The sequence below is a fragment of the Maylandia zebra genome, linkage group LG20 (genome assembly GCF_041146795.1).
Source record: "Maylandia zebra isolate NMK-2024a linkage group LG20, Mzebra_GT3a, whole genome shotgun sequence".
Lineage (NCBI taxonomy): Eukaryota > Metazoa > Chordata > Actinopteri > Cichliformes > Cichlidae > Maylandia > Maylandia zebra.
In genome coordinates, this window is record NC_135186.1 from 20,410,246 (window position 1) to 20,537,858 (window position 127,613).

Genomic DNA, 127,613 nt, shown 5'->3' on the forward strand with positions numbered 1-127,613 from the left:
GCCAAATAACATTTTTAAGTTATCTAAGTGACTTATATATGTTTAACCTGAGTAGCAAAAGACGGCGGTGGGTTTGAAAACGATTTGCCGGGAGTCCGGTGTTCTCAGCGGCTCTAGTGACCTAGCCCCCGGCTCGCTAACGAGCTAGTGGGTAACAGACGTCTCCGAAAACGTCGGAGCGCTTTTGAAAATATGTGGTGTCTTGATAAACTGAGCAGATATTTGAGGTTTACACAGCTACATTCTCGCCTGAAAATGTTAAACGTTTATTTTGTGACCCAGAAAGAATAATAAGAGTAATATTAAAACTAACTAGCTGCCACCATTGTTGGAAACTGAGCTGGGCTGCGCTATAAATTCTGGGACACAGCTTCTTCTTCTTCTTTGGGGTTTAACGGCAGCTGGCATCCTTGTACATGCAGTGCTGCCATCTTCTGTTTCAGTCCCTTATTACACTCTTAAATCCTACTACCTGCATCTTTTGGGATCTTACAAAGCTTCAAACGACGCGTCGACTATTAAATCAGTCGTCGACGATTTTGATAGTCGAGGTAATCGTGACCAGTCGACTAATCGTGGCAGCCCTAATGCACATGCGCATGTCAACCAGACCTCCAGCACACCTTAGCCCCTACGGGGTGTTGTATGGACGTCCTGCCAGAATGAGGGCAGAACCCCCACAATGGACAGGCATGTCCACCCAATGGCGTAACAGTGAAAGCAGCCCTGCCCAGACCAGAAGAAGGACCTCTACACCTGTTTAAACCAGGCGACTGGGTTCTGGTGAAGGACTTCAGGCTGAAACACTGGAAGGCGAGGTGCGTCCCTGCTGATACTGCTGGGAGCAGCCCTCTGGTGGATGAATGTGGTAGATCCCAAGCTGCCCACAACACCAGACAACAACGGGCCCAACTCCACACTCACCACACTCACTCCTTTGGAGCCCAGTGGTTGGACAGCAATTCCCAGAGTGGGTTGCTCCTCCACACAAGTGCAGCCGTATTTCTCACTGACCAGAGCTCAGGTGAGACAAGACGCAGCCACAGGAAAGGTAAACCCATTGATTCTAACAATCAAAACTGCAACACAAGTTCGTTTCACGACAGATTGCCAGAACAACGATCGAACCTACTTCATCCTGGGCATGCATTTATTACTTCTAGGTTGGACTACTGTTATTGGTATTATCTGGGTGCCTTGAAAAACTCCCTAAAATGCCTTCAGGTGATCCACAATGTTGCAGCAACAGTACTGATGAAACCTTTGTGTCAGAGCAGTTAGTGTAAATAGATCTTATTGGACATTATTTATCAAGTTCAGATCAGAAAGTTTAATAGGAAAGAATATTTTTTAGGCCTGTATAAAATAAACAGAGCTGTATTTTCCTGCTCTAATCCTTCATGTGTTGGCCTTTATGTCCAGAACACATAAAAATGATGCTTTACATTCATCTGGAGAGACTATAAGCCTTTTTGATTTAGGATGTGGCTAATCTTCTGCAGGGCTCCAACAGCTCCCACAGATGGTATTACTTTATCCTCAACCCAAGAGGATGGAAGGATGTTAGATGTCAGTGTATTAGAGGATGTTATTCTGTTATTTTCAATTACTTAACATAACATAAAATCTTTTGTAAATGTTGATTTTCAGTTTCTGGTGAGAAATCATCTCTTTGTGTTGCCACTGGTAAAGATAATCTCATGAATAGAAATAGCTGTGGCCTTTCTTAATTTTCCTCATGGCATATTATCATGTCAAGGTTTAGCTGTATCACTTTGACACATTCGATCTAACCTGGGAAATTCTGGAAAGAAACTGCATTTTCTCTCCAGTGCTGAGGAGCTCTCCAGTATCAAACACAAAATTATCACTGCAGCATCACCACAAACCTCATACAACGTACAGCTCTGGGGTACGTATGAAGTGTTGGGATACTCACAAAAATCATCTTTGTATTACATGTTAATTGTTAATTTTTTAAAAAGTAATGGATTATATTGTACAATTTTTTTACCTTACTTTTTCAATAACGTGGCACATGCATCGTCACATATTTTCTGTTTTTTTCCTTTCAGCTGCTTCCTTTAGAGATTGTCAATTCAACCTAGTTTTATACTAACAGCCAGCCAAACAACATGGCAAAAATGCTGTTTTATTTGGAGCTATGTGAATAAAATTGAATTGACTTGGCTTGAATTGAATTTAAAGTGGTCATAATCGTGTGGAAGGAATCATCCAAGGACCTCCTCAATCCCACTGACATGAGACTTTGCCTCCTCCTGTGTCTTATGTTTTACGGAGTCGTGGCTCTGCGAGGACATCCTGGACAGCGCGCTCAAGCTGGAGGGCTTTCATCTGCTGCGCGCGGACCGGCAGGCCTCTCTCTCTGGTAAGACCAAAGGTGGAGGTGTCTGCTTCTACATTAATAGTGGCTGGTGCACAGATGTGACAGTGATTGCTCAGCACTGCTCTTCCTCTCTGGAATACCTTTTTATTCACTGCAAACCGTTTTATTCTCCGCGGGAGTTTGCTTCATTCATCCTGGCTGCTGTTTACATCCCGCCAGATGCGGATGCGCAGGCAGCTCAGTGCGCACTCGCGGAGCAGATACTCCACATGGAGCGGACATTCCCGGACTCTCTCATCATTGCTCTTGGGGACTTTAACAAAGCCAATCTGAGCCATGAGCTTCCCAAATACAAGCAGTATATTAAATGCCCGACCAGAGAGGAGAGGACATTAGACCACTGTTACAGCACGATCAGCGGGGCCTATCGTGCGGTGCCCCGCGCTTCACTCGGACTTTCTGACCACGTCATGATCCACCTAATCCCCGCGTACAGACAGAGGCTGAAGCTCTCCAAACCTGTCGTGAGGACCAAAAAACTGTGGAGCAACGAGGCTGTGGAGGAGCTTCGCACGTGTTTGGAGTTTACAGACTGGGACACAATGAAGGCTGCTTCTAACAGCTTGGACGAGTTTACGGACACTGTCACCTCCTATATCCACTTCTGTGAGGACAGCATTGTGCCATCACGCACCAGGGTGAGTTATAACAATGACAAACGCTGGTTTACTCCTAAACTCAAAAAGCTGTGGCTGGAAAAGAGAAAGGCGTTCAGAAGCGGAGACAGGGACTGCTACAGAGAGGCCAAGTACAGGTTTACTAAAGAAGTGGACGTTGCTAAACATCAGCACTCTGAGAAGATGCAGCAGCAGATCTCAGAGAATGACTCGGGCTCTGTGTGGAAAGGTTTTAGGAATATCACCAACTACAAGCCTAAAACCCCCCACTCCACTGATGACTTGCTCTTGGCCAACACCCTCAACGACTTCTACTGCCGTTTTGACGAGCCATCAGGCAGCCTTCACACCTCCAACGGCCCCAACAATAGAGACACTTTGGACACTCATTCCCCCACCTCTCCCCCCTCCATAGAGCCATCACCACCTTCAAACACTTCACCTACAACACCCCCCTCCTCACCCCACACAAAAGAGGATTTCACACCACCTCCTCCCACCACAACTCTTCATATTCATGAAGCAGGTGTGAGGAAGCAGTTTAAGAGTCTGAATGCTCGGAAAGCTCCCGGCCCAGACGGTGTGTCTCCTGCCACCCTCAGACACTGTGCAAACGAGCTGGCCCCAGTGTTTTCTGGCATTTTCAACTCCTCACTGCAGGCATATCATGTGCCTGCCTGCTTCAAGTCTTCTACCATAATCCCTGTCCCCAAGAAACCTAGGATCACTGGACTAAATGACTACAGACCCGTGGCTCTGACATCTGTGGTCATGACCCTCACGGCCCCCCTCCTGGACCCCCTGCATTTTGCATACAGAGCCAACAGGTCTGTAGATGACGCCATCAACATGGCCCTACACTTCATCCCGCAGCATCTGGACTCCCCAGGAACCTACGCCAGGATCCTGTTTGTGGACTTCAGCTCTGCCTTCAATACCATCCTTCCAGACCATCTCCGAGGCAAGCTTTCCCAGATGAATGTGCCTGATCCCATCTTCCGGTGGATCACTGACTTCCTGACGGACAGGAAACAGCATGTGAGGCTGGGAAAGAATGTCTCGGACTCTCGGACCATCAGCACCGGCTCCCCTCAGGGCTGTGTTCTTTCTCCTCTGCTCTTCTCCCTGTATACCAACTGCTGCACCTCCACCCACCAGTCTGTCAAGCTAATCAAGTTTGCAGATGACACCACCGTTATTGGACTCATCTCAGACGGGGATGAGTCTGCCTACAGGAGGGAGGTTGAACGTCTGGTGTCCTGGTGCAGCCACAACAACCTGGTGCTGAACGCCCAGAAGACAGTGGAGATTATTGTGGACTTCAGGAAGCACACAGCCCCACTCCCCCCCATCATCCTGACTGACACCCCCATCACCTCTGTGGACTCATGCCGCTTCCTGGGTACCACCATCACCCAGGACCTGAAGTGGGAGCCCACCATCACCTCCGTCATTAAGAAAGCCCAGCAGAGGATGTACTTCCTGAGGCAGCTGAAGAAATTCAACCTGCCAACACGGACGATGATGCAGTTCTACACTGCAATCATCGAGTCCATCCTCACCTCCTCCATCACCGTGTGGTACGCTGGAGCCACTATCAGGGACAAACAGAGACTGCAGCGTGTTGTGTGCTCTGCTGAGAAGGTGATTGGCTGCAGACTCCCATCTCTGCAGGACCTGTACACCTCCAGGACACTGGGGCGTGCAGCTCGGATCTCAGCTGGCCCTTCTCACCCTGGACACAGTCTGTTTGACCTGCTCCCCTCAGGCAGGAGAACCTCTCGCCATAAGAACAGTTTCTTCCCCTCTGCTGTTGGACATATGAACAATAATCGTATGACTGTTCCCACCACTAACACATGACCCTACGCTGTGTTCACTGCATCATTCCATGTTTGGCACTGATCACCACCTGCACTCATGTATATATCTATCTACTTAGCACTTTTAATTCTTATTATTATTTTTATTTATTTATTTATTTTTCATGTCTATTTAAGCGTAATTTATGACAGTATGTTTGCACTGAAGCACCGCAGCAATTTCCTAATGTTGTAAACCTGCTCAACATTTGGCAATAAAACCCTTTCTGATTCTGATTCTGATTCTGATGTCCTCTGTAAATGAATCAGAGTCTGGGGACGAGGGGAACGACTCTCCCATCACTAGGAGCGAGGTCACTGAGGCAGTTAAATAACTTCTTGGTGCCCAGGGCACTGGGGTAGATGAAGTTCACCCTGTGTTCCTAAAGGCTCTGGATGTTGTAGGGCTCTCCTGGTTAATATATTGCTACAATATTGTCTGGAGATCTTGGTGGTGCCTCTGGACTGGGAGACTGGGATTGTGGTCTCCATCTTTAAGAAGGGGGACCAAAGGGTGTGCCCCAACTACAGGGGGATCACACTCCTCAGCCTCCTTGGGAAGGTCTATGCCAGGCAGTGTTGGGAAGGTTACTTTTAAAATGTATTCCATTACAGAATACAGAATACATGCCCCAAAATGTATTCTGTAACGTATTCCGTTACGTTACTCAATGACAGTAACGTATTCTGAATACTTTGGATTACTTAATATATTATCATGCTTTTTACAACAATGTGAATGTACTATTGCTGTGATTTATTACTATTACTGAAGGTCCGCGACTCCGAACTGTAGTAAAGGGACCTCTGACTAATACGGCGGGGTCCCTGTCGGCTTGTAGCCGAAAAATAGCTTTACTTTGTTGTGTGGGTCAACTTTTCTTGCGAGAGACAGAGAGAGGCATTGAAAGACTGCTCCAACGGAACTTATTGTTTTCGGAGGAAAACACGAACACGGTGTACAGTCGAGTCTTAATAGCTTACTTACAACTGGGCTCGTCAGGCTCTCTTCTTGGCTGAAGTGGTTATTATTATATTTACATGCTTCCAGCTCCCGTTTTTCCTCGATGACAACTCGTACCTTATTCCATTCCCCTTTTTCTCCCTCCTCGCGCTCACAGACCCATAACGTGTATGGCAGTCCATTCTCCCTGCAACACAGACTACACTGCCCATGATGCTACATTCTTTAGAGCTATGCTTGTAGCATTCTGCCTGTTAGCTTAGCACAACAACAACGAAAAGGCGCTCTCTCACCCAGGAAGCACACAGTCGCAGAGAGAGAGAGAGAGAGCGTCGCCCTGTAACCATGGCAACCGTAACGCTGCCGCCTGGAACAACAGACCGTAGCTGTCAAACAAAACCCAAACAGTCCTGACCTGCGACAAAATGAAACAGGAAAGTACCGCAGTGTAATCCATTTATTTCAACAAAGTAACTGTATTCTAAATACCACCTTTTTAAACGGTAACTGTAACGGAATACAGTTACTCATATTTTGTATTTTAAATACGTAACGGCGGTACATGTATTCCGTTACTCCCCAACACTGATGCCAGGGTACTGGAGAGGAGAGTTAGTCCATTAATTGAACCTTGGACACAGGAGGAGCTCTTTTCACCACTTTTCATCCTGGTTGCAGGGTTTGAGGGTACATGGGAGTTTGCCCCTACATGTGTTTTGTGGACTTGGAGAAGACAACCATGTTCCCCTGAAAATCCTGTGGGTGCTTTGGGAGTATGGGCTGTCTATTGCTAAGATCTATTCAATCCCTGTATAACCATTGCAGGAGGTCTGCACTGCAATAAGCTGGACTCATTCCCAGTGTGTGTTGGACTCTGCCAGGGCTGCCCTTTGTGTTCATAGTTTGTATGGATAAAATTCCTGTGTGTAGCCAGGTGTTTTTTGGTGGCCGCAGAATCTCATCTCTGCTTTTTGCAGATGTTGTGGTTCTGCTGGGTTCATTAGGTGGTGGCCATCAGTCTGCGCTTTTCACAGCCAAGTGTGAAGCAACAGAAATAAGAATTAACACCTCAAGTATGAGGCCATGGTCCTCAGCCATAAAAAGGTGGAGTGCCCACTCTAGATCAGGGACGACATGCTCAAGCGGAAAGTAGCCTGTTGAAGTTGCTCGGGAAACTCACAAGGATGCCTCCTGGGTGAGGTGTTTTGGGCATATCCAACTGGGAGGAGGCCCCCGGGACAGACCAAGAGAGGGATTACTCTTGGCTGACCAGCTGCAGGAGGTGGCTGGAAAGAGGGATGACTGGGCATCCTTATTTAGGCTGCTACCCCCTCAAATAAGCAGAAGACGATGGATGGATGGATGGATGGATGGATGGATGGATGGATGGATGGATGGATGGATGGAAGGTATAAAAATGGTTATAATTTTTAAACAGTAATAGAGTACTTTTGTTAAGTCTCTTGAATTAAAGTTGAAAAATGTGACTTCAAATTTGCTGTGGTGGCGTACAGAAGCAAAGTTCCAAAAAGCTATGGATCTAACTTTAACTACATGACCTGATTTCAGTACTTGCTTCAGTTATAATTAATAAAACTCTAAAACTCCATCTGTTCATCTTGCCCTGGATTAATCCCTCTTTCTATGCAGACGTCTTTGCAAACCCAGAGACCCAAAATGTGACAGCACATGCGTTTCTGTCCACGGAGTGTCTGCAATACCATACCGTTTGCCTGGAAATATAATTGACTGTGCTATCCTGTTTCTCATTCATTCTCATTCACCAACTTGTAAATAAACTTTCTCTCCATTTATGTCAGAATAGACCTGCTGACACCAGCCACTGTTCTGACCCCATCTCCCCATTGAAAGAACAGGTTGAAAAGCACGAGTCAGTGCTTAGTGGCCTTGCCACAAATCAGTACGTTCTCCTTCCAAAGGTAAGAGGCTCAGCAGAATGCTTCAACTTTGTTTTGGACAATCTCAGCCGCTCCCCACAACGTTGCATGCAGCTTTCTGTTTGCTCCATCTGCTTTGCCTTCTCCTTCACCTCAATTTTCTTCAATGCAGCATCCTAAGTAACTTTACACATACAGTGTGTATGTGGAGGAAAAAGATCTCTATTGGGGTGATAGTGCACTATAAGGTCATTAAGTTCCCCCATGTGTCATTTCAGCAGGTCAGTTTGACTTAAGTTTGTTTGAGATTTTGTTAATTGTTATCTTGAGTTTATTGAGTTGACCTCTTTTATTGGTTTGCCTGTTTAAGTTTTTTGGCTTTGTTAAATATCTTCTCATATTTTGGGGTCAATTAAACCCCTTTTTTAAACACCTGTGTCCTTTATGCCTTACTGCTTGGTCCCTGACAGTCTGGTTAACAAACTGATAAAAAACAAAACATGCTTCAGATGAGTCAGTATCTAATCTGTTATGTCTAGTCAAGTGGTCAGGTTTCAAATTAACTGTGGCTATTTACTGTTAAATAAGTTGTTCAGTAACTATGTAGCTGCTGAGGCTAACTGGACGGAGAAGTACTGCAAAGTCAGCAGAATGCCAGGAGTTAAAAGTACTACAACAGTGTGTGCACCTCCCGAATGATTGTAGCTCTAAACAACTGCATAGACAGTTTATGCCAGTGGTTTTTCAATCATATCTATGTAATAGATTCCAGTTTGATCATGTAAATGGAGAGTCCTCTTCACACACTGAGGTTAATTATGGATTTCCACAGGGTGCTAGGAATGATTTGTTTACAATATACATGCAGAGCATACGTTTTCACTGCTATGCAGATGACACACAATTTATTGACCCATTCAGCCAGATAACATACACCAAATATTGAAATTGCAGGAATGATTTAGGATATAAAGATCTGGATGGACTCTAATTTTCTGTTTTAGTTTTACTTGCTTTGCAGGTAAAACTGACGTTATTGTACTCAGCTCTAATAATCTTAGAAATAAGGTGTAACTAGATGCTTACTGTGGATGACATGCAGCAGCATCAGTACTGACAGGGACTACAAAGAGAGAGCAGATTTCTCCCTTATTGGCTTCACTTCATTGGCTCCCTGTTAGATCCTGAACCAAATTTAAAATCCATCTCATCACATACAAGGTTTTGAATAATCAGACCCCATCTTATCTTAATTATGTTTGTAATTTCTCTTGGTCTGTGTGATGGTAAGCTCCACACCTCACCACCAGTTAATTCATTTTAGTTTACTTTGCAGTCACTACTTTAAATATATTCTACTTATTGTTCAATATCGTTTCTTTATTACATTTATTTTTCCATCACACCTTCCAATATTTGTATGGTGTGCACACATATTAACACTGCAAGTTCTGTTTTATGTTGTATTAATACATCTTTGTTTGAGTTTCCTGGGGTTTGGCTTCTCCTTCCTGTCTGGCAAAGGCTGGGAGAGCTGAAGTACCACCGACTAATTGGATGAAACCACATGCTTTATTGCTTTGGGGGTGTTTCAAGTTGTTTAATTGTTTTGTATTAGTTGGTTATGTGGCAGCCATTTTGTTTCCCCCATGTGTGTCATTTGGTTTAGCTAAGCCGGTATTTAATAACCAAACAACCTTTTTGATTGCCTTTAATGTCTTGCTTTGGTTGTTTGTTGTTGTTTTGCAACTTAGAATTGGTTCTTAATTTTGAACAAATTAAATTGAATAGCCACAGTTTTTTTTTTTTTTTTTTTTTTACAATTTTCAGCTTTACTTGCTATTTGCTTGCCAAATCAAGGCACAAGAACATCATGTATAATTTAAAATTAGACCTCTGCCTTATGGTTTATGTCTCTGCATTTCTTAGTTGCTGTCTCCACTGTGCCAAGTTCACGTCTCTGTGTCATACTTCCTATTTTACTTTGAAGGTCCGTGTCTTATATGAATGTGTCCTGCTTTGCTTCCTTGTCTCGTCAGTCCTGATTTCTCCCAGCTGTGCCCTCCTGTGTCTCATTCCCCTCGTTACTTCCCAGTGTATTTAAACCCTGTGTTTCTCTGAGTCAGTGTTGCGTCGTCCCTCATGCCGTGTGGATCTCCCTGTGAGTTTAGTGTGTTATTCCCCAGTTTAATTTAATTTCCTTTGTATGCTCGTTTTTCTGCGGCCAGCAAATAAAGCTGTGGTTTTGAGTTCGTCCCTCGAGTCTGTGAGTCCTGCATTTTGAGTCCTCATCTCCTGCCTGCCACACAGCGTTTCATGACAGTACAACGCAACCAGACATGGACTCAGCAGGCTCCTCCCGGGAAAGCTATTTGGCCCGCATCTTCAGCCTGTGGAAGCGCGTTTCCCACGCCTCGGACACTAAAACAATGTCACTGGGATAAATGCCATCGAGGCAATTCTCAAGGGGAATCCCCATCTTCGCGAGCTCAGGATTTTCGGGCCTACTTTCCAATCTGCATAAAGCCAAGGAGGCAGTACGAGCTCGCGAGCTCGCCATGCCGCAGCAACAGTCGCTAATGGAGCTCGTCATACCGCAACAGCGACCGCCACAATCGGAAAACATTTCCACGCCGCTGCCACAGAACTTGTTTCGAAGGAAGGAAGGTTCAGGGCTTAAGCAATCAGCGTCATGGGCTCATCCGGTTAGAATAAGAATAAGCAGCCATCTAATTCAGAATTATTCACAGGGTTCTCCTTTTATTCTCAACTCAAATCAATAAGGCAAAGAAGGAAGGAAAGAAAGACACATGGACTGCTCTCTCTCAGCTGCCGCCCCATGTGGGAGTGAAGAAAGAGTGAGGGGTAGGTGAGTGCAGTCCTTATATAACGAGTGACAGGTGAGTGCAATTAAGGCCAAGCACCACACCCAATCAAAGGTGAGGAAAAGAAACAAGGTGCATCTGGTGAAGTGAATGTGCTAGAAGGTGAGCCTTTACAACAGCTGCCCCCATATTTCTACTGAGAAATATGTTCAAAGGATTAAAGATGCTCCTTTTCACAAAGCGGGGGCAGAGGAATTAGACATGCTACAGGTCTACTATAGGTTCAGGGGGTCGACCTAGAGATCGACAATGCAGGCTAGACAGTTCAGGGGGCCGACCATGTAACCAGCGGTGACGGCAAAGCAGGTCCAAATGCCAACCGCGTGGGATGCAGCGGCAGGCCCAGACCTGCAGACCGTTGGGCAGTTTTGCAGGTGCTGGGGGCAATGTACGGGGCTTGGCTGAGGCAGGACCAGGTGATGCAGGAGCAGGCAGCGCCCTGACCACTGGCGGAATGGCAGCCACAGGTGGTGGAACTGGTGATAGTGGCACTGCCGGTGACGACATAGGTACTGCTGATGGTAGAGTATGAGGTGGCTGAATGAATTCAGAGCCATCAGCGGACACAAGGATGTGCTGGAGCGGTTCTCCTGAACCTGAACTGGAAGATGTGAACAAACATTGGGCATGCGTGGAACTGCTCTGGGGTTGGAAGTCTGTGATTGGACCTTGGAGTGTCCATCCTAAGCGGGTTTTGACTGCTGCAGGAGATCCAAATGGTCCATGTCTAACTGGTGCAATAGGCGTAATAAGGTGGGTATGATCAGAGCCTATGAGCAGTAGTGGAGCTGCTTTGTTAATAAAGGTTAATGGGATACCTTGAAGGTGCTTGTATCTCCGTTGAAGAGAGGATACGGGGTAGGTGTGGTCTGAAAGTGCTAAGTGACTTGTAGTGAAGGCATTGTTAATTGTGTAAGTTTTCTCTGGGTGTGCGATGGGTGAGATTTTGAAACTTACAGAAGAACCTTTAATAGTTTCAACTTCTTGATGGACAGTTCTGAGTGATAATTTTTCTGCTTTCCCAGTGAGGTTGAGATGCTGTGCAGCTGATGTTAGAAGAATGGTACACCGGGAGCCATCGTCAAGTACTGCATATGTTTCAAGGGTTCTTTTGCCGTTTCGCAGGAGCACTTTCACAACCTTTAAAAGGACACTAGGACAATCACTAGGTCTATCAAAGTACAGTGTCCTCACTACAGGATTAGTTTCAGTTTTAGATCTCTTATTTACATCACATAGGATCTGTAGATGTAGTCCCATACAGGTGGCACATGCTTTCCTCAGGTCACACTTTGCAGCCTGATGAGTCCTAGCACAACGCCAACACCATTTGTTTCTCCTTATCCAGTTTATTTTCTCATCCTTTGTCTTGTTAATGAACTCAGGGCACTTGCTAATGTGGTGTTCAGGTGAGCGGCAATATGCACATGTTGCCTTAGTTATGATCGGTTGTGCTGCCTGTACAGGATCATCAGATGTATTTGCTTCATGTAATATTGTTGTAAGTGGAGAGGTGTACTTACGGGCAGGTCGTGGCTGGTTAAAGGATGAAACAGGACTGTCCTCTCTTGGTTGACACTTGCATTCCATTTGCAACCAGGATGAGAACAAAGGTAAGTCATACATCATATCTCCTTGTTCCCTGTAAATGTGCCGTTTGAAGCGACTGGAATGCTCTGGGGGCAACTTTTCAAGTAGGCGATCGACATGGGAGCCACAATTTAGTTCTGTCCATCCTTGATCACCCATAGTGCTAAGCAAACCAACTAAAGCTTGCACACGAAGAGCAAAGTTATCCAGAGTCCGACCATCACCTGCTCTGATAGGAGGAAGCTCCAGTATATTCCGTAGCTCTTTCAATGCTAGCTGTCTTGGTTGCCCATAACGCTCATCAAGAGCTTTGATGGCTTGAGTGTATGGGTCAGGAGCGTAGGAAAAGGCAAGAGCTAATCGTTTAGCTTGGTCTACTTTAAGGTGATCAAGAAGGACATGATATTTGAAATGCTCCGTCTCATGAGGGTCAAGCAGGTTAGTAAGGGCCATTTGTAACAGCCTATACTGGATTTCATCTTCTCTGGTAAGGTCTGGGAAAGAAGGACCCTCAAGTTTATACACATGTGTTCTAGTGCTAACAGGGTGACTAGAACTAGCAGTAATGGGTACTGAAGGGTTTTGTGCATGCAAACCATCAGATGTAGCTGGTTGCTGCTTTACAGGAGGGTGCTGCCTTGGTTCTGGAATGCAAACAAGAGGTTGAGCGGGGTCTTCATCTAGAGGAACAGCAGGTTGAACACATGAAAGCTGGTGGGGACCTTGCAGTGGCGTGGCCAGGAAATTAAAAGGAGTCTCGTCTGGTGTAGGAAAAACTGGTCTAGGCAAACCACTTGAAGGAACAGCAGCATCTAATATTGTTGAATTAGGGAAAGGAGGGCTAGCAGCCAGAACTGCACCAGAGTGACGGCTAACCTGGGGGGGCTGAGAGGGTGATTGACATGTTGCTGGATCAATCACTGGGAACTGCTCATGTTGCTGATGTGTTTGGGGAATGGCTTGTAAACCGCAAACAGAGGATTTGCTTTCATCAGAGACAGTGTGAATTGAAGATCTGGGGGAACTGCGAGAATGGGGAGGAGATAACTGAATCATGAGTTGCCTAATCTCCCTCATTGTCATCAGGATTTCCCTCATCACCCCATCTTGATTGGTGGGTAAAGGAGCAGGGGATGTCTCTGGTTGTCTTTCTGACTCTCCGACAGGATCCTGCAGCCCATGTGTGTCTGTGTCACTATGTTGGCATTCTGTTTGGCTCTCTGTCTCACATGTAGCTCTTCTAGCTCCAGGATACTGAACGTCATACTGCTGCAGGTAGGCAGGAGGTTGACTATCACGACTGGATCTTCTCAAACCTTCAGTCAATGGCTGCTTTGAATCCATGACGCTAATACCACTCCGCCTCGGAGGACCATGTTTCGAAGGAAGGAAGGTTCAGGGCTTAAGCAATCAGCGTCATGCGCTCATCCGGTTAGAATAAGAATAAGCAGCCATCTAATTCAGAATTATTCACAGGGTTCTCCTTTTATTCTCAACTCAAATCAATAAGGCAAAGAAGGAAGGAAAGAAAGACACATGGACTGCTCTCTCTCAGCTGCCGCCCCATGTGGGAGTGAAGAAAGAGTGAGGGGTAGGTGAGTGCAGTCCTTATATAACGAGTGACAGGTGAGTGCAATTAAGGCCAAGCACCACACCCAATCAAAGGTGAGGAAAAGAAACAAGGTGCATCTGGTGAAGTGAATGTGCTAGAAGGTGAGCCTTTACAACAGAACTCCTCTCCATCCACCCTCCGCTCTGACTGTCACTCACCCGCTGCTTTTCTCGCAGCAATGTGGTTGGAGGATGAGGAGCCGGCCGTGACCTCTCCGTCTTTGCCAGTTTCCTCCATCCCCGCACCTCCGGCTTCCCGAAGAAAACGGCATTCACGCCACCGACACCCACAGCCGGACCCCGAGACTTCTGAGGTACCAGCTGTGGTGAGTGGAAGGGACAATCAAGATTTTCCTGACTTTGGGACTGTTTATTCTGGGGCTGTGTTTGCTCACTCTGCCCAGCCAGAAGCTCACTTGGCTGCCCAGCCAGAAGCTCACTTGGCTGCGTCTCCTGTGTCCCCGCTAGCACAGTCATCAACTCCACTCTCACCACCACCGTTACTACAGACATCAGTTCAGTCCCCTGTGCCAGTGCAGACGCTCTCAGTTCAGTCTCCCGTGCAGTCATCTACTTCACCACCATCAGTAGCTCAGCTCCCCGTGTCTCCAGTGTTTGAGTTTCTTGTTTTCTGTCACTCTGTATTGTGCATTATGTTCTCATGGTTGGTCTTTTGTTACTCCCTCGAGTCTAGTTTCTTGTGTTCAAAGCTTAGTATTTCCCTCTGTGTATTTTGGTTCTTAGATCTCTGCCTTATGGTTTATGTCTCTGCATTTCTTAGTTGCTGTCTCCACTGTGCCAAGTTCACGTCTGTGTCATACTTTCTCTTTTACTTTGAAGGTTCGTGTCTTATGTGAATGTGTCCTGCTTTGCTTCCTTGTCTCGTCAGTCCTGATTTCTCCCAGCTGTGCCCTCCTGTGTCTCATTCCCCTCGTTACTTCCCAGTGTATTTAAACCCTGTGTTTCTCTGAGTCAGTGTTGTGTCGTCCCTCACGCCGTGTGGATCTCCCTGTGAGTTTAGTGTTATTCCCAGTTTAATTTAATTTCCTTTGCATGCTCGTTTTTCTGTGGCCAGCAAATAAAGCTGTGGTTTTGAGTTCGTCCCTCGAGTCTGTGAGTCCTGCGTTTTGAGTCCTCATCTCCTGCCTGCCACACAGCGTTTAATGACAAACCGTGATCGCCTTTCCACAGAGTACTCACTCAAGGTCAGAAAGTCTGGTTGTCTACCTAAAATACTCAGCTCCACACAGAATCTAAAAAAAAAAGTCTCCTCGTTTCATCAGCCCTTTTGAAATCTTGTCTGCTGATTATCCCCTAAACCTTCTGGGTTACAGGACAGAAAAGGCTTTGCACCACATTCCTAGTATATGCTAATGAGTGTCTCATTTCACAGGCGAGGGCATCTTTACTAATTAACTGATGCAAATGTTCTGTCCTCGTCAGTGATTGAGGGTAATGGGCGACTGAGTCACTGTGCCTGTTGTGAGCATTGGCACAGTCTCATCAGCTGGCCTGGTCTGCAGGGGTGAAGGACATTTAAAAGGTCTGATAAGAGGAGACCATCACAACAAAGGCAGAGGACTGCAGATCACAGGACAAAGGGGAACACTCAACGCAGCTCAACTGTAATCTTGACTGAGAGCACATGAAACCAGTAATTAAGACTGCTGTGCATTCACTGGTATTATTAAGGTGGCTAAATATAATTACGATTGGTGAGATGGTGTGGACAGAGGAATATGATATGAAATGAGTTGCAGTGTAAACATGGAAGCAGAGAACGATTACCAACTAGCTGCACAAACAGATATTGTAACTTTTCTGTTAAAAAAAATAAATGAACGTTTCTGGTACTTTTATGCCACCTTTCTACTCCAATTGTGCACTCACAGTTTTCTATTGCAAGTGCTTTGAGTAGACAAGAAAAATGGAGTAGTGGTAATTTTACACTTTGATTGCAGCACTTTCATTAACACGCATTCATTGATATACTTGGTGCAACTGAAGGTTGTGCCTAAACATGAGGACTGGAGGAGTCAGGGCTTGAGCCACTGCCCATATTCCTGACAGATAACCCACTCTACTACCTGAGCCACAGACACGTGGAGCTGATTGAGGCAAATAGGTTTGGAGATTTAAGCTCCGTGCTGATGGCCCTTCTCCACCAGTTCATCAACAACTCTATGTTGGTAACCAGGCCTCATGTTTCATGCTTTCTATCCCAAGTGCATTACTTACCTTGTTGTCTTGTGCTCTAGTTTCTTCCGGAAACTCCACGGCTCAGAACTACTCCTCTCTTGGATTCTGGCTTCCTTACCTGCTCTCTGGAAATCTTTCCATACCTCACCTGCCTGCCCTCCTGTAATCTCACAATCTCAGAACAAACAGAACTCACATCAGCCAGTTCACATCGTCAAACTCACCCGGACCTACACCACCTCTCCCTCAACCCTTCTGTCACTCGTCCTGCAAAGTAAGCTGGGAAAAACTATTATCCTCCCCTTTTCTGGAGCTCACTGCTGGTTGCATTCTAATTCCATTCTCCTCTCTCCTCGGTATGTACCCGTCACGCCCTAGTTGCCTTCCCGGTCTTGTTTCTGTTTTGCCACAGCCACGCTACCACGGCACGTTCACCAAGCCACTGTATATTTTGTCACTGCCAAGCGTTAGTTCTGAAATTAAACATTGTTAAATCGTTCCTCCCATCTCTGCTCTGGGTGCACTTCAGTTACCGGCCTCCGGCCTTTTAACAGATATTGCTGTTGTTCTTATTGCACAAATAGACAAGTGTGCAAAGGTAGAATGCATACTGCATCAAGGACAGAAATAACAGCCTTATAATGCTAACACAACTCTCTCCCCTCTTTGCAAGCATCTCTGCAGACTTCATGCTAACAAAAAGCTAGCCAAGTAGTATAGCAAACTACTTTCTTAGGTGAGTTATTATCTGAACATGCGCAACACAATATGATTGTGTTGAGAATATGGCGTCTGGAGTAAGCACAGATCTCAAAGGTGTTCTTTGGACTCTGTATCCTTGTCCAGTGTGTTATGACATTAGTGATATGCCCAAAGTTAAAATCTGCTTCTGATGCTTTTGTGCCAATGGGAACTACTCTACAAAAACAAAGTAAGAAGAGGTGAGCGGGAAGTTCTGTCCTGAGGCAGCTAAAGAGAAGTGTGAAATGACCGGACCCACACAGCGTACAATTAGCATGGTGTAAGCTTTATTTTTGGCCACAAGCACTCTTATTGAGTTCGACACTGTCTCTCTGCTCTGTCTGTGGCTTCCTCCGGGGCTACATCTGGCCGAACCTACTCACCTTTCCCCTCCCCCGCGAGCATGAGAGGAAATCAGCCACAACCATCTTTGTCCCTGGCCTACAGACCACCTTGAACTTAAAGAGCTGTTGGCATCCTTCATGCGGTGGAACCACTGCAGCGGGGCGTGGTCTGAGCAGAGCGTGAATGAGCACCCTAGGAGGTAATAGCACAGCCAATCAACTGCCCGCTGGATCACCAGAAACTCCTTTTCTATGGTGCTGTATAACAGGTGTGAATAACAGTGGCTCTCCACAGAGAGCCTCTTTGACCCACACAAATGCTGCCTGGCACTGCCCTGTCCACTAGACCAGATCTGGGGCACCGTTACAGGTGAGATCAATCAATCGACTGGTCAGGTTGACGAATTTTGGCACGAACTGGCGGTAGAACCCTGCCAGCCCCATAAGCCGTCTCACCTCCCTTTTGGTCTTGGGTTCGTAGGCAGGATGTGATTGTTGCTGTTTTCTCCACCTGTGGGTGCACCTGCCCACCCCCCAAGTGGTACCCCAAATACTGTACCTCCCTCCGACCAACTGCAAATGCCCATGGTCTGCGTGCAGCCCGTGTCCACCAAAGCCTGGCGTACACCCCCCTTGACACCTTACCAGAATGCGGTACATCCTTCCTGGGCTGAGGGGAGGGTGAAACACCTTGCACACTCAGAAATTAAAGTACAGAAATGTACCTATAGGGGTACAATGGCTTGTCACTGGGGTGGTACCCTCTAAGGTACCGTTCTGTACCCTAAACTGTGGGTACTGATTTGTACCCTTGTAATTTGTACCTTTTACATGTCAAACCTGTACTTTAAAGGGCAAAGTTGTACCCTTAGTATAAAGTACAAAAAAGAACCCTTAAAAGGAGTACAAAAATGTCTTTCTAAAGGTTCAGTATCTACACACAGATTTCCTATATTTTTCCTCTCAGGATTTGAAAAATTGAAGATACAAAGTCAAAAATACTTGTCACATTTATTACCTTCTTAAATACATTGCTTAACTGTTACATACAAACTGTTATCAACAGAGTATGTGTCATAAGCTGCAACATCAATTTCCTGTCCAGGTTTTAGCAACGTCCATTCACTATCAACTCTAACACTGTATGAATGAAAATGGTTGTCATATAACAGAGGAATGAGAATTTTTCCACAAAAGACCCACATTGTGTCAATATTAAATATGTACTTAATTTGCCAGAACAGAGGAATCTTCTCTGAATGCAGTACATCAATGACAAACACATCTCTTACACAGTATTTGACACTGTTCACAATTACTTCTGACACACGCTGGAAAGCTTTCTTAGCACTATCAACTTCAGAAAAGCCACAATAGACTGTCAGTGCTTGTTGCAGTTCCAGTGGTAATGACAAAAATGGTGTAGTCACACTTTTTCCAAAAACATTTTCAAATTCACCAAGTAAACTTTTGTTAGAAAACTCCCAGCACTGTCTGAACTGATGTCTGTTGCTCAAAGTTGTAGCAATGTTCATAAAATTTCTACAATTGCGGGACAACGTTTTGAAATACTGGTGCTTACTTTCAAATCTCATACACCATAACAAACGTAGAGGGCCGAACATTTCAATCAGTCTTGCATAGTGGATTAAATAATGACACTTTGGTGTAATTACATCCCCAAATACACTTTTCAGTTTTGTGAGAAACTCATGGACAAGCAACTTCAACAATAAAATATTCTCTTTTCGCACTTTTTTAGCCATTACAATCTCTGTTATTTCACGACATAGAAGAAAAACATGCCAATATTTACAATTAGGTGGCACACGGTCTGCCATCAGAAATGGCAGCAATCTGAACAGGCACCACTTTTGAGATGCTGATCCAACAATACCAACACTCTGAAGTCTCTCTGATAACTGTACTGGTTTGTTTGTTTTGTCATTCTGACCGATGGGCATTTTTTGCAATTCTTCATTGATCTCTCTAATTGTAATATGCTTCTCAGTGTGGGCTTTACAAATCACTAGTTTCATAACTAGAGGAACTACACCTTCCAGCAGATCATGCATTACATCAGGTGGTAAAGCTTGCGTAACACTGAAATAACTCAGTCTGTCAAAAGGACATGAACTATTTACACCATATATTGTTTTATCATCCGGAAATTCTTGGATTCGTGCAAGATGATACTGGTGAACCTCTGATGTTCTTAAAACAAAGCTTTCTTCCTCAAAGGATTGTTTCATATCTTCATAAGAAGCCATGCAATACCGACAAATTCTACCAGTGTTAAATGACATAGAAAAACCACCAATCATGTGAGCTGATAAATTATCACAAGATAAAGTTGCAAGAGCAGCATGAATAGTGTGTTCAGTTTTATCAATGGTAAAAGTAAAGCCATCAGTGGAAAGTTTTTCCAAATCATCAAGCAAAGGTTTAAGGATAACATGCCAACCACACCGCTTAACGAAAGAATAGCGTACCAATAACGCTAGATGAATGTGCCTCTGCTGAGAAGTGTACCTTTTGTCCAAATTGCCTACAGTGTAATAAAATGCACTAAGTTTGTGTTTGGATCGTTTAGATCCTAGAGGATTAAGTACTTCAAATTCATCCTCATAAAAATGGAGTCGCAGTGCATTTGAAGAATTGATGATGTCTGAAGATTTCTCCATCAGAGTAATCTGTTAGAAATTCATCAGTTTCCGAATTGCCACTTGAAAAAATGTGATCTTGTATGTCTTCATGAGAAAGATAATTTTTTAGCACCTTATCAACAGGCACATATGAATACGAGCCAACTGTATGACCCACAGAGTCTCTTAATTTGCAATGAACAGGCTCTGTCATGTTGAGCTTTGATTTGCAATGTTCTTTGACCAAATAAGGAGATCGAATAGCTGTTGAAGCCTTCTCAAAAAATTCATTTGAATGCAGGACATTTTTAAGCTCTGGACACAAAGACACATCAAGACCCATTTTCTCTAAATGATATGCTATAAAAGCATCGTAGTTCTCCTTGAAAAAACACATCAGAAAATTTACATCTTCCACAATTTCTTCCTGAACAGAGACTGGTAAAGAATTTTTCTCTCTGCACTTAAGAATGAACTTGAAAAGATTGTCTCTGAAATTTATCAAAAATTCATCCCAGGATGGAGGGGTTTCAATATTTTCAGTCATGTCATTTGCAAATTCATTTGGGTGTGGACTGACTACCTCCTGCTCATTTTCATCTAAGTCTTTATGGGGACACAACACCTGTTCTCTGTGTTTCCTATACACATGTCGTCTGAAAGATTCATATTTTTTGAAGGAAGAACAGCAGTCACTGAGTCCACAGGTTATATCAAAATTGGCATCATGGGAATGAATAAGTCCTATGTGCTGAATAAGCTTTGTCAAACTAAAGGTTCTTCTGCCACATTTGGAGCACTGATATGGCTGAGGCATGGTGGTCAATACAGAAGATTTATTTGTCTGGTGACTGTGATTGGCAGAGGCCGGTCCTCACCCTCATCTATTTTCACAATGTACTTTTGGAGAAAAATCAGGGTGTTCTTCAGATGTTTTGGGTAAGCAAGGTTGAAGACAAAATACAAGCAGAAAGAAGAGATGATTCCTTCAAAAATACACGAGCTTCTGCACACTTCACTGCCATCCAACTTCACAATGTTTGGAGCGCTTCTGGAGAACACTGGTTTCCAGTCTTCATGAAGTAGCTGCACAGTTGGATAGGGGGTTTTCGGATGAACCTTTGAAGTCAAAAGAGAAGGTAGAGGAAAGCAATATCTTAGTCTCTTAACAAAAGATACATTTGTTTTCCTTTTATATAGACTAAATATTTTAATACACACACCTCTCCAAGTATGACAAAGAGATCCAGTTTCTCCTTGAAGACGTATGGCAGGAATAAAAGTGCAGCCCTTGTGTCAAGATCTGCCAAAAAAAACCAAAAACAACACAAGATCACCCATGCATTTTATCTGGCATTTCCAGTTACCTATAAAAATTATATAAAATGGAAGCCTTGAAAGCAAATACCTGGTAGGTCATCAGTGAGAGCCTCCTCTCTTGCATCAAGGTAGAGCTGGTAGAGTGGGGTTTTCCCTCGTGTAAGGTCAATCACCTTTGCTGCAACACATGAGAGCCCTTCACGAAATCGCTGGCTTACATTACCCGTTGTTGGTTGGATCCACCCGAGTTCGTTGCACAGCTACAAGTAAAAAATTAATTTTCAGTACAAAATAACAGTGTATGAAAATGAAATAATCTAAAGTTGATATTAATTATGTATGGTGCTGCATAATTATTTTTTTTATAGAATTTAACAACAATACTGTAAGAAGTTACATGAACATACAAAAAAAGGAAAGAGGGACAGATGAAGAAAGCAAGGTCAAGGGCAAATAAAATTTACTACTATAAACATGTTAAATGTGACAGCTATTTCCAAGTTCAGTTCAGCTTTCTGACTTACACCAGTAGGCATCCCTAAGAAGGGGTACTTCTTCAACACATCCTCCACAGGCATACCATCTGCAATTTCTTTTTGCCGCCAAGCAAACGTTTGCTGCATACGGTTATGAACCACCATGGTATCTGGTTGCATCTTCTGATATTGGCACTGTAAGACCTTTAAGTGGGCGTCTATGGATAATAAATCCTCTCCTTGGACGCATGGTCCCTTGAAAGAAAGCAAGAGTGAGAAGAGAAAGTCAAAACAGATTAGAAACCCAACATAAGACTAAATATACAATTAGAGCTGACACGATCTGTGCATCACAAAGAACTCGTATCGTTTAAAGTTAACCGATACCATGAACCAATATTTAAAATATGGAAACTCTGAAATAATTTCACATAAAATCTTAATTGTTAACTTGAAATTTTAGTTTTGGAGTCATATTTAAAATGGGTTTTTTTAAAAATTTTTTTTTTTTTTTTTATCTAGTTCACCCTCTTTTAGCGCCTTCTAATTAATAATATTTTGTGAGGTAGAAGTATTAGCAATGGTACTTTGTATTAGCAAGTGCTCTAATCCAAGTATTGGTATAGTTTTGGTTTGAAAAAAGGGGTACAGTTGCATCCCTAACCCTTAGTTTTAGATGTAATAACAGAGGCAAGAACATTTTATAGCTCAAGATGTCCCTCACACCAACCTGACAAACATTTCTCTGACTTGTTCGTTGACATTTATTAGGCTGCCCTCTCCTCGTAGAACCAAACTTCTCCTTACACCGCCTCACTGTCGACTAGTGGTGCTCGCTCTGATTTGAATTTACGTCTCAAAGACATATGCCATGTGTGCTTGTTGAACAGAAACATAAATTACTGTAAAAACAATCTACACAAAATACACCCAACAAAGAATCAGTAAACATACTTCATACAAACCTACTGAGAGGCTACAGATTGTCTTACTAACAAAACAAGATTGAAAAAAGCTTCACTTTTACTTTGTAATCTTGAAGGAACCTTATGCAAATTTTAAATTTAACTTACATAACCATTTCCCTCACGATCCTTGAGGAAAGGATACTTCATTACCAGCGTCTTCACAGCTTGCACATATTCAGAATTTGTGGGATACCTGTAATATCAGAAGAAACATAAGTGTTAGAGCAACTGCTGACAAACAAACTTTATCAAGTGTCAGTTATTGTTTCTTAGTAATGTAGCGTTTATTTTCAATATGACAGATTCAGCTTTTTCTAAAGCAACAAGCTAACATTACCCTGATTAACTTACATAGTATACTGTGCCACAGCTTCATATAGAACTCTGATTATTGTGTGTCTGTCCCTTGGATTTTTATGGCACGGTTCTTTGTTGTCCAGTTTTAGTTGCAGATTTTTGGGAAATCTTGGAATTTCAAAAGAGGCTGGCAGTCTCAAAGTATTTTCATTGCTGTGAAAACAGTTAAATGTTTGTTTTTATTGCATGAATTGAAGTATAAAACACTACAGTAACAATACATATGGTAGAAAAAATGATCATATTAACTAAATCCTAAAAGTGCATAATGGCCAACATGTATGCTTCAGACATACTAACTTCATTATAAATAAGAAAATACCTTATTGAAGTTGACGAAGTAGATGGTTGCCAGTCTTCTGGAGAGACAGTCTGTAGAGTCAGCGTCACTGGAGATTCCTTCATCCTTGACACAAATTGGTTGAATTTAACCTGCTTTTTGAAGGATCCTTGGAAAAGGTATGCAACCATAGTCTCAGTAAGACCGCAGTCAACTGTGTCACCATCAACCTCATTGTCTGCAAGATAAATGGTAGTACAAACTCTAAATTCCATGTAAGAATATTTATCACCACATTTTTACATGGGTAAAAACCGTATATCACACACATTAAAACCTTTTGTACAACTTCTTTCAGTTCAAAGAAATATTCATTAAAAAAAATCAGTAAATTAAATAAAATAAACCAAATTTTTAGAGTGAATCCTCTTGATATGCAAAGTTTTCATTTTTAAATTTAGATGTTTGTTTGCGACTACTGGACACAGGAGAGCAGAGTCTGAGCATGCTTTTGTGCCCTTTCAAGTTTGGAAGAAAAAAAAAAGACTAGAATGCTGTAATTTGTTAATATTCACTACTAAGGTGACTCCTTTCTCCAGATTTCCGACAGTTTCTGCCGTCTGTTCTTTCAGACCGATTACTTATAGCGATAACACCCGCAGGACCGTATTACAAGCTCAGATTACATGCTGAAAAAGTTCCCACATTGCTGAAAACGGGACTATCAAACCCCAGCTGCGACACCCTTGTTATATTTTAAACAAGTGCGGCGTCAAGATATTTCCTTTAAACGCCGCCCATGTGTGTTGATGGCCTTGGAGTGGATGTAAAAACGTGATTTTATTAAACCATTAATACACTAACGGTAAACTGCATTCAGCTACCAGGGAATCAAATTTCGCGCCGTTCCGCTGCGCAGGGGTTACCGAACCCATAGACTGTGGCCGAACCACATATAAGTTCAAACTTATACAAATACTATGTGTACACATTTTTCAGAACTGTGACCTCAACTTTACACATGAAACGTTTGTAAAAACGTTTGTAAAGAGACATAATTTGAGCTAAGAGAGTGCCGAAACTAGTTAAATTGCTAATATACGTTAAGCTAGGCTAAACCAATAATTAGTAATTACGCTACATTATTCTTTAAATAAAACTTACCTCTGAAACGCTGAGCTTCAGCTTCGGTGACATCTAAGCCCCACTCTTGTATTTTTGTTAAGAGTTCCTCGGTTGAAAGTGAACAGAGAACACCAGGACTTGCAAGTTCGTAATCCATCTCCGTCCGTTGATAAAACAAAATGGCACCTGCTGCATTTAAAGAAAGTTCTAGAATCCACCAGCTATTCGTTGAGTTTCTTCTTCTACTTTTTGTTTGATGTTGTGAGGATGGGCTCAACTCGCACTCCGAGGGTGCTTTTTTGCAATTCATCCAAATACTTATACTTAAAAAAAAACAAAAAAAACGCTCTCTTAAAAAAATGTTTAAATGCATTTTTACTTTTTTTTCTTCCAAATAAATTCATTGTTCTTAAAGCAGCTTAAAAATAAGGGGGGTTCAGGGAATACAAAAACAACAACAGCAATGAAAATAATAAAAAATAAAATAAAAACACTAAAATATATGCTTAAATCAATACAGTTGCAAATAAATTACTGTCAAAAAGAATTTAAAAAAAAACCTCTAATCAAAAAGAGCTTAATCAACCTGTACTTTATCTTTTGAAAGAATGGGTACAAATAAGTACTTTTCACAATTAAGGAACATGTATGTACCTTTCAGACGCTAAAAAAGGTACAGATAGTTCCCCCGAGGTCCAATATTTGTCCTTAGACTGTATTAATGTCATTTTTGTACCTTGGGGCACAGTAATGTACTCCTTCCGTACCCCTATTTCTGACTGTGTGCCCACCTCCATCAGCGGACACTCCCGCCTCAGTTGTCCTGGTCATCTGCACTTCCAGCACTCCTGTGACTGTGCCGCTCCCAATGGCTCGGGGTGTAGTGCCAGGCGCTTCCAGGGTCTGGAAGGGAGAGAGACAAACTGGTTAGTTGCACTCTCCGTCTGCGTCTGATTGACCGGGGCTGGGCCAGGGGGCTTCCTCTGAGGGTCCAGGCTGCAGCCACCTTGCAGCTTCCGCACCCAGGAGAATGGCTGTTCCTCTCCGGACATCCGACACCACCGATGGTCTTCCATGGAAAGCCCTAGACGATGGAGCACAACACGGCAGATGTCATCAAACTCCCTTCAGGATGCCGGCGGCAGACTCAGGGCTGTCATCTGGGCCTCCCCCCGACAGCAGCCGCGGCAGCCATTCCACCGCCGGCCAGCAACACGCCTCCAGTGTGGCATGGAACGTCTCCAAAAAGACCGCATGGTCAGTGGCGTTGTTTTTGTTTTTTTTAAATTGTCTTGTTGACTTGTAGTAATGTCTTGATGCCTTTTGTTTTAATAAAAGGTTATTGAAAAATCTAAAATCTCTCTGTCCCTTGGCCTCTCTCTCTTTTTCTGTCAGTATTTAGTCAGTCAGGACTTTGTTTACTTTTTGTCTGACAAATAACAAAACCTCTATTAACACACTCACAAATAAGCGCACAGCTTTCTCCATGCCCTTTATTACAATTTATATATATTTATATATATATGCTGAAATGCAGTTTGTCTGGCCACCTTAAAGTGTGTTCAGTTTCTGTTCAAACACCTATAAAACTGTCATCAAATACAATTTTTCTAAACCATCTTGTAAGTTGACCAAAACCTCCAGAACTTTAAACAATGAAACATATCATAAGAATAGTCAACAGGGTCATACTTACTCCTTCAATAGTGTGTTGACAGACGGCCCCTTCTGATGTAGCCACAAGAATGTGATGTGTGTAGTTGGTGAGTTGCACTTTCAGAAATGTACAGAACAGTTTGCATATAAAGAAAACAATAACAATCCCAAAACGCGATTCCCACAGCCATGTAGACCAAATCAACAGGTGCCAGTAACTAATAATAATAAAGTTTATGTTGACAGTCTCCACAGCCTCTGGGTATGAGCAGCTCTTTATCCGCTTCAACTTTCTGGGAGTTGTTGAGGATGTTACAAGTAATTTCAAATCATTAACACTGTAAGAATTGTGTTTGGTATGAAAGACTGGTGAAAATTTCTTTTATCTTTAGTGCTTTGAGATGTTTGTGTTCAAACATTGCTGCAAATTTCAGTGTCTGAAAAAATGGTTTGAACATGAGTTGGCCAACCATAGTTCAAAAACTTTGTCTTGAGAAGTATTCAAAATATGAAGATACAATTTCACTGCACTTATTATATATGTTTAACATTTGGACCATAAAACCTTTATGCAAACCGATTAAGCAGAAAATGCTCTAAAGTGATGAGAGGTAGAATGATCCGCTCAGTCATGAAGCTCTGAGTGGAAAAAAGCTGTTAGTACTTTTATTTCTGTATGCTGGTGTAAATACTGTTCAATCAAAAAATCAATTTGGTTTCAGTGCTCAGTTTGTTTTTTCCACCACATGTTCTGTCACCCAGGTTTATTGGACCTTTTAAGATCACCGATCCACTTACCTGCTCCATGAATATTCATCTCATCTTTCACGTTTCTCTTCCAGCCCTCACAGTTGGCCTGTTGCATGTGCTCCTTAATCCTACAGGGAGTGCAGAATTATTAGGCAAGTTGTATTTTTGAGGAATAATTTTATTATTGAACAACAACCATGTTCTCAATGAACCCAAAAAACTCATTAATATCAAAGCTGAATGTTTTTGGAAGTAGTTTTTAGTTTGTTTTTAGTTTTAGCTATTTTAGGGGGATATCTGTGTGTGCAGGTGACTATTACTGTGCATAATTATTAGGCAACTTAAAAAACAAATCTATACCCATTTCAATTATTTATTTTTACCAGTGAAACCAATATAACATCTCCACATTCACAAATATACATTTCTGACATTCAAAAACAAAACAAAAACAAATCAGCGACCAATATAGCCACCTTTCTTTGCAAGGACACTCAAAAGCCTGCCATCCATGGATTCTGTCAGTGTTTTGATCTGTTCACCATCAACATTGCGTGCAGCAGCAACCACAGCCTCCCAGACACTGTTCAGAGAGGTGTACTGTTTTCCCTCCTTGTAAATCTCACATTTGATGATGGACCACAGGTTCTCAATGGGGTTCAGATCAGGTGAACAAGGTGGCCATGTCATTAGTTTTTCTTCTTTTATACCCTTTCTTGCCAGCCACGCTGTGGAGTACTTGGACGCGTGTGATGGAGCATTGTCCTACATGAAAATCATGTTTTTCTTAAAGGATGCAGACTTCTTCCTGTACCACTGCTTGAAGAAGGTGTCTTCCAGAAACTGGCAGTAGGACTGGGAGTTGAGCTTGACTCCATCCTCAACCCGAAAAGGCCCCACATCTTTGATGATACCAGCCCAAACCAGTACTCCACCTCCACCTTGCTGGCGTCTGAGTCGGACTGGAGCTCTCTGCCCTTTACCAATCCAGCCACGGGCCCATCCATCTGGCCCATCAAGACTCACTCTCATTTCATCAGTCCATAAAACCTTAGAAAAACCAGTCTTGAGATATTTCTTGGCCCAGTCTTGATGTTTCAGCTTGTGTGTCTTGTTCAGTGGTGGTCGTCTTTCAGCCTTTCTTACCTTGGCCATGTCTCTGAGTATTGCACACCTTGTGCTTTTGGGCACTCCAGTGATGTTGCAGCTCTGAAATATGGCCAAACTGGTGGCAAGTGGCATCTTGGCAGCTGCACGCTTGACTTTTCTCAGTTCATGGGCAGTTATTTTGCACCTTGGTTTTTCCACACGCTTCTTGCGACCCTGTTGACTATTTTGAATGAAACGCTTGATTGTTCGATGATCACGCTTCAGAAGCTTTGCAGTTTTGAGACTGCTGCATCCCTCTGCAAGATATCTCACTATTTTTGACTTTTCTGAGCCTGTCAAGTCCTTCTTTTGACCCATTTTGCCAAAGGAAAGGACGTTGCCTAATAATTATGCACACCTGATATAGGGTGTTGATGTCATTAGACCACACCCCTTCTCATTACAGAGATGCACATCACCTAATATGCTTAATTGGTAGTAGGCTTTCGAGCCTATACAGCTTGGAGTAAGACAGCATGCATGAAGAGGATGATGTGGACAAAATACTCATTTGCCTAATAATTCTGCACTCCCTGTATTTGAGCTTAGACATGACAGTTTCTCCATCACATGAAACATTTAGGTCGCATTACTGAACACCTAAGTACTCTACTACATTTGAACAGGGGGTGGTTGTTCAACCTGCTTTATATCAATTTGTAGAGCAGACGTTTTCATTTCACAACCTATAGCTTTGGTGTGGATGATTTATGTCTGACATATCTGCTGTTTACCAAGTCAGACCCACGTCAGTACAGCCTCCTCCTGTGAGACTGAAATACTGAGATTCAGTCATTTTTTCAGAATTCACATTTCTATCCTAATAACAGGTTTTTGTCTAATTAAAGTCAGAATTCAACTGAAAGCTAAAAACCACATAAGTATAAAGTAGTATTCCTGATAGTGTAAACACTTTCAGAGACTATTCTAAGCCAGTACTCCTCAACCTTCCACTACAAGTTATGAGATTTATTAAAATCCAAAGCACTAATATAATTACATTTTTGAAGGTACCACTAATGCTTGACAGCAGCTACTTAAGCAATTACTTTTTGATTGAAAATTTTCTTTAGTTTGTTCTGTATGTTCAAACAATAAAATAAAATAAAAAATCTTCTTAAGTACAAAATAAGCAGTTGGTGATAAAGGATTTGAAAATGTCCCAAGTATCAAAAAGATCCCTGTTTGAAATAAAGATTTATAAGTTTTCAAGGTGCCATGAATTTAACTCCATCCATTTGCTTCTGCTTATCCTTTTCCAAGGTCGCTGGAGCCTATCCCAGCTGTCATAGGGCGAAAGGCGGGGTACAACCTGGACAGGTCGCCAGTCTGTCGCAGGGCTAACACATAGGGACAGACAACCATTCGCACTCACATTCATTCGCACCTAGTGACAATTTCAATTATCCAATTAACCTATCCCCACAAGCTGCATGTCTTTGGACGGTGGGAGGAAGCCGGAGTGCCCGGAGAGAACCCACGCAAACACGGGGAGAACATGCAAACTCCACACAGAAAGACCCCGGCCTGATGTTGGAATTGAACTCAGGACCTTCTTGCTGTGTGGCAACAGTGCTAACTACCGTGCCACCTGAATTTAACTCATTTAACTAAAAAAGCTAAAACCATCTAAATATTGGGAGGTCTGTTGACTGCCAAAACCCGGAGTTCCTGAAGTCTGCTCTTTAGGCTGACTTCAAAAACAAATTAGTCCTCAGTCTGATGAAAACATTTATTACTCTGCAAGCAACAACTAGCAGGTATCTGTCTGCACTGTGATGGCTAGTCTTAGCTCATAACTTCACCCTCATAATTAAATAGGATTGTTTTTCTAGAGAAGCTGGCATGGCAGTGGACAAATCCTAAATGTCAAAGTGGAAATTAAGTTTAAACAGGCTTTTATTGCAGACTAACAAAAATCTGCTTCCTTGGTCAGCACTAGACTAAGGCTATTCCTGATTTAGCTAAGCTTGTTTCCTGAAGGAAGATTAGAGCTAGTCTAGGCATAAATTAAAGTTTAAATGAAACCTCCCAGCAGGCGGGTTTAACTTCAGATTAATGTTGTTTGCTGAAGAAGACACATGAATCACTTAGAGCACAGGTGTCAAACTCCAGGCCTCGAGGGCCAGTGTCCTGCAGGTTTTAGATGTGTCCTTGATCCAACACAGCTGATTTAAATGTCTGCCTAAGTGCTTTCATGCACACTCCAATAAAGGCATCTCTGTCCTCCTCAGGAATACTGTCATGCAAACTGGAGCAGCGTTATTTAGTGTTGGTTCTGCCAACACTTCAGATTAGCATCACTTGGTTGACTAAATTTAAATTAAAGATATTGAGAGTTAACATGTCACACAGAAGCTCACACTCAAGCCTTTTAATTCAGCTGTATGTTTTTAATGAATACATTATAAATCGATCCATTTGCTTATCCTTTCCCAAGGTCGCTGGAGCCTATCCCAGCTGTCATATGGCAAGAGGCAGGGTACACCCTGGACAGGTCACCAGTCTGTTGCAGGGCTAACACACAGACACAAACAACCATTCGCACCTATGGGCAATTTGGATGAATCAATCCCTACAAACTGCATGTCTTTGGACGGTGGGAGGAAGCCCGAGTACCTGGAGGGAACCCACGCAAACATAGGGAGAACATGCAAACTCCACACAGAAAGACCCCGGCCTGATGGTGGAATTGAACTCAGGACCTTCTTGCTGTGCGGCAACAGTGCTAACCACCGTGCCACCGTGCTGCCCTACATTGCAGATCTGTATTTCTGAGTTGATTCAGATCTTTTTACTTAGAGAGGGTCCCACATGACTGCATTACTGGAGATTAAACAGAATATAAATTGTTTAAAGTGAGCAGTGAGCAGAAAGATATATAAAGATATAGAAATTGAAATCGATACCCAGCCCCAGGACTTGTCGAAAAAAGTGCTTGTACCATACTTTATACAGTTAAGTTACAGCAGGATACAAATAATATCAGGCTGATCCTGCCACAATTTGTTCCCTGGTTCAAACCACGGACAAACATTATCCCACAGCTGTTTATGTTTTTAAACCTATTTTGCACAGAGAGGCATTTTTTGAAAAATGTATTGATAGCAATGTTGAATATTATTACACAGGAAAAAAAACTCCATGTTAAATAATTACACCTTGACGCCTCTGCCTTTCTAAATGGAGGGACAGTAACTGCCTTTGTGTATGTAAGCTTGTAAAACCTGCAGATAGTCAGATTAACAGTATTTTGTCTCTATCTGCCATTCTGCAATTCATCTCATGTAAACAATAAGGTGGCGCACAGCGTGACGTGAAAAAAGGCGCATACCTTTGACGTTGCATGATGAACTCTGTATTCCTTGTTCACACATAAACGCAAAAGGAGTTTTAAAAAAATCTCTGTTTTCGGTGATTCAAAAACGCAGTTTCCGTGTGGACGAAACAGCTGCGTTTTCAAAAATATCCGTGTGGGTGTGGACGTAGCGTAAAAGAGTCAGTAGTTTATTTTATTACTACCTGCAATTTGCAGATTATTTGTATTTGCTTAATTGTTTACTAAATGTTTGAGGTATGACATAAACCGCAATGGAGCAAAATATGGGTGTGTGTGGTTGGAGGATGTGTCTGTGCGCGCGGGGGGGCGCAACATTTTTCTTGTAAAACAAAGGGGGGCGCAGCAAAAAAGTTTGGGAACCACTGGTCTAAGGTATAGTGCAAAATGTATTGGTCCCAACACAGAAGTCTGTTCAACATGTGATCAGATATGATTGAACCACTGCAGCTCTAAATGTCTTTAAGATAATACGGTGGTCAGTGGTATAAAATGCTGCTCTGACGTCTAGAAGGACAAGCATTAGTCACTAATGCTGTTTAGTAGTACAGCCATACTGGTTATTAACAGGGCAACACATTTAATTTGACCAATGACCATTTGTATAAAGGCAAGGCAAAAATATTTTATGTCTGTTTTTCATTTAGTCATGACAGTAAAATCAGTAGTGTCAGACTGAGGAAAGATGCATGGACACAGGCTGTTGTGATAGAAGAAAAGATTGCACTTTAAGCCTAATTTTTACTACCTCCGGCTTAGATAGCAGCAGAATAAAATGGTCTAGTGAAGTGATGTATCTAACAGCAGTCTGAGGGCTTGTGTCTGTCAGCGTAAATGGAAATGCTCAGTGAGCTGAAACCAGCATCTGTCATGACGACAGTAAATCAACTGATCTGCAGTGTCTGCCTTTTACTCCATGCTTGTTTTTGAGTTGTTCACGTGTGTAGAATGAACCTAGCACTTAAACCTGACATCATGCAAGTGTGTAACAGGCACTCTGGTCCACTGTGTGAATGTCACAGTTTGACTCTATTTGAAGCTTGAAATGTGCACGCGTGCTCAAATCGCAGTAAGCTGCAGTACCAGCAGAGGGTGATATTTTATTTCAAACCAACATGAAACGAGTGATGGGAAAACATTTAAAGGGACGATACAAACACATGTAGATGTATATACACATCAGTCACCTAACTTAATGTTTCTGGCATAGAAGGCCTGTTATTACAATCATTATTGAATTTTCTTATTAATTCTATTGGTTAAACTTACAGATGATTTTATGATCAGTTTGTAAGCAGTTAAGGATAGAATAGAATAGGATAGAATAGAATAGAATAGAATAGCCCTTTATTGTCATTGTACATGTACAACGAAAGTATGGGTGCTCCACGCCAACTGTGCAGGAGAAAAGAAATGTATATATATATATATATATATATATATATATATATATATATATATATATATATATATATATATATATGTACACAAAAATAAGACATCCCAGATCTGAATGAATGAAATATTCTTATTAAGTACTTTAAATACTTTGTTTCAAATCACACAAAAATTATCAATGGAAATCAATTGAAGGTCTGGATTTGGAGTCACACCCAAACTCAAAGTGGAAAAACACACTACAGGCTAATCTAGCTTTGATGTAATGTCCTTAAAACACATCAAAATAAGGCTCAGTAGTGTGTGTGGCCTCCACGTGCCTGTATGACCTCCCTACAACACCTGGGCATGCTCCTGATGAGGTGGCGGATGGTCTCCTGACAGATCTCCTCCCAGACCTGGACTAAAGCATCTGCCAACTCCTGGACAGTCTGTGGTGCAACATGGCGGATGGAGCGAGACATGATGTCCCAGATGTGCTCACTTGGATTCAGGTCTGGACGGGCGGGCCAGTCCATAGCATCGTGTTGCAGGAACTGCTGACACACTCCAGCCACATGAGGTCTAGCATTGTCTTGCATTAGGAGGAACACAGGGCCAACCGCACCAGGATATGGTCTCACAAGGGGTCTGAGGATCTCATCTCGGTACCTAATGGCAGTCAGGCTACCTCTGGCGAGCACATGGAAGGCTGTGCTGCCCCCCAAAGAAATGCCACCCCACACCATTACTGACCCACTGCCAAACTGGTCATGCTGGATGATGCTGCAGGCAGCAGAACGTTCTCCACGGCGTCTCCAGACTCTGTCACATGCACATGTGCTCAGTGTGAATATGCTTTCATCTGTGAAGAGCACAGGGCACCAGTGGCCAAGTTGCCAATCTTGGTGTTCTCTGGCAAATGCCAGCACACTCTCCTCTGAGGAGCAGTAGAAGGCCAGCAGCAACTTCTGGTCCAGTTTATTTTTCCTCAGGACAGGGAGGAAGTGCGGCTGCTGCTGGGTCTTCTTTATCTGAGCGATGTTGTTGTGGGTCCAGGTGAGAACAGCAGAGATGTGAGTGCCCAGAAACCTGAAGGTGGAGACAGATTCCACCCATTTTCCATTTATATTCAGAGGAGAATGGACCTGTCTGTGCCTCCTGAAGTCCATTATGAGATCTTCTGTTTTAAGAACATTCAGCTTCAGGAGTGGCCTCAAACTGAGCAAAGAAGTTGTTGAGCTCCTCTGCGAGTTTGAGGCTGCTGTTGGAGGGCTACTTTAGTTAGTTAGTGAGAGTCTGGATAACTCTCCACATCTGGCAGGGGTTGTTGTCAGTGAGGAAGCCCTCTATCTGCCTCCTGTAGGCCTCCTTGGCCTGTTCGATGCCCCTCCGCAGGTTGGCTCTGGCAGTGCTATACAGGGAACTGCCTCTCAGCCTGAAGGCTGATTTATGAGTTCTGATCAGAGCCTGTACTTCACTTGTCATCCAAGGTTTTCGGTTAGGAAAAACCTAGATGGTTTTTGTCACTGTCACATTTTCTTAAAACACTTTATGAAGAAAAGGACAGACTGAGTGAACCAATCAGATCAAAACAGTCCTGTAGTAGAAGAGCATTTGCTCTTCTACTACAGGACTACTATTTATCTGGCCATGTTTTAATGACCCAGATGCTTGGAGGGTCTACTGATAGTTAATAGCATGATGAACTATCAGCAGATCCCTCCGAGTGCTTTGAGGGGTCTGCTGCATTGAAATCATTATAAATTATGATTCTGTGTTTAGCATCTACAACAATTTTAATACCATTTTTCTCACTCAGAATTGTGGATAATGCTGGGTGGAGACTCGTACTATCTTATCTTTCACATTCTTGCACTCACACACACACACACACACACACACACACACACACACACACACACACACACACACACACACACACACACACACACACACACACACACATCTGCCATTTCTCAAATTGCATTTCTCATTCAACACATTAATTAGATTTATACTTTGATTATATTTTGATTAGAGATGATTTACCTCTAGCAAAAGCACATATAGATGACATCTGTTTTAGCACGCTGTATCATTTCTAACATATAAATAAATGAACTGATTCTTATAAAGCACTTGTCTACTCTCTCAGGGCTCTCAAAGCACTTTGTAACACATGCATCATTCACTCAGGGATATTTGGCCTGCAGACTGGAGCAGATGATTCGTCTCGATGACCTGACCTGAAAGTTTCTATAAACATTTTCTCATGATTATTTCATGTTGGCTTAAAATAAAAATATCTCCCTCTGCTTGTACTGTAAATCCTTGTTAAAAACATACCTGGCAACACAATGGACAATGCCAAACAACAATGCCTTGTGTAACTGGGGCAACTCAGGGTTGAGTATCTTGCCCAAAGACACTTTAAGATGCAGACTGGAGGGACTAATCCAACAACCTTCAGAAAGGTGCACAGCCTGTCATGGCTGGCAGGTACACAGACGTACCTAATTAATTCAATTCAATTCAATTTTATTTATATAGCGCCAAATCACAACATAAGTCGCCTCAAGGCGCTTCATAGATACAGAGAAAAACCCAACAATCATATGACCCCCTATGAGCAAGCACTTTGGCAACAGTGGGAAGGAAAAACTCCCTTTTAACAGGAAGAAACCTCCGGCAGAACCAGGCTCAGGGAGGGGCGGCCATCTGCTGCGACCGGTTGGGGTGAGAGAAGGAAGACAGGATAAAAGACATGCTGTGGAAGAGAGACAGAGGTTAATAACAGATATGATTCAATGCAGAGAGGTCTGTTAATACATAGTGAGTGAGAAAGGTGACTGGAAAGGAAAAACTCAATGCATCATGGGAATCCCCCGGCAGCCTATGTCTATTGCAGCATAACTAAGGGAGGATTCAGGGTCACCTGGTCCAGCCCTAACTATATGCTTTAGCAAAAAGGAAAGTTTGAAGCCTAATCTTGAAAGTAGAGATAGTGTCTGTCTCCTGAATCCAAACTGGAAGCTGGTTCCACAGAAGAGGGGCCTGAAAACTGAAGGCTCTGCCTCCCATTCTACTTTTAAATACTCTAGGAACAACAAGTAGGCCTGCAGAGCGAGAGCGAAGTGCTCTAATAGGGTGATATGGTGTCCACAATTTCTCTGATCATTAATGGGAGCACTGCTGTTAATGGGTGAGGCTAGTAACTGTGCTTAAGGCTACTCAGTGAGTGTATAAGCTCAGCTTCAGGACGTAGGCAAATAGAACTAGGCATGCCCCTCTGACATCGGCGTAATTAAGTCCCTAGCAAGTGATATTTAAAGAGTGACTCTTTAAATGGAGAGACGGTCGAGACTTCTCGTACTGGGGTTACTGGGAATTTAACAAGAGCCAGAGAAATTTAAAAAATAAATAAACAATTTTTTTTAGGTGAATTCTTTGAAATAAATAAATACAAAAATCTAAAAATGTAAAACATACATCTCATTGGTTGATTTGGTGTGAAAATTCTGCCTACATGACAAACGGTGTGGGAAAGAATAGGAAGCATAATAATAATAATACGTTTACTTATACTACTACTACTACTACTACTACTACTACTACTACTACTACTACTACTACTACTAATAATAATAATAATAATAATAGAGAATTCAGCTGACAGCAACATATAGTGAGATGTATTGCTTTGCAACCAATTACATTTTTTATTTGTTTTTGTTATCACTAGATTGATAATTTCCTGCTTCATCTCTTGTCCTTTTTACAAAAATGTTGCATTTTCCTTTTTATGTTTATCTAGTTTTTTTTTTAAACTTTTGCACGATCTCATATTATTTGATAAATTGAGTTGCTTCGGGGATGTAACTGACTTTAAAAATCAAATAAACCAAAAACAAAAAAATAAAAACATTTGTTATGTGTTAGGTAAGTGAATGGATGGATGAGCTGACTGAGCCATGAACAGCACTGCTATTTTGAAGCATGGAAGGCTGATAGTCATGTATGTATGTAATTAGAAATGACCATATGCATACAACGTTTTTTTTTGTTTTTTGTTTTTGTTTTTTGTGGTTCCTGATTTCGTCAGGAATATTTAAAAATAATGCATCATTTTAAAATAAAAAAAAAAAGAAAAAAAAAGAAAAATACTGCTACTAAAATAAAATAGTGAGAAACAGCGAGATTAAGTCCGTCCAATCGGCTTCTTCTAGATCCAGAATTAAATTAAGCACTATAAGAAAAAATATACCAGTTTATACGTTTTTAACCAGCATGCTACACAAGCCTTTCAATATTTATTATTTATTTCTAGAATTTAAGGCAGACTACCCAAGAGGCGCTGTTAATCTCTGTCCACGCTGACAGGAAGCTCTCTGGCTGTGGCAGATAAGAAGTACACGCACGTGTTTTTATGACTTCACGAGTTTTGGTAAGAGATAGCTATTTTTAGACAGAATACGTTGTGAAATCTGCTCTCACTCACGCCTGCATTTTACTCACTAGAAAACGTCTCCACTTAAACTATTATTCTGAAAAGCGGAAGTTGTTTTTGTTGTTTGATACACAACGCTAATGATTCGTCTCCCTCGTTCACGGTAACTAAAGATGGAGTCGCCAGAAAACCTGCATGGTCCAGCAGTCGGTGTCGCGCAGGATGCTACACCAACCACCGTGGACGTGGACACCGCAGTGTTTCTGCTGGGAGCGGGTGTAACAACCCTCACACACCCGCTGCTGTACGTCAAGCTGCTAATACAGGTAGCCGATGTAGCTAGCTAACAGTCATCATAGAGGCTGAATATGAATATACAGCTTCCGTGCTGTTTTTGGAAATATGTCAACTCATGCTTCTATTTACTCATTTAGCTTAGCAGTGAAATGTAATCGCTTGCTGTGGGTTACATTTATAACCGCTATGGGCAGAAGAGTCTATAGTGTTGTCTTGTTTTCCTCATCGATACGAAATTGCGTTTGACTTTTAAATCCGAGCCTCACCTCAAAAATACTGTAAATCTAAGCAGTTATTTCTGCTCCGTCGAACCATTTACAAATGTACTGTTTATACAGGTGGAAAGCTGCAGTCAGCTGAGACTGAAGATGCCACTAATGTTTCTCCCACTAAAACGTCCAGATGAACAGAATAAACTTTTTAGGATTTCCTTACCTGGATGATGCATCAAGACATTCTGTTGTGCTCATTCTGTAAAACCCTCCAAACTTAGAATGAACATCCAGCATTGTTTTAAACACTGAAAATGTATTGCAAAAGCTGGATGACAGGAAAAACTATAAGCCCCGAGTCTTGTAGTCAAAGACTCTGATGGCTCTACTGTGAGGTCCGTTTTCCATTTTCTCCAAATTTTAAACACACTTGACTTGGAACAAGCTACATCTTTATTTTGGGGCCATGCTTTTGTTTACTTAGCCAGATGTTACAACTTGTTAAGGTCTGCAAGCACCCTCTTTTCACTATTTTGAATAATTAGGTACATATATATATATATATATATATATATATATATATATATATACACATGTGTGTATGTGTGTGTATATGTATATAGATAGATGTGTATAACTCCCTGCTCCCCCCTGCGGGTGGTCTATCCTTCAAGCTCGGATCCTCTACCAGAGGCCACTTCCTTTATCTGTTGGTGGTACATACCGTGCTGGGGCCTGTCCTTCCATGATTTTATGAGAGAGATAATCTCTGAATAATACTTAAATCTATTAGCCAGAACTAACCAACCAAGTCGGTGATGCCATGTGGCACAAGATGGCGCTAAACGTGTTCTGCTTTTGAAAGCAGGTCTCCTAAATGAACCTTTACTCTTGTAGTGTTTCATGTTCACTTTAATTAAAGCAATGTGATTTGTTTGGGGCCTCTTTAATGAAGCCAGTTCTTAAACATAAAATAGCTTCGATCCACTGCAGATGCTTGTGATGGACGACCTGTCCAACGTGCACTTTGGGTGTCACTCTGTGACAGCTGGGTTGAACTGCGTGGACTGATAGTTTTGTGTCACATCTGTAGTTTGAGGATGTGCTTTCAGAGTTTTTACTGTGTTTTACTTTATTCAAATCAAGGTTGGTGATTCCATAACTTTTGATAGGACTGTAGACTGTACACCTCACAGTCATTAGATTTCAGCGATCGCCTGTGAAATATTTTTGAACTCATGTGCCCAACAGCTCTCTTCACCATCTGTATTTAAGATTTATTTAAGTTTTTTTCAGTGCAGACTTTAATGTGAACATGCTGTTCTGGCACACTGATGTCCAAAAATGTGGAAATTTTACACTGATTTTTCTTCTAGCTTGTCATCTGTAAACCACATCACTTAACATGATTGGTCCTTTATTGTGATTTTTGCCTCTAAATAACAGCAAAACAAATTTAGTTGTTCTACACTTTATCTAGTTATTGGTGATTCTGCTTTAATCGTCTTTCAGGCGTCAGAGCAGATGACATTGAAGGAGACATGAATCTGCTGGTTCAGGATAAATATAGATTCAGTAAAATCATAATTCATGTTGGCAGTAATGACACTGATCACATCAATTGGAGGTCACTACAATGAATATTGAATTGGTGTGTAACTTTGCAAAGCAGTGTCAAACAGTTTTTTTTTCTGATTAAATCCCTTGAATTAGATTATCTAATGAACCCACTCTGAGCTAATGCTGAGTTTTCAGATCTTGTGAGGAAGAAGGTTGGAGAGACAGTGAGCACAACTGGATCTGAAGATGTACTCATCCTTTTGTTCCGTGTTGATTGGAAATCCAGATCCTAACCCAAACCCGGATTCTTTCATCTAACACCGGAAAAATAAGCAAAAGGGTAAAAAACAAAAACAAGCCAGTGTGCAGGTTCACAGTGTGGACAGCATCCCAACATCCCTTTAGTGTCTTTGCTGGAATTTTCAACTGTGAACTGTTCCAGTCAGCTTAACTGCTTATCTTGCAGAAGACAAAGGGATAAACCCTGAATCTCTTCTTCACCTAATTTTTATACCTCTGTTACAGAATGGCACAGCTTCTCAGGTGACATCTGGCCTCACCCATTGTGACATCCAGTCATGTGGTTGACAACTGATCAGCCACCCTTATCATTCTCTCTCTATCTGTTTGACTTTTCCACATAGCTGATATAAACCAAAGTTTAAACCTCCATCCACCCATTTCCTTCTGCTGATCGAGGCAGCAGCCTAAGCAGAGAAGATCGCACACAAACATTTGTACAGAATACACAGCACACTTACACACTGTATTTAAGAAGTCAGACGTCCTTTTAGATTAGTGCCTCGTTGGTGTCACTCACTCCCACACACGTCACATCTTTTCCACACACACATGAACACTTACTTTCCAAGGTTGTTTCTACACAGCTTCTCAGTAAGAGGACTGTGATTGGAATCATTGTTATAGATTATATTTTCTTATTCATGATATTGGTCAAAGCTACACCTGATTAGACTCTGATTAGCTTTAAGCTATAATTAACTATCAGCAAAAACACATGTGTTATGGTTCAACACCTGATTCAGAGTCACACTGCTGCAGTCGTATGCAGACGCTAATCTGCACGGGCCAAATCTGGATCATGTCTGCAAAAATCCAGCCATGAGAATAATTTTCATACTCAACCCATTTCTCATTTGACATATTAGTCAGACGTGTACTTTGTTTTATGTCTTGATTAAGAATAAAGCTGATTTACTATTAGCAAAAGCACATCCAGATAAACTGGTTTTTATTGAGGGCGGCGTTTTTATTCCAAAAGGCAAATTGATGACACGTTGCTGAGATGGTCATCTTTCTTTAATTTCATCTCATTCAGTGTTTACATTTTTTACTCTTTCATTTTGGCTCATTATGTCTGTTTTTCAAAACCTGAATTGTTCTGTCTGTCACTGATTTAAAATAATGATTTAAATGTATTTTGGTCAGTTGTTTAAGTCGTCCAGTCTGTTCTTGGAAAGCAAACACCCGAAGCTGTAGTTGAATAAAAGAAAATGGTCATGTAGAGAATCTGTTTAATTGAAACTGCTGTTGTCTCCAGGTGGGACATGAGCCTCTTCCCCCGACTGTGGGAACAACTATGTTTGGAAGGAGAGTTTTATACCTGCCCGGCTTTCTCTCTTATGGTGAGTGAAGTGGGATTAATGGATGACTTATCGTCTAACTGGACAAAGCATGAACATTTTACAGGACATGAATTTGTTTTCAGCGCAGCATATTGTGAAGGTGGATGGAAAGAGAGGACTTCTTCGTGGCCTCTCACCACGTATTGTATCCAGTGCCATCTCTACTGTGGTGAGGAGCAAAGTTAAACAGGTAAGCAGGAAATGAGATTAAGATGGTACAAAGGGTACAACCCTTCTTGCTAAGATGAATAAGCAGATGTTTCTCTATAGCTGGATCCATCAGAGGTGCCTGTATAAGTCATTTGAATTAGCAGTTCTGACAGTGTGACCTCCATCAAGAATCTCTGTGATTCAACTTGAACTTAACATTAAACTGTTAAAACTGTTAAAAATTCCCTTTGTTATCTTTAGATTTCAACCTGGACAAGCTGGAGTATTGTATTGATTGTAACTCTTTAAAATCTGAAAGATAAAGAACAAAAACGGAGCTGCATATGTTCTATATGTTCTATTGCAAAGGCTTATACAGAAGCACAATGATGATAGCCAATGATGAGGGCACGCTCTGTACTTTACACAGAGTGTGGGAACCAAACTGTTAAACAGCTGATATTAGACTTTCCTTACCTGCCTTCGTATTAAAAACGAATACGTATAAACACTACACTCTGACTTTTCCCATACTGCAGTGTTACTGAATTATTACTTTAACATGCTGCTGAATGTTTCACGTCACAGTGTTTCAGATACAGCACAGGGTCACTGTGCTTATATTTATGTGGCCCCAGCAGGGCCATGCTGCAAATAAGATTTTCCCCTGTGTATTTAAATGCCTCTAAAACAAGAGGCATTTGCCAAGTGTGTGAAGATTACAGGCACTCGTCTGACACTATACTGCACTAACACAAGTACAGTTTTATGAAATGAAATCAAATTGTCATTGTTTTCCAAAAACCTGTGGATGGAATTTAAGATGATTAAAACTCGAGACATGCCTGTGGTCTCAATGATCTGTAATTGGCTGAAACAGCTCGAACAGGAAGTGATTTATTTACTGCCACCTTATTATTAAAGCTAAATTAATAATATTCAGTGTTGAATAGAAACCTTGGGTTTTTATCGTTCTCCTGTATGAATCACTAACAGCAAGCTCTCCCAGCTTTGCAGGCTGCTTTTGTCTGGAGGAAAGTCTCCTGAATCAGTGGGATGCCATTTCCAGTGTTTGTGTTCCCTTTTTGTTGTGATGTCCTGACAGAGGACAAGTTATTTCAGGTTTCATGCCAATGTTGTGCTAATGTTTTGGTTTTTTTTTTTCTTTAAATAATATTTTTAATTAGGTTTTTATTGCTGCTCAGTGTTGTTGTCATTACTGGTTCAGTTTTTGACAAAAGCACATTCAAAGCTTTTTCCCATTCAGTGAATTTTCATAATGATAATAATCCTCTGCTGTCACATTGCTGTAACACATGGATTTTCAGCCAGGGCACAGTTTGATAGCAGAAGTGTTACAATAGGAATCAATTTCAATTCCTTTTTATTATCAATTAATTCATTTTTGCCTTTCATGTAAACATGGTCTGTAATTTTCTGTAATCTTGCTGCAGTTTGTAGTCAAAATATTAGTGAAGTTCAAAGGACTTACATGTTGTTTATTTGTTACCAGTTACAAATAAGAACAGCTGATGTGCTTGAATAGGCCTTTGAGAGATGACAGGCAGTAAAGTGTAATCACTGTGCTCACGCATATGATTTTATTTAAAACATGCATAAGAATTTGGTTCTGCAAAAATAAACTTGGGTTTTTAAGTGATTGTGCAGGTGGAGCTGTAGATGATTGATGTTGTCGATGAATGTTATGTTCTTTAAATATCTGATTACACAATAGTGTGTTTTGAAGGGTAATCGGAGTTCTTTGTTCAGCAGATAGACGTCCTGTTTAAGAACGGCGACCAGCAGAATTCACTCAGGAAAGTGGTCAAAGAGGTGAGACAACTCTGTGAGGGCTGTTCTTCACTTCTTTCATTTTGAGTGTAGCTGAACTGATGTACAAATGTTTCCTTATTCATAAGTTGTGAAAAAGACAGAATACGATGATTTGAAAATCATTTAAGCCCTAAATTTAAAGGGTAAATGGTTCAATGATGATCAGTATCAAATGCTGTAACTGATAGATTTGGTTTTATTTGAAAACAATATTGGATCCTTTTTGATTAATCAATGCATTTCCAGAAAATTGTGAGGGCACAGCGTAAAACCTGAAATGTGGTATCATGCCACAAAATAAAAACCTTGCAAAACATCTTAGAACTAGTTACTACAAGTTTTCCACTACTTCCTACTGGACCTGGTTTTTAAGGTTTCCCATTGGTTTCCTAATTTGCAAATTAATGATCAAGAAAAATGACCTCAACGCCCACTGTCCGTCAGTAGTGCTAATTATAGTCATTATAAAAAAATGTAATATTTATAACTTTATACTGTTTATATATGGGGAAACCTGCCGTCATTTGCAGGACCGTAAATGGACCAAAAGCGAGTTGGACCTCCTTTTGCCTTCAGAATTGTCTTAATTCTTCATGGCAGATTTTCAACCAGGTCCTGAAAGGATTCATCAGAGATTATGTTCCTTAAAAAATGCCAAAAAGTGTCTAGAAACAACCTTCATCCCTAAAATACTTTTTTGAGAAACCAAATGTTGGTAGGGACCAGAAATTGTGCATAATTCCTGTTAGGAAGTTCTTATATTTTCCCTGGAATTTCTCTGGGCAAATTTGAGACAGGCAAGTGGTGATCAAGTGAAAAATCTGGAAAGCAGAGGATATTTGTAGACATTGTCTTGCTATTTCTGGCTTTGAAAAACGTTCTCTTTACATTGCTTTGTCTCCCAGACCTCACATGAGATGATCATCCAGTGCCTGTCCAGAGTAGCCACCCATCCTTTTCATGGTATGTCAGCAACCGGAAATGTTTATTCTGCCATGAAACATTTCTTTTGAGTAAATAAAAAAAGCTAGGCAGAGATTAGTAAAATAAAATAGTGCTGCAGTCACCTTACAGGAAGAGATTTCCTGGTTTGAACTCCAGCTCCTGAGCGTCCAATGGGTTCTGTGGCTCCGCCCACAATCTAAAGAGACGCATGTTTGTGAGTCTAAAGTGAATGTAGGTCTGAGGTAGATAAAGTGCTCAAAGTTTATAGAACAAAGCACTCTGTCAACATATGATTAAAATGTGACTGTATTCTAAATAAATGTGTGTCGTCAGTATAACTAAAAAAAGTACTGTGTTCTTTTTCTGTTGTTTTTAACTACTGATTAAGTATTTTCAGTGTTGGGAAGGTTACTTTTAAAATGTATTCCATTACAGAATACAGAATACATGCCCCAAAATGTATTCTGTAACGTATTCCGTTACGTTACTCAATGACAGTAACGTATTCTGAATACTTTGGATTACTTAATATATTATCATGCTTTTTACAACAACGTGAATGTACTATTGCTGTGATTTATTACTATTACTGAAGGTCCGCGACTCCGAACTGTAGTAAAGGGACCTCTGACTAATACGGCGGGGTCCCTGTCAGCTCGTAGCCGAAAAATAGCTTTACTTTGTTGTGTGGGTCAACTTTTCTTGCAAGAGACAGAGAGAGGCGTTGAAAGGCTGCTCCAACGGAACTTATTGTTTTCGGAGGAAAACACGAACACGGTGTACAGTCGAGTCTTAATAGCTTACTTACAACTGGGCTCGTCAGGCTCTCTTCTTGGCTGAAGTGGTTATTATTATATTTACATGCTTCCAGCTCCCGTTTTTCCTCGATGACAACTCGTACCTTTCCACTCCCCTTTTTCTCCCTCCTTGCGCTCACAGACCCATAACGTGTATGGCAGTCCATTCTCTCTGCAACACGGACTACACTGAACATGATGCTACATTCTTTAGAGCTATGCTTGTAGCATTCTGCCTGTTAGCTTAGCACAACAACAACAACAACAACAACGAAAAGGCGCTCTCTCACCCAGGAAGCACACAGTCGCAGAGAGAGAGAGAGAGCGTAACCCTGTAACCATGGCAACCGTAACGCTGCTGCCTGGAACAACAGAACGTAGCTGTCAAACAAAACCCAAACAGTCCTGACCCGCGACAATATGAACCAGGAAAGTACCGCAGTGTAATCCATTTATTTCAACAAAGTAACTGTATTCTGAATACCACCTTTTTAAACGGTAACTGTAACGGAATACAGTTACTCATATTTTGTATTTTAAATACGTAACGGCGGTACATGTATTCCGTTACTCCCCAACACTGAGTATTTTTAATTGAATTCTGTCTTTACTGCGTGCTTTGAAAATTTGTAACTCCTTTTAATGCCTGATTGTGAACAGTGGCCTAAAATGTGAAGGTAGTGATTTGAGTCGTCACATGAAGCAGGAATCTCATGTTGGACTAACAGACTTGTTTACATATTGAACTATTCTGAGGCATCAATCTTTGTTTGCAGTTTACAGTATGTAGCATGTTCCCAGTCCTCATGAAAGTGTTATGTTGTCTGAATGAAATGATCTGATAAACCTTTCTGCGTTGGCAGTTATGTCGGTACGCTGCATGGCTCAGTTTGTTGGCAGAGAAGTCAAGTATGGGTAAGACTTTGGTTTGTACATAAATTTCATACAAGTGTTTTGTAGATGAAGAAAGTGGATTAAAAGAAACATTCTACACTCACATCTACATAAAAAAGCAAGATGATATTAAAGGTCTGTCTGATTTTTAGTGGGATGCTCAGCTGTATGGTCAAGATTTTCAAGGAGGAAGGAGTTGCTGGCTTCTATGTGTGAGTCATGCTTTTATTAGTACAGTCTGTCCTGCTCAGATATCGTGATCTTTCACCTCCAACCATCATAGCAGTGTTTGTGTGTTTGCAGTGGTTTCATACCGCATGTCCTGGGAGAGGTTCTGTTTCTGTGGTGTTGTAATCTCCTGGCTCACTTTATTAACACCTATGCTGTGGATGAAAGTGTAAGTCTGTCACCTTTACCTATTTCAACAAGCTTTGACAATAAATATAATTTTATAATAGTACTGTATTTTTATTAGGAAAACTATTGTATGTTCTAGGTGGGCACTTGAAGAGCATGTTCAACACCCGCTCTACCTCCTGAGCCACACCTACCTTTGAGGTTGTGCCTCAGAAGGTAGAGCGCCCTTATTTTCCACAAAGCAAAAAAACAGAATTTAAAATGTAGTCAAAATGCAAAAATTAGATAACATTAAGTGGCTCAAGTGTAATGGACAGTACAGTGCAGTAAGGGGGATTAAACAATGGGAGGTTGCACACTTGACAGATTAACAGATGAATCTCTGTATTATACGTATTATCCTGTTCATGTGGTATCAAAGATTTCCTGTGTACATTCAAAAACATACCGTAAGAGCTACAATGTGACAAACAAAAGAGCTCTCATGCAACTTTAAAATTCCTGTCATAATTTAAAATCTGTTAATATAATCCAATTTGTATCCCTTCAACAAAATAAGACCAGATTCCTGTCAACAGAGCAAAGGCCCGGAAGTACACCGGAATATTATAACACTTAATTTAGAAAGAAATCTAAACTTTATATAAATGATTGCAAATCTTAGAAATCTATTTGGCCAATGCTGCTAATCATACAAAACACAAAATATTTTCTTAAAGTTGACACTGGCTATCCTGATGTGATAATGGACTTGCACTTATATAGTGCTTTTCTGCTCCACTTGGCCCATTTCCACACACACAATCTTACAAGTACATTTTTCTATGTCTGAGTGCTTTCTATAGAAAAATATATTTTTGACATCTGACGTTATTAGCCATTTCAGGGTCAAAACTCTTCTTTAAAGAGTTAAAAATGGTCTTTTATCTTCTATAAAATGATAGGTTTGGCTGTTCTCCCAGATGTTCCAATCAAATTTAACACTGAGGCATCCATGAAAAAGAGGATTCACAAGGTTCAAAGAAAGTTATCTCACTGAAAATGATATGCCATGTTCTGACTGAAGGATTTATAAAAACAGCTAAAAGTTGTAGCTCTGCTATCACTATGAATATAATACAAGAAACAAAACATTCTCATCTTAATGTAACAGTTGAAGTCTTAGTTAGTCGAGTGGTTCAGGGGGTTGGGAAGCTCATCTTGTAATCGGAAGGTTGTAAGTCTTGGTCGTATTGGTCGTTGTGTCCTTGGGCAAGACACTTCACCTACCACCTACTGGTGTTGGCCAGAATGGCCGATGGCGCGATATAGCTGCCTTGCTTCTGCCCCAAGGCAGCTGTGGCTAAAACTGTAGCTTGCCTCCACCAGTGTGTGAATGTGAGAGTGAATGAATAGTGGAATTGTAAAGCGCTTTGAGGATCTCGAAAAGCGCTATATAAATGCAATCCATTATTAGTCTGAGAGTCCTTTTTTTTTCTTTTCTTTTCTTTTTTTAAAATTTCAACATTCAAATATTTGGCGTCTAGCGGACTGTGAGCCCATGGATTCTAATTACATCGTAAGGTTTTAAAAACTGAGCTTAAAAATGCAGTGCACATGAATAGTGCTAATAAAAAAGCAGAGAGGCCTACAGTGAACATAGATTATTTTTAAGGGGTTTTTTAGTATTGTTTGTATTAAAACAAAATACAAAGCATTACAATACATGAAAAAGACAATAGCATTAAAAAAGGAGGAGTTTGGACCCAGAGGCAGGGTTGTTACATCATCACTTAACAAGTGGATAGTCTCATAGACAAAAAGCTAAGCTAGTGTTTATGGCAGAGGTATTATTATCATCATCACCAGCTAGACAAAAGCCTGGGCTAGGCTAATGACAAAGTTGCCTTATTGCAAATAAACAACATACAGAAGAGGCACACTTGATACATGCAGACCATTAAGCAGTGTTGGAACACACTGTGGTACCATACGCTCGAAAGCATCAGTTGAACAGAAAGTAGTGTGATGGTACAAGAATGGTGAGAAAAAGGTGATTAACAATGGAAGAGAGACAGACCTTCATATAAATGTCGGTCTGTCCTACAGAGAAACTGCAAAGAAAGTCAAGGTGTCAGTGAGTTTAGTTTCCTTCAGCATCCAAAGGCTCAGAAACAAACTGACAGGAAGAGGTCTGCAGACCCAAAGACACGACTCAATCAGAGGACAAGTTTCTGAGAGTTAACAGCTGTGTGATGGGCAGCTCACAGGACAACAGCTTCAAGCAGCTTAATAGTGGTCGTAGTAAGAAAGTCTCAGTTTCAGCTGTGAAGAGAAGACTTTGAGCTTCAGGTTTGACAGGACGAGTTGCAGCAAGAAAGCCAGACGTCAGAATAAGACAAAGAGGCTTGGCTGGGCCGTGAAACACCACCATTGGACTACTGAAGACTGGAAGAAGGTATTATGGACTGATGGATCAACATTTGAAACCTTGTGTTCATCACAGAGGATCTTTGTGGTCGAGTAGGTAAAGGATGGTTCCACAGTGTGTGGTGTCAACCGTCAAACATGGAGGAGGAAGTGTGATGGTCTAGGGCTGTTTGCTGGATCCAGGGTCGGTGACTTGTACAGAGTGAGAGGCTCCCTGAACCAAAACACGTACCACAGCATTGTGCAGCACCATGCAGGACCCTCTGGTATGAGCCTAGTTGGTCAAGGCTTCATCCTACAGCAACATAAAGACCCAAAACATAGATCCAAGCTGTGCCAGAACTACCTCAGGAACAAAGAACAAGGTGGTGAGCTTGAAAACATGGAGTCCAGCACAGTCTCCAGACTTAAACCCCATCGAGCTGGTTTGAACTGGACAGAAGAGTGAAAGCAAAGCAACCTACAAGGTCCACGTTTATGGGAACTAACCCTACAGATATGGGAGAATATTCGATTTCTATTGTAGAAAGAAGCCACGACTGTCTTCAGCTGTTATATCTGCCAAAGAAGGCTACTCTGATGGGTTAAAGGTTAGAATACACTTTGGTCTATAAACTGATTCCATGATTTCTTTTTTAACTCCAATTACTTATTTGTGCTATGCTTTCATTTCAGAGTGCAATCAGACAATAAACTGCGTAATTTTCAATAAAGAACTTGAAAATGTGGTGTTCTAAAACTTGTTACTGGTAGTTTATGAGGATTGCTGTGAAATTTTAGCTTCATATACTAGTTGTCTTTTGCATTTTACCAGATAGGTTTATTTTTTCATTTTTTTAATTACCCATTACTCAGACATTTTTATATATGTCTCCTATAATACATACAGTACATCTGGAAAGTATTCACAGAGCTTCATTTGTTCCACATTTTGTCATGTTACAGCCCTATTCATTGTTCACTGCAAAATGTTAAATACAATAACCTATAAAAGCAATTGCTTGAAATTCTTGCAAATTTATATTCATAAAGAGAAAAATATAACAAGTACTTAAATATTCACAGCCTTTGCTTAATACTTGAAACACCTTTGGCAGCAATTACAGCCTCATGCCTCTTTGAGAGTGATGCTACAAGCTTTGCATACCTATTTTTGGGCAGCTTATTTCCCATTCTCCTTTGTGGAACCTCAGCTGGGGAGCAGCAGTGCACAGCCATTTCTCTCCAGAGGGTTTCAGGCAGATTTCAGTCTGGGCTCTGGCAGGGCCAGACATTCACACAGTAGTCAGGCAGGTTCTCATGTGTCTTTTACTGAGAAGTAGGCTTCACCCTGGCTACTTGGAGTACAGGAATGGTTGTTTCTGAAAGCTTCTCCTCTCTCCACAGAGCAATGCTGGGAGCTCTTTACTAGAGTGCCCATCGGGTACTTGGGCATCTCCCGAATAAGGCCCTTTTACCCAGATCATGTAGATTGACATGGTCAGACAGTTCTGGTGGTTCCAAATGTCTTCCATTTACGGACAATGGAGGCCACTGTGCTCATTAGAACCTTCAGTGCTGCAGAAATCTTTCTGTAGCCACCCTCAGATCTGTGCCATGATACAATCCTGCCCCTGAGGTCAATTCCTTGGTCTTTATTGATTACAAAATCATCCAGTGATCTATAGTGTCCGGGTACCATGCACATGTTCATATGTCTTATCAATATTTCATTCCTCTGCAGCCCATCCTGTGAGAGTGGTGGTCCCACAGTAAACCCACTTAGCTTTTTCATGCTGATCCTTGCCAGGCTGTGAGCTCAGGCTTGGCCAGCAGACGTTCACCCATAAGCCTCTATCCTGTTCCTGGTGACAGGGTAGGATCCCCGCTGACCCTGTCCCGAGCAGGCTACATTGAACCTTTATTAGATTTATTATACTGCGTAGGATGTCTGGCTCCTCACCCAGGACCAGTTTGATTTCGAAGACCCTACCAGTAGCAAATTGCACTTGACAACAAAGCTTCTGGGATTACTGGAGCACACAAACCCATCACCCTCACACACCAAAAACGAAAATGATGAATGAAAGAAAACGTGTAATACCGGTGTTTCAGAGACACTTGTATATGCTTACATGGTAATTTGTTGTTTATTATACAAACGATTGTAACTATTGAACTTTAAGTGCATTAGTTTTAGTTTCTGGAAACATGTAAATTCCTTCAATAACATTTCCCCCTCTCTTTACATTTCTTTGCAGTTCAGTCAGGCCTCTGCAGTGAGAAGCTACACTAAATTTGTGATGGGCGTAAGTTCTCTCTTCAGACCATGAAAGGTTTCTCCTGTATGTCATAATTCAGTAATAATGCAGTGTGCGTTTTGTGCCTCATTAGATTGCAGTAAGTGTCCTTACATATCCATTCATGCTGGTTGCTGATCTTATGGTGGTAAACAATTGTGGGTGAGTCATTAAGCTAAACACAGTTATGAACTTAAAATGTAATATTGATTTAAACCTGATGCCGTAGACTCTTTCAAGGTTTATAATTAGCTTTTTATCGCACTCATATTAAATGGTTTCAGCGATTGTTTTTTTTTTTTCTCTCACCAACTTGAAACATGATGCTGTGATTGCAGGTCTGTGGAATACAAAAGAATAAAAAGACAAAAGTTGCACAAACCTTCTGGAAAAGGTTAAATTTAGTCAACAAAGATTAGAGAAACTGGAGCTCATATCATTTATAACTTTTTAAGGGTAATTTCAATCAGATGGCAGTTGGATTCCTGATCTCATAGATTTTTTTCATACAATGATTAAGAACAAAGTGGTGAAATTCTAAATGAGGAACTTCCTGTTTTTCATATGACTGCCACATACATGTTTTCTAGCAGCTTAGATTTATATATATATATACTACGAAGGAAGGGCTTTTGTATGTGCTTTCCAGGTTATGTCCAATAATTTCAGCAGAACTGAAGTTGTAGAAATATTTCAAGGACCACTGGTAGACAAAGGACAAGCACCAGTGCTCATAACAAAAGTTAAAGTTTTAAATATGTTTACAGATTCCTCCATGAACTGCTCTTGTGTTACCATGTAGGCATTGATTGGAGTCTGACAGCATTTCCAAATCACTAAAGATCTCGAAATCTGACTAATGTGAGGCTCATACAATAAATGGTTCATCATTTTTACACTTGAAGTTTGTCTCCAGAACAGGGGCTTTTTGTGCTACATTAAAGTCTTTATTATGTTTACAGTAAATATGCTTTTAATATTTTTTTGCAAAATAATCGCTGATGCTTCAGTCTGACTGCTGAGCTTTGTCTTGTCAGACTGGCTGCAGGACTTCCTCCTCTGTCGCCCGTCTTTAGCTCCTGGCTGCACTGCTGGAATCACCTGAGCAACAAGGTACACTCACTATGTCACATGGCATTTGATTCCTTAATGCCATTTTATTATTCCATGACCAATTCACTGGAACTCAAAATAGAGGTAATAGAGATGCTGATGGATGCAGAAGCTTTAGGAATGTTCAAATTAACAATCTGTAAAAGAAGGAATGCACTGGCTGGTTCAGCAACACCAAAAGGCCTGAAGAGGTAGAATTTTTCCTTAGATCAGAAAAAACATTCACAGTATGTAGCCATGTCAAGAAAGGAGGTAGTCGGTCTATCACTGTCAAAATCTATAATCAAGAAACACCTTTGTGAAGATAAATGCAGAGGGTTCACAAAAAAGTGGAAACCACTTGTACACTACAGTAGGATAGTGGAGAGTAAGCAGGACACTGCCTGTCAAATAGGGTGGAGGTAGTGATGCAGCATGTGCATGTATGGATGCCAAGGGAACAGGTCACTTGCTGATAGAAGTAGCAGGGTGAACTGCGACGTGTACAGGCCTATGCTCTCTGCTCAGGCAAAGCATACTGCAAAAGCCAGTCAGAAGACCAGAGCTGGAGTTCCCCAGTGCACTATATATTTTCCTATATTCCTTCTCTTTGTCTCCCTCACGCCAGGGTCACCTCTTTAGAGGATCCAGTTTCTTTTTCCGCCGAGTGCCCTTGACCTCCATCGAGGACTAACATGGTCATCGCCACCACCTGCTGGGATGTTCTTCACCTTTTGCTCAGAAACATTTTCCAAAGATATCGATCCCTTCCTTTGTCATCAGCCTGCTGTATCCATCCAGACAGCTGGAGCAGCAGAACCTTTTTTGAAGTATGAGAAGCACATTCATTGTTATGATTATACCAGCTTCTACTCCTTTCCTCCCTGCTTCCAAACAATGCACCAACTATGGGCACCGTTTTGTTGCTGAGACTCACAAAGACATTTTAGAAATGATTCTCACATGAAATGATTTATTTGACTGACTTGCAGTGAGAACAGTACTTCCAAATTGCACCAATATGTTTGTTGGTACCTCTGCTATAGTCTGCAGCACTTTAAACATCTCTGGTTGTTTTAAAACTTGTCATTTTGCTTGATTTTAGATGTTATTAATCCACTCCAGTGTTGCAGCTGAACAGATGATCTGTTTTCAGTTTCTTTGCAATTAAAAACCTCTGTCTTTTTCTTGATGTTGCTCTTGCAAACTGAGTAAAGAGGTAATGCTATTTTTTTAAGTAAAAAATATTTTCTTTAAAAGAGGTTGGAGAAATGTATGAAAGTCAAGAAGCTCAAGATATTATATATGCCAGAGTCTAATAAAACGGAGAAATATGATTTTGAAGTTTGTACAATGTTTGCTTTTTTATCAGTCAGCCTTTAAACCTTTAAACCTGCCAATCGAGTGGTTTAAAAACCTGTTAACAGTCTGTTAGTTCTGAAAGCGTCCATGTTCGCTGATACATGTGACTGATAAATGAATTCTGCTTTATGTGTGTGACTCTAGTAACAACCCCACCTGCCTGTTTTTATTGATAAAAAATAAAATCTTTGCCACAACAGTGTTCACTTCATATTCAAAATGTGAAATATTATATAAGTTGTATACTGATGCTTTAAGATCCAATCTTAAGCAGTAAATAAGAACATATTGAGGGTTACTAGATATAGAATAGTAGATATAGAATAATAGAATAGTAAAGAATAGTTCATTGCCTGGGCCACTTTTTTTAACATGAATAAATAACTCACCGTTTTTCTAAGGCGACAAGTTTACATACTTTTTGAAGTTCTCTGAACTAATGAGGTTTTACAGTGATGAGCAGATAATCCATAGGTAAGTTTAAATTAACTATTCATTAGCTTTCTAACAGCCTGATATTCTGAGGCTTTGTAATATAAACACTGTAATAAAGGTTGCGAGCTTGAGTGCTACAGAACATCAGAGCTGATAATAAATTACGCCTGTAGTGTTCCCCCAACACAGGACGGCTCTGTTTAAAAAGTCCCAACCTCTGATCAATCAAGACTTTATTCGCCACATGCAGGTTGCCCTGCAGTGAAATGGGACCCCCCCCCCCCCCCCCCCCCCCCCCCCACACACACACACACACACACACAACACATATCACATGGGGTTACAGGTCGGAGATCGGTAGCGTTACAGAAAAAAACACTGAAATATACACTACAATGGGAAAGTACAAGAGGAAAAAAAGAGACCTCTACTTGTGCTGGGCTCCTGGGAGGACAGCATGAGAACAGGAAACAAAAAAACTCCTCTGCACAAAAAGAAGCACATGAATGTCCACAGCACAACATTATGGAAGACGTGACAAGCCACAGGGTTGGGTAGGGGGTGAGGAATAGTTCGAAGCAACGCAGCAGCCATCCTGCCCAGCGCTACCATTCCAGCGCGGGCTCAGACCCGCCATGTTCCCCAAGAGGGAGCAAGCATCGAAGGCGTTTGGAAAGGCAGGGGGATGAGTGTGTCTGCGATCCTGTGGGACTTGAACAGTAAGTAGTATAGAGCCTGATGGAGCCCAACATTTACTACCTCTGTTGTCCAGTCGTCTACCCTGACTCGTCTGTTAAGAAAAGAAAAAGCCAGTAACACCTGTGCACTTGGTAATTAACTGGGCCCAGTTTAGTGGCCTGAACAGCAGGCCCTGAGGTTCTGTAACTTTTAAAAGGCTCCAGTAACCTGTAGGAGCTATTTAAACTGAGGATGAATATTCAGGGTTTGCTGTTTCACAAATGATTAAAAGGAGAATGTCTACAATTTAGACTTTGGTGGATATTACAGGATATTTTATTAAAGCAGTTTGGCATGAGCAGAGCAGAAGCAGAGTCAAATAATAATAAATAATAAGCTGTTTGCATCATGGTGTTTCATATCCATGTTTTTAATCACAAGCTGGAGAATAATACTCAGACGAGACCCAGACACGGACAATGTCAAGGACTGGAGACTAGTTCGTGACATCGGTCATTCGACCATGGTTCTTCTTAGAAAGAAAATAACGACAACAACAGTGTTTAAGGGTTTCAGCACCTTTGTGTTTTTTGCATTTGACAGTGTTGTGATGGCTGCCTTTACAGCAAAACAGCACTCCTGCTTCCCAAGCTCTTCAAATAGCTGCACAAGCTGTCAAATTGTATTGTTTTGGTTTCAAAGAGACATGAAGCGTTCTTTCCAAAGTCTCACCTGCATCACCCCATTGTGTTCAGAGTGAAGGTAGGGCAGGTAGGTGATCTTTCCGATCCTTTTTGGATTTCCAGTGAGCAGTGGATAGGCAGCAGGTGAGTAGTAGCAGATAGCAGACCAGCTTCAGACAATCTGAGGAAGTAACAGGTTAGCGTGGGGAGTGATCCAAAGCACCGGTGACAGGAGACACAAGGAGCAAAACACTTAGCACAGAAAGTTACGAGGAGTTTAAAGCAAGCATAGAGGCCGATTTAGCAGTACAGAACATCTGACGACCTGGCGAACGTCTGAGGAGGTCCTAAATACATCCAGGGTGACTGCTGCAGATGACCAGGACTATGACAGATGTCACTTTGAGACAGATGCCCTCGATCCGTGTGACAATGATTGAAAAGATTTTAAGGTGCCAAATCTATAAAGTTCTAATCTCAACAGGTTTGTCCAATAAGAAAAGATAGTTTCATAAGAAACTAAATTCACTTCCAGCCCTATTTTATTGAACAGGAAGCGTTTTCACAGGGTTACACATCCATAAGATAGGGGGTGTTTGCCGTGTGATGGAGTGATACTGTGGTTTAGTCTCAGGTCATACTGCTCATTGAACAAAAAACACACAAATCAGGTGTTAAAATGCTAAACCTTGGGTTTTACCTCCACTGAGAAGTGAGGAGCAGCAGTTTTGAAAACTGAGCTGAATGTTAGCGGGAACGAACATCTCCAAAAACGTTGGAGCAGTTTTACACATGGAGTCTGTCTTGTTAGACTGACCAGAAGATTAGATCATTAATTTCTAGACTAGAAAATATTCATTAATATGAATTAATAATTAATTAAATGTTTAATAATAAAATTAACTGATATTTATTTAATTATTTATATATACTTTAATTGATGCCATATTTAATTAATACTTCATGATGTATTTATTTAATTCATTTTGGCACACATGGCCCTCTGTATTTGTCAGCCTGGCTAAAGCTCTGAAAACAAAGCCGGGGTTATTCCCATCTTATCTTTTTCAAGATATGTATTTACGAGTTACACCAGTACTTGTGATTTGTGGATTTCTTTGTTAGTATCCAGATGTATGTAACACTAATAACACAACAGCTGACCTCTGTGAGAGCAGAGTTGAGGTGGCTGCTCTGCACTGTGTTGGCACATGAAGAAGATAACACTGGAGGGATTACATCCATACACTCAGTTACAGCACTTTCAAAAAGACATCTCCTATAATGTATTCCCCGCTGCAGTGTAATTCATTATTGTAAATTTAAAGTTATTAAGAAGTGATTATGCAAAAGACGGTTTTCAGGAAACACTGTTAAATATTCAGTTTCTATCAGAACGAGAGCCAGAGTGTGATCGGAGAGGTGGGTGGGCTAATTTACACTTTGAGAGAGGCCAAGTGAGTCACAGTATGTTCAACACTGAGGCTGTCATTTTCAGCATCTACGTGTAACTATTTTATCTGAACTGTTCACTAAATTAGATAAAAGACAGATGGAAGAGTAAAAGAGTTCCTCTGTGTCCACTGTGAGTGTCCATCATTGAACAGCGCGGCGGCTGACCACACCAGCTGTCTGCCACTTACAGTGTAGTTTTGACCTTAATAGGTCACATGACAGGGTGAGGCAAGGTCTCACAGTGTTTTCACCTGAAACCTCAGGTGATCATTACAGACGCCTTTTTCACTCCTTGGCTCAAGTGACGAGGCTCGTGATTAATAGTGGGCCAACAATCCTCTTAAGAGACAACCCCCACTAGGGTTTTTTTTTTAAATTTAATTTGTATTTACATTTTTTTAATCATCTATAAGAAGATGTACATTGAAAAAAATGTGTGAATAATTTCATTTTTTAACTTATTAAATGCATCTAAGACTAAATCAGTCAGTGAATGTATTACAGCTCTGAGACTTCAGCCCTAGGATGTCAACATCATGATAGTGCTGCTTTGCTGGGACCTCAGCAGCTCATTAAGATCCACTTAGTGCTGACGTCACTAAGCTGCTTACTGCTGCAGGTGAATGGAGGAAGGAACTGAAAAAGATTTGTTTACACTGATGTAGGACTCAAGTCTAGCAGGCAACATCATGAGCACTGTTTTATTGTAGATAGTAAATTACCTGACTGATTACTGACAATCCGGATTTTGGATTTTGTGGGCTGCCATGGAGTGCAGTGGCAAGGTAACTGCTGCTTGATTCATACAGGATGAAGATTTTGTTTGTTGAAAAAAGAAATAGGTCAGGAATACAATTAAAAGGCTCCAGTGTTTAATCCATTATGTGGCAGCACGTTTTCACAGCAGACACCATGTCATAGTGAGTGAAACAATAACTTCAGATATAAAAATTAGGATGTTTTAATGGTGTGTTTGACCTAAATTCAGCAGCACAGTCAGGACTTCTACTCCTTTTCTTACAGCTGTAAGCAGTGCTTCCATTTTCTTATTACACCGTGAGATAGTAGCAACAGAAGATAAATTTAGTCTTTGTCTTACAAATGTTTTGCATAAACACTGTTTTACAACAAGTGATTCAAAATTTATGTAAAATAATAAAGCTTGATCAGTCTTAAACTGTCAGTAAAGAAGTAAAATTGATGCATTAATATGTGGATTAGTAGTTTTTTAAGATGGTCTGCGTTTAAGGATTTAAGTACTTTTATACATCATGCCATGCAATTTTGTGTAAAGTTGTGTTACACATCATAGGATCTGTGTACATTCGTACTATATATGCTGATGTATTTGACTGTACAGCAGAAGCAGCACTCCTGACATGACAGGGATTAGACTTTAATTTTATTACAGGCTTAGCTATAATAATAGTTAGCTTAGAAGCTATAGCCCTGCAAATGAAAGAGCAAGCACACAAATAAATATAAACTATATAAAACAAACTTTATTATAATTACTATTATTATTAATTTCTTTCCTTCACCCTGTCACATACACAATGATACAATGCTTTCATCTACACTGATAACACTTTGAAAACAAGTCAAGAAACACAGGATGTCATATTGTTAAATGGAAGGTAAAAGTATCAGCCTACAGATGGATGAGATCAGTGAAAACAAATCAAAGTGAAAAGAACAGGGCACCACTGAAGTCACTGGTTGGTGGGAGACATTACTGGCCTTCTGGTGGTCATTTTGTAGGACTATGGCAGCACTCACCCAGTTCCTGCTTGCAGAAAGAGGCAGATACCAGTACTGCTGAAGGGTTTTTACCTTCTATGAACATGTCCAGCTCCCCTGTATGCTCTTGAGTCTGTTCAGGGAGACACAGCAAACCTTGTTTGCCTTGTTTGTACCATCCTGGAGGAGGTGAACTGCCTGTTCAACCTCTGTGGGGTCCAGGTTTCCTCATGCTACCAGTGGTTGCACTGACCCTAGGCAAATGTAAAAATAGTCAGAGAATATGAAGAGGGACAGATGTATTCATATTTTGGGAGTTGTCTCAGTGCTGCCCCTCTAGTGCACCTGTTGTTAATTTCATTAACACCAAAGTAGCTGAACCTGATTAACCACCCCCTCTGCTACTTAACTAACCAGATCAATAGATATATTTACACATGCCAATCGATGCATCAGGGATTAATCCATCAACGATAAACATCCTGCATCCATCCATTCAAAGTTTACACAATATTTCAATTAGAACTACAGTGCAATTCTTCTGCATTTCTTCTAATAATCCAAAATAACCTCTTTGTTCACCTAAAAAGTCTTGAAGCCATGTCTGAGTGTCAGCATCTAACTGCAATACTTCAGTGTCAGCATCTAACTGCAATACTTCAGTCCTCCATGAAACACTTCTGTCACTCTGATGTGCTCTCTGGGGTTTGATCAGCTCACTAAGTTTGTCCATTTTGTTAAATATACACCTCACATTCCTGATGATGCTTGCTGAAACAGCTCGATTGAAATCTCATTGTTTGCTATGAAGTTCCTCCAGGATTACGATCCTCATTCTGGGTACCACAACAGTCAGAGCAATCAGCTGTTGCTGATTTCTGTTTCCAAGAGAGTACGGGAAAACGAGTAGCAGCCTGGTAAAACCTGACTTAACCAGTCAAGGTAGTGCAGGTTTTCTTCTAAATGGAAGATTGATGCTTTGATCCCTTGCTCCTGGGCAAGATACTGTACACCATGTTTCCACAATCCATCCATCAGTGAGTGTGTGAATCTTAGACAAAGCAAAGGCATATATTGAAAATGCTGTGCTGATGCATGAACGAGTTTTGCAGCTAGAGAAATAAAGTGCTACATAACTACAAAATATCAAAAGAAAATGTAACTTTTGCATGAATCAAAATGATCGAGAGAAATGAATGTTATCAAGTGATAAAGTTAATAGAATAAAAAATAGCTTCAAGAGAGCTCCAAATTTGATCTTTTTACCCACACACAGTTTTAGGAGGGTTGTAACATGATTAAAAAGGGATTTTTCCTCTTCCAACAGTAATTATCAATCTTCTCTTTCTGTCTTATAACAATAGGTGACGCCCCAGCTGATGATCACAGTAGGGACAGCTGTGATTGGCTCGCTTCAGTTTGGCTACAATACTGGCGTCATCAATGCTCCTCAAAATGTGAGAGTTTCATTGTCTGAATGAAGAATGTAAAGGAGGAAAAAATATACATATTTGAAAATGTGTGAGAACAAATGGAATTAGAATAGCGATACAGTAGTTAGTTTCACTGATGAAGATCAACTCTTTTTTTTTTCAGTTAAGGTTTTGAAGCTGAATCCATGTGGTATATTTACTGTTTTCACATGTATTAATTTATGTGGCTTAAACATTCCCATCTCAAACAAACGCGTCAGTGTTAAATGCTGTTAACACATAGTGAAAAGCTCCGATGACTTAAAAGAACATTTTTATGAAATCACAATGCCAGTTGCACTCCACACGATGACTTCAACAGGGTTAGCAGTTGTCCTCTGAGACCCACCACCCTGCAAGTAGATAGCCAGTGGTCACTCCAGCCTCTGCAACTCCGCTGCCTTTAAGCTGTGGCATATCATAGGCCCTGGCCTGCACAGAGAGACAAAATAACACCTCCACTATATAATTCATAGCACAAAACCCATCCATCCCAAATATATCCGGTTTCATCACATTACATACCTGCACAGAGAGACAAAATAACACAGCAGTGTTTGTAGTGTGGGCTATAAGTAGACCAGTGTATCAGTGCAATCAATTACACCTGCCTAGTAGTCCAACCACATTACAGCCATTGGCTCACCAGAAATGTGACACACACACACACACACACACATACTCCCAACCCAGTGCAACTTCACACAATAATATGGAGATGAATTAAAACAGGCACATTAGTGTACCATGTTACACTCTGGGTCTCTCCTGAATGACTGAACTTCTCACCTTATCTCTAACGCTGATTGCAGAAAACTAATTTTTACCGTGTGTATCTGCAATCCGATTCTATCGGTCATTACCCAGAGCTTGATGCCATCAGTGAGAGTAGGGACATAGAGTGACCGGTAAATTGACAGCTTTACTCAGCGCTCTTCATCTCAACAGACCAGTAAAGCACTCAAATCTGCAGTGGTGTGGAATCTCATTACCTCCCCCCTTACATGTGACCAAGAACCAGAAATACTTAAACTTCTCCACATGAGCCAACAACTTCCCGACCCTGAGTGGGCATTCTACCCTTTTCCTGCTGAGAACCATGGAGTCACATTTGGAGGTGCTGATTCTCTTTCCCGCTGCTTCAAGCCACCACCTGGTTAAGGCAAGAGAACCATGTCATCTACAAAAAGCAGCCACAAGATCCTGTAGAAGGCGTCTACCAAAGTAGAAGCCTGCTGCCACTTGGCTCCACCTACAAATTCTACCCATAAAAATTCTGAACAAAGTGGTGACAAAGACTCACTGTAAACAAGTCAGACTGAATTCAATCCCAATCATATAGCACCAAAACACAACAGTTGCCCCAAGGTGCTTCATATTGTAAGGTGAAGACCCTACATTAATACAGAGAAAACTGCAATGGTCAGTAAACCCACTTTGAGCAAGCACTTGGCAACAGTGGGAAGGAAAAACGCTCTTTAACAGGAAGAATTCTACAACTGTGCAAGAAAGACAGATAATAAATATAACTAAGGATTAAATGAAGAAGAAGAAGTATTCCTTCCATACCACTGATTTTACTGTACCACTGATCCTCGGTTGAAGTCCGCGGTGCCTATACTATACAGTGTGAGTAGAGCACCCCTCCTGAGTTACCTGACATTTAGCCAGAACTGCTTTAACCTCCTAGAACCCTGCGTCCACATATTTGGACATCACATTTTGGGTTATTTAGACCAAAATACTCAATTTTGCTCTACAATGGCCTGATATCCACTTGCAAGGACATTATACTGCCACTGTTCTATCGAAATTTTAAACGAATATCCTCATTTGTGGCTCTCATTTTTCTTAGAAACAAAAATCAGGTAAAAAAAAAAAAATCTGGTAATTCTTTGTTTTTACATTTATCGGGCCCCAATATGCCCAAATATCAAAAAGAAATTAAAAATGCATGCTGTGGAAGACTTTGGGTCTTAGGAGGTTAAGGCTGAAGAAAAATCATCTTTAAATTGTCACTGGGTCCCAGTGTTTGTGAGTTTCTTTGTATTTTGTTATTCATTTGTGTTCTTCATTTCAGCTTATCTAGCTAAATTCTGCCACACCTAGGTTACAGTTCATGGTTTATCAGGTTCCCCTTGTGGCTCACCCCTGTGTTTTAGTCTCCCTTATTGGTTAGTGTATCTAATCTGTCATGTCATGTCTGCGTCTTTTTATGGTTCCTGTTTTACTTTGAGGGGGTCTTGGGGTCCATGTTCATTGTTTTAGTTTCACTTCCACTGTGGCATCATTAGGTTCATTCTTGTCAGCTGTTTTTCCATGTGCCTCCATTTCCCCTAATAACCTTATGTGTGTGTTTAAGTCCTCTGTCTTCCTTTGTTCTGTATCTGTGTTCTGCGTTACCTCCATCATGTCACAGTTCTCATAGTCATTATCTTGTTTCAGTCATAGTAAAAGTCATGGTTTTCCCAGTGTGTGTTTAGATTTTCCCTCATTTTGTTTGTTGTGTTTTATGTTTGTGAGTTTCAACCCCAAAATAAAGGCTCGCTTTTTGTTCAAGTTTAGTTTTGGCTCCTCGTCTGCGTCTGCACCTAGTCCTCCTCACACACTCCACACGGTCTGCCTTTGCAGGCCGTGACATGAATGTAGCTACATACATGCGCATGAGGTATCATGTTCACCAAGTTAGAATGGTATCAGAAGGATAATGACTGACTGTATTACTCTTACATATGACCTGTTGATGAAAGTTCTGGAGAGAAAGTTAAAGACCACCCAAGTCATGAAGTCTGAAAGAGTTGGAAATATTAGACTCTGGAAATTAAATGACAACGCAGTGTATCCAATATTTGTCTTCGTATTTCACCCTGAGCGTAAAGTATTAAATCACCAAGGGTCACTAAGCAAAAGTTGGGATTAAAGTGCTGTTGTGTACATAAGAGCTACTTCACTTTAATCTGTCTTTATGTGTCTTACAATAAGACTGTTACTGCGTACTGTTTTATGTTTTAGATCATTGAGAGCTTCTACAATGAGACATGGAGCAGCAGGTTTTCAGAGCCCATCCCTCAGACCACTCTAACAGCTCTGTGGTCTCTCTCTGTGGCCATCTTCTCTGTGGGAGGGATGTTTGGCTCCTTTTCTGTCGGTCTCTTTGTTAACCGCTTTGGCAGGTATGACTCTCTCCGTTGCTAACAAGATCTATATACATCCATATTTTTTTTTAAATTAAATTTAAAAATTAAATTTTTTTTAAAGTTTTCTTATTAAAGAGCATTTATGGTAAATTATTTTTTAAAGGAGGAACTCCATGCTCATGGCCAATGTGCTTGCATTCATTTCTGCAATATTTATGGGATTCTCCAAATTGGCTGCTTCCTTTGAGATGCTCGTTATTGGACGTTTAATTGTGGGTGTCTATTCTGGCCTGTCCACTGGTTTTGTGCCCATGTACATTGAGGAAATCTCACCCACATCTCTCCGGGGAGCATTAGGAACGCTGCATCAGCTTGGTGTAGTGATCGGCATTCTCATGGCACAGGTGAGAGCCTTACATTTTTAACCACAAATACTCCCACCATTTACCAGTTTGAGTAACAGTTGATTAATAATGCGTATAATCACTTTCATAAGTTCCTAGATAATGACATATTTTTTGTGATTTTTGCCTCTGTACACTCTGCACACCACCACAGGAGAGTCCAGTGTTACAGGGCTATACTCTGCTCACATTCAGCTAAATGCTGTAAAAATATTCATTATCCACGTGCATTGTTTCGCAGTGTAGACCGCAAAAGCCACCCAAGTGTTATTCAAGGCAAAGAAACTGTATTCGCTATGACCAAGAGAGTCACCTGATTTCAATCCAATAGATTGTGCTTTCTAGTTAATGAAGACAAAATGAAGGCACAGATGCCAACAAACAAGGCAGCTGCAGTGAAGGCCTGGCAACGCATTGACAACACTGCAGTTTCTACAGGATAAGACACAACTATACTGTAGATAATTTTAGTAACTTCCAGGTAAACAGTAGAACAGCACCACCAAGGTTGGAGATGGGACAATACTGGAAGAGCATATGGGAGAAGGACGCAACACATAGCAGCAATGCTCAGTGGCTAGTGGATCTAAGAGAAGACCACAGCAACCTCCCTGAACAGGGTCCAGTAACCATCACACTGGCAGACACCCAAGATTCTCCAATATGAAGAGTCAGACAGCACCAGGCCCCGACATAGTTCGCGCCTACTGGCTGAAGAAGCTGACTGCACTCCACAAGCGTCTGGCTGCAGAAATGAACCAGCTGCTAGTGGATGAGAGACACCCAGAATGGCTAACCGAAGGCCGGACAGTCCTGATCCTCAAATACCCCCAGAAGAAACCAGTCCCATCCAATTACCAGCCAATAATCTGCCTCAGTACCACATGGGGGTTCTTGTCAGGCATCATAGTGGCTAAGCTGGATAGGCACATGGGTCAATACATTAGCAGGGCAGAGAAAGGAATTGGTAAGAATACCAGAGGCACAAAATACCAGCTACTGGTAGACCGAGCAGTCAGCCAAGACTGCAAGACTGACCAACCTATGCACTGCCAGGATTGATTACAAGAAGCCCTATGACTCGATGCCCCATACCTGGATCCTGGAACTATACAAGATCAACAGGACCCTAAAAGCCTTCATCAGGAACTCAGTGGACAAGCAGAAGAAGACAGCTGTAGTGATAGACGTAGAGATACCAAATGACAGCAAGATTAAGAAGAAGGAACACAAGAAGCTTGAGAAGTACCAAGGGCTCAGAGAAGAGCTGGAGAAGATGTGGTCCCAGTGGTAATCAGAGCACTACATGCAGTCACTCCCGAGCTCGGCGAGTGGCTCCAGCAGATCCCAGGAACAACACTGGAGATCTCTATCCAGAAGAGCACAGACCCAGAAACAGCTAAGATACTGTGCAGGACCCTCAAGCTCCCCGGCCTCTCGTAGAGGACCCGAGTTTGAAGGATAGACCGCCCGCAGGGACGAGAGGGGAATTTAATTTTTAAAAAATATATAAATGCTGACACTTCAAGCATTTGATGTCGTTACTAATTTACTGTTGTGTATATTCCAAGTCTGAAAGGGGCTTTCAAATAAGGAGTCTATTGTATACATTGTTTAGATTTTTGGGCTTGAATCCATCATGGGGAATGCATCCCTATGGCCCCTCCTACTGGGTTTTACTCTGCTACCATCTGTGCTGCAATGTGTCCTGTTGCCTCTCTGTCCTGAGAGCCCCCGATACCTCCTCATCAACTGCAACGAGGAGAACAAAGCCCGCGGCGGTAAGATGAACACACTGTCATGAGAGACGACGAAAAAATCAAATGCAATCAAACAGGAACATTTGGGGATTATAGATTACAGTACAAAGAGGCAGGCATGTTCTCAAATGTCCTGACTCCCAATGTCTAAAACTAAAAATTGCTATTCATTAGAATAAACACAGAAGAATACACACATAGACACTCAAATACACAATAGAGACTCATTGTAAACAACACCTATATCTCAAGTTACACAAATAAATCTTTTATCCACACAATTTCTGCCAAAACCATCTAATATACTGCTAGACAGTTGTAACATAACATCATAGAAATAACTACTGTCTTCCAGTCCTAATTAAACTACGGGGTACTGATGACGTGAGTGAGGAAATGGAGGAGATGAAGGAGGAGAGCCAGCAGATGATGAAGGAAAAGAAGGTGACCATCCCTGAACTTTTCCGCTCCCCCGTGTACCGCCAGCCCATCTTTGTTGCCATCATGCTGCAGCTGTCACAGCAACTGTCTGGTATCAATGCTGTAAGTCAAATGAGCAAAAGAGAACTTGTGCATTCTATTGTAGTGAATGCCATCGAGTATAAAACAAAGGGTATAAGATAAAATGTTTTACATCTCTTAAGCTACATAGATTACAAATGACCTAAACAATAACTTTAACGACCATTAAGTAATGAGATCCTATTTAGTAACATGAACTACTGCTACTACTACTGTACTACTACTACTACTACTAAAATGATTAGTCATAACTCATGTTCTTGAAATCATTATTCATTAACAGTGCATTCGAGTTGAAGTGCAAGGTGTAGAGAAGAAATTCATGCACAGAAAGATATAAAGTTCAAGTATCGCACCTGTGTCTTGTGTCTGTCATCTTCTGTAGGTGTTCTACTACTCAACTATGATCTTTGAGCGAGCAGGCGTGTCCCAGCCTGTCTATGCAACTATCGGCACAGGAGTGGTCAACACTGCATTCACAGTTGTTTCTGTAAGTTGCAAAAGAACAAGTTGAAACAAAAAAATAAGCTCTATGTATATATACATATATAAATCCTATATATATCCTAGGAACAGCTAAAATACTGCACAAGCTCCCAGGCCTCTGGTAGAGGACCCAGGCCTTAAGGATAGACTGCCTACAGGGACGAGAGGGGAATTTTATATTCCAGAATGAGAGAATCTCGGTCGGAGGGTAGGCGGCTAACAGAGGTGTGCAACAGTATCATTAGAAAACAGGTCCTGTATGAATAAGATACATAACTGTACATAACTGAGGATCTATAAACTGCCAAACAAAATACCAGAGGTCAAAAGAATAAATAGCCTGTCCTCCAAAGACCTATCCAGGGTACAGTCCCAGCTGCATGGGAACAATAGTACAAGAGCAGACCCATGAAGAGCTAATACTGAGCAATGTTGGAAAAACACACAGGAGGAAGGAATTCTCGTGGAAGACCTAAACCAATACCAGGTGGATAGCTGGGAAAAATGATTAAGGAAGAGAAAAGATTTTGTGTTCTTTTTAGCCTCCAGAGCTGTAAACTGGCTACATTTATTAAATGTATCATTTATACTAAGGAAGGCTGAGTACCTAAACATGTAACACACTGAGCAGGAAAGTGCAGCTAGCTAGTTGGTTATGAACTAAGCTAAGCTGACAAATCCCTAAAGTCACAGTGAATGAATACTGTGAATATTAGATAGATTCAACAGAGAGTGTGCTTTGAATAAGGCACATGAAGATTAAACTATAATAATAACAATAATAATAAAAATACATGTTATTTAAAGGCGCCATCCTCCTGCAAGTCCACCACCTGCAGGAGGCGCCATAGGGGGTCGTGTGCATTGTGTGGTGGGCGGCGGCCAGGAGTGGAGGCCCTGGTGGACTGATCCAAGACTGGCATTTGGGACATGGAATGTCACCTCTCTGGTGGGGAAGGAGCCTGAGTTAGTCCGTGAGGTTGAATGTTCCTGGCTAGATATAGTCAGGCTCACCTCAACGCATGGCTTGGGCTCTGAAACCATTCCCCTGGTATTTTAATATCTCCTTGGCTTACTGCCTGTATGTTGGGGTTCCTCCCGGTGGATGAGGGGGTTTGTTCCCTGCACCTTTGGGTCGGGGGACAGGTCCTGACTGTCATCTGCGCTTATGCGCTGAGTGGCAGCTCAGAGTACCCAGCCTTTTTAGAGTCCCTGGGTGGGGTGCTGGAAGATGCTCCGCCTGTTGTCCTAATGGGGGACTTCAATGCTCACGTGGGTAACGACAGCGAGAACTGGAGGGGCGTGATCTGAACCCAAGTGATGTTTTGTTATTGCACTTCTGTGCAAACCACAGTTTGGCCATAACGAACACCATGTTCGAACATAAGAGTGTCCAAAGTGCACGTGGCACCAGGACGCTCTAGGCTGCAGGTTGATGATCGATTCTGTAATCATATCACCAGAGCTGCGGCCATATGTTCTCGACACTCGGGTAAAGAGAGGGGCTGATCTGTCAACTGAACACCACCTGGTGGTGAGTTGGATTAGACGACGGGGGAGAACACTGGACAGACCCGGTGCACCTAAACGTATAGTGAGGGTGTGCTGTGAACGCCTAGCAGGCTGTGCTAACTGTGCTGTGGCCGCAAGGTGGTTGGTGCCTGTCGTTGTAACCCCTGAACCAAATGGTGGACACCAGAGGTGAAGGGAGCCACGAGGCTGACGAAGGAGTCCTATTGGGCTTGGCTAGCCCAATAGGACAAGTGGAATGTGGCTCCGGCAGTGGCTGAAGCAAACCGTCAGGCGACTCAGGAGGCTGTATGCGGTACTGCGTATAGTGCTGGTGGAGCGCTACTGACTTCGACTGCGAAAATTGTTGGGCGGTGGAAGGACCTCCTCAATCCCACTGACATGTCTTACGAGGAGGAAGCAGAGTCTGGGGATGAGGGAGGTGACCTGCCAATTTTGGGGGGTGAGGTCACTGAGGCAGTTAAACAACTCCTTAGTGGCAGAGCCCCTGGTGTGCATGAGGTCCGCCCTGAGTTCCTGAAGGCTCTGAATGTTGTAGGGCTGTCCTGGCTGACACGCCCCTGCAATGTTGTGTAGAGGTCAGGGGCAGTACCCCTGGACTGCAGACCGGGGTGGTGGTCCCCATTTTTAAGAAGGGAAGAAGGGAACTGGAGATCAACAGATGGATTGGTGCTGCGGCTGCAGTGATGCAGATGCTGTACCGGTCTGTTGTGGTGAAGAGAGAGCTGAGCGTAAAAGCGAAGCCCTCAATTTACCGGTCGATCTACGCCCCTACCCTCACCTATGGTCAGGAGCTGTGGGTAGTGACCGAAAGAATGATATCGCGGATACAAGCAGCGGAAATGAGCTTATTCTGAAGGGTGGCTGACTTCTCCCTTAGGGATAGGGTGAGAAGTTCAGTCACCAGAGAGGGGCCCAGAGTAGAGCCGCTGCTCCTCCACATTGAAAGAAGCCAGTTGAGGTGGTTCAGGCATCTGACAAGGATGCCTCCTGGGCAATGTTTCCTCTAATTTAACTAACTCCCTGAGCGGTCCCTTGGACCACTGTGAGCAACATTAGACGTGTGCACTGTGGACACGCCGCATCGAATCCATCCAAGTTACATGGTTTATTAAAATAATCAAATTACAGCATTTACATTTATGTTAAACTACTTTTAATTAACTGCTTTAGTCCACTTACAATGAGAATTAAAAAAAAATCTTGTTCATGACCTGTGTAGTATGTTAACACTATTACAAGTAAAAATAACTTGAACTCCAATTTTGAAAACAAAACTTTCTTTCTTTCTTTCTTTCTTTCTTTCTTTCTTTCTTTCTTTCTTTCTTTCTTTCTTTCTTTCTTTTTTTATAAAGCTCTGACTTGTATTATGAGTCTGTGGTCTGGGAGAGAGTCCTGTAGCTCTCTGTCTGCAAAATACAGTATATTCAATTCAATTCAATTTTATTTATATAGCGCCAAATCACAACAAACGTCGCCTCAAGGCGCTTCATAGATACAGATATAATGAGCAATGCTGGGCAATTAATTATATAGTTACTTCTTCAAAAAAGTAACTGAGTTATGCAAACAACAAAGTTTTTTGCAGCAGTTTACCTAAAAATGCAGCCAAGGCGTTTTTTAAAATAAACATTTTAAACTATTTACAGAACAATCAGCTGTTCTGCATCAAATTTGATGCCACACAAATTATTTGTGCCACTCCAAAAATAATTTCTGTCCACTATGAGATAAAGGAGAACATCAAAAGCCTGATACCTGCAGGCCTGACAACAGGAGATGTATCACTCCTGTAACACCTGTAACATTCAGTAGTCGCCGTATTGTTCTGACACACACAACAAAACTATTTACTACACTACACACTAACTGCACAAGATTTTCCCTAAATGTCGCAAATCTCTCACATCTCAAAACACCGCAGTCACTCCTAAAACTTCCCCCTCCCTAAACAACTATGTGCCATGTTGCCATAACATTTTCTGATTGGTCGACATGGTACATTTTACGACCAATAGGAAAGGGTGGGGGTTTTTCTTGGATTTGGCTTTGACCGTTTCTTCCCGCAGTAAATATAAACAATGATAGTATTCAGGAAGAAAACCAAACATTGCATATATTTTTATCTTTGGTTTTACGTGGCCTATCAACACAATTTAAAAACTGGTATAAAGTCAACACATTTTCCGTCAATTGTTCCGTCTGTCCTGCTCACATCTCCAATAGTTGTACACGTTGTCATTTACGTGGCTTCACTCCACATCAGCCACGCCGCTTTGCTAGCTAAAGCACCGGTGTCGGCACATAAGGACGCTGTCATAGACGAAGTTGATTAGCTGCCTATATACGAATGTGAATCGCATAATTGGCTGGACTATGGGATAAGGTGACATCGTTCTAATCCCATACTGGAGCAGCCAGTCACTCACTGACTAACACTGCAAAACAGAATTGTTAAAGTATTAATTTTAATTTCAATTCAGGTTAGATTTTCTGTGCGCAGAGACCGTGCCACCAGTGCGCAATTATGCATGCGCGCAGCTTAGAGGGAACATTGCTCCTGGGCGCCTCCTGGGTGCGGTGTTCCAGGCATGTCTCACCGGGACGGGACCCGGTGCACACCCAAGACACACTGGAGAGATTATATCTCTCGGCTGGCCAGGGAACACCTTAGTGCAGCGGTCCCCAACCTTTTTTGCGCCACGGACCGGTTTATGCCCGACAATATTTTCATGGACCGGCCTTTAAGGTGTCGCGGATAAATACAACAAAATAAAACTAGTACCGGTACCGAAAAAAAAGAAAATTTATTCATAACACACGTGAAAAGACCCAGGAAAACAGAGTAAATGATAAAAACGATAACAAAATAACGCTGAAAACCGATAAAAACCCTGAAAACTATACATTTCATACCTGAGCCTCAACTCTCGCGGCCCGGTACCAAACGACTCACGGACCGGTACCGGTCTGAGGCCCGGGGGTTGGGGACCGCTGCCTTAGTGTTCCACCGGACAAGCTAGAGGAGGTGGCTGGGGTTGAGGGAGGTCTGGGCTTCTCTACTTAGGCTGCTGCCCCGCGACCAAGCCCCGGATAAGTGCAAGAAGATTAATGGATGGATGGATGGATGGATTGATGGATGGATGGATAATATGAAATAAGATGTTATCTAAAAGTTTCAATGAAATGGGCTACACAGATAAACAACACAAAACACCACTGTGCATTGCAACAGGAACAGGAAGTGACACTGTGTCGCAGAGAGAGCCAACACCAAGTGAAACTACCCAATGAATAAGAGAAAGGAAATCTGATTTTATTCAATGAAATATGGCATCACAGAAGTTCTGGCACAATCTTGTGCTTTTAATGTGTAACATTATAACATATAATGGAGTCATTATATGCTGGAGTCAGTGTCCGATGACCTCGAGTCACTGAGCGCAGCACAGGCATGACATGTCCTATCTGTGGTTTGGTGAATTAAGGTTTGCGTGAAGCCCAAGTCCACTTGTGGCTCTCGTGAACCCCCTTGGCATCTTACTAGAACGCTATATATTCCTCTCAGCAACACAGAATACTGGACTGAACGTAGCATCTCAAGCTGGTGCTGGTTCACCACCACCTGCTCTGCTGCATAGAGGCTAGCTCTGCTACCATCTTTGCCAGTGCCTGGACTGGCTGCGTGGGTTGTGGGTACATCATGTTGCACTGAGTTTTATGAGTTTTAAGTTTTATTCCATATATTTTGGGGGATTTTTTAAGTACTGTTGAACAGTAGATGATTATATTACTGTTTTTATGATGGTTTCCTTTGGGCATTTTAAATATTAAATTTTTTATTAATGGATTACAGTTATGATCCATTGATATTACCTCCACTGTGAATACTGGTATTATGTTTGGTTTATGTTGTCATTTTGTAACATCTGTATGTCTTGTAGTTGTTTGTGGTGGAGCGTATGGGCAGGAGACCCCTTCACCTCATTGGTCTGATGGGAATGGCCGTTTCAGCAGTTTTTCTAACCGTGGCCATGGCATTGTTGGTAAGTGTTTGTGGTCACCATTACTGAAAGCAGGCCTTTTGAATTAAAGGGTAGGAGTGCTACAATGTTACTGTAGATCAGGGGTCCCCAATCCCATACCACGAGGGCCGGTGTCCCTGCAGGTTTTAGATGTGTCCCTGATCCATCACAGCTGATTTAAAGGCTAAATTACCTCCTCAACATGTCTTGAAGTTCTCCAGAGGCCTGGTAATTAACTAACCATGTGATTCAGGTGTGTTGACCCAGGGTGAGATCTAAAACCTGCAGGGACACCGGCCCTCGTGGACTGGGATTGGGGACCCCTGCTGTAGATCAAGAGTAATAAAAATCTGACCATGTAAAAAAATAGACCATGAAACTGATCATTTTCTGTGATATGCTTTGCTCTAAGGACCAGCTAAAGTGGATGTCTTACATTAGCATTGTGGCCATCTTCAGTTTTGTAGCCTTTTTTGAAATTGGCCCTGGCCCCATCCCATGGTTTATTGTGGCTGAACTCTTCAGCCAAGGGCCCCGTCCTGCTGCCATTGCAGTTGCTGGTTTCTCCAATTGGTCTGCCAACTTCTTAGTGGGGATGTGCTTCCAGTACATTGAGGTAAGACAGCTTTTATTTAAAATTTTGTTTGTTTGTTTTGGGGCTCCTATTTTCAGTTGTACAACTGAGTGCTTTTGCTCCATGGATTAGACAACAACAGATTCAGTTGGCTACAGGTATAATCCGGTGAACATAAAAACTCTGTAAATATGCACTCTAACAACAGAAGATCCAATCAGAATTCATAATTCAGTTTGAATTGACTGCCCTTAAAAGACAAAGAGCCAATTTTTTTGTTTAAAATAAATTTGGTATTCAAGCAATACACTCTCAGCACCGGTCTAGGAAAGTCCTGTTCTGTGAGTGTCTTGCGGACCATTTGTATTTCAATTTCTATAGCTCCAATTCATACACACACACACACACACACACACACACACACACACACATATATATATATATATATATATATATATATATATATATATATATATATAAAATGTATAATGTATAATGTAATTATTAGCTTGTTGTCTGCAACAACAACAGAATTGAGCCTTTCCCTTTAATCCAGCAACTCTGTGGCCCCTACGTCTTCATCATCTTCACCATCTTGCTGCTCGGCTTCTTCGTCTTCACCTACTTCAAGGTTCCAGAAACTAAGGGCTGCACTTTTGATGAGATTGCAGCGGGCTTCCGCCAGACAGCAGGTCAGGGATCTAACAAGTACTCAGCCCCGGAAGAATTCAACACCCTGAGGGGGGATGACCCTGATCTTTGAAAGTTTGTTCATGTAGGGACCACTGTTGTCCATGTTTTAGATATTTCATCCATTAATGTTAGAGCCAGTAATCCACAGTGTAGGGGCTTTCACACAGAGTTACCATGGGCTTGATCTGTAGCACAGCAAACTGTTGGTCACTAGTAAAAATGACATCCCAGTAGGCATTCAAAATGAACCAAGTGTCATTTTGTAACAGAAAAAAGCCGGGTTAAGTATATGGAATCACTATATAGAACCCTCTCCTTATTTATTACAGGAAATAGAGTTTTGAACCTTTTTTTTCTTTTTGCCCACACGTCTCTTTCAGTTTTGGAGTTAATGATATAAAACATTAGATGGACTGTTTCATGTTTGATAGGTGACAGAAAATCTTGGTTGTGTGCTTTTTTATATACATTTGATTTTGTTTAATAATTAAGACTTTAGTCAAACGTAATATGTTAGAACTACAAATGTGTTTACATGTGTGTCAAACAGAGAAAATGAAACTTAACAAAGTTTAATAATTGATTTTTTTTGTCTTTCTGAGTTATTAAATTAATACCTATAAAATGGCACTGGATGTGATGTGACATACATGAAGCTTGACTTCTGCATTGTGTGGCCTCACTGCAAATGCATGTTAGTGTTTCGTCTCCCTGTACGCTCCTGATGTTCCCACTCTGCCTGCAGAATATCTTTGGAGAGTCTCCAATGCTTTTAAATGTTTTTCCTTCAATTCAAGTAAAAAGCATAGACGAAGAATCTTGTTGAAAAGAAGTTAGTCTTCTTAGCCTTTGGTTTATATTGAAAAATGGATTTTACCCTCAACTATAATCTCTGGGAAACCTATCCAATTATTTTGGTGCCTAAATCTAACCACACACATGTTGTTCAGCTCCATGATGACAAAGCTCTAACTATTCCAAACATTAATACTTTAATTAAACATTCAAAAAATAGAAGTGCTAGATCTCCATCACTCATTTTCCAATTCAGTCTTATTTATACAGTGCCAAATCACAGCAACAGTGATCTCAAGCCATTTTGTATCCTAAGGTAAAGACCCTTTATTAATACAGCCAGATGGCCACCTCTGTTCAAGCACCTTTGCAATAGTGGAAAGAAAATCTTCCTTTAAACTAGAAGAAACCTTTAGCTGAACCAGGGTTCAGGGACAGGGTGTCTGTCTCCCGAATCCAAACTGGAAGCTCGTTCCACAGAAGAGGGGGCTGAAAGCTTAAGACTCTGCCTCCCGTTCTGCTTTCAAATATTTAAATAATATCATTAAATATACCATACTAACGTTACAGGACCAAAACTTGTGTTTCAGTTTCTCTCCTCTATGTTAAGTACATTGCTCCCTTTATTTAGAAAATAGACATAACAGTGAAAACACCACTATTCTCATGCTAACACACGTTAGCATGTTGGACACACTGAGTGTGAAAGTCAAGCATGCTGTAGAGGTATTTTACAGTTGTCAGAGAAAACACTGCAAACATCAATGCGTGTGGGAAGGAAACTATTTACTGAGACCACTAATCTACATAAACACATTAAACATCTTTTTCAGCAACATTATCTTACCCATATCGTATATTTAGACATTCAAATAATATATTTGGCCCATTTAAATGTGTTTATTTTATTATAAGTGAACAAATAGACCTCAAGCATGAACTGTGAAAATGCCTGAATATAGGCCTTTTGTGTTAACCAAAGTCAAGTCACTGTCATTTATATAACATTACGTGTATAATTACATGGTTCACATGCTGCTCCAAGGCAGAGCTGAGCTCTCTGGAGCTGCACGGCTCCCCCTGCTGGTCCTTAGAGCTTCTAGGGGCAGGGGGCCAACCACAGCAGAAGTATACCTGATGGGACCTGTAGTTCTTTTGATGGGCCTGGACACGGTGATTAGAAACACTCATACTTGTTGAACAGGTTCAGTTAATGAAATACTGGGAGTACCAGGAATGGGTAGACTGTACAATTCACATTCATCTCTCATTATGACCACAGGGTATGTATCTGTACATGTCTGCATTTTACCCAACTCCTCAGCAAGTGGGCAAACGAAAACCAATTATTTTGTCCTTTTCTATCATGCTCAGCATCCTCATGCAAGGGCGATGTTGGTTTGTCTGTTTGGATTTGTTGAAAGCGTTACATTCAGTGTGTGTCACCTGTATGCAGTAGCGGTTTTTGATACGGGCGACACGGGCGGTTGCCCGGAGCGGCATCGTGGTGGGGGGCGGCATCACGGGCATCGGCAAAAAAAATAAATAACAAAATGCTCGTACTCATGCTGCCCCGACGTCAGCCAGCACATATTGGGAATGGTACAGGCACCAATCGGTTTTCTATTGCCCATTTGCTGGCAGTAAGGGCGCCCTCCGTTTGCGAGGTGCCTGCTGCTTGCGGCACAGGGAGGAGAGGGCGGGGCGGCGGGGGATTCTCTGACTGGCTGGAGCAGCGTCTAATAACCAACTCGCAAAGTAAACAAAATAAAAACAAAACAACAAACACGAAAACACCAGACATCATGATACAGACTTATAATTTGCTCGGTGCGCCTGCTCGCTGCTGAAGTCAAAGTAAACTTTATTGTCATCTCTGCTACATACAGTCCAGTATATAGAGAGACAAGACGACGAGGCTCCAATTACAGCAAGAAAACAATAAATATAAGAAGAGTAAGAAAATAAATATACACTTTAGGACTCGGGGTAAAGGGATCAATAACAATTTAAAATTTATAATTTACAGTTTGATGATTTAAGGTCTCAAACACAACCCGTTGAAAGGGGAGGGGGGGGGGGGGCTGCTTTCAAATAGAGCACATTTCATTCATAATGATGTAAATCCAAGCCCATTATGTATTCACGATTTGAATCCTGGGTTGTGTGAAATCCCAGAAATAAACCTTAGACAAAGTGAATCTGTGAACTAAGGTGTAGGTGTGTTAGGTTATGTTGTGGTGATCCTCGAGTTGGGGGATGGCTGTTCATGGAGTGTAAAATTAAAACCAATGGAAGATGGACAGGAAAAGTTCAAAGCCATCAGGTGCTCAGTTTAGAAAAAATAGAAAAGGAGGAGAAACGAGCAAAAGATACAGGTAAGCAGATGTGTCATTGGATTATGGCAGCTCATCCTGAAACAATCAGTCAGAATACTTTATTAATCCCTAAGGAAATTATGTGGGTTACAGTTGCACCAAGAAGAATTGGCAAAAATAGCAACAGTTACAGAACAAACTCCAAAAAAATACCTTATGTTACAGATTTTAATATTAATTAGTCATTGTTAATTGTTGATTTGTCCTGTTCTCATTGTATGACGAATTATGATGGCTTTTTGGTAGCCGTTTGCATACCATGCATATCTGTCTCTCTTCATATGTGTATGTTTCTCTGGTGAAATACAGTATGGTTCCGACAACAGTTTTATGTTAATGTACAATCCTTAATAAGTTGTGTGTGTGTGTGTGTGTGTGTGTGTGGGGGGGGGGGGGGGGGGGGGGAGCCAGAGGGAGTGTTCGCCCGGGGCGCCAAACAGGCTAGGACCGCCACTGCCTGTATGTTACTGACCAGTCAACATTTATATTTGCAATAGATTTTGAGTAATCACTAAAAATGGAACGTAGATTTAGAAACTACACTGCAAGCTAGTGCTGATTATTCTGACACCCATTCTAACATGTCATAAAAGCTTATACAGATACAAGAACCCAGAAAACTAACTTAAACTGGACTTTTAAAAAAAAAAAAAAAAAAAAAACTCACTGGAAAATACATTTTGCAAAATGATAGAAATTTTAAACTTTAATTGCTTCTTCCATTACTAATATTTTTTGCAGAAATACAAACTATACTTTAAACGTGTCTTCTGCTTGGCTCAACATGATGTAGGTGATCTGGTCAATAAGCTGTGACATGTACATTTACACGTTGAATTACTCAATATGTGGAAAATCCCCACATGCCACTTGGCTGCTGGAGTGTCATGTACTGTATGACCTGGACTTTGAACTTGACGTTAGCACTAGCACCTAATAAAGCCACTTGTCACTACAGACCAGCGTCGATGCCCAGCTCCATACCTCCCACCCACACAGTTACTGGACAAGTTACGTAAGTGAAGGAAAAGTATTTAATAAGTATTATTAATCATGTACATAAGGCAGCAGGTGCTTTAAGTGTGACTCTTGTCATGACATCAAGTTCATCATAAGGTGTAAGATTTGCACACATCTTACATATATTTGATCACTACACTAGGTTCTCACCTATAATAACACATTAATGCTCATTCTTACATGTAGGCCATCTGAACTCTTTGTAAGAGTAAAAGTGAAATGTTCACAATTCATGTTCTGAGGTCATCGTTTGGAGGTTTAGTTGTTTAGCACAAGTTTCCCTTTGAACAAATGATCAGCTCCACATACGTAAAAACAAAACAGGTTAATCTGCCTGACAGTGACATTACTCATCAGGAGCCAACATGACCGCACAATTTCATTGATCATTGTTTCCTATTCACTCAAAGGTTTGAAAAATCAATAAAAACATCTTTACAGTTTGATATTCATACTCTGTAACGTTAATGGCATTAAAAAAAAAAAAAAAAAAAAAAAAACTCAACTGTTCTTAGTGTTTTCTTTTTTTTTCTTAAAAAAAAAAAAAAAAGACTTTATTCAGACAGTTTCTTCACTGTGAAGCTCTGGAGGAGCGTCGAGCAGCTCAAACATGTCATCGATGACTTGCCACAGGCAGTTCTCCAGAGGGAAGTCATTGTCCACCAAATTGACGAGGAAGTAATTGTCATGGATATATTTAATTATCATCCGAGAAGGAGACTCGTCTTCATAGAGTTTGCCCCACTGCTCAATCCACAAGGCAAACGCCTCATCCTGAGAAGATATGAGAACATCTGGGTCAACACAACATGCCAGAGCTTTTACATCACACTGCACTCTGTCTTTAAAGTTAAAGATTATACAAAAATACAGAGAAAACAAACAATCAGATAAGCCCGTATGAGCGAGCAGCTAGTGACAGTGGGAAGGAAAAACTCCCTTTTAACAGGAAGAAACCTCCAGCAGTACCAGCAGCAAGGAGGGGCGGGGCCATCTGCTGCGACCGCTTGGAGCTGGTTCCAGAGCTCCGCCTCCTACTCTACCATTAAACGCAGTCATACTTTATTATTACCCCTTTAAACCTTAAATATTTCAGTCATTTAAAAACACGACACAAGGTTTAACATTCCCCAAACTGTGGACAGAAAGAAGACAGTGTCTCACCTTCCAGTACATGAAACTAACTGGGTCCACTACAGTCGGCTGAACAATCTCCCTTCCGGCGAAGATCCCCCAAGTCACAGCATTTGGTTGCATTTCAGGGGCGTTGGTCAGGTTACGGCCCTGCATGCAAAATGTTCACCATGACCAATGTTTACACACACACAACCATGGAGTGACTGATGCTTTGTGAACAAACTTACATTCACATTAACAATGTGATAATTCACACGGGGCTCGTACTTCTTCAGTACTTTAAGAAGAGCGGTCACATTTTCACTGGAGGTGAAAAACTCCAGATAGGCCTGTCGGTTGAATAACATCCATATTAACAATAGCAGACTCTGAGTATCCCATCTGAAGGTACTGAAAATACTGTTAGTGTTTGTACCTTCTGGAAGACATAGCCCCCTGGAGGTCCCCAGCCCACAATGGGGTCTGTGGAGGGTTTGCCATTGATGTTGGGCTGAGAATTGATGGTGAGGACTCCTCGCCTGTTCACTTTCTCCAGTTCATCCTTCAGAAGGTTGGTCTCTGGGGCCAGAGGCTCGTCATTCCAAGGCAAACACATCACCTACAGCAGAAGAGAAAGCCTTAGCCTGCTGTTACTGCTGCTATATACAGAAGACTTGCTGTGGAAGAACGAGTGGCTACGTGGGGTATGGTTAAAAACAAAAACCTGTTCTCAGAGTGAGTGTCAGTGTTTCCAGTGCACTCAGGACAGGATTCATTTAAACAGAGTAACAATGGCACACCAGCCAACCACAAGGTTAGTTTTCACACTTGACTTATCTAATTTAGCTGGAACATACAGTAGACAACAGCTTTGTATACTTAAACCAAGGACAGATATAGGAAATCTGTGGTGCCACAGGCTGGGAAAGCTACGAGTGACCGAGCTCCGTGGTTCATCCTGGATACCTTGTGTCCGCAGCGATTTGGCTGAGCTGTAATGTAGCAGGTAAAGACTTCGAAGACGCTCTCCTCATTTTGTAGCTCTTCACCCCACATTTTCAGCAGTGCATCTTTAGATGATTTGCTCTTCAGGTAGAACAGGTAATAGTCATTCAACTCCCCAAAAGCTGGAGACGAGGAATTTCCCCTGAGGACGAAAACAAGACTCTGAGCTAAAGTTCAATAAAAGCTGAACGAGGTTCCAGAAAGTGATTAGATTAAAAAAAAAACAAGAAACAATAATAATACAATTTAACGCGTGTGCACATTTCATAGTGTCAATGTGAGCGCTCGAGCAGAGTAGGAAACAACCAGTCCATCTGAAGAATGAGTCACATATTTAACCTCCTAGGACCTGGCGTCCACATATGTAGGAATCACATTTTTGGTTGTCTAGACCAAAATACTAAATTTTGCTCTACAAGGGCCTGATATCCACTTACGAGGACATTATACTGCCTCTGTTCTATTGAAATTTTAAACAAGTATCCTCATATGTGGATCTCATTTCTTAGAAGCAAAATCAGGTTTAAAAAAGTTAACTCTTTGTTTTTACATTCATCAGGTCCCAATCAGCCCAAATATCAAAGATAAATTAAAAATGCATGCTATGAAAGCGTTTGTGTCTTAGGAGGTTAAAGGAGAAATGCATAAACAAGCAAGCAACAGGGTCTTCTGATGGTGAGCTTTTGAGCAACAGCGAGCCTAAAACCTGCATCATACTTCCCACGTCTGCCAGTCTGCCAGGGTCCACTCAGCTCAGAGTGATGGCAGTTTTCTTGTTAACACACAGTGAATACAATGGTCATGAGGACATCAGTGTGTTTGCCGGTTTAATACCGAAAAAGAAAAACTGCAGCTACAAGAACACACATTAGAAAACTTATCACATAGAACAGCTGTTAATGTAACTCCAGTATGCACTTAACAGAGTCAAAGGCTGGAGATGAAGGATGATCCCTGTGGACAACAGCACGACTCACAACTCGTATGCAAGTTCTTACATACACTTATGCAATAATTTGCATAAATTGAGGCATTCAACAAGAACAGCCCTCATTTAATGTCTGAAATGCAACAATGAGGACATCGTGATAAATGAACCCTACCATCTGCCATTGGGGAAGTCGTCCCAGTCCTGGGTTCTGTAGATGTAGCTCTTGGGCCTGGAAGCCCAGAAGATGGGTCGAACATCTTCTACCTTCCGTTTGGGATGGGCGCTCACTGCCCAGGGCAGAGGCCGCCTGGCACAGAAACACACTGTCAGCCTCTACAGCACTCTCTCAGGGCAGGAAAAGAAATAAAGGCCTGCTCTACAAAAGACACTGCTCAGTGAAATGAAGCAAATACTTTGGTCACTACTTTGATCACACATGAGTTCTTGATGAACGAAGCATTCAAGCTGAAATACTTTACTCATGTAACACTGTAATGTAATGATAATAAAATTGTCAGTGGAGATGTAATAATCAACCTTTTAAGCAGATTCAAAATTACACCTAAATTGGAGTTAGAACTTACAGTTTGATTCAACACAGTGTTAGCATGTCAACATGTGTCACGAAAGTTGGTGTGAGGCAGTAATGTTTATGGGAATCTCCTCCCAGACTTTGAAAAAGGCATCAGTGAGCTCCTGAACAGTTAATACAACCATCGGCAGATCTGCAACTTGAGCAAATCTCACTGTGGAATCAAATTCCACCCAAGATGACTGGTATAATATCCTATTAGAGCGATTAGAACATGCTGGTAGGTATTACAGGTACTGCGCTGCAGTGGTTTGTATCATATCTATCTAATAGACTCAGATTTGTTCATGTAAATGGAGAGTCCTCTTCACACACTGAGGTTAATTATGGTGTTCCACAGGGTTCAGTGCTAGGACCAATTCTGTTTATATACATGCTTCCCTTAGGCAGTACTATCAGAAGACATAGCATACATTTTCACTGCTATGCTGATGACACCCAGCTCTATCTGTCCATGAAGCCAGATGACACACACCAATTAGTTAAACTGCAGGAATGTCTTAAAGACATAAAGACCTGGATGGCTGCTAACTTTCTGCTTCTTAATTCAGATAAAACTGAGGTTATTGTACTCGGCCCTGAAAATCTTAGAAATATGGTATCTAACCAGATTCTTACTCTGGATGGCATTACCTTGGCCTCCAGTAACACTGTGAGGAACATTGGAGTCATTTTTGACCAGGACATGTCCTTCAATGCACATATTAAACAAATATGTAAGACTGCGTTCTTCCATTTGCGCAACATCTCTAAAATTAGAAATATCCTGTCTCAGAGTGACGCTGAAAAACTAGTTCATGCATTTATTACTTCCAGGCTGGACTACTGTAATTCATTATTATCAGGAAGTCCTAAAAACTCCCTGAAAGCCTTCAGCTAATCCAAAATGCTGCAGCAAGAGTCCTGACAGGGACTAGAAAGAGAGAGCAGATTTCTCCTGTATTGGCTTCCCTTCATTGGCTCCCTGTTAAATCCAGAATTGAATTCAAAATCCTGCTCCTCACATACAAGGTCTTAAATAATCAGGCCCCATCTTATCTTAATGACCTTGTAGTACCATATCACCCTATTAGAGCACTTCGCTCTCGCTCTGCAGGCCTACTTGTTGTTCCTAGAGTATTTAAAAGTAGAATGGGAGGGAGAGCCTTCAGTTTTCAGGCCCCTCTTCTGTGGAACCAGCTTCCAGTTTGGATTCAGGAGACAGACACTATCTCTACTTTCAAGATTAGGCTTAAAACTTGCCTTTTTGCTAAAGCATATAGATAGGGAGGATTCAGGGTCACCTGGCCCAGCCCTTAGTTATGCTGCAATAGACGTAGGCTGCCGGGGATTTCCATGATGCATTGAGTGTTTCCTTTCCAGTCACCTTTCTCACTCACTATGTGTTAATAGACCTCTCTGCACTGAATCATATCTGTTATTAATCCCGTCTGTCTTCCACAGCATGTCTTTATCCTGTCTTCCTTCTCTCACCCCAACCAATCACAGCAGATGGCCGCCCCTCCCTGAGCCTGGTTCTGCCAGAGGTTTCTTCTTGTTAAAAGGGAGTTTTTCCGTCCCACTGTCGCCAAAGTGCTTGCTCATAGGGGGTCATATGATTGTTGGGTTTTCTCTGTTGTATTATTGTAGGGTCTACTGTACAATATAAAGCGCCTTGAGGCGACTGTTGCTGTGATTTGGTGCTATATAAATAAAACTGAATTGAATTGGTGAACACTGAGGAACCCAGCATGCCATAATCATCATTTTACGTGACTGGAGGCCTCTCACATAAATCATCACTTTAAACAGATGACATCATCTTACACGGTGCAAACCCCGTCTCGGCAATTCTCAACACACCAACTCGATTTGGGAAACTCTCAGGACACAAAATTAATTTTAGTATATTATTATTATTTATTTATTATATTACAGGCCCAAACGTGTCATATCGCATAGACGAGGATCTGTCTGACAGAGGTGAAGTATGGCTGCGAGTCGAAAAGGCAAGATAGTAATGTGCTTTGGGGAGTCTATCGCCATATCCTCTCATTATACCCACATGGTCAGGGTTTGATTTCCAGTCTTTAAAGTAGTAAATGCAGCATCATTCCAGACTCCTTACAAGCACGTGTCAAACTCCAGGCCGAAATCATTTTATACAGATTTATTATTAGTGTTATGCATGGTGATATGAGGTGCTAATAACACAGAAACTACAGATCCCATAATGCAGCGCTGCAGCCTCCTTGCCGAACGCTAGGCTAACTGGGAACATTCCTGCGTCAATCAAGTCAAACTTCTGTTATTACAAAGCTAGCCACTCACAATGGCGAAGCGAAAAGTTGATTCTGAAAGCAGAGCCTTTCAGCACCGGTGGGAGGCTGAATATATGTTTACAGACATTGCTGGTAACCCCGTGTGTCTTATTAGTGGAGCTAATATGCTGTAATTAAAGAATTTAATTTAAGACGGCACTATGACAAAAAACATCAGGATTAGCTGAAAAACCTAAATGCAGAAACTACAGAAGGTAGAAGAGCTAAAGAAGAATCTAACATTTCACCAGAGAAAAATCACAAAGTGAAGCTGTTGTGAAAGCAAGTTTTATTGTAGCAGAGGAGATAGCCAAATCAGCCCGGCCATTTATGACTCTGAAGAGCTGCATGATGAAGCTGTGCGACGTCATGTGTCCAGACAAAACGCAGATTTTGGCAAATGTGAGCCTGAGCAGAAACGTATGTCAAAGTGTAACCGACATTAGGGCTGGGCCATATTATACCGTTCACGGTAATACCGGTATAATGTTAGGCAACGATAGGAAAATGAAATATCGCGATAGAATATGAGTAAAACGCGCATGCGCAGTGCCTTTGTTTTCATACGCACATGGCCGATTGTTGAGTGAAACAGATGAACCAGAATTGGTTTGTAAAAATGGTGCAACTTCAGTGATGTGGAACTGGTTTGGTGTTTGTCCACAAAGCACATTTTTTTGCAGAACATGCAAGCGGCCGTCGGACTAAGATGCCCTTAAATCTGGGAGTAATCTGGGTCCTAAACTCCGTCTTTTTCAGGTCAAACGAACACTGCAGCATCACTAAGAGTTAAAAACTGTCTAAATTCTTTCATCTTTAATAAAACGATCAGCATTGCTGCTTTACCAGGTGTAACTATGAAGTTTAACTTCCAGGCATCCATGAAAACAAAATGTATTACATTTAACGGAGTTAGAAGCTAGCAGGAAGCTAGCGGAAGTTAGCTCGCTAGTTACCTAAGCATGATATTGCATGTTCTGACTGAGAGATTTCTGAAAAAAATCAAACGTACAGCTCTGCTATCACTTCCAACATAAATGAAGACAGGAAACTAAACAGCAGTGACGTTTGTAGGGTTACTGAAGTTGGGCTAGCTGGTATATAATGATGTGCTACGTGATCGCTAGCGACACAGCTATGTTAGCATAACATAAACAGTGAAGCTGGAGGACGAACACTAACACTTTTCCACTTATAAAAGTTAACGTTAAGGTTCCTCATGGTTAGAGACAAATGCAATCGCATGGCAGGATGCTGTAAAAGGACCAATCTTCAGTCAGGAGAACAACTGAGATAATCCATCCACAATACGAGGTTAGTCATTAATATACTGCAACAACATGGGAATAGAGCAGCTGCCAGAGAATTCAACATTAATGAATCAATGGTACAGAAGTGGAGGAAGCAAGAAGAATGAGTTTAATAAAGTTTGATTTATCTGACTGCTTTGTTTCGCTTAATGTGCCTTATAATCCCGTGCACCTTATGGTCCGAAAAATACGTACTGCACACTGCAGTTTAATGTTGCAAAGCACCTCTTTTTAACTTCAGTGGATATTATACATGGTTATGCTCAGGATATGTCAGCACATTTCTACTGGAAATGCCTTTTGGTTAAACTTTCAGCAAGGAATTTGCATTTGCACTGTTACATTTTTATAAAGCTTTAATGTACATAAAAACCAGTTTCTTGTTTAAGTGAAAATAAATGATAGGTTGTCTTTTTGCGCTAGTAATGTTGTGGAGTTGTATTTTGTCACGCATCAATTATATCGTCAGTTATATCGTTATCGCAAATTTTCAAATATATATCGTGATAAATATTTTTGGCCATATCGCCCTGCTCTAACCGACATGAAACTGCCCCGGGACAAACAACAGATCGAGCGCCGGTGTTGTCGTCAGGATGCGAGTAAAGATGCAGGAGAACTGTATCGGCGAGTTAACAGCATACTGCATCACACACCAGGAAAGGCTGTGTGGTAAAGTCCTAAAAATGGAGCATGTAATGATCACCGTAACGCAAACCGTAAATTTTATCTGAGCTAAAAGTTTAAATCACCGTCAATTTCAGTCTTTTATGTGGGAAATAGATTCAGAGTTTGCTGACATTCCTCATCATACAGAGGTCCGTTGGCTGAGTTGGGGAAAAGTTCTCAATAGAGTTTTTGAGCTCAGCAAGGAAATCTGTCAGTTCATGGACATGTATGATGTGGTGAAGGCATTTCAAGTGAAGCTGTCACAAATGCACCAGTGCAACCTGCCCCACTTTCCCTGTTGCCAAGTAACGTTGAACCAAGTCAGCGGACTTTGCTGATAAACTGAGCGCACTGCGCACGCCCGGCGCTTTGGTGACTTTGAAGCACAAAAAGAGAATTTTGAGCTGCTTCGCAACTCATTTACATGGAAACTGCACCTGTGCAGATTCAGATGGAGCTGCAGTGTAATGATACACTCAAGGCAAAGTACGACACTGGATGGCCCGCACAGTTTATTAGTTCCATTCCTGAAGCAATGCCCCAGCTCCATCTACATGCGGCTCCAACCTTGTATATGCTTTCATTTATTTTTTCTGTGGTTTTTGGCAGCATGTTCATATTTCTAACTTAGAATCGGAGTTAATATTGTGTGGAGATGGTTGACGAAACTACATTTTCTTATTAAACTCGACTGAATCTCACTTTTGCTCAAAGCACTGGTGTTTGATTGACTGACCTGGGGTCTTCTATCCACAGGCCCAGCTGTCGAAGCACCTCCATGGTCGCAACTTCACGGTTCAGCGTGTAAAAGTGGACACCTGGCACCTTGCCACTATCCAGCAGCACACGGCACATCTCCACTGCTTGCTGTATCCCATAATTACGGATAGCAGCATCGTTGTCTTTGATAGGCTCGATGACTTGGGTGATCTCCTCTGGGACCTCAAGCTTGGAGAGCTTGACAAGCTGACGCAGAGACTGGTAACCCTGAACAACATGAACACACGAAAGTTGAGATCCACTCCTGTGCAGCTCTAACAGAACGTACTGTTATCCAGCAGCTTTACGTGTGGTCAGGACGCACTGCTGTCACTGTGAGACTGCTAATGCTACAATGTCTGTCTGAAACATTAGCTCCATCGAGTCGTCTTTCCCTGTGTGGAAGGCAAAAGGGAAATCTGGACCATGACGAGTACATTTAACACTCTTTAGTATCACTGCAACCAGCTACCCCTTTGACTGCTCCATGGTTCAGATGACGAAAGAGGAAAGCACAATCACAGGGAGTGTAAAGAGTAACAGAACACAACACTATCACTTCAAAGAGGAGAAAATTGCTTTGAAGATAAAGATAAGAGGATTCCTGTTCCTAGAAGAACTTAGTTACCTGAATGGGGAAGATTCCTGGTAAGATGGGACATGTGATGCCAATGGCTCTGCAATCATCCAGGAACTTGAGGAAAGTGTCGGGCCTGAAGAACAGCTGGGTGATGACAAAGTCTGCTCCAGCATCCACTTTCTCCTTCAGGTGCCTGAGATCAGCTTCATAGCTCTCTGCTTCAGGGTGGCCTGTGGGGTAGCCTGGACACACACATTTAAATTAGCGACAATCCACTCAAACTGCATCCTGCTGACCTCGACGGTGAGAACATACCAGCGACGCAGATGTCAAAGTAGTCATCAAACTCTGAGCGGATATGTTTGACAAGGTCGATGGCATAGTTGAAACCATCCTCCTCTTCCTCCCAATCTTCTCCTATTGGGTCTGTGAAGATATTTGGCACATGCCTAAGGTTTAAAAACATGCACAGCTGGATGAGACAGGTCGCATCCTTGTACAACAAACTAGATGAGCTTTGAGCGCCGATTAAAACAAAGAGGGAGATCCATTAGTTTGTATGAATCGGGGAAAGTGCAGCTGAATCGAGGACGTGTTACGGTGAAGGAACGTCTCCACAGATTGGGAAGCATTAGCAGTGGGAATGCATCGATTTTAATTGCCAAAGAAAAACTCGTCCGTCAGCGATCAGATTGTTGACATTCAGCCATCAGCTGATTCAGATGTAGCGTGTGACATCACTCGCTGCATGTAGCATGCCTGCTAACGCAGCATTTAAGTGCTTTTATGGTTGTGACCGATGATTTTAACAAAGTGTCACAGAACATTACAAACAGGACATAAACTGTCCGCCTCTGCAGAGCACTGCTCGTGCATGCGGCACTGTGTTAACAGTCCATTGTAATGTCTTGATGGATGTTCAGTCATCCAGGTAAAGAAATCCCAAAAGTTGATTCTGTTCATCTGGACGTTTTCAGTGGGAGAAACGTGTCGTCACTCATCCAGGTGACTTCTTCAGTCTCAGCTGACTGCAGGTTTCCAACCTTATAAACATAATGATCATTTGCCTGAACTGAAACTAGCACCACTGAAGGAACAATGGGCCGGGAGGTCAGTTCCTTAATCATAATTATGCAAATTCTCATGAGCATTGATCAGCAACCATCAGGCCAGGACTCTGCAGTCTATTTACACCTACAGGCCAGAGGACACTCTTTCAATGATGAGGATGAACACATCCTGGACAGGGAGGAATGCTGGTTTGAGGGCGGAGTCAAGGAGGCCATTTACGTGAAAAGGGAAAGACCATCTCTGAATGGAGGAGGGGGTCTAAGGGTACATCTGTCACCATCTTACAATGCTGTGATAGCTGCCATTCACCAACTCTGTGAATCATACTCATGACCACTGATCAGTGGCTGTTGATCAATGGTCATGAGAATTTGCATAATAATGATTAAGGGACTGACCTCACAGCCCATTGTTCCTTCAGTGGGCTGGTTTTAGTCATTATGCAAATGTACTGTTTATAAGATTGGGGAAACCTTCAGCTGAGACTGAAGAAGTCACCTGGATGAGTGATGAAACGTTTCTCCCACTGAAAACGTCCAGATGAACAGAATCAGTGTTTGGAGAGTCCACTGTAACCCACGCCAGTGTGGAGAACACAGTCCACTGTTACACCGAGCAACTTCACGTCACCTGACATTTGTCTTTACATTTTTTAAGCCATTCGAAATCATGCTGCTTGTTGATTTTCAAATATTTTTCTTGCTTGCAGTAAGACCAAAGTAAAGGAAAAAGTAGGTCTGACATTGTGTTTCTAATTCTCGTCTCAGAAGCTGAATGATCTGGAATATTTCAGAGCACAAACGCTGCAGCAGGATGTCTCCATCAGGTTTTACATTTGCAGTTTATTAGGAGTTTTTTTTTCTTTTTTTCCCTTTTAAATAAATGGTACATCCTGAGAGATTTAGTACATCACAGGCTGTACAGAAAAATGGATGATTCCATTAATAATGCATTTAATTTACGAGTACGAGTGTTGTTGGCGTGCTGCTGTGTGAAGACATGATAAAAATACTCGACAGCCAGTGCTACCCTTCAGTGGGTACGCCTCTCTAAATCCCACATCCTCTTGTTCTCGAGTTATTGCATTCACAGGATGACAATGCCCCATCAACCTTTATGGCTGCTGAGCTGCTGCAGCCCAGGAAGTACAGCGGATCATCTAATGACTGAAAGGTTGATGGTTTGATCCCTGGCTCATACTAACCCCAAGCTGCTCTCCGGTTTATCTGTTGGAGAGTAAGTGTTAAACAGAAGAGTGCTGGTATGGCTACCATCAGCATTACCTCCTCTTAGTGCCATGATATTCTTCAGGCCCAGGTGCTTTGCTTTTGCCAAGTAGCCAGTGATTTTCTCTTTGCTTTGATTGCAGCAGGTTAGGTGGAGGATGCTCTCCAGGCCACAATAGTTGACAGCTGTGCTAGCAATCATCATGGATGAAGTTTCCTTGTCTGAACCCGGGTCGCCTGCTGGGTGCCAGGTAATGTCGATGAACAGGGGCCCACCAGAGCCCATACGGTCAAACCTGTAGAAAAAACACAAAGGCACACTCAAACCAGGGGTGGGAGTGAGGTAGTAAAGATGAACACATACATAACAACTACAATCTGGACTTGAGGGCTGGGAGCCAAACCGGGACACGTTTTCCCAGATGGGCTCAGTAAGGTGTTTTCAGTTTTGCAGATAAGATCATAGTGTGTACAGTGTTATGTTTCATGAAGCTTTTATTGTCACACATTTGAGGACGTCTGCTGTGGAAAATTCATATCAATGTTTGTACTTTTTTGGTGGATTGTTAATTAGTCTGTGTTGGTCTGCGTGTTGGGTTTATTAGTCTACCAAGAACTGGATGTGCTCCAGACAGTGAAGAACACTGTTTTGTGTCTTAGAGTTCCCTGGATACATATCAGAGAGATCACATACTTCATAACAGAACAGCTGTCAAATTGCAACCTTCTGTTGATTTTGCTCATAAAAAGGATTTTTGTGATTAAGTTAAAGAAGGCGTGAAAAGGTCCCAATCGCGAAATCGGTCAATTTTATAAGCATTAGAATAAACATCCTGAGATAGTGGATGCTGCCTGTGGACCAAAACATGAGTTAAAATAAATAAATAAATAAATAAAAGCAGGACTGACCGCCATCATGACTTTTTGGGATATGTTACTGCCAGAGTCTGTCACTTCTACTGGATCCCCCCCCTACACACACACACTATCATCTCTCCTGTTGCTATACATAGCCCTACTAGCACACTCCTGCCTTTCCTTGTCCCTCTTCAGTTCCCATCTGCACCACCAACAGCCCCACCAGCGGTCGCTGTTAACCCAGGGACGTCTCATTCTTGATGCGTCCCGTTTAAGTTCACATACCGTGATATGAGGTTAACAGCCCCACTGGCTGTGCGTGGAGGGAAGAACTCCAACGAGAACCAGCGGTCTCCGGATTCCATCCTTCTGCGCATCTTGTCCCGCAATCTGTCCGACCGGTACGCATCCAGCACCGGCGTGGAGCACCGGGAGCTCTCCTTGGAGCTGTCCCCGCCACTGTTGCTGGCCCCGCTGGAGTCGCTCTTGCACTGGCAGGTGCCATCCCCTCGCTGAACCTGGTTCACCATGACTGTAACTTACACTGGGAAGAAGAACAGATACGGCGGTGTGTTCAGATTTAATGTTGCCTGCATGAGAAAACGTGTTAAAGCACAACTTTAGCTAAATGTTCTCCACGAAACTTTTCCACATCCCGCATATAACAGCTGTTTCGGACTGACCACTATAGCAGGCAGCACGGCACTCACACACTCCTACCTCTGACCCTTTACATCACGGGTTAATTATGGTCTGACTGAATGGTGACCGACGGCTGTGATAACGTCGGTTGCTTAACAGCGACGCGAGCGGCTCGTTATAGCTCTTGCGCGCACGCGCTGCTTAAGCTAGCTGTCCGGGCTCAGCACGTGCTCAGGCTGCATTCACACGTAAACGCAGAATCGACACATCGAGTCAACCGAGTGCGCCTAACGCCATCGTGCTGGACTGATTTACACTGGTGCAATGTGCAGATAGTTTATACCACCTCCTCGGTCCTGCTGCCTTTATGCCCCTGAGCTCCCATTCGTCCACAGCCACAAAAATAAGCACTGCTACAGCTGCTGCGAACTTTACGCTAAACTGCTTCCTCTTTGGAGTTTTCCAACAGTTTGCATCCTTTACAGTTGCAATACTGCCCCCTTCTGTTCTTAGTGCTCATTCTCCAAATGGTCTGCAACACAAAGCGCTCTTCTGAATCAGAATTCTGCTACACGATTTGGTCTTTCGTGTAATTATCAGCTTTATGTTGATCTTTCCAGATTCTGCTGCCTCCTTTCGATTGATCCCATCCTCCTCCTCCTCTCCACATGCCCTCCTTCACTACATCCGAACTTTCAGAGGTCTTCTTCTGTCCCTCCTGCCTGGCAGCTGTCACGTATCCTCTCTGCATGTGTCCAAACAATCTCAGCCTTGCATCTCTAACGTTGTCTCCACTGGCAGCTAAGGAGAAGAGGCTGAGGAAGAATCAGTAAGGGCCAGCTCGTCAGTTAAGGACTGAGTGAGACACGGGTGGAGTGGAGGATTTACCCAGAGGACAGGTGCATTATTACAAATGATCCCACTGCATAAACTAGAATGTGTGACACCTGACCGTGGGCTGTGTGGAAGCACACCAAACATCATTTCCTATCCCGAGCCCTCTGTCCTATGTGCTTAAACGCGCGTGTTATTTATGGTCCTGTCACATCATCAGCTGTGGCATGTAGGCTCAGACACGGAGAAGCTCATAATCGCTGTGTACTGAGAAAAGACGTACATACCTGCAGAGACGCCACAAGAACCCGAAACACACTTCCTCCTGCTGGGCTTCAATACAACACGGGAGGCCTGTGACCCTTTACTGGGATCAGTGAATCTCCTTTTATTACCACGTTAACGTCCCCACAGTGCCGTTGGGACTGCGGCCACTCCTGCTGCACCTCTCCATGGCTGATGGGCTCAGCCTATCAGGCCTGGTTGTTGCTGGTACTGCTGTCCACGGTGCAGCAGCAGCCACCCGACAGCTAAAGTGGCGCTTAATTGGACACATACAAACAAACAAATGTGTGTGTGCTTTTTTTCAGGTTCTGCCGTTAATAATCTTATAAATCGCCCTGGTGTGTTTCATTGTAATATTCTCCTCCCGAATAATATCCGTGTCTGCGCCTCTCTGTCGTAAAACTGACGCTGCGTGTCTTCTTAAACCCGAGCGGGAGTTTTTAAAAAGGCTCCCGCTGTCGTGTTAGTAACAGCAGATGACGCCATTATAGATTAGAGTCACAGGAGAGCCACAGCAGGCAACCAAGACACTTTTAAAGTGAGCCTATGAAGCTGCAGCGTTTAGTTTAAATCTGTGCCGTTCGACTCTGAAGTCTGTCGCAAATCCATCACACGGCTACCACAGACGAACAGTCGCAAAACGTTCATATTCAGTATGGCCAGTTCTGTGTACTGTCTGTTACAGAGCAGACATCAAATATCCGAGGTTGGCACTTTAAGAGGAACTGTCACTTTCTAATTTTCTACGGGAAGCAAACGCAACATTGTCCTCACGCGAGACTTGCGTTGTTGCGTTTACTTGTCATCGGAAATCCGCAACTCAAACTTACTTGGAACGTTATTTGTTATGAATACATTTTAAAAATGTAAAACGTTAGAATTCAGCTATATTCAGATATGTTCGGTTATTTTCTCCGTTCTTTGTTTTACATTGTTTATTCTACTGTATTTTCAAAGTCGTCTAAAACAACCTTTACTTTTTATGACAGCCCCTGAATACAGCATGACACAACAACGAAAATGGCGTGCTGTGGAAGATGTTTTTGTTGCCAGTGTTGTTGTAGAGAGGGAGAGACACGGACCCCAGAAGAGCTGGTAAAGAAAGACGTGATAACAAGCACAGGAAGCATCATCTGCTTATGTTGTGTTTACTTTGGGGTTCTTAGGATTTCCTCTGAGCTATTCTAAGCGCTTTATTCTGGCTGAGCTGCTCCACCCCGCTGCTCACTATGTTCTCTTGTCTTGGTTCTTTTGCAGGAAAGCGAGGAATACTTATTAATGCACATTATGAATGTATAGTTGTTAAGTCAGCTGTAATATTGCTGCTTACAGAAGAGAGAGCTTCCCGTTTTTCCGTGTGACGATATAGTCCGTGGACCAAACTCCATTTATAATTTCCTCAGATTAAGCAATCTTCTTATTTTAATCAATTTAATCTCTGCCTCATTTCATATGGTTTTAATCTTTCAGTAGGTGTGGGAAGCTATTGTGCAATGCGGCGTGTTTGTCGCGTGGAAAATAACCTCTTTCTATTTATTTCCCCACATTTTGAATGTTGTGATTACACCAAGCAAAGGCGTAGTCTTACAGGACCTCCGAGAAGTATACTGCGAAGGCAGTATGGACATAGCCCGGCTTTATTTGCGTTAGTTAAACATGTAACCTGGAGTTTGTGCATTGAATTGAACGCTGCTCTTAAGTAAAGCTGTGTAATTCTAACGGGACAGCTTGACATGAAAGCTCTGAAACTTTCAACTACATACATTTAAAAAGTAAAGGTTACTAATCGCTGTAGTTTGTAACCACAGCAGAGTAAATGGAGTTTATTGATGGACTAGGAGACCTACTGTGGAGACAATTACCTTCCAACTGTAACTGTTCTAGTTCCACAATGTAAAACAGATTTAGATCAGATTACAACCAAATATAAAAACTTTCATTGATTTTCTGTATTGACAGTTTAATATATGCAAATTCCAGCAACAGTGCTGCTTATGTCTTCATTTTGTGGCTTCACTGAGGCACAGCTTCACATGTTGCACATATAAAACATATTCCATGTCTAAGAATCTGTGAACAAACTGTTGCTTCTCGCTGGTTTTAAACCATAAGTCTGAGCATCACTTCCTACAGGAACTAAGTGTGTCCAGTGTTGGATGCTTTGGATGGTGGTGCAGGAGTCAAGTACTAATTCCACACTCATTTCTTTGTTTATTTCCTCTATTTATTTGTTATTTATTATTTTTTCCAACATGCAGGCGCACACATTTAGCTGAACTTTTAGTAGGAAGCTTAATTTGTGGTCAAATATCCTTGTGTGTATATGTAAATACATACATAATTATTATTGTTATTTGTTTGTTTGTGTGTTTGTTTGTTTGCCCCCCAGACAATCCTTGGGGAAATCCCAGACGAGGAACAGATTCTACCCAGGAAAGACTATGAGGTGAGACTTGCTGGAGAAAGCCTTCAAAGAGATATTATATTATGTGTTTAGAGCAGAAATGCCAGAGCAGATTAATTTTTTTCAGTACTGGACACAATCGATGTGTGAGGCAGGAAATAGTCACACAGTGTTTTGTGTCCACAGAGCTTGGATTATGACCGCTGCATCAGTGAGCCTTATGTGGAGGTCCTGGAGGGGATGGACAACAAGGTAAGACAGGTTAAATGTGTCATCTGCTCCTGTGTGGATGACGCCTGTGCAAAGGCTGTCACCGATGCACGTTTATTGTTTTACATCACATGATGAGATCACTGATAGTAGGACTTGTGCCAGCAGCTGATCTGTTAAACTGTATGTGATCTGTATTAAAGTTGATGTTCCACAAAGCTCTGTGTTTTTAATCTTGATCAGTGTTACTAATCAGCTTTTCATATTTGATTGCACAGACACACAGAAACCACTCTATTATAAATATTGAGCTAGCTCAAATATTTTAATATTAATTTGAACAAACCTCCTTTTAAAAATGTTTCCTATTTTCTAAAAGTTGTGAATGATTCATTATCAGATTAAGGAAACATTTTCTATGCAGTGTTATGTTAGAACAGGTCACGTGGGATCTGTCCACTTTATTGGGGCAGATCTCAAAATCCAAAGAAATATGACTGTAACAGTAGTTTGAATCTAGAAGTCACGTGGATCGTTGATGGATTTAAACTTAGACAGCATCACGATCTTTTAGCCTCCATTTAATCAAAGTTTCTGTAACATGTCACGGTCACTGCAGTGATAATAACAGTGTTCCAGGAATTAGGAAACACAGCAGAGAACAGCACTCACCTACAGCTGGGAGGAGGTCAGGGATGAAAGCAGCAGGGCCGTTAGGATACTGTCAGACAGTACTGCTACACATGGCCACAAGAATATCAATGAAGACTCTGAAGAATTACTGTGAATTATTTGTCAGCATTACGTTTCCATTTATCCAGTCATAGAGATATTGATGCGACTGCCCTGGAGTGCCACTGTTACGCCACCATACCTGCAAACGTTCTAGAGCTACGTCATTGTCACCAAGCTTTATTCTTCGGCCCTACATTCGATGTATGAGGCATATACAGATGGCAGCATTTGTATACAGATCATTGAAAGTCCTGCGGGCTGTACTACGAAGCACGATTAGCATGGTTAGCTAAAGTTAGAGGGGTTTTCTGTATCACTACAGTGGCTCTCTTTTTACCTGCTAAACCACTATAGTAGCTTATGCTGAACACAGCCTGGTGACAGGGAGGTTCTGTTCCACGTCTCCATCACTTTTATTTACAGCATTTTTAATCCTGTATAGATTCAATGCTGGGGGAATACATTTAGTATGTGGAGCTTGTGAACTCTCACTAAAACCACAGAATAAAGCACAAACTGTGCGACTGGGAACGTGTGTGTATTATTCATCCAACGCAGAAATGTTTTTAGACTCGTTTTAGTCTCTTATATATGAGAGAAAAAAACTGTTTTTTATTTTCTTGTCTGCCAACAGAAAGCCAAAAAATATGAGGCGGTGCATTGGATGATGGTGTTTGCGATCGGGGTCACAGTGGGCCTGGTAAGGTGCATTCTGGGTCTTCTTTTTGTTTTGCTGGATTTCAGCTGCTCAATAAGAAACGTTGCTCTCTTTCAGCTGGGCCTGTTTGTGGATTTTTTCGTACGCCTCTTCAACAAACTAAAGTTTACTGTGGTTGGTGATTGTATCCTTTAACATGACTCTGTACGTGGAGGATGGGCAGATACCAAAGCAGCTAAATATTGGGCAGAAATGTTGTGCCTTAGAAGATCCTCGCACAGAAGGAGAGCATTTGTAAAGTTGCACAAAATATTGCATTATTTCCTTCAGAGATTGCTGACAGCAGGTGCGCATTTTTATGCCCTTTTTCTTTTGTGTTTGTTTGAACATTGTCCAGAGTTGGTCCAAACAAATGTCAGGTCTATCTTTTTGTTCTAGAAAGAATTCAGAGTGCGTTCATATGATGCAGATGCTGTAATAATAGTGTGAAGTAATGTTTGGTTCATCCTGTGCTGTATATGTGTGTTTTCATGCCTGGGTTTGATCCCTTCGCTAGTATCTGTCATATGGTTTCTATTTACTGCCTGACTCTTCATCTAAAGAGTGTTACTGTGTGTAACCACACTTTGTTTGTTGATGTGGTGATTCTACTTTAACTGAAGCCTCCAGCTATAGAGAAGTGCAGTGACAAAGGCTGTCTGTCTTTGTCCTTGCTGGAGCTCCTGGCGTTCAACATGACCTTCGTCTTCATTGCCAGTGTACTCGTCCTCATCGAGGTAAACATCTCAGCTGCAGCTGACAAACTCAGGAAAGAACTCCTGCTTTAACAGTTAAAGTGTGCAAATTCTGCGGTCCTTGCATTTGAGACCTGTCTACCTGCATCTCTACCTGTCCAAGTTTGTTAACTGGTTGTAGCATGTTGTTTCATTCTGGTATGTTTGTGATAGTAGATTACACACTGACCTGCAGTATCGTGTTTTCAGCCTGTGGCTGCAGGATCAGGGATTCCAGAAATCAAAAGTTACTTGAACGGAGTGAAGATTCCTGGAATTGTTCGACTACGAACTTTTCTCTGCAAGGCTGCTGGAGTCCTGTTCAGTGTAGCTGGAGGTAAAGTGCGTTTGACTCCCTGACATTTACTGTACGGGGCGATCGTGGCTCAAGAGTTGGGAGTTCGCCTTGTAATCGGAAGGTTGCCGGTTCGAGCCCCGGCTCGGACAGTCTCGGTCGTTGTGTCCTTGGGCAAGACACTTCACCCGTTGCCTACTGGTGGTGGTCAGAGGGCCCGGTGGCGCCAGTGTCCGGCAGCCTCGCCTCTGTCAGTGCGCCCCAGGGTGGCTGTGGCTACAATGTAGCTTGCCATCACCAGTGTGTGAATGGGTGGATGACTGGATATGTAAAGCGCTTTGGGGTCCTTAGGGACTAGTAAAGCGCTATATAAATACAGGCCATTTACCATTTACCCAATAATAATATTATCAACAACCCAGGGTAGATGCACACACACAACCTCCTCCTCCCTGGCTACTACTGTTGTTTCCTTCCTGGAGGCGCAGGGTAGACTCTGTGTAGAGTTTTCATGTTCTTGGGCTTGTTTCTGAAAGTTGTGTAAAATATGGACGTCACAGATGCCCTGCAGTATTCCCTGCGTGATACTTGTTAAGCATCTACTTTTGTAACCTGCAGACACCACAGGCAGTCCTGTACTCTGACAGCAAAGCACTTTATTGGAATATTTTGTGTTGTGATCATAATGACTTCATATGGGAGGTGCAGAATTGGGAGCAAACATAGAAGAAATATCTTTGTGCTCCCGGTGGTGTTTTAGGTTAACTAAGGCAAAACAAGATCACTAATGAGGTTTTATACTTTGAGTCAAGCAGTGTCAGCTTCTGCTAACTTTAGAGCAAAATGATGTTGATGATGAATGATGAGCCAGGGTCAGAAGGCTGATGGACTGACTCTGTGTGCTCAGGTCTCTTTGTGGGGAAGGAAGGTCCAATGATCCACAGTGGAGCCATCGTGGGAGCCGGCCTTCCTCAAGTACCCCAAAGCTTATTCTAGTTTGCTTAGTTCTAGTTGTTGTTGTTGTTTTGTGAAACATTTTGGACACTAAAAATAGCACTGGTGTTATTCTTGTGATTTGTCTGGTCGTACTTGTGGATATCAGACCTTTTCTCTCTCCATCAGTTTCAGAGCATTACTTTCAGGAAGATCAAATTTGACTTTCCCTACTTCCGCAGCGACAGGTATGTGACAGTAACGATCCTGAGTCAAACTAAAGTTGGAATATGATGTAAATGTAAATTAAAAACAGAATACTAGGATTTGCTCAGTGCTGTGTGATACACAGCAGACCTTGATATCCTGAAAACCTCAGGGACCTGCTGGGGACCTACAGATGTAAATCTTTACTGATCTGTGCTGCATAATTGCCCAAAGTTAAACCAGACTCTTAAACTGGACCCTGACACTGACTGGGAGCCAGTATAACTGCTTTTGCAAGGGTGTGACATAAGTTTACTTAGAAGCCTTGTAAGTGACGAACTTGCAGATTGTGGTCCGTGGCTCAGCTGCAGGAGGCGTGGAGCAGTGGACGCATCGTTGGAAGAAGCTGACCGACACAGCTTCATTCAAGGAGAGTCTGTTGAGAAAAAAGAACAGGGGATTAATAATCTGGATAAGATGAAACATGGGAATGATTTCTAATACAGAGCATGGTGTGAATTCACAGCTGCACTCTTGTCCTCCTTACTAATCCTCTGCAGTTCCTGATTCACTGACTTTGCTCCATCCGTCCTCTCTCTTCATTCCTGAGCCCCTCACAGCACTCCTACCATCTTCTCAACACACTCTCTCCACTTGTTAGTAGATTTCAGTTGTTATTGTTAACCACACTAACCTGCTGTGCATCCTTTCCTTTCCAGCTCATTTTCTCTTTGTAGACAATCAGTACAAGTCCTTTTGTCCTTCGTTATCATCCAGCCTCGCATCCACATCCTAACCTCGCCTGTGCTCCCGGCTGCTTTGTTCATCTTTCTGCCTAGGCCACATTTTCTTTGACTATTTCCTCATCTTTCTCTTCTGACTTCTTCACTCACCTCTTTTCACTCTCAGTTTGTTTATGCAAACCACTTTGCATGTAATCATTAGTTACTACTAAGCTTTGACTCTTTTCCCCTGCTCGTCTTGGGCCCTGTCTCCTTCCCTTCACCCCCAGCTGGTCGCTGCCCCTCCCTGAGCCTGGTTCTGCTGGAGGTTTCTTCCTGTTAAACAGGAAAAACTTAACAGGAGGCCAAGTGCTTGCTCACAGGGGATCTTCTGAGTGTTGCGTTATTATACTTTCTTTACTGTACAATATAAAATGCTTTGAAGCAACTGTTTTTGTGATTTGGCACTAAATAAAACAGCATTCAACACCACCCCTTTAATTTCCAGCTTCAGGCTCATGATCCTGTATGACGCTGTCTTCACCTTCGCATTATTTATGTGTCCTCTCTTAAAGATTATCCCTACTCTGGTATAACAGAGACTCTCCAATATTATCGACCAGCTCTCTCTCTGTACTATACAAAGTCTATTTTTAGTTGTTCAAAGAGTTTGAATAATCTCCAAAGCAACGAATTTTCTTGTAATTTGTAGTTTACACAATGTTCCAACTTTTTGGCACAAACACTGTTACTGCCTCCTAGCAGTGTAGCATGTGTGACATGTGACTGACAGTTTTCTTACCTGTTCTTTAGGGACAAGCGAGACTTTGTGTCAGCTGGTGCTGCTGCTGGAGTAGCTGCTGCCTTTGGTGCGCCAATCGGTGGCACCCTCTTCAGTCTGGAGGAGGGCTCATCATTCTGGAACCAAGCCCTTACATGGAAAGTGGTAGGTAACCCTTTATAGTTACTTCACCACAATTTCTTTGATAAAGATGCACGGATACCTCTTTGGATATCATATTTAGGAGTTACACTGAAATGCTATAAAATAAAAATTCATTCTATTCTTCTATTTCTATTTTACCTGCTTCATTTGTCATCAAATAACAAGAGAACAAGCTTTACTTGCTCGTCAGTCAATTGTAAAATTGAGCTCTGAAAATGTGCAAAAACGTCTTTAAACCTAAACAGTTGATGGTTTTGACCTAAAGCTGAAAGTTTGCACGACAGATTAATGTTTGCTTTGGATCAGAAGTACACCAAGAGGATAAAAGTACATGAAATTTGATCCTGTCATTTTTCCCTTATTTGCAACAACAATCCATCTGCTTTATAGATATAGCCAGGTAGACCAGGACACAGTGCACCATCCAATCTCTCTGACCTTTACTGACCAATGAGTGTGATTAAATGTTCCTCTTGTCTATCTACTGTTTTAGCTCTTCTGTTCCATGTCGGCCACTTTTACTCTCAACTTCTTCCGTTCGGGAATCAACTTCAGCAAGTGGGGCTCCTTCCAGCTGCCTGGCCTCCTGAACTTTGGAGAGTTCAAGGTTAAGAGTTTCTTATCTTGTTATTCCATGTGGTACAAAATGTATCTTCAAAGATTATATATAGTATTTTATTTTTTATATAAAGTATGATGCTGAAATAACAGACTTTAGGTCTACACAGTGACTCATTGTATTGATTGACTCATTGATTTGATTTTGAGGACGGCTCCAAAAGCAACATGCCAACCCTGTGGGTAGGGAAACACTGATCTGGGGTGACTAAACTTTACCATATGGTACTTTTTTATGTGGTTTCTTCCTTTAAAAAGGGAGTTTTTCTTGTCGCCAAATGCTGTTCACAGGGGCTCACGATTGTTGGATTGTAGGGCTTTACCTTACCGTATAAAGTGCCTTGAGGCACCTGTTTTTGTGAGTAGGTGATATGTAAATAAAACTGACACAAATGAAGTTAAAACATCTGAATCTCAACTAATCTGTTCTGACATGTTTACATATGGATTTAAAAAACAGAGTCTGTGGGGTCACCATTAGCCCAACTGTTCCACCATCTCACCTCATATCTGCTCCTCACATCATCGTTACTGCCTCTTCCTGTCTGTGATATCTCTTGCAACCGACCCAGTTAATACCCGCTGTGCAGAGCTTTCCAGTACTCGATAACAAAGTTGATGTTGAACTGATGTGACAGCTGCTGACATGACTAAAGATCTGCAGGTCATGCACCACTCAATTTATGTAACCTGGCAGCTGTGTTGAAGACGCGAGTGTCGGATTTCGCAGGTCTTTAGCCCAATTTTAATGATGTGTCAGTATAGATGTGCAGAGATTGACAGATTCTACAGAGGGAGATGTTGCAACACTTTGCAAAGATTAGACTTTGTAGAAAAAAACTTGGAAAAAGAAGCTTGGTGATTCGTTTGCTTCCAGTTTTGACTTTTCCTTCTGTACCCACATGATGGCACCGGTTCTGACATAAACGGTAGTAACCAGACCGAAAAGCAGCGCACATTTCGGTGCTTTATTTCGGTGCTTTTTTTTTCCTGAGCTGTGATACACTTTAGATTCTAGCCAATCGTTTTACGTTTCTGAGGATAGTAGGCGGGGCCAGGTACGTACGTTCTTTTAGAGCAGAGCTACAGATTAAAAATGCCCAAGGCAAAGCGGTCAAAAGTCTGGCTGTACTTCACAGCAAAAGATGCAAACTCAGCAGCAACAAGTGCTTTAAGGTGATACTGTGATACTGTCAAAAGAGGTAACACCTCAAATCCGATGAAACACCTGGCGACGCATAGCGGGGGTTTTTTAAAGCCGAGAAATGCACCGTATTTGATAGCTTGCTGCGAGACCTCACACCAAGCACATCTACTGCGGGTGGGTTGCCTGTTATCGGACCCGGATTTAGCAACATCCCCCAAAAACACGGGTCAGTGTAGCAGAAATGATGAGGATGATGATGCAGCAGCAGCCGTTCTTCTCTGCGTGAGTAGCTTAATGTTGTTCGTGTGTAATTTACGTTGAGTAGGCTAACCACGTTATTACATGAATGCATGTAAGGTGAACTAGCAAACACCGTCGTAGTTACATGCAGCTGTCTTCTTGTTTGATGGCAGATACTCCCTTCACCCTGGCCAATAAGGCTAAAATGACCAAAGAAAAAGTGGAAAACAGTTAAACATGAGAGGTTTTTGGACAAAGTTTGTGTTTTTTCTATTGTTTAAGCACTGCTTCCAGCCAAGAGTGATACCATATATGCCCCATAGCTGCAGAAAAGGCTAACATTGTTATCTTTTTACAAAAAACAGCTGAACATGAGAGGTTTTTGGACCATTCTTTAAGCACCGTTTAAGCACCGGCACAGTTTCAAACGCACCGGTTTGGCACCGGTATCGGATAAAACCTAAACGATACCCATCCCTAAATATCAGCCTGATGTAAATATTATTATGGTTTTATTCCTCTTGCTGACCAGTGTCCAGATGGAGACAAGAACTGCCACCTGTGGACAGCTGTGGATCTTGCCTTCTTTGTCCTGATGGGTGTGGTGGGCGGCCTTCTGGGGGCGCTCTTTAACTGCATGAACAAGAACCTGGCCAAGTATCGCATAAGACACATTCATCCTAAGGCCAAGTTTATCAGGTGAACTGTTTGACCATCTTTGATCCCATCTGTGCTTTTCATGTTCATCAGACTGTGACACTAGGACGCGAGCAGTTTGGTGTAAGACAAACATGAACTGAAGTGAAAGGTTTTTAAAGTGATCAACTGATAATGCATAAATGTGTGAACAGCATCTACAATTCAATTTTATTTATATAGCACCAAATCACAACAAGAGTCTCAAGCTGCTTTATATTGTAAGGCAGACCCGACAATAATAATGTTATCTCAGAGCCAAGCTGCTGTTCACAGTTGGAACAAACATAACAGGGAACGTTCAGAGCAGGACAAACGTTAGAAAGGCAAAGGCTTTATTACAAACAATTCCTCAGTAAATTCCTGAAATCTGTGTATAACAAGCTGGTAGATGTGTGGTTGGTCAATACCCAGAATATTACCTGAACGTTCCTGTGTTACATCATAGCATAAATAAGCATACCACTGTCATTTTGTTGCATGGAGTATAAAGCTGCATGCAAAGGAATGGAAGAAGTCTCACATACTGACATCTGTAGAGAAACAAACAAGGAAGCCTAGAATGGGCCATAAAGCCTAGATACGAGACCTGTGTGGCGCACACACACTGTTCCCTGTGTGCCTGCACGGTTCCTCTCCAGGTATTCCAGTTTTCTCTCACAGTCCATGCAGCATGTGTAATAGAGTCATTGTTCAGTCTAATTTGACCATGCATCAGCAAGTGGATCGAATAAAACTCTGTATGAATGTATGATTAGATGTAAAGAGGACAAGATAATATATCGTCTGAAGCACTTGGTCACATGGTCAGTAAGACTAGAAAAGTGCTTTATAAGTACCAGTACAATGATCTCCATGGTAACATATACAAAAACCTGGAAAGTAGAGCAGGGCGATATGACCAAAAATATTTATCACGATATATACATTTGAAAATTTGCGATAACGATATAACTGATGATATAATTGATGTGAGACAAAATACTTTACAACTCCACAACTTTATTAGTGCAAAAAAACCCATCAATGTATTTTCACTTAAACAAGCAGCTGTTTTTATGTGCATTAAAGTTATATAAAAATTAACAGTGCAAATGCAAATTCCTTGCTGACAGTTTAACCAAAAGGCATTTCCAGTGGAAACTGGCCGATATAGCCTCAGCATAACCATGTATAATATCCACAAAACTTAAAAAGAGGTTATACACACACAATACAGTAATATTATGTTGAAGCGCAGTGCGTATCACTCTGCGAGACTCCTGCCTACGATAGTCGTAATGCTCCGACAATCCATCAAGCGGTGCGGCTTCGTAGCTTAGCAAAGTTGTACTAAAACATTTGACAGATTTTCAAGCACCGTGTGCCACATAAAATCGTTTCGAGGTCAGTAAACACAACCAGAATTCATACATAAGACACACGGGATTATAAGGGGCACTGTTGATTTTCAGAAAAATCAAAGGATTGATTTTAAGTGTGCCGTATTTTCCAAAAAAAGGTAATAACGACGGCCCGCTAGCATGCGCTACCAAAAATAGTGCTTTGTTGTGTATCTGATGGACGAAATCTAAACCAGTTCTACACCACTGGAGTTGCAGCATTTTTTAAAACCAATACTGGTTCATCCGTTTCATTTAACGATCCGCTTTTGCCCTTCACATTCTCCGTCACCGCCATGCTTTTTCCGCCATGTGCGTATGAAAACAAAGGCACTGCGCATGCACGTTTTTACGGAGCCCCGCAGGGGACATTGGAGAAAAAAAAAATTAAGACGGACTTTTGCGAGATCTCGCAAAAGTTTTAGCCACATTCTTCGGATGCCGGCTCGAAGCCGACCGGGAGGTCGAGGCACGATGTGCGGTGTTCCTCCCGGCTGTAGTAGGTCTCGACGCTAACGGGAGGTTGAAGGCCAAAGAATGCAGCTAAAACTTTTGCAAGATCTCGCAAAACTTTTGCGAGATCCCGAGTTTGTTTTGCGAGATCTCACAAAAGTCCATCGTAATTTTTTTTTCTCCCATGTCCCCTGCGGGGCTCCGTACGTTTTACCCATATTCTATTGCGGTATTTCTTTTTTTTATCGTAGCCCAATATTATACCGGTATTACCGTGAACGGTATGATATGGCCCAGCCCTACTGGAAAGTCACAAACCGCTCTGTTCATTATGGAAAGTAACTGAGTTGTGTTTAGAAACTCCTTCTTGTGATCCATGTTATGTATCAGGACCAGGAACATGCAGAACGGGTCTGTAAACATTTGGACCAAAGATTTCACTGTTGTTTCACTGCCACAGTGGTTAGAGTGACACTGCCCTCAAAGCTGTGATACATCCACATTTTCCACTGGAAAATACATTTCTGTTCTCAGTAGAAGCTGGCACAGATATGTCAGACTCAAACGAGATTCGTCTCCTTTACAAACAGCACTGTTAGTAATGAATGAGCTCCCGTCCCAGTTTTCTATCATTTGTTTAAATAGATTCTTCCCTAAAATCTGCGCACTGAGAGAAAGATGATGTATTCTGCTGAATAAATTAACGAGGCGCTCCTTTTAATTGATAATTTTCCAATCAGTTACTGTAATTGTGTTTCTTTTTATAAAGGTGCAAACTGTCGTTAAATATGTGCCTAACTTTGTAACCAGAGGATAATAAACGATTGTTCTAATGTTCCAGAGTTTTAGAGAGTCTGCTGGTTACCATGGTGACAACAATTGTGATTTTTGCGGCTTCCATGCTGGGTGAATGTCGTGACCTGTCCACTCCCACAGCTCACAACACCACGGTAAGAATTTTAATAATCTTTGCATTACTCAACAAAAACACCACAGGTGTGTTTTCACTGGTCTAAACGTTAAACGTATGTTATGATTACTGTGATATTTTAGCTTCAAATACTCTTTAAGATATATTTGTGTGAAAAACAATCTGTCAGCCCACTTTCAGGCCTTTTTTTTCCCTCAGATTGAAATCTGTCACACCATTTGAATGTGAATAATTCAGAAACTATTAATGACAAAAGCCTGACATTTCCATGAGCCTTTCTTACCATTAAAATGAACCAGGATCTGTAATCTGGGGCCGATGTATCAAAAAGACACTGGCTAATTAAAATATCAAAACTAATTCAAGAAGTCTTGCAAAGTTAGCATTAAACTACATGACAGTTTTTATTTAATATTGTACTGACGTCTTAATGGTGCATAGTTAAATTTACTTTACATTTCAATGTTCTTGCTGGATTGAGCAAATATGAAAAGTTGTACCACAAAAATAAGACTGTCCTGTTCAAACAGAGCAGGATTCTTGAGTTTTCAGATGCTTTGCTAACAGAAAATACTTTAGTTCAATATGTTTTCCTTTTTCATTCCATCTGTAATCATCAAAGTTTCAGAATATTTTCTGCTCAAATATTTACTTAAATATTTATGAACATGTACCGTGAATACCATCTTCAATTCATTGGCCAACATGGTAAATGGACTGATTCTTGTGGCACTGGTCTACTGTGCTGGAGCATGTAAGTGCTTTCTATCCAAAAGTCTCACACATTCATCAGAGAGTATCTTGGCCCAGGATATTTGGCATGCAGACAGGGATCAAACCTCTGATTAGTAGGTGACCTGCTCTACCTCCTGAGCTGATGCCACCCCCAGCACAGCTGCTTGCTGTTGGCTAGAGAGAAGCCTCAAACCATCAGACGGCCTTTTCAGCTTTAGACTGAGACTCACACACGCATCAAGAGAAGTTCCCAAACCATATGACACCAACCTCATTGAGGCCAGATATGGTACTTACAGCTATTTCTCCCTGAAAGAGTCCTTGTAGTTAAGCTTACAGTTCCCTGTGAGGATCGTGCTGGAAGAAGCAAACAAATGCAAACATCCAAAGTACCGAGAACTTGTAGATCAGTGCCGGTGGAGAGGCTGAGTACATGTGAGTGACTGACTATAAGTCCCTAGAAGCGGGATCCCGAGGTTTTCCTGCCTGCTCCCTGTGTACGACCTACGACCTTTCTTGGACTACAAGTGTTTCTACCATTAAAATAAATGAGGATCTGCAATTTGGCACAGATGCATCACAAAATATGAGTATTGGCCCACTAAAATATGGAAATTATTTCAAGCTGTCTGGTAAAGACCCATACAGTATTAAACTTCACATTTTAATCAGTGATGATGTCTGAATGATATATAAGCTTATTAATTTTTTATTTATATGTTTAAACTTTAAATCATAAAAGTTTTATACAAATCAGGTGGTCAAGCAGAACATCTCCTAAAAATGTGCTGATTTATGACAGAACGATATATTAAAAATGACAACACAGCATTTCATCTGTTATTAGACTCAGTTGGCTTCTGTCAAAATGTAAAAGAACCCACCCACCACTTTAACCACACTCCACATCTTGTGTTAACATATGGCATAGAAACTGAACATTTAACAGTGTTTCCTGAAAACCCTCTCCTGTCTGATCATTTCCTGATAACATTTACATTTACAATAATTGATTACACAGCAGTGGGGAGTAGACTTTATCACAGTAGATGTCTTTCTGAAAGCGCTGTGACTAAGTTTAAGAATATAATCCACCCACTGTTATCATCTTCAATGCCCTGTACCAACACAGAGCAGAGCAGCTACCTGAACGCTAGTCCAACAGAGGTCGATCATCTTGTTAATAATTTTACCTCCTCACTACGTACGACTCTGGATACTGGAGCTCCGGTGAAAAATAGAGCCTCACTATGTGACCATGTTAACCTGTGACGTATGTTTTTTAGCTGGCTGGCAGTGAGGACATCAACTCAACCATTCGACAGTTCTTCTGCTCAAACAAGACCTACAATGACATGGCAACACTGTTCTTCAACCCACAGGAGGCAGCCATCCACCAGCTCTTCCATCAGGATGGTTAGATGAGTTCACACATGATTCATTCCATGCATTACTCATGTACCCCGTACAGTGAAGTGGCATTTTAGGCCATTTTTCAAAAATCAAGTTCAATTCTATCAATAAACTGGTTTCTAACTCTCCCCCTCAGGTACCTTCAGCCCTGTGACTCTGTCAGTGTTCTTCTTCTTATACTTCCTGCTGGCCTGTTGGACATATGGTGTGTCTGTCCCCAGTGGCCTTTTTGTCCCCTCACTGCTGTGTGGGGCAGCTTTTGGACGCTTGGTTGCCAACGTGCTCAAAGTGTAAGAACTAATTAGAATATGCTTTTTCTCACTTTTTCTCTGTCACAGCCTTGTGTTGAGCTGAACTGAGAGCAGTCACTGTTGATACAAGCACTTTTTTCTGCTCAAGTGTTTTCTATCTAAGGCTACGTTCACACTGCAGGTGAAAGCACATCAAATCTGACTTTTTTGACCCTATGCGACCCATATCCGATCATGGTATGACAATGTGAACAGCACAAATCCGATATTTCAAATCCAATCTGGGTCACTTTCATATGTGGTACTGAATCCGATACATATCTGATGTTTTAGAAAGCGACTGCTGTTTGAATGGTCATGTCGCATTATATCCGTCTTTTACGTCACTGACACAAGACAGACGCCAATTATCAGCGCCGGAGAAGACAAACGAGAAAGCATGGCGGCCATTGTTAAAGCACGGCTCTCTGTTTTCTCAGTGTCCTTCTTTCTCTAATTAATTTGTCAAAATTCTGTCGGTTACGACTGTGCAGAAATTGATAGACTGCTGCAACAACACCTACTCACTCTGTAGCCGCCATTTTAACTTCCGTAAACAGAGCGCGTTGTCTGTGACGTCTTCTTTTGCGCATGCGGCCGCTTTGAGGGCCGTGAACCGTTCACACTAGAGCGCGTTTGCTGTCACATTTTATTTGTAGTGTGAACAAGCAGAGAAAAAAAAATCGGATTTGATCAAAAAATCGGAATTGAGCATTAAGACCTGCAGTGTGAACGTAGCCTAACATTCACATCTATGGGTGGATGCACCAGAGAGCACCTTGGGGTTAGTGTATGGCCCAAGGATATTTAGCAGGTGTGATATTTAGGTATCAAACCGCCCAGCTTCCAGTTAGTTGGTGCCCCTACACTTTATATTACACCCCAGCCTAAGACAGCCAGAGAATACCATAGAAGTAACTCCTTGTTCCTCACTCCCAGTGCTGCGGCAAGATTTGCACTCCAAACATTTTGGTGTATTTTCCACTTACAAAAGGTCAGGGTGGGTACAGCTGAAACTCACAGTGTTCTCAGGGGAATTACCCCAAAAATAAACAAAAGCAATGCAGGACTCTTACATCCTTCGCTAACAGAAACAGGAGAAATGTGTTTACCTGGGCTATTTGTAGAGAACTGACAGTACATACAAAGCTGCTAATCCAGCTCTTCTAGATTCAGACATTTCTTGATTCAGAAACACGACACAATCTGTCTGGGAGTCAGGAAGAAGGTGGAGCCAAACTGGTCTGGATGGGTATCAATTAAAAGGTGGTGCATCCAATCTCCAACAAGCTGCCACCTGCAGCTTACATGATAGAAAAGACTGAACAAAATGAACAGACATTATCGACCTTATCAGAGTAAAAACAAAGCAAACTGAGTCGTAACACTTTCAGTTGTCACATTCTCTCATAGTGGTTATACTGGTTCTTAATGAGTCTGTCCTCTGTTAGGAAACTGGGAATGGACATCTACTCAGGAACCTTTGCTCTCATTGGAGCTGCTGCCTTCCTTGGAGGTGTGGTCAGAATGACCATCAGCCTCACTGTCATCCTCATTGAATCCACCAATGAAATCACATACGGGCTGCCCATCATGATTACGCTAATGGTACACAACCATGTGTTTTTGCACTTTGCACTGTTCGCCACTGTGACCTGAGTTCATGTGCAAATTCTTTTGTGTTGACTGTCAGGTTGCCAAGTGGACTGGTGATTTCTTCAACAAGGGCATCTATGATATACACATCCAGCTGAGAGGAGTGCCTCTGCTCGAGTGGGAGACTGAGGTAGAGATGGACAGGTAAGAATTGTTGTTGGCAACAAAAAAGGACAGTTGGCCCTTGTGGTGGATGAACTGTGTTGTCAGCATTGTCAGTAGGCGTTGGTATCCCTCCTTAGCCCAGAGCAGTTCAACTCTCCAGATCAATGCAGCTGCCAACCTCAAGTATCTATTAGTTTTTTTTCTTCTGTTGCCTACATCATTGAACTTCTACAGCCTTATGTTCCTAGCAGGTCTCTGAGGTCATGTGATCAGGGTCTTCTTGTCATTCATCATACAAAGCTGAGAACTAAGGGAGACAGCTTTTGCCACTGTGGCTCCCAGACTGTGGAACTCTGTCCCACTGAGCATAAGATCTCTGGACTCAGTAGCTTCTTTCAAAAAACAACTAAATCACACTTTTTAGAATTGCATTTTGCTAACTGTTGTCTGTTTGTTTTATGCTTTGTTATCCTTGTGTGAAGCACAAGAAAGGTCTAGAAAGGTGCTATATAAATAAAGTTTTACTTACTTACTTGCTTACACAAAGCACAGGTCTGATACTTCATTGTTCCATTCAATGCTCGTCTGGGGCCGGATTGTGGAGCTAGCACCCTAAAAGCAAGAATGCCCAGAGCTCCAGCTTATCTGTGGGAACCACAATCTCATTCTTTCGATCGCTACCCAGAGCTTGTGACCACAGGTCATGTAGGGATGTAAATCGATCAGAAAAGCTTTACTTTTATGCTTCGCTCTTTATTTACCAAGACGAATCGGTACTGTAGACGCAGCATCAACCCATGTGTTAATCTGCCTCTCTTCTCACTTGTGAAAAACACCCTGTTATGACCCGGCTTGAAAGCCGCAACATAAATATGGAGACGAACACCAGAATTTCAACAAGAATAGTTTTTTCTAAAATTACATGGCAAGTTGGCTAAAGTAGCTGGCACCACCAAGGCAAAGACTAGTGATCCTCCCTGAAAGCCTGCCTCAGGTATGCCTTTATCCACACCTGACTAGGTGTGGTCAATTAGCAACAGCTGAACACTCTTGCACTGTCACTGCAAAGAGATTAGGGACTGCAGAGGGGCGTAACACACCCTGAGACCCCGAGACACAATGCTCGGACCTTTATGGCGCCTCCTGCAGGTGGTGGGTCTACAGAAGAGAGACGGGCTGAGTCCGGCCAAACCCCATGGGCTAAAGCCCACCCACCAGGCACTCTCCATCGAGCTACCTCCCCAGGCCTGACTCGAGGGTGTGGCCCCAGTAATCCTGTCCTGGGGAGGGTACAAAACGAGCCTCCTCAACCTAGCATCACTGGAGCACACAAACCCCTCCACCATGGTGGGCAGCTGAAGGGTTAAGGTGGAAATTGAAAAATGAGGTGGTTTATGACAAGACTTTATATTGCAGAGCTGATCTGTCAGGGGATTTGATGTTGCCTTTCATCGGTGAATACACGCCTCAAACGGTTTAGATGCTTGAGATTTTTGCAAATAGTTGAAAAAAATGTAGGTGAAAAATGAATTTAGTCCATTTTGGTGAAAGGCTGAAGCAGTGTCAAAGCTTCCTCGATGCACTTCATCAAAAAGACAAAGCTGTCAGTCTCAGCATTAGCATGAGAGGCTCTGTCTCGTTTTCTGCCTTTACAGATTCTAGGAACCCCATAATAAGCCTGCAGTGTGAGGGTGAGGTTAAAAACCCAAACTGTGTGATTCGAGCATGGTCGCTCTTCCTGTGGACTCAGGTTGTCTTTATCTCTCATTTCTTCAAGGCTGACAGCCAGTGATATCATGGAGACCAACTTGACTTACGTGTACCCCCACACCCGAGTCCAGTCTCTAGTCAGCATTCTGCGCACCACGGTCTACCATGCCTTCCCCGTAGTTACTGAAAACCGTCAGAATGAGAGGGATTTCATGAAGGGCAACATCCTGATCAGCAACAATATCCACTTCAAGGTATGTCCTGCTCTTTTACAGAGCTCAAGCTCAAGCTTCCCGTCCAAATGGAGGTGATTAAGGCTCCCCCCACCAGGGGCAGCAGTGACTTTGAAACATTTCTTTAGTGACACTGTAGCCCCTCCAGCAATGTCCTTCAGGTTGCTTCTGCTTTTTTCTTCGTTTTTTCTAATTCCTCATTGCTCGTCCCATAATATAGTTTTGATACAGACACGTCATCGATTTAACAAAGAGCATGCAGACTTTTACAGCAGTCAGTAATTTGTATAATTCTGAAAAGAATGTGGATTTGTTTCCCTTCCAAGATTAAGAATTAAACAACAGTAGAAACTATGATTGATTTGGTCAGCTCTATTTTGCCGTGTCATTCATGCAAATTGATCCTCACAGTGTAAACCTTTGGTGTATCAGTCTGTCCAGTAAGGAAGCAGAAACCAACATGCATCAGTTTCATCTGCTTGGGTGCAAATGAAAGTGTGAACATGAAGAGAACGGGGAGCCACCGGTGGTCTCCACATATGTATGTGCAGCCTGAGTGTGTCTGCAGTGCACTTGTTGTCACTTGTGAAGCAGATCAAATGGATTCATACGGTTTGTGCTTCCTAACAGGTCAGACTGTGATGATCGAGTTTTCTGTCACTGGTTCTATCATTTCGATGGTCTGTGTTGAAGTAGTGTTTAACAAAACCTAGAGGCAGCAGGAAATGTTACTGAGCTAAATAAAGTATAAAAACCAAAGTAACATCAGCTACCGAGCTTGTATTTTTGTCTCCAGGGAGAATCAGTGGGTTTGAAAGTGCGAGCCCATAGGTTTGGCTCTGTAGTGAGCAAAGCTTTGCAATATGTTGATGTGCAGATAATTATTTAAGAATTTCATGTTTCTTTATTTTTGGATGAAATCATTGTTGTGGTTTTTGAAGGCTGTGTTTTCTTCTAACCCTTGACTGTTACATGTAGAAATCCAGTGTTGTGTCACGTGCGGGCGAACAGCGACGGCGCTGCCAGTCCATGAAGTCGTACCCATCGAGCGAGCTGAGGAATGTTTGCGATGAGCAAAGTGCTGCAGTCGAACCTTCAGAAGAGGGAGAAGACCTGCTGCAGCAGATGTTAGAGAGGAGGTAGGCCAGATAAACACATCCAGACAGTCTCTGAAGTTTTACCTCTAAATTTGATCTCAGTGGATTTTAAATCAAACAATCAAGTTGTGATTAAAGTGCAGACATCAAGCTCTAATTCAGGATGTCTGATAACAATACGGCAGTAACTATTAATACTTAGACATTTATAGTTTCAGAGGGCCAGAAGTAATTAGACAGCTGACTGACGAGCACTTGGCCTAGTGTAGCATAGCAATAACAGAGTTCAGGGTCACCTGATCCAGCCCTAACTATGTGTTTTATGAAAAAGGAACGTTTTTAGACTAATCTTAAAAGTACAGACAGTGTCTGTGTCCCAAATAAAAACTGGGAGATCCACAGACGAGGGGCTTGAAAGCTGAAACCTGGATAAAATGGGGCCTAATTATTTAAGGTTTTGTATTTGGTAAATGGACCGAAAACACAAACATTTATACCGGAGTTGGTCAGGCTTAGCATCTTGCCCAAGGTATGTATTTGTCATGCAGACTGGTGCAGCCAGGGAATCAAACCACCTCCCGATTAGGAGATGACCCGCTGAGCTACAGCTACAGCCACCCCTTGAGAGGAAAGATTTAAAATTCAGAGAAGTTTGAATGTTACAGATTTGATTACAATCTCTTGTCATCATCAGTGTCAGAGGTTTGTTTTTTGTTTTTTGAAGTTTGTCCGAAATAATTCTTTAGACCAAGAGGAGGCAGTATAACCAAGGGGACCCAGAAGCAGCGCTCAGGAGCAGGGGTGGGAACTCCAGGGGGCGCTGTCCTGCAGGTTTTAGATGTGTCAGCTGATTTAACCCTCTCAGGCTCAAATTAAGTTTTTGTTGCTAATGCACAAAAGAATACCTGCAGTGGTACTTCTGAGTAAAAAAAACCTCATAAAATATGTATGTGGGGTAATCAGGTTGTTAGCTTTTAACTGTTGCAAATCTGCAACGCCTGCCTTGAGAGGGTTAAATGGCTAAATTACCTCCTCAACATGTCCTGAAGTTCTCCAGAGGCCTGGTAATGAACTGAACATTTGATTCAGGTGTGTTGAACCAGGGTGATACCCAAAACCTGCAGGACACCGGCCCTCAAGTCCTGGAGTTCCCACCCCTGCTCCAGACAGATGACAAATGACCAGAGAAGCTGATGTCGAATGGCGTAGTATAATGAGTTGAACTGCTAATATTTACCACAAGTTTTTGAATTTACTCCTGATGCTGTCAGTGCACATAGTAACTACAAGTATTTGTAACACTGCCTTTCATTCTGTCTGTGTTTTCTTTGTGGTGCATAATAACTGCAAATAAATCTGGCACTCCTGTGATTTCTGTGCTGCAGGCATGCTCCCTACCCTAACCTGTACCCAGACCAGTCTCCCAGTGAGGAGTGGACCATGGAGGAGCGCTTCAGGCCGCTAACCTTTCACGGTCTCATCCTTCGCTCCCAGCTGGTTAACCTGCTCATACGAGGGGTGTGCTACGCCGAGAACCAGTCGGTCAGTCATTGACACACATGTGTAGATAATAAATGAGATGACTTTTTCTTATACGAGCAGTTTCTCTGTACCCTCTGACGCAGAGCACCAATCAGCCTAGGTTGTCGTATGCAGAGATGACTGAAGATTACCCACGCTACCCTGACATCCATGACCTCGACCTCACCCTGCTCAGCCCTCGCATGATAGTGGTACGTTCGATTTACCCGACTGAGACAGAAAATAATCAAGCAGAAAACTCAGATTCATTAACAGGCCGTCCTTTCTGTGTACCCAGGATGTCACCCCCTACATGAACCCGTGTCCCTACACTGTTTCACCCAATGCCCGCATCTCCCAGGTGTTTAACCTCTTCAGGACTATGGGCCTGCGACACTTACCCGTGGTTAATGCTGTTGGAGAAGTAAGTGATTTGGGCTTTCATGCCTCTAGTAAACGTGTGAGGAAGCCACAGAGTTGTTGTGTTATGTTGTCCTCACCAACTCAACTCTTTTTTTTTTTTTTTTTAGATTGTGGGAATAATCACACGACACAATTTAACCCACGAGTTCCTGATGGCCAAACTGCGACAGCACTACATCACCATTTGACCCAGCTGCCTCCCCTCAAACCTCCTCCATCCCTGATAGCGTTCTGACACACACACATGCACATACATCCTCTGTACAGTAGGGGGCGTTGTTATCCAGGTAACGAAACCTTTCAGCTGTCAATCACTGCAGTCTTTTTGGTCTTCTTCAGTCCAACCTCCAGTGTGCTAACACACACACACACACACACACACACACACACACACACACACACACACACACACACAATAAACCATAAACCACAGATATCGATGCTGATTATTCAAGAACACTTGCTGTGCATTCAAGCTGTGAGCCGCAGAGAGTCATCCTGCCATCTGATGAAACAGCTGCAGAATGATTGATAGCATTAAAAGCATTACACACGTTAATGCGAGATTCTCACTAGTATTCCGATAATTCTCAAGGACATTATGTGTTCCCAGAGGAGGAACAGGTCCATGCACGTCCACCTTCCTACAAATATTTAACTCTAGAAGTGACGGCAAGGATTTTTCTGTCATATATAAACATGAAGCAGCTTGTTTATCCAGTGAGAATGCACCATTAACCCTGTCGTCAGTACATTTGGTGAACATTGTATCATCTTAATTTGTCTTTTGTTTTGCTGAGCTTCCAACGTGTCTCCACTGGTTAAAGAGTTGATACTAAAAAGAAAGAAAAACTCAAAGACCCTACAGTACTAGAGGGAGAACCCCAGCAGTCAGCAGCAGCAATGGTAAGAAGGAAGAGCCCCCTTTAAACGGGAGAGATCTTCGTGTGGTTTGAGGGGGAAACCAACCGAACAGCTCTTAGACAGAAGGAAGATCTGCATCTTATAATAAATTCAAACTAGCATGTCCGTCTCACTCTAATCATCTAAAAGCAGCAGTGGCTTCAGTGCGTTGCTGATTGTTTTTCTCGCAGTTTGACGCACAGGACACAAACTTCCAAAATGAAATGTCATCTACTGAGGATTCCCGAATGGCTTCATGACTGAATGTTGCTTTTGATGTTTTGATTTTGCTTTATCACTATAGCACTTTTAATTTTTGTCTGTATATTATTTGAATCTTTGTGATGAACTGGATATGTGCACTAAAAGCAGGCGGATGTCCCCACGGTCTGACACTAACCCAGAGCTCAGCAGTAACGTTGTGACCTTGTTGCACATGCCGTACTGTAACATTTGTAACCACTTGAGCTGTCTGTAAATCCATGTTTGTGTTCACAGAGTTCAGTGTTGGACTTGTGAGGGCTGTGATGATCAGGTTTCACTGACCAACGTGTTATGTCATTTAAATATTTTTTAATGCAGAGCCATATTTTAGAAAAACAAATGTCTATTATGTATTTTGTTTCTCATACTATTACTTTTTTCAACAATATGTTTCTAATCTGATTTTCCGGTACATCATTTCACTGTCATTCCTAAAAGGGACTAAAGATGTGAGTAAAGGCAAGTCAAAGAGGTGAAATTCCTTTATGTGTATGGTTATTTTATTATTAGCAAGCACAACAGCACACGTGTACGTCAAACATTTCTTATTTTAGTGTAGCCTCTGCGCTGTGGTTTATTTTTATACAGTTTTATCTTTATGATTTACTGACTCTAGTCTGAATCGCTCACTGATGGGCCGAGGCTGCCCTGGATCGTGGTCACATACTAGAGAACGCGCGATGTAAAACCATTCTTATGTTGCCCTCTGTTCTATGACTTAAATAAAGATCCTTGTTTTGTGTGTTTGTGTTTGTTTTGGTTTAAATAAGATGTACGGTCCGTCCTTTCTGAAAGCATTGGGGCGGTGTGTAAAACAGAATGTAGTGATTAGCAATAAAGGCATCGTTTATTCAAAACAGAATAAAATCAGAGTTTAAAGTGAGGAAATGTACCATGATGGCAGCAACACGTCTCACTGGACGTTTACTGCCGTGAAGCATCTTCTCTTGTTTTCATTTTTATAGTTCATCTTGTTTCACATTGTGCCAGCTGTCTTTAATTGGTGAAAGATCTGCATTGCAGCCAGGCAATTTCAACACTTTTTTTACTATTGTACTACGAAGCCATGCTGTTATAATAGATGCAGTGTTCCATGTAGTTCAGTTCAATTCTATTTATATGCCACCAAATCACAACAACAGTTGCCTCAGGAAGCTTTATGTTGTGAAGTAAAGACCCAACAATCAAACATCCCCCTTGGAGCAAGCACTTGGCAACAGTGGGAAAGAAAAACTGTTTCAGCATGAGAAAACCTCCAATATGCAGACAGTTTATGGAAGTGAACTTTATGCTATGGACAACAATGCAAAGTGGGGATGAAAGGTGGTTTTACAGTAACATTTGTAGTGCAGAGAACTAACATGGTCCATATAGAGCTTTGTATTTTGCCTGAGAAGCAGTTCTTAAATGGTACCGTTGTTTTTGTTGTAAAATATGCGTGGTTTCTTAATTTCGTGTTCATTTTGGGATCTAAATGGGTAAATCATTTTATTCAGTAATCACAGAAGCTGCACTTTACACAAGAGGGCTTGGAGGGACTCTGGAGGCAACCACTCCAGTGCTGCATGGGCTGTTTTTGTGGGGGGATTATACATCTGTGGGGCAGCTTGGAGGGATGAGGGAGGTGCCTGGTGTTATATATTTCTCCTAGTTCAGTGTTTTATTAGGAGGAGATCTTATTTCAAGTTGTTCACATTTATTTTTGGTTTTGTTTTACTGTATGACATTGATTGTGGCACAATTTATTTTGATAACCCTTATTTTGTATGGCAGTGGAAATCAATCAGAGACATACATTTACATGACTAATTATATAAGATTTCTCTCCAGGGCGCTGGACCTGGGGTGAAACACTCCATGCATAGTCAGGAGCTTCCTGGTCTTGATATCAGTGGGTTCTATCTCTTCCTTTGGCCAGCTTATTATCCCAGCAGGTTACCTGATCAGGTGTTGATGGCCCGGATCTTGTTCTTACCGTTCAGCTGACTCCTCAGGACTTGCCTGACCCTCTGCAGGTACTTGGTGGTTGCAGCTTTTCTAGCAGCCTCTTCATGGTTCCCATTTGCCTGTGGGATCCCCAGGTACCTGGAGCTGTCCTCTGTGTCTGCAATGTTGCCTTCTGGTAGTTCAGTCCCTCAGTTCTGACTACCTTCCCTCTCTTTGTTACCATCCAACTACACTTCTCCAGTCCGAACAACATTCCGATGTCCTTGCTGTAGATCCTGGTGGTGTGGATCAGTGACTCTCGTTCATTCTTGGCATACAGCTTGATGTCATCCATGTATCCGTAGAGTGTCTTGTCAATGATCTGAGGGGGTTCGGGCCTATGCAGAACAGCATAATTTGCGCTTTGGCACAGTACTACTGTTTGCTCTTGACTGAGTAACTTTGTTGGCATGTTTGTATGTCTCCATTTTGGCCAAAGTTATAATGTTATACCATAACGATGCACACATCCTATCCTGTTTCTCGTTATGATGCTTCAGCACTAAAGTAATCCAGTGGCAGTTGTCAGTATTGCACTGCTACAAACCATAACTGTGGATAGTTAGCAGTTAGCCAAACGTCATTTCCCAAACAGATACAGTTTAAAAAGGCATTTATGTTGCTATTGTGGTGTAACATGTATGTGTCATTATGGTTTGTTGTTTGTAACACTGTCATCCTAGATCAGCCGAGGCTGATGGCTAACCTCTGAGTCCAATTCTGAGGTTTTTACCTGGTAAAACTTTTTTCATCATGGAGATTTCAAATAAAATCACTAGCAAATAATAAAAACATAATATGTCAGTCTCTTCGATGCTATAATGACGATGTGACACTTTATACTCTAACAGACCCTTCACACTTGAACATGATGATGAGAGGTGATGGTATTTATGAGAGGCTCTTTCCATCTGACCTGAGCTGATTGAATACAATCCTGTCATTTACCTCCAGCCATTAAAAAGCGTCACCCGTAACCAGCAGGGTAATCAAAGGATGGCTTATGTAACAGACTTTTTAATAGGAGAAATACAGATTATTATGATGGATTATTAAAATAAGACTAGAAAAATCCTCGTACTGCATGAAAAATGTAGCCAGACTGCTAATGGTGATGATGTGGCTGTAAGCTCTTGTAGAAGAAGAAATCTGGTGCTATGCATCATGTTTGCTTTAACAGATTATTCTGTTTTACATAGATACGGAAAGTGGACTAAAAGAGCATCTTAACCAAATAAATCACTAAATCTGACAGGCTTTCACCATGTAATGACTTGATTCATAAGAACTTCTCCATGAGTGACATTTAATAATTGTTACATTCAAAGATTATTTTAATGTCCTAATTCATGTTAGACCCTGGGTTTCTACATTAAGTGTTGCTGATGTTATCAGGTTATTTTATATTGGAAAATATGTTGAAAAACATATTCTGATTAATTTTAGTGTTTATTAAATGTTGTGTGAAATAACTAGGCAGCTTAGAGCAGATGAAACTGTTTAGTATCATGGTGCAGAAACAATAACTCGTGCTGCTGTCCTCTCAGGGTGAATCACAGACCATGTGTCATGGCTGAAGAATTTCTAGCAGCCTGAGACGGTGCGTAGCACAATTACGAGCTTTGCTTTTGACAACATAAATAAGGCAAAACAAGGAGGGAGAATCACAGCTGACACTACACGTAGCACTGGCAGTCAGGGAGCGTCTGCAGAGGAGAGGCAGGATTAGTGTGGACAGGAAGAGTTGGCTAAGGTTACGGCAGCTAGTGACTCTTACGGACTTCTGAGAACCGGGGAAGAATTTCCTGTAGGAGACTTGTGAGGATGACTTGGCAGGAGCCGTGGAGAGCTGGGAGGCAAACCCTGCCCATCAATCCACCTGGTGATGAAAGAAGAGGGAAAAACATCCAGTCTGCCCCGATCCTGACACCAAACTAGTCTCATATTGGTTTCTTGAACACCACAATGAGGTCATCACATCCAAAAGCCAGTGTGGAGTCTATGCCACAGATAAAGCAGCTCTAAAGGCTGAAAGAAAAACTTCAGACACAGAAATATAGATAGAGTATAACAACAAAAACCTAAACCCATTACCAAGGCAACAACTTTTATTTATCTATTCTACTTATTGCAGTCAGGCAGGAAGTCTCCCCCGTCTTTGTTTCTACCTTCAGATCCATGTATTTTTTTCTCTTTCTGTTTGCTCAGCTGCATGTTTTTCTTATTTTTATCAATCTAATCTTTCCAGAGTTAAACATGGCTTCTCTCTCTGTACTCAGTGAGCTGTGAACTGCATCTGGACATACAGCACCAGTTATGATAACTTTACTTACAATACTAGTTGTTGACAGTGTTACAGTATATCAGATAAACACTTCTGTGTTTACATCATTCACTCTCATCTCATTAATGCTGCCGTTCTAACAGGTGTCTTTGTTGGCTCACTTTCATACATGACTATTTTTTTTCCATCTTTTGTCCTTTTCGTATACGTATTATCCTCCTCTGCTGCCCTCCCCTCTTCCACACTCATGTCAGCCACACTCACTTGTCCTGAGGTGTGGAAGGTGGCTGAGATCGTTAGGGGAAATGACTCTTGTGCTGCATTCCAGCTCTGATAATAAAACTGCCACAAGGGGGGACAGCGTGATGACTGCAACACTGCAGTGATTAGAGCGAACACGCTCTCTGTCTGACTCGTTTGCTGCTTCTTTCAGTTGCTCTGTGTCAGTCGGTTGGTTTTTCCTGCCTTGCTTATATAAGCTTTTTAATGATGTCAAAAGAGAAGCATCACTTTCTGAAATATCACAGTAGCTGAAACTTGCATAATTTGACCACTAATACGTCTCACAAAGGCTTTCAAAGAGCAGGTCAATCATTTCATTTCTTCAAGAACAGAGGCAGCAGCCATTTAGCCTGCTTGTATTATATTCATATTTATGTAACATGTAGTTCAGAGTTTAAATGTGTCATTTCAGGTTGTGTTTACCTGTTATAAATACAACTGTGCCTTTCAGATGCACATTAGTTACTAAAGTAGCATGCACACACTAGCAGTGGCGTGTTCATCCAAGACTGCGAAACGAACTTTGTTGAGTGTGATGACAGTTAGTCCCTAAGAACCCACAGTCTGGAATGTCCAGAGTGATGGGTGACCCGTGCTCGCGCACTGGAATTAACCACGCCATCACGCAGTCATCATGTCAAGCTTTGTTCACTGTGGCTTAAAACAGCAGCTTTACCACACATACAACATTTATTAAACAATAGTTATTAATATCAGCTGATGTTTTATCAAAACACTTTCAAATTTACTTCTGCCTACTCCTTTTCAAACAACTGTATGGAATGATTTTATGAAACGTTGGTGAATGTATATGTTTGAAATAAAAAAGAACTGAACTGCACTGAAATTTGCAGTCAGCTTCAAGTCTCTGTTTGTTAAGTCCAGTTACGCACACACCTCACCAGTGGCTCACAGTTCTCATACATGTCTGCCACCAACCTCACATACTTCTTATCAGAGGTGGCAAAAGTACACGCTTTCTTTACTTAAGTAGAAGTACAGATACCCGTGTTTAAAAAATCTCCAGTAAATGTTGAAGTACTGAAGAAACAGAGAGTGAAAAAGTACCAGCTCTGAAATGTACTCATTATTATTATATTCTATTATATTCTATAGTCTACATATTATTCAAATCTAAATTCTGAGTCCCGTGTGGACTTTTATGTTTTTAAATATGTGTGAATATGCTAAATGATTGCATTGTAAACATTACTGGAATCTGCTCCAGTGCTCTAGATCTCAGAATGGTAGCAAGAGAAGGTCTTGAAAATCTCTACGTGCCTGTATGGGAATATGACCCAGAGCAAGGTGAGATTCCTGATGAACAGTCACAATGTTACACAATGCACACTGTTTCATGGAATATCACTAATCATTTCCCAAATGACTTTAAGTGCACCTATTTATTTTTCTGCCAGGAGAGCCAAGGGCATCTATTACTCATTACACAATAACACGCCCAGTTTCACCAAACTTCACAAAGCGGTAAAGTTTGGGCAAATGCAGAAGCTTCATAAAGATCTGGGAAAGAGAAAAAACAAAACAACAGTGTGAACATTACTATGAAATCATGATAATAAATCATTTTTACAAACTTTAATATCGTGTGCACTTTCCTGAATGCTGTACAGTCCTGCGTTTTACGTCTGCGTCTCTAAACCTGAACTCTAAAAGAGACACAAGCATACTTGATTTTAATTTCTAGTAATGTGATATTTTATTTGTTAAAACTTTGTGATGAAAACATCATGTAAACAGTGTCTGCCTGAGGTAATGCTATCTGGGTTAGTTACATGCGGGCAGTGTCAAAGTAGGAAGTGGGAGTGGCTGAAACAGAGACAATGTAAAAATAATCACACAGCTCGAGGAATGATGGAGGCGCCACACAAGTCGAGCAGAACAGTCCTGTTTGCACTGGAGTAAATGAAATACTACATACACAATCCTGTCATCAGGGGCTGTGTCACTGGAGCTCGTCACACAATTGTCTGATAATTTTGATACAGCATCAACTGTATCAGCATCAACGAGTCTGTGTGTTACATGTATGCACTCACAGACATACTGTAAATCTGAATATTAGACTTAATGGCGCATGTTTATGATTGAAACAAGGAGAGTTACATACATTTATACAGCGGTGACGGTTCCAGGGATTCCAAGGGAGGGTCCGGGGCAGGGGATACACGCTCCTCTTCCTACAGCCCGTGACAAGAAACACACTTGCACTCATCCAGGTTGGGTCTAAGGGAAACAGGCAAAGGTCCAGGAACATCTGTACATGGAGACAGAGGCAGCCTTTGGGGGAGAAGAACCAGGAAACACAAGGAGGTACGCTAGAGACAGCCGGGGCTACACTTACAAAGGTAAGTACAACGATCCAGTGAGGAGCCACGATCCACTGAGGTCTTGACTATTGTCTGGATCATTCAGCAGTGATGAGCAGCAGGTGAACAGTGCGTGGGTGTGGGGATCAGTAGGAAACTGGGGCCCCGATGCCGCCCTGGCGGAGTAGGTGAAAAACAGCACACCAGAGAAAGCAATGGAGGACCATGAGAGTTAGTGAGTGTGACCAGATTGTTGTGTTGTCTTCTTTCCTTTGTATGTTGTAACCAGTCCATTAGGAACTGTTGGAGTCCTGGAAGCCGGAGGTAATGCCATCAATATCTGTCAGCACGCAATAGGAGGTCAGCAGTAGGGTGTGTGTGTGTGTGTGTGTGTGTGTGTGTGCAGGGAGGGGGGGGGGGGGGGGGGGTTAGAGGTTTAATGACATTGTAAAAAGCTCTTTTTCTCATTTTTGTCAAATCTGTGTCTTACATGCAAATGTAACAGACTCTGAGTGTGTTTTGTTGCCTTGAGGAAACACTAAATGGAAAGAAGGAGCTCTGTGTACCACTGTTATATGGGGCTTTATAAAACACACTTTTGTTTTCTTTCATCTTTTTATATTTTCCACATATGAATGTATTTCCACTGTACGTGTAGTAAGACACTCAAATGCAAATTGTCTTGTTCTTTGGCTATTTCCAGAGCGAGCTGACTGAGCCAGCTTCTGATTTGGTTTCTCCTCCAATGCTACTGGTATAAAACCAGTCTTTGCTACTTCCACCTTCGTAACATTTATAGACTTTGCCCTTTTCCTGCTCTGGTCACCTCTCACTTGGATTACTGTAATGTCATTCTCTCTGTCTAAATGGAACACTACTGACCATATTACACTATTCCCATCCAGCTTCACTGGCTCCCAATTCCTCAGATTTCTCAATAAAAGATTCTGCTTCTTACTTTCAAAGTCCTTAATGATTTGGCACCTCCCTATCAGTCAGACCACCTTCAGCCTTACACCTCTTGACATGCTTTATGCTCAGCATCATCCTGAGTGCTCCTAGCTTCAAACCAAACATCATGGCGACACCTTCATCAGTTTGATGATTTTACAAAGTTCAAGTCTCAACTCAGAATCCATCTCCTTTGTTCAGCATGTCAGCTATACCCATCCTGCTTTACGATTGGATTATTTCTGGATTTCAAATCTCTTTTATTAATATTATTATTATGATGCACGATTTTGTGCTTCCTTCAATCTGAAACATCGTGCTTTGAAAATTCAAAAGGTTCAACGGGTCTATCGATTACTTAATAATAAGCTCAAATGGTATGCTAATAATCTTTATAAAAGATTTAATTTAAATATAGCTTATAACAAAGTTCCATCTCTCTACAGGTGAAAAGAAAAAAGATAACAATAATAATGAAATCTGTTAACTGATAGAAATCCAGAGTTAATTAGAGGCCACGATAAAGTTTCCAGCAGCTGCTACAGTGAAGCATTTTAATAACTCAATAAAGTAAATCTACAACACCAATCTATATAAAGGCCTGGTGTAGTTAAATCAGACTGTTAGGGAAATATTTAAACTGCATGTAACACCTGATTTTTTATGTGAACAGTAAGAAAGACCGGTAGTGACAAAAAGTACTTCCTTGCTGTATTTAGGCCATTTGTGTTAAAAATAACATGAACTAATGCTAAATATATGCATTCCCACTCCTGTTGTGTGAAAATAGCCTTATCTGTTCAAAGGTTGCACTAGAGAGGTCACATTTACAACATGTGTATGCTAGTCTTTCCAGAGCCAGAGGGAAGGGGAAGGTATGAGGTGTCATGTGCATCTGGGATCAGTTTAGGACAGAAATATACAAGGATTGTTCACTGAAGGTTAGAACAGAATTTGCTATAATTTCAGAAAGGTGTGCCTACTGACAATGAATTACAGTTAGTTTTTAGGTTTTTTAAAGCAGACTAACAAAGTGCACGTGTATGGAGCTACCAGGAAGTCAGCAGGAGGCTTCCTTACACATACTGCAAAGACTGCAGCATCTGAGTCCCTCAGAGAAGAGGGGCATAAAGATGATGTATATTTGATCAAGTTGAAATATTTGAGCTGTCATTTTGTCATCCGATATTGACTCATAAATGAATCCATGAATAGCCACAGTGAGCCAGGTATCACAGCTCACTAACTGAGGACACATGGCCTCCACATGCATTTAGATTTTGCATGTTCTTTCTTTTATTGTCATGCTTAACTTATATGCGCATCTTGAAAAAGAAAACATGGTTCATAGTAGGTGGGTTGTTCCTTTGTTTAGGATTGATGCTAACGTGGCATCGATTGCACACCAGGAACAACCCCCGAGACCTGCAGCTCTGAGAATGCTCTGATATTGTTGCCTGCCATCACAATTAGGGGCAGCTGTTTCTCAGGAGGTAGAGCAGCTTGGAAGGTTGGTGGTTCAATCCCCAGCTGTTCCAATCTGCATGTTGAAATGTCCTTGGGCAAGATACCATCAGTGTGAGTTTGATGGTTAGAAAGTGCTTGTATTATAAGAGTGTCTGAATGGGAAAATGTGGCTTATAGACCAAGAATAAAGGTTTTTGACCATATAAAGTAAGAACAAGTCCACAGTGCGGCCATCTGTCCTGCTTTCAACACATCAGCTCAGAGCTGACTGACTTGCTTCGTAATATAGAAGGGTACAGGTCAATTGTAATCAAATTTATTTAAATTACCTCCTGATAGGTGTGTGTGTGTGCATATATATATATATATATATACATATTAGGGTTGCAACGATACACAAAATTCACGGTTCGGTTCGATACTTTTTGTCACAGTTCGATATTTTTTCGATACAAAAAAATGTTCATGCCTTTTTAATTTGTCATTTATTAAAATTATAAATATATATTTTAACTCAAAAGTACAGTTTTTAAATTTAACCCTAACCCTAACCCTTGTGCGTGTTTTTTATTTTGACAGCGAATGCGCACCTGCGGACCACTTATGTGCACCCCTGGTTGTTTAGCTCATCATATTGCAGCCACAGAAATTATTTTGTCCATGAAACCATAAAGCTGCCCTTTCTTTTTGCCTTATAGTCTGATTTGTCATAACTTCTCCGTTTTGTGGTAAGCTTTTCTTTGGCTGTCACTTCTTCACCCTGACCTGTCTTATTTGGCTCAGCAAAACTAAAATATATATCCTGCTGCTTTTACACACGCACTCACATAAGCTCAGCGATTCTCTGCGCGATCAACCTCTCACATGTTTAAGCTGCGGGAGATTTCACTTGTCATGTTTGCATAGTAAGCTAACGATTAATAAGACGATGTCAGAGGAATTGGTGCACAAATTATCGTCACTCACCAATCAGTGCTGTCGCTCTCTATACACAGTTCATGCGATTGCAAAGTGAAAGCAAAAAAACAAGCGCAAATTCAAACGCGATTTCAATATGTCACATATTGACAGTGGCTCACCGATGCCAATGACATAATTACCCAGCTACATTTCTGAAAGAATGCAAAAGCATTGACATATATTTTTCCTTCCTACAATAGCCCGACGGGCAGGGAAGAGAAAGATTTTGGTAGCCCAACTGGAAAAATCGCTAGCCCCAAGACGTCGGGCTAGAGATATTACGAGCCCTGTATCTGATTGAGGAATCACTCATCTTTGGAAAAGAGAGTTTATTACAGAGAAATGTCTCTTTCCAAAATAAAAGCTATACTATCCGCTTCTTCCGGGCTCAGAGGATCTACGCTCGACAGTGCAGCCTAGGCGGAGTAGTCGAACGCAGATTCACTGAGCGCTCAACACAGACAGCATCGTCAGAAGGAAAGTTGATAAAATAAATTACAAATTTTGTATTGTTCGATACATATGCGTACCAAACCGAACGGTTCAATATCGATACGAATATCGTTGCACCCCTAATATATATATTAGGGGTGCAACGATATTCGTATCGATATTGAACCGTTCGATACAGTGCTTTCGGTTCGGTGCGCATATGTATCGAACAATACAACATTTGTAATTTATTTTATCAATTTTCCTTCTGACGATGCTGTCTGTGTTGAGCGCTCAGTGAATCTGTGTTCGACTACTCCGCCTAGGCTGCACTGTCCAGCGCAGATCCACTGAGCGCTCAACACAGACAGCATAGTCAGAAGGAAGAGCACAGGACAAGCTAGCGAGACAGAAGTTAAGCTCTCCTTGCAACAGGCAAATTGAACCTCATTCAGATCTGGCGTTTGGAATTATTTTGGTTTTCATGTGACGTATGACCCTGAAGGTAAGCGAGTCATGGACTAAAGTAAAACAGTATGTTGGATGTGCCATGCAATGCTCAATTACATTGGTGTGAACTAGTGTGCTAGCGCAGTTAGCTCGTTAACGTGTTGGCCGTCTAGCCCCATGCACGGAGCGATCGGCAGTAGCTCGTTAACGGAGATTTGCCGTGTTGTGGTGTTAAGGTCATTTCAACGAGATTAACCTGAAAGCACTAGTGGGAACACAACGAATATGACTGCACATTTACGCCGACATCATCCTAGTGCAAAGACAAGTGGAAGCAGACAAAAAAAAGCAAGCATGCTACTAACTTTAGCCGAGTCATTTAGACAGCTGTTAGCACATGATTCTCCTTATGCTGCTGAGAATATAGCCCAGAAGAAGCGGATAGTATAGCTTTTATTTTGGAAAGAGCCATTTCTCTGTAATAAACTCTCTTTTCCAAAGATGAGTGATTCCTCAATCAGATACAGGGCTTGCAATATCGCTAGCCCGACGTCCTGGAGCTAGCGATTTTTTTCAGTCGGGCTACCAAAATCTATCTCTTCCCTGCCCGTCGGGCTATTGTAGGAAAAATATATGTCAATGCTTTTGCATTCTTTCAGAAATGTAGCTGGGTAATTATGTCATTGGCATCGGTGAGCCACTGTCAATATGTGACATATTGAAATCGCGTTTGAATTTGCGCTTGTTTTTTGCTTTCACTTTGCAATCGTGCGAACTGTGTATAGAGAGCGACAGCACTGATCTGTGAGTGATGATAATTTGTGCACCAATTCCTCTGACATCGTCTTATTAATCGTTAGCTTACTATGCAAACATGACAAGTGAAATCTCCCGCAGCAAGCTTAAACATGTGAGAGGTTGATCGCGCAGAGAATCGCTGAGCGTTATGTGAGTGCGTGTGTAAAAGCATTTCAGTTCTGCTGAGCCAAATAAGACAGGTCAGGGTGAAGAAGTGACAGCCAAAGAAAAGCTTACCACAAAACGGAGAAGTTATGACAAATCAGACTATAAGGCAAAAAGAAAGTGCAGCTTTATGGTTTCATGGACAAAAGAATTTCTGTGGCTGCAATATGACGAGCTAAATAACCAGGGCTGCACATAAGTGGTCCGCAGGTGCGCATTCGCTGTCAAAATAAAAAACACGCACAAGGGTTAGGGTTAAATTTAAAAACTGTACTTTTGAGTTAAAATATATATTTATAATTTTAATAAATGACAAATTAAAAAGGCATGAACATTTTTTTTGTATCGAAAAAATATCGAACCGTGACACCAAAGTATCGAACCGAACCGTGAATTTTGTGTATCGTTGCACCCCTAATATATATATATATATATATATATATATATATATATATATACATATATATATATATATATATATATATATATATATATATATATATATATATATATATATATGTATATATATATATATATATATATATATATATATATCCCAGTTTTGGGTGTTCAGGAAATAGCTAATGATATTTTAAAGCAAAAATATTAGGTCAAAGTTACCTTGCATCTATAAAAACTGTGACCATTGAAAAAACTTTCACCAGTGTCGAAAATAGGTCAGTTCCTCTTTTGAATTTATTGTACAATAAAAACGTTTTTTATCGCTCATGCATAAACAGAAATTGTAAAACAGTTTAGATTAGCTCGACCAAATCCTGCTGAGAGTGGCAACACTCTGTTGCTGTACCGTTGTTGGTGCTGTATCCTGCAACTGCAAATCTAAATGGTTCAAGTCTCACTCCAAACTTGTCACTGATGATCATTTGGCAAAGGCCCCTTGATGCCATACTTCAGTGCACTGGGTAACTGTTTAAGATAATGTGTTTAATTAACAGGGTAACTTAATAGTCCCTTCATGCAGAAAACTGTAGCTAAATGTGTAAT

General features: G+C 41.8%; 5 protein-coding genes across 11 annotated transcripts; 3 read left to right on the forward strand and 2 right to left on the reverse strand.

Moving 5' to 3' along the window:
• Window positions 1–18,077: 18,077 nt before the first annotated feature.
• Window positions 18,078–24,606, reverse strand: LOC143412386 (sterile alpha motif domain-containing protein 3-like). Its single transcript, XM_076878581.1, has 8 exons — window positions 24,329–24,606; window positions 23,207–23,402; window positions 22,879–23,037; window positions 22,633–22,720; window positions 21,608–21,814; window positions 21,172–21,343; window positions 20,987–21,066; window positions 18,078–20,882 (listed from the first exon to the last, which is right to left on the reverse strand). Exons 1-8 carry the CDS (start codon window positions 24,597–24,599, stop codon window positions 20,586–20,588), a joined length of 1,470 nt encoding a protein of 489 aa, XP_076734696.1. The 5' UTR covers window positions 24,600–24,606; the 3' UTR covers window positions 18,078–20,585.
• Window positions 24,607–36,884: 12,278 nt separating this feature from the next.
• On the forward strand, window positions 36,885–53,038 carry LOC101480751 (mitochondrial carrier homolog 1). Of its 5 annotated transcripts, none has more exons than XM_004545914.3 (13): window positions 36,885–37,005; window positions 37,182–37,334; window positions 40,639–40,723; window positions 40,807–40,913; window positions 42,644–42,706; window positions 43,612–43,669; window positions 45,312–45,363; window positions 45,495–45,554; window positions 45,646–45,739; window positions 50,349–50,396; window positions 50,482–50,549; window positions 51,425–51,500; window positions 52,108–53,038. In XM_004545914.3, exons 1-13 carry the CDS (start codon window positions 36,988–36,990, stop codon window positions 52,171–52,173), a joined length of 948 nt encoding a protein of 315 aa, XP_004545971.3. In that variant the 5' UTR covers window positions 36,885–36,987; the 3' UTR covers window positions 52,174–53,038. The 5 variants fall into 5 exon arrangements, with proteins under 5 accessions (XP_004545971.3, XP_004545972.3, XP_004545973.3 ...); XM_004545915.3 differs by having other exon boundaries at window positions 42,647–42,706; XM_004545916.3 differs by lacking the exon at window positions 36,885–37,005 and having other exon boundaries at window positions 37,041–37,334.
• Window positions 53,039–56,743: 3,705 nt separating this feature from the next.
• On the forward strand, window positions 56,744–75,726 carry LOC101480463 (solute carrier family 2, facilitated glucose transporter member 1). Its single transcript, XM_004545913.3, has 10 exons — window positions 56,744–56,877; window positions 59,197–59,289; window positions 62,317–62,477; window positions 62,605–62,845; window positions 64,464–64,626; window positions 64,961–65,148; window positions 65,513–65,617; window positions 71,088–71,189; window positions 71,581–71,784; window positions 72,299–75,726. Exons 1-10 carry the CDS (start codon window positions 56,860–56,862, stop codon window positions 72,503–72,505), a joined length of 1,482 nt encoding a protein of 493 aa, XP_004545970.1. The 5' UTR covers window positions 56,744–56,859; the 3' UTR covers window positions 72,506–75,726.
• Window positions 75,727–76,624: 898 nt separating this feature from the next.
• Window positions 76,625–91,493, reverse strand: mthfr (methylenetetrahydrofolate reductase (NAD(P)H)). Of its 3 annotated transcripts, none has more exons than XM_004545918.6 (12): window positions 90,809–91,493; window positions 89,331–89,589; window positions 88,245–88,483; window positions 86,206–86,316; window positions 85,939–86,132; window positions 85,288–85,538; window positions 79,853–79,987; window positions 78,711–78,891; window positions 78,181–78,363; window positions 77,993–78,094; window positions 77,793–77,912; window positions 76,625–77,402 (listed from the first exon to the last, which is right to left on the reverse strand). In XM_004545918.6, exons 2-12 carry the CDS (start codon window positions 89,573–89,575, stop codon window positions 77,187–77,189), a joined length of 1,977 nt encoding a protein of 658 aa, XP_004545975.2. In that variant the 5' UTR covers window positions 89,576–89,589; window positions 90,809–91,493; the 3' UTR covers window positions 76,625–77,186. The 3 variants fall into 3 exon arrangements, with proteins under 3 accessions (XP_004545975.2, XP_004545976.2, XP_004545977.2); XM_004545919.6 differs by lacking the exon at window positions 90,809–91,493 and adding an exon at window positions 90,034–90,181; XM_004545920.6 differs by lacking the exon at window positions 90,809–91,493 and adding an exon at window positions 89,766–89,988.
• Window positions 91,494–91,749: 256 nt separating this feature from the next.
• On the forward strand, window positions 91,750–115,248 carry clcn6 (chloride channel 6). Its single transcript, XM_004545921.3, has 23 exons — window positions 91,750–91,901; window positions 93,196–93,252; window positions 93,397–93,462; window positions 94,790–94,855; window positions 94,931–94,997; window positions 95,483–95,589; window positions 95,797–95,923; window positions 96,789–96,856; window positions 97,004–97,062; window positions 98,557–98,689; window positions 99,183–99,296; window positions 101,227–101,393; window positions 104,067–104,175; window positions 106,178–106,307; window positions 106,441–106,594; window positions 108,046–108,202; window positions 108,288–108,394; window positions 110,133–110,319; window positions 111,277–111,437; window positions 112,781–112,937; window positions 113,021–113,128; window positions 113,215–113,340; window positions 113,447–115,248. The coding sequence occupies exons 1-23, from the start codon at window positions 91,827–91,829 to the stop codon at window positions 113,525–113,527; spliced, it is 2,583 nt and encodes an 860-aa protein (XP_004545978.2). The 5' UTR covers window positions 91,750–91,826; the 3' UTR covers window positions 113,528–115,248.
• The last annotated feature ends 12,365 nt before the right edge of the window (window positions 115,249–127,613 follow it).

Bases quoted from the DNA above. Each gene is read 5' to 3' on its own strand.
- LOC143412386 (XM_076878581.1), bottom strand. From the start codon at position 24,599: ATGAATTGCAAAAAAGCACCCTCGGAGTGCGAGTTGAGCCCATCCTCA. The intron at 21,344-21,607 runs GTAAGTCAGAAA...TTTTACTTGTAG, and splicing joins TCTTAGGGATGCCTACTGGT to CTGTGCAACGAACTCGGGTG. The intron at 21,067-21,171 runs GTATTTGCTTTC...TTTTTTTGGCAG, and splicing joins TCTCACTGATGACCTACCAG to ATCTTGACACAAGGGCTGCA.
- LOC101480751 (XM_004545914.3), top strand. The intron at 43,670-45,311 runs GTATGTCAGCAA...CTGCGTTGGCAG, and splicing joins AGCCACCCATCCTTTTCATG to TTATGTCGGTACGCTGCATG. The intron at 51,501-52,107 runs GTACACTCACTA...CCCTCACGCCAG, and splicing joins GGAATCACCTGAGCAACAAG to GGTCACCTCTTTAGAGGATC.
- LOC101480463 (XM_004545913.3), top strand. The intron at 59,290-62,316 runs GTGAGAGTTTCA...TTTATGTTTTAG, and splicing joins TCATCAATGCTCCTCAAAAT to ATCATTGAGAGCTTCTACAA. The intron at 62,846-64,463 runs GTGAGAGCCTTA...TACATTGTTTAG, and splicing joins TCGGCATTCTCATGGCACAG to ATTTTTGGGCTTGAATCCAT.
- mthfr (XM_004545918.6), bottom strand. From the start codon at position 89,575: ATGGTGAACCAGGTTCAGCGAGGGGATGGCACCTGCCAGTGCAAGAGC. The intron at 86,133-86,205 runs GTATGTTCTCAC...GTGTGTGTCCAG, and splicing joins CTTTGACATCTGCGTCGCTG to GCTACCCCACAGGCCACCCT. The intron at 77,403-77,792 runs GTGAGACACTGT...ATATCTTCTCAG, and splicing joins TTAGTTTCATGTACTGGAAG to GATGAGGCGTTTGCCTTGTG.
- clcn6 (XM_004545921.3), top strand. From the start codon at position 91,827: ATGGCGTGCTGTGGAAGATGTTTTTGTTGCCAGTGTTGTTGTAGAGAG. The intron at 101,394-104,066 runs GTGAACTGTTTG...CTAATGTTCCAG, and splicing joins CCTAAGGCCAAGTTTATCAG to AGTTTTAGAGAGTCTGCTGG. The intron at 113,341-113,446 runs GTAAGTGATTTG...TTTTTTTTTTAG, and splicing joins TGGTTAATGCTGTTGGAGAA to ATTGTGGGAATAATCACACG.